This window comes from Ictidomys tridecemlineatus, chromosome 10, assembly GCF_052094955.1.
Source record: "Ictidomys tridecemlineatus isolate mIctTri1 chromosome 10, mIctTri1.hap1, whole genome shotgun sequence".
Classification (NCBI taxonomy): Eukaryota; Metazoa; Chordata; class Mammalia; order Rodentia; family Sciuridae; genus Ictidomys; species Ictidomys tridecemlineatus.
In genome coordinates, this window is record NC_135486.1 from 70,467,243 (window position 1) to 70,589,138 (window position 121,896).

At 37.9% G+C, this 121,896-nt stretch overlaps 2 protein-coding genes and 1 pseudogene across 4 annotated transcripts; 1 reads left to right on the forward strand and 2 right to left on the reverse strand.

The window, feature by feature from the left end:
• Positions 1 to 5,312: 5,312 nt before the first annotated feature.
• Positions 5,313 to 20,127, reverse strand: LOC101978646 (aldo-keto reductase family 1 member C23-like protein). The gene is made up of 9 exons (XM_005320320.4): positions 19,982 to 20,127; positions 15,162 to 15,329; positions 14,222 to 14,338; positions 13,285 to 13,362; positions 12,740 to 12,862; positions 9,599 to 9,708; positions 9,177 to 9,342; positions 6,754 to 6,836; positions 5,313 to 5,561 (listed from the first exon to the last, which is right to left on the reverse strand). The coding sequence occupies exons 1-9, from the start codon at positions 20,063 to 20,065 to the stop codon at positions 5,519 to 5,521; spliced, it is 972 nt and encodes a 323-aa protein (XP_005320377.1). The 5' UTR covers positions 20,066 to 20,127; the 3' UTR covers positions 5,313 to 5,518.
• A 41,314-nt stretch (positions 20,128 to 61,441) lies between these two features.
• On the reverse strand, positions 61,442 to 81,447 carry LOC101978171 (aldo-keto reductase family 1 member C1). Of its 3 annotated transcripts, XM_005320318.5 has the most exons (9): positions 81,286 to 81,447; positions 79,442 to 79,609; positions 78,400 to 78,516; positions 77,643 to 77,720; positions 77,085 to 77,207; positions 74,432 to 74,538; positions 73,751 to 73,916; positions 64,709 to 64,794; positions 61,442 to 62,956 (listed from the first exon to the last, which is right to left on the reverse strand). In XM_005320318.5, the coding sequence occupies exons 1-9, from the start codon at positions 81,367 to 81,369 to the stop codon at positions 62,914 to 62,916; spliced, it is 972 nt and encodes a 323-aa protein (XP_005320375.1). In that variant the 5' UTR covers positions 81,370 to 81,447; the 3' UTR covers positions 61,442 to 62,913. The 3 variants fall into 3 exon arrangements, with proteins under 3 accessions (XP_005320375.1, XP_077879278.1, XP_013211860.1); XM_078023152.1 differs by lacking the exon at positions 77,085 to 77,207 and having other exon boundaries at positions 81,286 to 81,446; XM_013356406.4 differs by lacking the exon at positions 64,709 to 64,794 and having other exon boundaries at positions 81,286 to 81,446.
• A 29,433-nt stretch (positions 81,448 to 110,880) lies between these two features.
• On the forward strand, positions 110,881 to 112,655 carry LOC101977892 (14-3-3 protein zeta/delta pseudogene; annotated as a pseudogene).
• The last annotated feature ends 9,241 nt before the right edge of the window (positions 112,656 to 121,896 follow it).

Below are 121,896 nucleotides of genomic sequence, written 5' to 3' on the forward strand. Positions count from 1 at the left end.
AATTCATTGCTTGGAGTTCACTCCTCAAAAAAAGAAAAAAACAACAAATAAATGATCTCATATTTCATCTCAAAGCCCTAGAAAAAGAAGAGCAAAACAACAGAAATGCAGTAGAAGGCAAGAAATAATTAAAATCAGAGCTGAAATCAATGAAATTGAAATAAAAGAAACAATTGAAAAAATTGACAAAACTAAAAGTTGGTTCTTTGATATAAATAAATAAGATTTACAGACCCTTAGCCATGCTAACAAAGAGAAGAAGAGAGAGAACTCAAATTACTAGCTTATAGGATGAAAAAGGCAATATCACAACAGACACTACAGAAATACAGAAGATAATTAGAAATTATTTTGAAAATTTATATTCCAATAAAATAGAAGATAGTGAAGGCATCAATAAATTTCTTAAGTCATATGATCTGCCCAGATTGAGCCAGGAGGATGTACACAACTTAAACAGACCAGTATCAATTGAGGAAATAGAAGAAGCCATCAAAAGACTACCAACTAAGAAAAGCCTAGGACAGGATGGGTATACAGTAGAGTTTTACAAAACCTTTAAGAAGAACTAATAGCAATACTTTTCAAGCTATTCCAGGAAATAGAAAAAGAGGGAGCACTTCCAAATTCATTCTACAAGGCCAACATCACTCTGATTCCTAAACCAGACAAAGACACTTCAAAGAAAGAAAACTACAGACTAATATCTCTAATGAACATAGATGCAAAAATCCTCAATAAAATTCTGGCAAATCAGATACAAAAACATATCAAAAAGATCGTACTCCATGATCAAGTGTGTTTCATCCCCAGGATGCAAGGCTGGTACAACATACAGAAATCAATAAATGTAATCCAACACATCAATAGACTTAAAGATAAGAACCATATGATCATCTCAATAGACGCAGAAAAAGCATCCGACAAAGTACAGCATCCCTTTATGTTCAAAACACTAGAAAAACTAGGGATAACAGGAACTTACCTCAACATTGTAAAAGCTATCTACGCTAAGCCTTAGGCCGGCATCATACTAAACAGAAAAAAATTGAAGGCATTCCCTCTAAAATCTGGAACAAGACAGAGATGCCCTCTCTCACCACTTCTATTCAACATAGTTCTTGAAACACTAGCCAGAGCCATTAGACAGACAAAAGTTTTTTCTCAGCAAGAGAAATAATAAGTGAGGTAAATAGGGAGCCTACATCCTGGAAACAAATTTTTACCCCTCACACTTCAGATAGAGCACTAATCTCTAGGATATACAAAGAACTCAAAAAGTTAAACAACAACAACAAAAAAAACTCAATTAACAAATGGGCCAAGGACCTGAACAGACACTTCTCAGAAGAGGACATACAATCAATTAACAAATACACGAAAAAATGCTCACCATTGCTAGCAATCAGAGAAATGCAAATTAAAACTACTCTAAAATACCATCTCACTCCAGTAAGAATGGCAGCAATTATGAAGTCAAACAACAACAAGTGCTAGAGAGGATGCGGAGGAAAAAGGTACACTCATACATTGCTGGTGGGGCTGCAAATTGGTGCAGCCAATTTGGAGGGCAGTATGGAGATTCTTTGGAAAACTGGGAATGGAACCACCATTTGACCCAGCTATTCCTCTTCTTGTACTATACCCAAAAGACCTAAAAAGAGCATACTACAGGGACACAGCTCCATCAATGTTCATAGCAGCACAATTCACAATAGCTAGACTGTGGAACCAACCTAGATGCCCTTCAATAGATGAATGGATAAAAAAAATGTGGCATTTATACACAATGAAATATTACTCAGCACTAAAAAATAACAAGATCATGGTATTTGCAGGGAAATGGATGGCATTAGAGCAGATTATGCTAAGTGAAGTTAGCCAATCCCTAAAAAAGAAATGCCGAATGTCTTCTCTGATATAAGGGAGGTGACTCAAAACAGAGTAGGGAGGAAGAGCATGAGAAGAAGATTACCACTAAACAGGGAAGAGACTGGGAGGGAATGGGAGGGAGAAGGGGAATTGCACGCAAGATGGAAGGAGACCCTCATCGTTATACAAAATACATATATGATGGTGTGAGGGGAAGGAAAAAAGAGAGAGAGAAAGAAATGTGTCACAGTAGATTGAGAGAGGTGTTGGGAGGGGAGAGGAAGGGAGGGGAGGGGGGATAGGAAGGGCAGCAGAATACAACAGACACTAGTATTGCTGTATGTATACACGTGGCTGTATAACAAATGTGATCCTGCAATCTGTACACGTGGAAAAATGAGAATTCATACCCCATTTGAATCAAATGTATGATATATCAAGATCATTGTAGTGTCTCAAGCAACTAATAAAAAATTAAAATTAAAAATAAATAAATAAAATAAATAGATAGATAAATAAATAAATAATAAATAAATAAATAAAAACTGTGGGCCTTTAAAGCAGCTATCACCTTGACTCTGCTACTTCACCCACTTCTTGGTACACTCTTCTCATTGTCTTAGTTTAAGTTTCTGCCCAAGATATGGTGACGTCACCTGTCATTCTTCATGCAGACAACCAAAGCTTTCCAGTTTTCTGGCATTTTCATCAACTAAGAATTTCTACATATACCTAGACTGAACTTGAGTTAACTCAGATGAAATCTTGACTTTAACCTTTGCATGCTAAGCAGGCCTCTTGCTCTGAGGCTTCTACCACATCTCCATGCATCCAATTCCTGATCCGCCAGAGCTGCAGTCATTGGGTCTCTCTTGTTTCCTCTGTGAAGTCCCCATACAAGCTGATGTATTCACATTGCATTGAATAACAGAGTAAGTGAAAGCTGGTCAGGCTCCTCTCACTCTGCATTTCTCCTGTAACTGACCTGCTGCTGAGTGAGGCCTGTCATTTCCCCCTATTGGTCTGTCCTTGTCCCAGCTACCTAGGAGAAATATGTCTATGACAAGAGGCAGTCAGCCATGGTGAAGAAGGAGGCCAACTGTTAGGACTTACTGTGCCCAGGCACTGCTGGGCGCTGTGGTGATAAGCTTCTACCCGCCTCGCAGCTGCATGAAACTCACCAATGCTGTGTGCTACCTACAGCCCTGCTGCCTGCTTCTGGACACCAATGTGGACAAAAGGCCACTTCATCGCGATTACAAGGCTGTCTGGTTCCAGCGGTGGAGATGATCACCCAATGTCTGGCTGTCATCATCTGGAAGCCCAGCCACTTAGACCACGGCTGCGTGTGGCAGGAGTACGGCATCAACACGAATGCCCACTGTCATGGTGGGGGACCATCTGGACACACACGTCTTCCTGGGTGTCACCTGTGCCTTGAAGACCATCCAGACCCTCACTGGAGTCTCCACGCTAGAGGATGTGAAGAATAATCAGGGAAGTGACTGCAAGTCTAAGAAGAATATGGTCCCTGACTTCTATTGTTGACAAATTATCTTTGGGTCAGGCATGTGAATTCCATTGGCGTTAGTGTGTGGTCACTGTGGGAAAAGGGCTGTGACCGAGTCCTAGTCAATGCCAGATGAAAAGGATCCTTCTGGGGGCTTCTGTGTAAGTAACCCTCTGTTCTGAGAAGGTTATTTTAGAAAGAGGTGCCTCCTCTTCCTAATCTGGATTTTGCTGTTGCTCAGGGGTGGAGGGTGGGGAGTCTGCTCCCAGCCTGAAAATGATGTCAATACACAGAATAAGGAAGAGCCAGGAGCAGATGGGAGAATATCTAGACTCATGTGGACAATATCCAGAGCTTGTTCTTTCTCTGTGTTTGTTGTTGTTGTTGTTGTTTGTTTGTTTTGTTTTGTTTTGTTTTTTGTTTTTTGTGATGGGAGTAAACATGTCAATGAGGGTTAAGCCAATGTTATTTTTTATTAGGTTTTATGCCTTGTTGTAACCAAATAAAAGCAACCACTGAAAATAACAAATTTCCCTGAAACCCCTTCTCCACCTACATTTGGCCTGCATCCAAGAGCATTCCAAATCTTTGAAAGCTGCTGAATCCCACTGGAGAGCGTAAGCCTCATTGGTTTCTAAGGGCTGACCACGGTGTGGTCAAGTTTATTTTGTTTTCAGAAATTGATAAAAATTTAATTACTGGACTAATGAACTTTGCTGTAGCAGAATGTGAGTTGCCACAACGTCGCAAAGGACCTCAATTTTCTCCTCCACTCTTGCACAGTAACAGTCTGTTTTTCATGCACTGGGAAAGGCTACTCGTGGTTATTTTGTTTATTTTCTTTAAAAAAAATTTTAAAAAATCAGATTTCATCTTTTTTCTATGGTACACAAAGACTTTGTGACAAACAATTTCTAAGGTACTTACAAATGCCTCCCCTTTTGTTAGGTGCTATTTATATGTACCCTAGAAGTTATTTTCTGTTTGTTTCATGTGCCATGAAATCTGGTGTTTGCTGGACTATAAGTAACAACCCACCTCTCTGATCTGCTGAGGGCTGTCATCTAATTTCAGCAATTATCTAGGAGGTTGTGCCGCTTGCCTGGCTGGGAGTAAGAAGCAAGTTGTTTTAGAGATGATAAGCACAGACTTGTTACTCTAATATCTTACAAAGTTTGTGACTAGATAAGATGTAGTGAATTTCAGTATAGTTCCTTCGCTTTGAGGAAAGAAATTAATAGGTGTGTTGACACCAACCACGGAACAAGACCACACCGTGCAAAGTAGGTTTTGGCAATGGCAGGCACCCACTCTAAAATTGTCTACCATTCTGAATTTCATTTTTCTTCATTGTGTGCTTTCTTTGTTGCTTTCAACAAGTGAGTGTTCATAGAACATGTACAGTATTAATTCACCAGAGTCTAATAGATTCCTGCTGTTTCCATGGGAGAAACTGGAGCTTTTCTAGTCCAACATTTTCTCACATGACTCTATATTCTAAATTTCCAAGTGATTTATGAAATTCCTTCCTATAAATGCATCCTAACAGACATGAATATTTCCAAACATATTCTAATTAAAATTGTTTCAGCTTTTCTTTTTAATGCTATTCATGACTCCGGGTTTGGTATTGGAAGGGAGCCTTGGCCTGCTGCTCCTCCTTGCCACGTCTGCTTCATCTTGAAGATTAAGAACCATGACCTAAATGCAGTGTGTTATCTTGTTACTCCATGAGCTAGAGAAACACTGAATACTAAATATCAATTACTACTTCCCTAGAGCCTGAGAACCCCCGATCTATTTCCACCCCAGAAATGTGTTAGCATCCCCAAACACCTGCTTACAGGCTGGTAGCGAAATTAGTTTTTGTTCATAATGAGTCAAAAAGAAACTAGTCATAAATGTAACAAAGAAAGTGAATGTAAGAATCTGAAGGAAAACAAGTTTATTTTGTTTTCAGAAATCGATAAAAATGTAATTACTGGACTGGTGAACTTTACTGTAGCAGAATGTGAGTTGCTAAGAAGCATGGATTAACAACAGAAGCGATGTGTCCAATCATCAGCATCTGAGCCATCTCTGGAATCACAATTGAAGTCAGGGATACCAGTAGAAGTCAGGACAAAGGTGTCCAGATTAATATTCATCAGCAAATGGAAAATTCGGGTGGTCAGACATACTAAAATGAAAAATAAAAATGTGTGACATAGATTCAGTGACTCCATTTCTACAAAGGAAAAGAAGTGACACTAAGGAGCTCCATTATATTTTTGGGTGGTTGTAGAATCTGCCATATCTATTATCATGAATATAGCTTTAGGAAATGGTTTTATAGTTATAACTAACTATTCAAATTCTATTTCCTTCCTGAGAACAGAACACAAAAAACTCACAAAGATAAGAATTCACTCATATTCATCTTCTTTAGCTCTATCAGTCAATCTACCAAAGTAATCCTTTCTTATTTCATATTCTCAGTGAAAGCAGAAACAGATTGTACCACCTTTATTTACTTACATTGTGAAGGATAACACATCCATTTATGCCATGTTTAGTATAAGGACAAGTTCAGATACTGATCAATATGAAAGCTATTTAAGGTGTACAGTATATTGCTAGCCTTCTCACTTCCATTTCACTAATTCATTAATTTTTTTGTTCACTGCCCATGACACATGACATGGTGCTAGATTCAGATATGGAAAGTATGTTGTTTGTAAGACAGACCTGCAAACCCCTAGAGGTCACCATATAATATTAACATCTCTATACATTAGTAACAATAGAACAGAAAATCATTACTTCTTGAAATACTTAATAGGTAACAAGAATTTCCAACTGCTTTTTACTGTCTCTTGATGTTATGTTCCTACTTCATCCTTCATTTATCTATATTGACAAAAAGATTAGTAATGATAACAATAAACCAGCCAATATTTAAGCACATGTAACCATGGATTATCTAATCCCCTTTCAAACACCACCACATTAATTTCTATTATGAATTAACATTCCCACAGGCAGAAGGAACATAATATATTCCTTGTTGACCATCACTTATAATGTATGTCCAATGCCAGATTCTAAAACCCTAATGCATCAAGAGGAATAAAGATTTTTTCATGACTATTAATCTCTTCAACAAGGGTGTTTTCTCTGCACATTCTTCCATTGTTGAATCTCTCTTCTCAAAACTACTTTATCCACTGAGTTGAGATGTCTACAATTTTAATTCACAGCCAAATATAATCCTCAATGGAAGCCTTTTGAAAGGCAAATACAGTGTCTGGTTTCTGATCAAAACTGTACTGAAAAGGAGGGAAAGACCTGAAATAACAACCAAAGGACACATGTCTACTAAAGTTACTTACAGCTTGAAAGGAAGATATCGAAAATTTCTGTTCAGGCCATCTAGGTCTTTCATGTCTTCTGCAGTCAACTCAAAATCAAAAACCTATCACACAGTAGAAAGTTTTTAGCCTATGTAGACTGCATATTGCAAATCTTGGAAATCCAATAAAATCATGTTGTTGCAGAAACATTTAAAATATCTAAGAAGTTTCCAAAAGTTACTAGACATCAAAAGAACACTCAAATGGTCTGTCAATATCAGGTGACAAATAGAGATCACTTTTGACATGTATGATATAGAAATGGTACAACTACAGACAAAAAGAAATTGCAAAAAGAAACTGAGCAAAATAAAGCTAATGTTATTCCAAGATTACAGTGTCATACATTTTTTAAAAACTCAGAAAACTCTAGAGGCCACTTTTTGAACTATGTAAGATAATTCAATGATTTTTCAAGGATACAGTTTATTTTCTATATTCCATCAATGGATGGATTAAAAACTTCAACAATGACTTTTGTTCAACATTTTTATGTCAATAACTGTTAAGGAACTAATAATACCCTGCTCAAAAAACAAAGGACCTAGCTCCAAGAATCACTTTGTCTAAATTTTAGGCATTTAAAACATGGAAATTTTCAAAAAGTGCTAACATACTGAAACAAAAGGATAATTAAATCTTTGGTAATTTCCTTAAAAATGACAAGAGAGTAAAATTTAACAATTGAGGAATTGGAGGAGTAGCATTCTCTGCATTCTTCTGTGAACTCTTCTGCACACTTGGAAATTCTTAAAATGAAAAGATACATTTTATTCAAATATTATCAAAATTATCACTCCTGTATGAATAAATGTAACAGAATTTACACAAATGCCTTCATGATAAGTTTGGTGCAATATGTTTAAAGACGAGCTAAATATTGGAAATTCATATCACAACCGTAGATTAGAATCTTTAAATTTCAAAACGTAGTTCCTTTCAAATTTATTAAGAGCTCCAATGAAATATAAAGCAAACAAAAACAATCTTCATCAACAATGATAAAGTGATTCTTTTCAATAGAAAAGTAGTCAGAAATGTAAATCCTCTTGTTGGGATATGTAGCTAGGCATTTAAAATTATGTGTGTATTTGAATTTTTATTTCATAATGTTAAAAAAACTGCAGTTGAATTAAATGTGGAATTTAAGAGTTGTAAAAGTTTTGTAAAGAAATATAATATAATACTGTTGAGTTCCCAATATAAGAAAAAACATGACATTCATCAACCACAAAATGAAGGCATAAAGACAAAAATAAGACAATGAATTCTCTTCATGAAAATATAGCAAAAGGAGCATGGAAGTCAAAGTGGAATTGGGGAGAACATATTTCAACAAATATATCAAAATCTGAAAAATATATCCAGAAAATATAAAAATGGTCAATTGTTTGCAAAAATGTTACCCCCAGTAATTCACATCTCCCAATATCCAAACTCTTTCTTAGGTGACATTGCAGCTTCTTTCACTAAGAGACCATGTATGTTTCCCTATCTCCAGAATATTGCCTGGTCTCTAACTAGGTGACCATTAGAACTTGGTGAAAGCAGCTATGTGCCCATTCTGAGGTGAGGCATGAGAAGGCTCTACAATGATCCATTCACTACCTGGGGACAGGGCTATGTGATGAGATGAAGCCTGAGTCATCAACTGGTGGATGTGAACTTCTATGGAGGGGAGCTCAGACACCCCAGAGAATAGAGCAAGCAGGACTGAAGCAGAATGAGCACACTGTCCTGGAAATGCATAGGAGAGTTCATTACAAAATCCAAGCAGCCAGGGTAGCTGAAAGACATTCACTGAGTTCAGGCTGAGCCAAGGCAAACAGGCAAATCATAGAATTATGAGGTAACAAAAGCTCTTTGTATTGACCTCAATATTGAGGGAGCTTTCTTTGCAACTACTCCAAGTAATGGTTTAATAAAATTCTCCTACTTGTAAATGAAAAGAAAAGCGAGCTATTCAATGAGCAACTCATAAACTGACAATCAACAGTGAAAAATTCAAATTTAATAAATATATGAATATTAAAATATATCAAGTATTTGGAGAAATGTAAGATAAAATTATAATTTATGGAATAAAAATCACCCATTCCAAATTCTCATTTCCGAATATTAAAAAAAAAAACAAAAAACAAAGATGTCACTTACACAGGTTTACATATGCATGGCTAGAAATACTGAAAACCTGTGCTTTATCCAATCCTAATTTATTTTGCTATACTTCCTGTTGCATTGTAGAGTAAGAAAACACACTTCTGAAAGCACCTGAAATCTTACATATGGAGGACATGCTGAGGATATTGACTTGGCACAAAAACATTCTTGGAGTATTCAAAGAAGCACACATGTAAAGGAGTCTGTGTAACAACCCCAGTGCCCACAGCCCTTCTCTATACCTGAATGTTCTCTTTGATTCTCTTCTCGTTGAGACTCTTGACCAGAACTACAACCCCACGCTGCAGCTGGTAGCGGAGGGCAATCAGGGCTGGGGATCGATTGTGTTTTTTTGCCAAGGCACCAAGAACTGGATCATCCAAGAGAACTGGAGAGCTCGGGTCAACCCTGGAAGGAAAGACAGGAGACTATGGCATCTTCCTCCCATACTCTCCTCAGATCTGTTGAGCCCACTCTAAACAGGGATCCTCAAATGCTGTCCCTGGACCAGCAGCATCAATGTCTTATGGGATCTTCCCAGAAATGTAAATGTTCTGCTCTTCCAGGGTCAGTTGAGAGTGACCTTTTGAACTCTGAGTCTTGTAGACTATAGATAGCTCATCATTAATGGTATTTGAGGTCAACTCCCTGAGGTTCTCATTACCAATCTTTGTATCGTTGAGTTCCAAGAGCACCATAGGCAACCAGAACAATGTCTTTGGATTTGCAGAAGTCCAGCAGTTTCCTCTGGTTGAGATAAACATGACATTCTACCTGCAGTGGACAAGATAGAAAGTATCTGATTCTAATAAACACTAATGTTAAGATGAATCCAAAATGTCAATGAAAAAGAAGCTGAATTTAAAAAATGGAAATTTGAGCCAAAATCAAGAGATATTCTCAAAGATTTATGAGGATAAGTTTGAAAGACCTTTGGTAGGCATTCTACAGGTGACATCTGGTTAAATTTGTTCATCAAAAAAATTGTGCTGTGAATGGATAATTATGAAGGTAATGCACTCCATTTATTATTATGTATATAAGAAATAAATAAATCAATAAGAACTAAAATAAAATAAAATAAAACAAAAAATACATTTAACAACAACAAAAACAAAAAACGCCAATAAAACCAGATTCCAGAATTTAGGAAGCTTAGAATTCCACCTAACCATAATCTGTAAGAACAAGTTCCAAATCGAACAAGTCAGTGTAGGAGAATGTTATAGTCTGAATTTAATCAATACAGGTTATAGGTTATAGGCTATAGATTAGAAATTACAGGTTAATAAAATATTAATTAGTAAAATAATAGGATTATAAGATAAGTGTTATAGAATTAGTAATGTTAAGTTACTCCAGTCTGCCATAGTTATAAGATTTTTAAAAAAGTAACAATACAACAATATAATCACCGTAAGACATAGGATTTAAGTTGCTAACAATAAGATATAGATAATGTAAGGTGATAAGTATAAGCTCAGAGGTCTAATATAGTTACAGATAGTTATAGATCAATATAGAGTTGGATATAGGTTACTAAAACAGTATTAAGTATAAGAAATAACTATAGACAAGTATAAGTAAGTAGGAACTCCATCTTCTTACTTCCCGTGAGGAACTTGTTACACAGGCCATTCTCAAGGTGTTTTGTTTTTTTTAATTATTTTGGGGTAGACCCATACACATGAGGATATAGACCCCCATAAAGGAGCATATGGTTTTCTGTTTTTGCTCTGCTAACTGCATTTACAGCCCCTTGTATTCTGCTTGCTTGCAATTTGCAAAATTCCATAGGAAAGTTCCTGGGGTATGATTTTCTTCTCTATTTTCTTCCTTAAATTCTTTGGTCACAAACAACTTGTGGCTGATGTTATTTCAGAGAGCTACTTGGTCTCTGACAAAAGCAGTCCTTGGTCAGGTAAAATTGGCAAAATAAAATTCTTTGATTTGTTTCAAATTTAGACTTTGTGTGTTTTCTGAGTTGTCTACCCATTAAAAGAAAATGACTCACAATTAAAAATCTCTCTCTGCAGAGCAAGAACATGCCCAATGGAGACTTGAAAATCTGAGGCAATGCTGTTGTCATCAAAAGCAAGAGGTGAACCTGAGCAAGATTCTGAAGTCTTCCATGTAACACCCGATAAAACTGGAAGGCAGGATGGGCATACCCTCCCTCTCTCCTCTCAGAGGATTCGCTCTGTCTCTTGAGAGTGTCCTCTTTTCCCCTTTCTTATACTTTCTAATAAACTCATGGCCTGCTACTCTGAGCGACATGTCTGAAATTGTACTAGCATGATGCAAAAAACAGTAACCAAGGACCACTCTGGCTGCCTTGGCTCCTCTGCAGGACCTTGAACTGTAAGAAGGCTAAATCCTAACTAATAGAAAATGGGAATGAATGTAAAAACATGTTACCGATATATATAATAAGACAGTTTGAAAAAGATCCTGGTTCAAAATGTCACATGGAAAAGCACTGGATGAACATTCTGTGTTAAAAGATCTTAAGAAACACGACAGAAAGCAACATGTGAACCACAGTTGTATCCAGAAAAACAGGAAGAACTATATACTATATTTCAGAAAAGCAATGGGAAATTTGAATACAGACTGGACATAGATGCTGTGAGAGACTTTGAATTCCTTTAGATAGAGTAATGGAATTGAGCTGATATGAGACAACATCTTCATTCCTAGGAGATGTTCTCTGAGGTCTCTAAAAGTGAATACGCTCTAGTCTACAACTTACTTTGAAGTGATGTAGAAACACATAAGTATGCAGATGTACCCACATAAATCAATATCTTGCAGTGAAACCAAAAGTCAACAATTTTAGATAAAGCATGGAAAATATGGATGCCCAGTATCATCCTCTAACTTTTTCTGTATATTTGAAAATATTCATGATAAAAAAAATATTGGGATAAAACTAATACTAGTTTTTTCTCAATTTTTTAACACATATTTGAAATTTATCATGCTCTATCAACATATATGAAATTCATGATTTTTATAAGCTCTGTTTTCCAATCAAAGGCAATTACTCCAACAGTGAATGTGGTCAAAAAGTAAGTTAGAGCACAGAACTATGCACAGAATAGATGTGATTGCACAGTTGATTTTATATCTGAAAGCATCAGCATCAAGAAAAGCAAGTAAAAGGGGCTCAAGCACAAGACCAACTGTACAATCAGCTAAAAGTTCCTGAATGTGGATCTCATTCATCATCAGTTATCACTATAAGCAACTAACTTCCTCGAATCCTTTAACTTTCACAAGCCCTACTTTACTCTTTCCTGTTAAATGTTCCTCTGAGTCCAGAAAGCTGAAGGAAGAGATAACAAGGATGAAAGACCCTCCACACCAACCTGACCAGTGATCTCCTATTTTCTGTCTTTTCTTGCTCACTGCCCATTCCTATGTACTGGCCTTCTTTCCTACAAAAGATTCCCTCCGCAGAACATTCACCCATCCGGTCTCAGTCATCCTTCATTGCTCAAGGACAAGCTCACCTTGCCCCTGAAGTCTGATGAACAACCACTCTCCTCTTGGTCACCTTTACATCACCTGATTTCCCCATAAACTGAGCACTAAGATCTTCCCCTCATTTTCACTAAGGAGGATTCACCCAGAAGAGACACCATTGAGACTTTTCCATACACTCCAGGACAGTGGCACTAGTCTTAGACTCTTCTGTTCCACAAAGGCAAATGAACTGGGGGACAGGACCAATGGACAGCTGGCAGTGATATAGAAAGAAAGAAGTGTTATAAGAGACAGCAGTGAGGCTCGGGGCTCTCACCTGGTTGCAGACAGGCTTATACTTGAGGCCTGGTTTATTCAGGATCATCTCCAGCTGCCTGCGGTTAAAGTTGGACACCCCGATGGACTTGGCCAATCCTGCGTCCTTGCACTTCTCCATGGCCTTGGGAGGAAGGGGTTGGGAAGAGGCATATGTACAGTCAACTATGTCACTATGAAGGCAAGACAGAACTGTTAAGAGGAGCACTGTCCAGGAATGACAACAAAGCTGATGAATTGATTGTGAAGAGGGGAAAATGGTAAAGATTATATGGGAAGGTGTTGAGAGCCAGTAAAAGAATTCCTGTGTCCTCTTTAATGCATCAGACATCACTGCATGTGGAGGCAGGAGCTGCACGTCCTCAGTGTCATTAGTTTCCCTCTGTCACATTCCAGTAATACGTTCCTTCCCACCATATAATAAACAAACAAACAAACAAAAAACTCTTTTAAACATAATGATTTCTAGACCCAAAATTTCAGGAGAAAGCATGACCTTAATGTCACCTGTGGGCTTCCTATGAGGCCAATCCTTCAGGAACTCACCTCCCATGTGGCACAGAGATCCACTGAGTCATATATTATTTTTCCATTTTCATCTTGTGGAAAAAGCTCTTCCCCTGGCTGCAATAGAAGTGATCACCACAGCAATCTTACTGAATTCCACACACAGCAAGGCTACTAGATATATCTAGGGGATGGGTCACTAAACCTTCCTGAAATACATGGAGCAGTACTCTATATTCATCTATTTAAAAGCTATTTAAATGTGGAGGTGTAAGGAATACCTTTATATGCTTAGCTTCCTGAATTATTTTACTTGAAATTTTCTGTATGTTCAATTATAAATATGTGTGTGTATATATAAATATATATGTGTAATTGTGTGTGTGTGTGTGTGTAATTTAATAAGATTTTTTTCAGTCATCTTAATGGGGTCTCCTAGTTGGATTATGTTACTTTTCTTTTCCCTACACATGGCCCTGGGGAAAGGCCTGTCTTTCACTGGGAAAGTCCATAGACACATGGGATTGATCTCCAGAAATAATGGATTTCAGAGATGACACAGGTTAAACAGTATTCCTCATCTACCTGGACACATGTGGGTCCAAGAATATGTAGAGGTACCTAAGATGGTTTCAAGTTTCTATTTAAGATTGGTTTGATGCTGGAAGAGGAAGAGACTCTATCAAATACTAATGACCATGAAATCTGAATTGCCCCAAAGTCCCATTGACAACCAGTGGAAAAGGCGAGGACAAAACCCAGGCAAACCTCTAGTAACACAGACATAATGGATGAATAAACACGGAGGTTTCTGCAGATCCCTTCTAACAATAAATCTAAATCTTTAGGACTTTCTATAATTCATATAAATTAAGTTTGAATAAATTTATAATAGAAGCTTCATTCAACCATCTATGGTAATAATGGTCATGCTGATGGCTCAAATTAAATAAGTTTGATGATGCAAGTTTCCTACCTTCAACTCCATTGGGGAATGAATAAGATAGAGGTCAACATAGTCAAAATTAAGTTTTTCCAGTGATTTTTCCAAACAAGATTGGACGAGCTCTGGTCGATGAAAAGTGAACCATAGCTGCAGAGGTTAATAAAAGGAAATTGGACTGGATTAACATGTTGCCCATACTTGGAAGATTGAAACATTGAAACATTTGAAACATTGAAACATTTCACATTGAAACTCATTTTTATTTTGCTTAGATACTGTGGATCACAGGGATGATGTTCTCTTCAGGACTTGGGTTTCCATTCATCTGACTTATTTATGTAAACTGGATTATATATTTTGTTTTTTATTAGCCGATCAATTGAACTATGGAAGGAATTGCTCAAGCAATATAATTCCATCACATAACAATAATGAATTTCTGAATTGTGTTTCATAGAATTTACAAACTAATTGTTACTCTATCTCATCTATCCACTTCAAAAGATAAGAATTAATATTTTTTCTATGTATAAAACTGAAAGAAAACACATTTTGACCATTTTAATATATGCAAGACATGAATCAACACATGTTAGCTACTCCTTGTTTACTACCCATAGACTGACTGACATTGTTCTCTAAAAAATCACAAATGTAAAATGTTGATATTTAGAATGATGAGAAGATTTAGCAAATTTCCCAGGATATAATGAAACTATAATTCTTTCTAATACCACAACCAATACAAAATCATAGTGCTGATTGGAGAATCAGGAAAGTAAAGGAACTTTAATATCATAAACTTAGAGACTATGAGTAGCAATTCATAATCTTTCTCTATTATGATACTGGGTATTATATGTGAACAAATATTGTATTAATGGTCACTTCCATCAAGAATTGATCACCTAACATAATTTTCAATTCTTCATATCACATTTCAGTAATTTTTACACTATATACACAATACCTTTGAAGTATAGAATATGTCTTCTCTCTTCACAGTGCCATCTGCAATCTTGCTTCTAACAGCCAATCCTACCTCCTCTTCTACTTCGTATGAATAAGCACAATCAATATGGCGGAACCCAGCTTCTATAGCTATTTTGGTGGCCTCTGTGGTCTTACTCTTAGGAACCTAGAGGAACAAACAACACCAGAAATGACTTTGAGAATCATATTGTGAGTAGTTACTCATAACAAATGGACAATTCACTAAACAAGAAGTGTTTATATTGCAATGTTTTCTTCGGACAACTCAATTGTGTCATAAGGGACTTTGAATACCCAATTTTCTCTTCTGTAAGGATGAAAGAAATTGACAAAAAGCAATATTGAATGTCATGGGCAGAAGCAGAAACTTCACAAAACTCAACTTTGCCCGTGTATTGTGTTAGGTCTGTATTTGGAATAATGACCCCCAAATCTACTTTGTCTGGGCATGTCCTAGAAGACAAGAATCTGGCATCCAGCAAGCCTTTTCAGACACAGAAATCTGAGTACACTGACAGCCAAGGACTCCAGGAGCAACTCAAGTTCAGTGATTTTCTACAAGAAATCATAGGACACAGCACACAGGTAGAGTCATGTTATCGTTTATGTGACAAAGTCACTAAGTAATATTAATAAAGGAAAAGAGGATATGGAATGAGTATAGAAGACATACTGTGCAAGGTACTTATAAAACATCTCCCAGTGAAGACACCAAAATATACTAAATTCCACCTACAGTGAATTTTAAAATCACATGGAAAATATTTTGTACAAGAAAAGCTGTTGAGATCATTTCCTAAGGTTTTCAGTGGGGCTGTTTAAATGGATATGCTCTGCTAAGACATCTCACAGTTCCAGTCTCCCAGAGAAACGTATATACATATATATCATTCTAAAGAAAAGAGGATAGTAAAACACCATGACCCTGCATGTCCCTTTTCAAAAAAATACAGTCTAACTATGGAATAATGAGATTAAGCTTGGTCCTGTACATTCATACACATATTATCTTGAAAGACTCTGACCTTCTCTCATACATGTGGAAATGAGGGCAAGCTAATATTACCTGTGAAATGATGCTTTTTGCATGTATGCCTGGACAGTGGCTCCATGGGATGTTGATCAGATAACCAAATTAAGCAAGTTAATGCTGATGATGTCACTGCTTCCTGCAGCCCAACATATAAAACCCCTCTCTTGAGCCTACAGAATGGGAGAAAATCTTCGCCACTTGCACTGCAGATAACACATTATTTTGCAGAATATACAATGAATTTGAATATCTTAACCCCCCCAAAATCAATAAAGAGATAAAGGAAGTGAACAGACACTTCCCAAAAGAAGAGATCAAACAGTCAAAAAATACAAGAAGAAATGCTCAAAATCTTTAGTAATTAGGGAAATGGAAACACAAACCACATTGAGATTTCACCTCACTAAAGTCAGAATGGCAGCTATCAAGAATACAGGAAAAAACAACTGTTGGTGAGACTGTAGGGGGAAAGATACACTCATTCGTTTCTGGTATAACTGCAAATTGGTATAACCACTCTGGAAAGCAGTATGGAAATTCCTCAAAAAACTAAGAATGGATCAACCATTTGACCCAGTTATACCACTACTCAATATACATATATCCAGAGGAGTTAAAATCAGCATACTACAGCAAAATCAGAATACAACTGCTAAACTATGAAACCAGGCTAGATGCACTTCAACAGATGAATGGATAAAGAAAATGTAGTTTCTATACACAGTGGAATATTACATATCCATAAAGAAGAATGACTTTATGATATTTGCCAGTAAATGGATGGATCTGGAAAGTATAATGCTAAATGAAATAAGCCCATCTCAAAAAAGCAAAGGTCAAATGTTCTCTGTGATATGTGGATGTTAATACACAATAAGGAGGAAAGGATAGGGAAGAATAAAAGTTCAGGGATTAGACAACAGGGAAAGAAGAGAAGGGAGGTAGGATAGGAACTCACAATAGCTAAGTTATTAAACCAGCCTAGGTCAACAGACTAGTGGCTAAGAAAATGTGGCATATATACACAATAGAGCTTTATTCAGCCATAAAGAATGAAATTATGTCATTTGAATGTAAATGGATGGAACTAGAGAAACTCATGCTAAATGAAATAAGTCAGAATGAGAAAGTCAAGGGTAAAGTGTTTTCTCTCATTTGCAGGAGCTAGGGAAAGGTGGGGGATGGCTGGGGTTGTGGCTCAGTGGCAAAGCGCTTGCCTAGCATGTGTGAGGCACTGGGTTCGATTCTCAGCACCACATAAAAATAAACAAAGGTCCATTGACAACTAAAAATATTTTAAAAAGAAAAAGGTGGAGGAAGAAATAATAAAAAAAGGGAATTTCACAAAAACAGAAGGAAAACCAATAGAGTAAAGGAAGGGGACTGAGAGGGCTGGAGGAAAGAAGGACATGGGGAAGTATGGGGAATGAAATCTAGCAAATTATGCCATGTCCATGTTCCACAGGGAATCATCATGTGTGTATACATATAGAATGCATTATATATATAATTATAATACACTAATTAAAATAATAATTATAATACTAGAAGAGAGATCAGTAGAGTAGAGCAAGTGGATCAGGAGAAAGGAAGTGGGAAGGGTAAGGGAAGTTACCAGGGAATTAAATTAATTAAATTATGTGCATGTAAGAATACGGCAGAATGAATCCCACTATTATGTATAATTGTAATGCACTAATAAAAATAAATAATGAAATAAAAGTAAGAATCCATGAGTTCATATAGATACAAAAAATAAATAAACATGATAAGAAAAAAAAGAAAATGGAATAAAACTGACATAATTTTCCTATGTTCACATATCAAGATACCGCAATGACTCTCCACATCATGTGCATCACAAGACTGGGATCCTAATTAGATTAATATATACTACATCTTTGTATAAATATGTTGAAATAGACTCTGCTGCATGTGTAACTAAAAGGAACAAATAAAACATTCAGGTTGAAACCCCTCTGTCTGTGGTGACTGGGATAGAACTGAAGGCACTATGGAAAGGATAAGTGTTGCTCATCCAGCAAATGAGCACAGGACAAAATGTCCTGAGGGGGAGGAAGCCCTGCTTGGCAAAGCAATGTGAGGGAGGCAGGTGCTGTGGTTCAGCCTGTCACTGCTGGACCCTCCCCATGGGCATTTTTCAATAAGGACTTCTGCCTTGAATGCAGTCTCCAGGTATTTTCTCTGGTCTTTTGGCAAACTATCCAATTGCCCTGAAAAACAGGACTATGAACATGACTGCAGAATACATAAATACACTCCACTGTTTGTACCCTTTGAAGAGAACCAGCATCCTTGTGTGTTGTGGGAAAAAATCCAAGTAACCAGATGATAATATGTTCTTGAACAAAGAGCAATGTGCTGTGTCACCTCTACCCTTTGAAGAGAACCAGCATCCTTGTGTGTTGTGGGAAAAAATCCAAGTAACCAGATTGATAATATGTTCTTGAACAAAGAGCAATGTGCTGTGTCACCTCTGGCCAACAACCATCTCTCTGTATGACAGGCAGAACTAAACACTGGCTGGGGGAAAAATGTATATTCTAAGGATGTAGACTTACAAATATGAAATAATACTCCTCCTGTAGGGGTTATTCACACAAGCATCAACCGTTAAAGCTAACTCTCTATCATTTCTAGAAGATATAATAAGAGTAAAGTTGACAATTATTGCATGGTCTGCAAAATTTGGACAGTGATTTGAAAGTTCATTTATTAGAGAATAGAAAGGTAGATCAAACACATTCTTTTCTGTTTTAAAAATTTCGAAAGTTTCTTTTTTCCATGCAATCAAAAAAAAAATGCCATACTGCATCCTACCACCACCCTCTGCTGATACTATCCCTGAATTTCTTATGTGTAAGGGCACTTGGAGCAGGGCTGAAGCCCTGGTGAAACCATTCATGCCCCTTTTCCCTACAATGTAACCAAGTCCTGCCACAGTCTTAAAATTGCTCTCTGGATGTTTCCTTAAGTCTTACAGAAGGAAAAAGTTTAAATTCAAACTTTAGGGAATTGATCTCTTGTCACACAATTAAGTGGTCAGAGAATGATATTGGGATACAAAACTGTTCCAGTCTAGTAAACTTAGCTTGATCTACTTCAGAGGGTCATCTATCAATACAAAACATGTGAACAATGACCAATAATTCACAAATACCCTTGTTAAGTCCCAGTTTGACTTATACAGGATGTTATACATTCAGGTAAATTTCCCACAGTTGAGAGCACATGAAAAATTCTACTAAGCCAAGATCCAACATTTTCTGTGAAATGCCAAAGGCTATCTCACAGTGGAAAGGAAGTATTCCCCATCAATGATTCTATGCTTCTCATCTCAAGTGCCTTTTGCTGCACAAATGTCTCTGGATCTTGTCTGTTTAGAAGACTGAAAAAAATCCCAAAGTATAGAAATAAACAGAAACCAGTACCTGTGAAAACCAAGTGCTGACATTCATGTTTCTACTAAATTGTTTCAATACACTGGCATTTGGTAGGTGGGAGGACATGAGTGCCTGGAATACTCAATGGGTGACCCTACCATCAGACAGTGAAGTAGAGCAATGTCTGAGCACTGTCTCTCCTGCACATGGAATACCTCTCGCCTGGAGAAATAGAGAACCACTTTAGCCCCCTCCCACTGAGTGTTATATACAAACCAAGTAACTTGACAACCCAGATTGGATTCCATTCATCCTGTGTCTACTTTCTTTTGAACCCTCAACCCAACCCCTTATTGTTACCTCTTCAGGTTTAACAGTGCCAAAGCCCAGCCTAGGAATGAAGTGACCATCATTGAGCTCCACATACTGATGTTTGGAATTCATTGCCTGTGACTCCTCAGACTGAGTAGGTTCTGCTGCTTTCTTCTACCTTCTAGTATACTAAATAATTGGATTTCACAACTCCATCTGCTTATCTAAAGGTTGACCAATTTACTTGCTGTCTAATGATTAGACAATATTTTACAGGAGGAGTGGAGTTAAAGCAATATTTCACATGTGAGAGGAGAATTAGAACCAGTTCACTAATTTAATATGGAAAATATCTTAAGCAATTTACTACACAATGATAAAAAAAAGTGTTTGTTCTTAGTAAGTTTTCTGATTACCAAATTTTTATGAATAATTTAAGAGATTGATAACTTATTGGCCAATTTTTAAGCTAAAAACCTCAGATCCGTCTTCTTTTGTTAGGTTTGGTATTGGAATTTGTTGTTGTTTTTCATGATGACACCACTTCTTGATCATACACTATTAGAAATGATGAACTACCATACACCATGCACACAAACACAAAGCATTTTCTAAAAAGGATTATTAGTATTTTGAGGGGGTATCAGAAAAACAATCAAATGTTAAAATGAACAAAAGTTACCCTTTTTAATTTTCTCAGAGTTAAAATATTTGCCATAATTAGACAACCATGTCCCAAGAGGATGCAGACCAGACAAATGTCCTCACTGTGACATTCTTCTCAGTGGAAGACAAATTATTACAGCCACAGAAAGTTATTTTGCAATAGGCAATCAGAGAGTAACATTTATTATAGCTTTTACCTTTAAGGTAACTTTGAGAAAACTATCAAGAAGTAAGATGCAAAATTAAGACATTTTATATTTTTATAGACTTGTTCAACATTATTGATAAAAGTAAAAAATGGATCTATATATGTGGTAAAAATGGGAGTTTATAACCCACTTGAATCAAATGTATGAAATATGATATGTCAAGAGCTTTGTAATGTTTTGAACAACCTATAAAAACAATTTTTTTAAAAAATGGAAAAATCTTAAATTATTGCAAATTTTGGAATAGTGTAGACATTGATGCACTGATGAAATGGAATATTTGAAGCAATTAAAAGTCAAACATGAATGTTTATTAATAAAAAATATTAAATAAAGGTATAAGGAAGGGTTTTTAATTAAGTTACAAGACAAGGGAATATATTATAATCAACAACATATTATGTTCCTAAAAGATTCATGATATAAAAGGAAAGACTATGAACTGTATTTATTCTTTTTGAATAATGAGACTAGGATTGAACTCTTACATAGTTTTTAATCACCTAGATGTTTTTATTCATTTTATAATTTGAAAAAAAGTGTTTATTATATAAATTGAAAATCTCTGCACACTACACAGATATTATTTTCTTGTGGTTTTGATTTTGTTAAGATGAAGCCCTCTCTCAATCACACAGTATTTGAAGCAATGAACTATCTTACCCAACACAAACACACACACACACACACACACACACACACACACACGGAATTTTAAAGGACTGCTGAGTTTAAATTTTGACACCCTCCCACAAAAAGAATCAAATTAAAATTGAAAAAAATAGACTTTTTATCTTTCTCATTGGCAAAATATTTTCTGAATCTTCTTATTTTTCTTTCAATGAAAATGTGCATTGCTGATAAATGTGCAATCATAAGAAGTGTGCACCAAAAGAGGTGGTAAGTCACACTGCTTAGTGAAGGAAAAATGAATGACAGCTCTAAAAAATTATTTCACAATATGCTACTGAACCCTTAGGGTGCTTCTGAAATGTGGGACTCTGAGTGATTGCTAAATCTTCTGTATGTATTTTAGTTCCCTACAATAAATATTTCATTTTTGTAGCCTAAGAAAAGTGTTTGCTTAGACAAGGTGACAAGTTCTGACTATGAAAATTAAACAGAAAGGAATTCCTGCCAGATATCCAGATCTGTAAACTCTCTCTCAGACTGCTTTTGCTCAGTGCCACAAACATCACTGAGAGCCCTAAGTCTTTTCTGCTGTTTCTCCATTTACTATTAAAATTCTGCCTACTCTTCCTGTGAATACAAACTTGGGTTATGGTGTCTCCTGACTTTATCTTGGTTGCATTTCCTGGACATTGTCTCCATCTCTTATCTCTCTGAGATAAGAATGTCTGCACTGATCCTGGCTCCAGATAGTCTACTTGCACATGGTACCATGATCTCTCCCTGCATGTCCTGGACACAGGGCCAGCACACCTTTGCTCCACAACCAGAAACCTCACTAGCCAACAACCTCACCAAAATTCCGTGCAGAACTCTGCTTCTTTATAGAGTCTTGGGGTTCATTGAAAAATCGAAGACTAATTTAAAACACAGAAAAAGTGAAATGATCAGATTACAACAGGAATAAAAATAGTATGGCCATATATAAACATTCATATCACATCCCACAGATTCTCAGATGATAAATTCTAATGAGAACTTCAGTGTCTAAAATATATGCAAACAATCATTGAGAGAAATTTTACCATATCCTGTAACAAATGATGGTGCTATTAAATCTGAGAGCTAACAGAGTTAGTTATTCCCACATTATATACAAAAATTTGCATCCATACATTCAGGTAAAATGTAAGCCCAGCTCTTTATTTTGTTATAAGCAATTATATTGAGACTATTGCAACTTTGATAACATTGGGCAAATATTAGGTGAAGAATCTACCATCTTAAAGATTAGAGCTAAGACCAGTCCCTGTTTGTTTCCACTGAGACACACTCTTCCCAAATTGTGTGATCCCTTGAGTTTGGCATGCTGTTTTCATTGATGATGATCAGCCCAGCTGTTTAACAAGGGCTCCAAGTGGAAAAGAAATGGCTCCTACCTTAGGATTTCAATATCTAATGGGGAATATAGAAAAGCAAAATATCAAAAGAGGCTTATCACAATTTGCCTGAAATGGTAAGGACTATTTCTTCTTCTCCAGATTATGGAAATTTTGTGTTAGAAATTTAAATATCCAGGCGAAGGAATCAACATGGCTGCGGACGGGCAGGCAGCGCTTCCATTACCTCCTCAGCCATGGGGACAGAGAGACACATCAGAACGTTTCAATTCTTCATGCTGAGAAACTCCCAGCAAAATTCCGCTGAAGTGAGACCTAGGCAGGGAGTTTGGGATTATTGGAGGTGACAGTTTGTCCTGGTACGGGTGAATCTCGGCCACCCTGCGCGTGGAGGTGCAGGTCACTGCTGTCTGGTGACCTGCCCCAGACGGAGGTGTTTCAGCATGGCCGGAGACCATAAGTGGCATAGAGAAATGAAGAGTTGGATCCCTTGAAGTGGTTGCTAACCAAGCCCCCATGAAACAGCAGACCGAGAACTGAAACCAAGACCAGGACAGACCAGAGACAGGCCAGACCCACCCCTGCCATCCAACAACCCGGCAAGGAGTTTGGATCCCACCATAGCAGAGAGCTGACGTCACCAGAGTTCGGCAGACAGGTTCCCTTCCCAGCAGAATTGGCTTTAGCAGGTGTGTGACTCCCATCCCCACCAGATGCATACAGCTGGGAAACCTCAAAAATCTCGCCCCAGAGCTCCGTGGGCGTGACTGTAGGGGCCAAGGGAAGCAGAGGGGACTCCTGACCTCCAACTCCCCCTACCACCAGTCAAGGCCCTCGCCGCCAGCTCCTAGGGGCGTGGCCACTGAAGGAGACCAGGTAAAATAAGCTGACGATTCCCAGATCACCGGCTCCACAACCTTGGGGGCTGGGTGAATGGCAAACAGAGAGAGTGCTCAGTCATCCAGGAGAACAGGGCATTCAGGGGGCTGCAAGTGTAACTAGATCTGAGGAGATCGCCTCCGGTGAGCAGGGCCTGGCTGGCCGGCAGGAGGAAGGGGGGGAGGGGCCTGAGAAGAGAAATGGCCCTGGGCTAACAGGATTGGAGAGCCACCCAGTAGGGGAAAAGGAGCCACCTTATAGAGATTGCTTCCGGCATATAGAGGGCAGAAGCTCGGCTCAGAGGGCATAGCTCCACCTACTGGAAGAGAAGAAAATACAACTCTAAGACTGCATTTATCATTTTTTTTCTTTTTTCCCTTTTCAATTTTTATTGATCTTTCCATTCTCCTGTATTCTACCTATTTCTCTCTCCCTCTGTCTCTTTAAGGACTTCTTCCTTTCTCTTACCCCTAAATTTCATCCCAAGCATTATGACTTTCATTACGTGTAATTTTCTGGTTTTTTTTTTAATATATATATATATATATATACATATATATATATATATATATTTTTATTGTTGGTCGTCCAAAACCTTACACAGTTCTTAATACATCATATTTCACAGTTTGATTCAAGTGGGTTATGAACTCCCAACTTTACCCCGTATACAGATTGCTGTATCACATCAGTTACCCTTCCATTGATTGACATATTGCCTTTCTAGTGTCTGATGTATTCTGCTGTCAGTCCTATTCTCTACTATCCCCCCTCCCCTCCCCTCCCCTCCCCTTTTCTCTCTCTACCCCTTCTACTGTAAATCATTTCTTCCATTTGTATTATCTTGTCTTAAACCCCTCCATTACATAGTTCTTGATATATCATATTTCACATTTTGATTCAAGTGGGTTATGAACTCCCATTTTACCCCGTATACAGCTTGCAGAATCACCTCAGTTACACTTCCATTGATTTACATATTGCCATCCTAGTGTCTGTTGTATTCTGCTGCCTTTCCTATCCTCTACTATCCCCCCTCCCCTCCCCTCTCCTCCCCTTTTCTCTCTGAAAACACAACGTGTAATTTTCTAAATGCAAATAGGTGAATGTTCCAAGGCTGTCTATAGTGCTTCTAAGTTCCTAGCTATTACCTAATACCCTAAACGATTCACCTGTTAATATTCCACATCAGTAGAGCAATCTTCCAAAGTAGCCAAGACATACTAACCTTTGTACCATCATAGCACCCCACCTAAATATGAAGTCCTAAGACCAAACAACAGATCCCTAAATGCCAACAGAATCCGTAAGCCCTTTAGAAAATGAATGAATATGCTTTAAAATTCAATAAAGCCCAACATAACTAGACATAGTCTCTCACCACAAAGGAGAGACCACAGAGATACACAAAACCAAAACAAATTTATAGGAGAAAACAGAAACATAGCAATCAAACAGAGTTGGAAAGTAACATGAACACCATGAAAAAAACAAGGGAAAAAGGATTAAAAACAATGCAGTACAACATAAATTTACAAGAGAACCTAGAGGCATCAGAAAAATGGACAGATAAAGAACTCAAGGCATACTTGACTCAGATGGAATGGAATCTTAAAGAAGTCATTAGAAAGCAAGTCCAAACAATGAAAGAATACTTTGAAAATGAATTACATAAACAGATTCAAGAAGCAAAAAATCAACTCTACCAGGAGATAGAGATTTTAAAAAAAATCAAACAGTAATCGTACAAGTGCAGGAAACCATAAACCAAATCAAAAACTCAAATGAGAATATTACAAATAGACTAGATCAAGTAGAAGTCAGAACATTGGATAATGAAGACAAAGTATATCAACTCAAAAAGAGCATAGTCAACGCAGAAAGGCTGGTAGGAAACCATGAGCAAAACATCCAAGAGATATAGGATGTCATAAAAAAACAAATGTACAAGTCATTGGGATAGAGGAAGATATAGAGGTCCAAACCAAAGGAATGAGCAATCTGTTCAATGAAATAATTTTAGAAAACTTTCCAGACATGAAAGATGAAATGGATTGCCAAATCCTGGAAGCCTACAGGACCCCAAACATACAAAACCATAATACACCAACACCAAGACACATTATTATGAAGATATCCAACATACAGAACAAGGAGAGAATATTAAAAGCTACAAGAGAAAGAAGGCAGATTACATTTAGGGGTAAACAAATTAGGTTAATGGCTGATTTTTCATCACAGACGTTGAAAGCAAGAAGATCCTGGAACAACGTATTTCAAACGCTGAAAAATAATGGATTACAACAAAGAATATTGTATCCAGAAAAATTAAGCTTCAGGTTTGACAAAGAACTTAAAATATTTCATGGTAAACAAAAGTTAAAAGAATTCGCAGCCAGAAAACCATCACTGCAAAGCATTTTGAGAAGAACACTACAAGAAGAGGAAATGAAAAACAGCACCCAAAACCAACAGTGGAAGGTAACTCAGTAAAGGGGGGGGGGATAATCAAAGAGATAAATGAGCCAAATTAAAATAAATAAATAAATAAACAAACAAACAAACATAACTGGAAGTACAAACCATATATCAATAGTACCCCTAAATGTTAATGGCTTAAACTCACCAACTAAGCGACATAAGCTAGTAACTTGGATTAAAAAAACAGATCCAACAATATGCTGCCTTCAGGAGACTCATATGATAGGAAAAGACATACACAGACTGAGGGTGAAAGGTTGGGAAAAAATCATACCACTCACATGGTCCTCAGAAGCAAGCAGGAGTGGCCATACTCATATCGAATAAAATCAACTTCAAACCTAAGTTAATCAAAAGGGATAAAGAAGGACACTATATACTGTTAAAAGGAACCATTCACCAACAAGACATAACAATTATCAATATGTATGCACCAAACAATGGTGCTGCAACATACATAAAACAAACTCTCCTCAAGTTCAAGAATCATAGACAACAACACAATAATTATGGGTGATTTCAACACACCTCTCTCAACGTTGGACAGATTCTCCAAACAAAAGTTGAATAAAGAAACTATAGAACTCAATAACACAATCAACAACCTAGACTTAACCAACATATACAGGATATATCAACCATAATCGAGTGGATATATGTTTTTCTCAGTAGTACATAGAGCCTTCTCAAAGATAGACCATATATTATGCCATAGGGCAACCCTTAGTAAATATAAAGGTGTGGAGATAATACCATGCATCTTATCTGATCATAATGGAATTAAACTGGAAATCAATGATAAAAGAAGGAAGGAAAAATCCTGCATCACCTGGCAAATGAACAATATGTTACTGAATGATCAATGGGTTACAGAAGACATCAAGGAGGAAATCAAAAAATTCTTAGAGATAAATAAGAATACAGACACAACATATGGGAATCTATATGGGACACAATGAAAGCAGTTTTAAGAGGGAAATGCATTGCCTCGAGTTAATTTCTCAAAAAAAAGAAAAAACCAACAAATAAATGAGCTTGCACTTCATCTTAAATCCTAGAAAAGGAAGAGCAAAACAACAGCAAATGTAGCAGAAGGCTAGAAATAATTAAAATCAGAATGGAAATCAATGAAATTGAAACAAAAGAAACTATTGAAAAAATTGACAAAACTAAAAGTTGGTTCTTCAAAAAAATAAACAAGATTGACAGACCTTTAGCCATGCTAACGAAGAAAAGAAGAGAGAGAACTCAAATTACTAACATACAGGATGAAAAAGGCAATGTCACAACAGACACTACAGAAATACAGAAGATAATTAGAAATTATTTTGAAACCCTATATTCCAATAAAATAGAAGATAGTGAAGACATCGATAAATTTCTTAAGTCATATTATTTGCCCAGATTGAGTCAAGAGGATACACATAATTTAAACAGACCAATAACAATGGAGGAAATAGAAGAAGCCATTAAAAGACTACCAACTAAGAAAAGCCCAGGACCAGATGGGTACACAGCGAAGTTTTACGAAACCTTTAAGGAATAATTAATACCAATACTTGAATCTAATGTATGAAATATGATATGTCAAGAGCTTTGTAATGTTTTGAACAACTAATAAAAAAACAAATTTAAATATCCAACAAAAAGAAAATATTAAATTTATGAAGGCTGATTACCATAATTGAGAGCCATGATGTGAAATTATGCAGATCAATATCAAATAAGGCAAAAGCTTCTTTTAATGTTGTATTAAATGCTGAAAATTGTAATATTGGAGAAAATGCTAGGTTAGGATGCTTTCAGTTTTAAGGAACAAAATTCAACTAAAGTAGGTTTAAAATTTGAGGTAATTGTTGTAGGCTGCTAATTTGTTGCAAGTTATACTTGGTTTCCTAATTATTATATTTGGAATATTGAAGTTTTATACATGTATTATAGGAAAATACAGCACTAGGTTATTTATTTCAGATCTTTCTACTTTTTGATACAGACCCTTAATATCTATATGATGAGGCCTAGAAACTCCAAACTTCCAATTCAGATAACAAGTGAAAAGCATGCCTCAAAAAATGTGGTCTTTTCAGACTGCTATATTATTGACACTGTTATGTTATCCACTTCTTGGTACACTCCTTTCTTTCTCTTAGTTTAAATTTCTACCCAACATATGTTGATTTTCCCAGTCATTTTTTTATTTGTTCTAATTAGTTATATGTGACAGTAGAATGTATTCTACACATCACACATACATGGAGTATTACTTCTCATTCTTCTGGTGGTACATGATGTAGAATCACACTGGTCGTGTAAACATATATGCACATAGGGTAATAATGTCCAATTCATTCTACTATCTTTCCTACTCCTATGCCCCCACCCTGACTTTACTCCTCCTTTCTGCCTAATCCACAGTACTTCTATTCTTCTCTAGCCACCCCCCCCTTACTATGAATTAGCTTCCCCATATCAGAGAAAACATTCATCCTTTGTCTTTGGGGGATTGGCTTATTTTGCTTTGCATGATATTCTCCAGCTCCAAAGGGGAATGAAGGGAAGGGAGAAGGGGTCAGAATAGGAAAGAGAGTGGAATAAATCTGACTTAACTTTCCTATGTTCATATATGGATACACCGCAGTGCATCTCCACATCATGAACAATCACAAGACTGGGCTCCTAATTAGAATAAGATATACTCCATGTTTTTATTAATGTGTCAAAATACACTCTACTGTTATGTACAACTAAAAAGAATAAATAAAAACAATGCAAGTTACAACCCCTCTCTCTGTGGTGAGGGCACTGTGGAAAAGATAAGTATCACTAATCCCACCAGCGATCACAGGACAAAACATCATAGAGAAGAAGAAGCTCTGCTTGGAAAAGCAATGTGAGGGAGGGAGGTGCTGTCTGTTCAGGTCTGTCACTGATGAACCCTCCCCGTAAGCATTTCTCAATAAAGACTTACACCTTGTGTGCATTCTCCAGGTATTTTCTCTGGTCTTTTGGCAACCTATCCCACTGCATTAGAACAACTGGACTATGAACACAGCTGCAGAATACATAAATGAACTCCACTGGTCATACCTTTTAGGGACATCAACCATCATTTTGTGTTATAGAAAAGTGAAAAATTAATGTTCCCAGATACCAACCAGGGACCATAATGATAATATGCTCTTGAACAAAAAAGCAATGTACTATGTCAACTCTGGCTCGCATCTGTATCTATATATGATAGAACTAAACACTGGCTGGGAAAAAAAGTGTATACTCAAAGGATATAGACTTACAAATAAGAAATTATGCTCATCATGTATTATTCACATAAACATCAGCCCTTAAAGTTAGATCTCTTTCTTTTGTGGAAGATATAAAAAGAGTGAAATTTATAAGTATTGTGAAAGCAGTCTTGAAAATCAGGATTGGTTCCCCATTCCAGTGGTGTTGAAGATTGAACACCCAAGAAACACTGAGGCAAGAGCAAAAAGTTTTATTTCAAGGATTGAACAGAAAGAGACAAGACTACTCTGAAGAGGAGGAGGTCCATTGCTTGTGCTCTGGGAGGGGGGTGCCTTGCCCCTTTCATAGATTTCAAGTTTCCTTTCTTCTCGTGCCATTCTCCCATCCTTCCCAAAACGTGCAATGGCCAAGGACAGGAAAGTAGCCACCCAGGGTGTACTCATTAACAACTCCTTGCTGGAAGGAACATTTCTCTGCAGGCAGATAATCTTGGCAACAGGTTGGAGGAGGGGGACGTGCTCTGCAAGTATTAGCATTTTCTTTGGGATCAGCCCCCATCTTCCTGACTCAATCATTCATTATCTACACTGATGGTCCTGCTGCCCCAGTCTCAATACTCTCTCTGATTTTGGGAACCCTTAATGCTATGGGGGGAAATGAACAATGACTGCTCTGGCTGCTTTGGGCTGAAAGGGTTTGATGTGAGGCAAGAAGTTTTGGTTTCCCTTTTAGGAATGTTTTGGTCCAGTTGAGGGGTCCCTTGTAAAAGTCTGGTTTGGAAAGAAAAGATTGTAAAGTTATCTGTGATATCAATGTTTCTATGAGATAAATAAGAAAACATGAGTACTGGAATGAGATAAATGTTGCAGCATCTGGAACATGTCCATGAACATCATAATGATAGAAACCAGTCATTTTCACTAGGAAGTACAAGAACTAAGAAGTTGTTTCCATGACAAGACCATGGAAATAGGCATCACTTATATTGGGGAATGTAAATCTTTAGGGATATTAGTAACATTGCCAGCGTCACCAGTAATGTAAACACAATACTTAGTTTTTACAAGTCACAGATGCCCCCACAAGATGAAGTTAAGATATCTAATGTCATCTGATTTTTGTAAAATACCTTTTTATTGGCATAATCTCCATATTTAGTAGAGATCCTTTTATTTCTATCACTTAGGGCTAGATAATAATACTAGCAATCTGGTCAAGATTGTCTACATAGGAGGCTAAGAAGATTTGTAAGCTTTAAATTGACTAAAAAAATTGCTTCTGACTCTGACAATCTCTTTTGATAGTTATCAAGCACTTCAGTCTAAGAATCCCTCTTTTATGCACTCTATTCTTACTTACTCTTGGTGAGGTTAGCACAAGTACATCGTGATGATAGAAACCAGTCATTTTCACCAGGAGGTATAAGCGCTAAGAAGTGATTTCCATGACACAACCATGGAAATAGGGCATGGCCTATATTAGGGAATGTAAATCTTTAAGTATATTAGTAACATGGCCAGAGTCACCAGTAATGTAAACACAACACTTAGTTGTACATCTTAAGTGTACATTGTAAGTTACATTAAAAGAACTATTGTCTTTTTTAAATGCCCAGGTATGGCTGTGCTTGTTTATAATTTGTTTTGCTAGGTATTTAAGAACAAGCTGGTCAAATTGACCTTGCTCCTATCTATTGTTAAGAATCAGCTGAATTCCCTCAGGGGTCACTCTTGGGAAATTGTGACCTCTTTGCTCCTCTAGTGCCAACTCCTAAGATAGGTCATGGTCTTCTTGACCACATGGCTTCCCTTGGAAGCATCAGGGACTCTTTTCTATGACCCTTCTTCTCTTGGAAGCATGTGCACTCATCAGTTTTCTGTTCTCCAGAGTCTCATTGATCCCCTTCATCAGGAGGTCATATGACCCAGAGTTGCAAAGCCCTTAAAGAAGTCCCATTGTTCCCTGGGTTCAAGCCAACTCGGGGGGTAAAAGCCAAATATTGGCTATTTTTTTCTTGAGCCTTTTACTTCTTAACTTTAATCACCAAGTTTTGGTCTCAAACATCCATCAATCCAGTTACATCAGCCTTAAAGTGTACTCAGTTTTACTTTTAATGTCTATAACTTTAGGTTATTTACCTCTTCCATTTAATTGGGGTCAGCATTAGTACCGGAAGTGAGCCATAAATTCTCTATATCCTATAGATTATGACCATTTTCTCAAATTAACTCAGGTTGTTATATTCAGAGTTGTAAGGCACCAACAGACAATAGTTATTAAGTTTACAAAAACAATATATAATTAGAGTAAAAACATACTGAGTTTGTATGATAGTTATGAACTAAAAAACATAATTTCTATAATTTCAAATCATTTCTTCAAGCTTTAATTTGAAGAACAGCAGCTTGGTAAAATGCTCTTCTAAATTGTATATATTGAAGTCTTGTATACTTGGAAGATGCAAATACATCTAGTATACAAAGAAGCCAGTAACAGCACCACAATTACATTGACATTATTATATTAACCAAGTTTAGCTTTTAAAGAGAAATTCATAATCTTAGTGTAATGTCATATTCTAAAATAACGGTTGTTGTTTAATCAACTTTTAAGCCAAAAGTTTAATTCTCCATGTGTTGAAGTAATAAGGATTTCTTAAAATATTAATTGCTCTTATCTATCAAGATAATTTCTTGGGTCTGTTAAATTTTATTATTTAGAGAAACTAGTCTTAAAGGTATCAGGGTTTGTACAACCCTGGTTAAACAATAACTATTACTTTAAAGTATTGTGTTACATTTCAGATTCCAAATATTTTTTTAAAACTAAACTTGGTCGATAGAAGAACATCAGTGTAATTGTGGTGCTGTTACTGACTTCTTTGTATACTAGATATATTCATATATTCCAAGTATACAAGTATACAAGTCTTTATTTTTTTTATTGTTGGTAGTTCAAAACATTACACAGTTCTTAATATATCATATTTCACAGTTTGATTCAAGTGGGTTATGAACTCCCATTTTTACCCCGTATACAGATTGCTGTATCACATCAGTTACACTTCCATTGATTTACATATTGCCATTCTAGTGTCTGATGTATTCTGCTGTCTATCCTATTCTCTACTATCCCCCCTCCCCTCCCCTCCCCTCCCCTCTTCTCTCTCTACCCCCTCTACTGTAAATCATTTCTTCCACTTGTATTATTCTTCTCTTACCCCTCCTTTCCTCTTATATGTAATTTTCTATAACCCTGAGGATCAACTTCCTTTTTCATGCAATTTCTCTTCTCTCTCCCTTTCCCTCCCACCTCTCATCCCTGTATAATGTTAATCTTCTCTAGCTCTTCGTCCCTACACTGTCCTTAGTTACTCCCCTTATATCAACGAAGTCATTTGGCATTTGTTTTTTAAGGATTGGCTAGCTTCACTTAGCATAATCTGCTCTAATGCCATCCATTTCCCTCCAAAATCTATGATTTTGTCGTTTCTTAATGCAGAGTAATACTCCATTATGTATAAATGCCACATTTTTTATCCATTCATCTATTGAAGGGCATATAGGTTGGTTCCACAATCTTGCTATCGTGAATTGTGCTGCTATGAACATCGATGTAGCAGTGTCCCTGTAACATGCTCTTATTAGGTCTTTAGGGAATAGACCGAGAAGGGGAATAGCTGGGTCAAATGGTGGTTCCATTCCCAACTTTCCAAGAAATCTCCATACTGCTTTCCAAATTGGCTGCACCAATTTGCAGTCCCACCAACAATGAACAAGTGTACCCTTTTCCCCACATCCTCGCCAGCACTTGTTGTTGTTGGACTTCCTAATGGCTGCCAATCTTACTGGAGTGAGATGGTATCTTAGGGTGGTTTTGATTTGCATTTCTCTGACTGCTAGCGATGGTGAGCATTTTTCATTGTACTAATTGATTGATTGTATGTCCTCCTCTGAGAAGTGTCTGTTCAGGTCCTTGGCCCATTTGTTGATTGGGTTATTTGTTATCTTATTGTCTAATTTTTGAGTTCTTTGTATACTCTGGATATTAGGGCTCTATCTGAAGTGTGAGGAGTAAAAATTTGTTCCCAGGATGTAGGCTCCCTGTTTACCTCTCTTATTGTTTCTTTTGCTGAGAAAAAACTTTTTAGTTTAAGTAAGTCCCATTTGTTGATTCTAGTTGTTAACTCTTGCGCTATGGGTGTCCTATTGAGGAATTTGGAGCCCGACCCCACAGTATGTAGATCATAGCCAACTTTTTCTTTTATCAGATGCCGCGTCTCTGATTTAATATCAAGCTCCTTGATCCATTTTGAGTTAACTTTTGTGCATGGTGAGAGAAAGGGATTCAATTTCATTTTGTTGCATATGGATTTCCAGTTTTCCCAGCACCATTTGTTGAAGATGCTATCCTTCCTCCAATGCATGCTTTTAGCCCCTTTATCAAATATAAGATAGTTGTAATTTTGTGGATTGGTTTCTGTGTCCTCTATTCTGTACCATTGGTCCACCCACCTGTTTGGTACCAGTACCGTGCTGTTTTTGTTACTATTGCTCTATACTATAGCTTGAAGTCTGGTATCGCTATACCGCCTGACTCACACTTCCTGCTTAACGTTGTTTTTGCTATTCTGGGTGTTTTATTTTTCCATATGAATTTCATGATTGTTTTATCTATTTCTAGAAGAAATGCTGTTGGGATTTTGATTGGCATTGCATTGAATTTATAGAAAACTTTTGGTAATATCACCATTTTGATGATGTTAGTTCTGCCTATCCATGAACAGGGTATATTTTTCCATCTTCTAAGGTCTTCTTCTATATATCTCTTTAGGGTTCTGTAGTTTTCATTGAATAAGTCTTTCACCTCTTTTGTTAGGTTGATTCCCAAGTATTTTATTATTTTTGAGGATATTGTGAATGAGGTGGTTGTCCTCGTTTCCATTTCAGAGGATTTGTCGCTGATATATAGGAATGCCTTTGATTTATGCGTGTTGATTTTATATCCTGCCACTTTGCTGAATTCATTTATTAGCTCTAATAGTTTCTTTGTAGACCCTTTTGGGTCTGCTAGGTATAGAATCATGTCATCTGCAAATAGTGATAATTTAAGTTCTTCTTTTCCTATTTTTATGCCTTTAATTTCTTTCGACTGTCTAATTGCTCTGGCCAGTGTTTTGAGAACTATGTTGAACAGAAGTGGTGAGAGAGGGCATCCCTGTCTTGTTCCAGATTTTAGAGGGAATGCCTTCAATTTTTCTCCATTCAGAATGATGCTAGCCTGAGGCTTAGCATAGATTGCTTTTACAATGTTGAGGTATGTTCCTGTTATCCCTAGTTTTTCGAGAGTTTTGAACATAAAGGGATGCTGTACTTTGTCGAATGCTTTTTCTGCATCTATCAAGATGATCATATGGTTCTTATTTTTAAGTCTATTGATGTGGTGAATAACATTTATTGATTTCTGTATATTGAACCAGCCTTGCATCCCAGGGATGAATCCTACTTGATCATGGTGCACAATTTTTTTGATATGTTTTTGTATCCGATTCACCAGAATTTTATTGAGGATTTTTGCATCTAGGTTCATTAGAGATATTTGTCTGTAGTTTTCTTTCTTTGAAGTGTCTTTGTCTGGTTTTGGAATCAGGGTGATGTTGGCCTCGTAGAATGAATTTGGAAGTGCTCCCTCTTTTTCTATTTCCTGGAATAGCTTGAAAAGTATTGGTATTAGTTCCTCTTTAAAGGTTTTGTAGAACTCTGCTGTATACCCATCCGGTCCTGGGCTTTTCTTAGATGGTAATCTTTTGATGGTTTCTTCTATTTCCTCAATTGATATTGGTCTGTTTAGGTTGTCTATATCTTCCTGACTCAATCTGGGCAGATTATATGACTTAAGAAATTTATCGATGCCTTCACTATCTTCTATTTTATTGGAGTATAAGGCTTCAAAATAATTTTTGATTATCTTCTGTATTTCTGAAGTGTCTGTTGTGATATTGCCTTTTTCACCCCGTATGTTAGTAATTTGAGTTCTCTCTCTTCTTCTCTTTGCTAGCATGGCTAAGGGTCTGTCGATTTTATTTATTTATTCAAAGAACCAACTTTTAGTTTTGTCAATTTTTTCAATTGTTTCTTTTGTTTCGATTTCATTAATTTCAGCTCTGATTTTAATTATTTCTTGCCTTCTACTTCTTTTGCTGTTGTTTTGCTCTTCTTTTTCTAGGATCTTGAGATGAAGCATGAGATCATTTATTTGTTGGTTTTTTCTTTTTTTAAGGAATGAACTCCAAGCAATGAATTTTCCTCTTAGAACTGCTTTCAATGTGTCCCATAGATTCCGATATGTTGTGTCTGTGATTTCATTTAACTCTAAGAATTTTTTAATTTCCTCCTTGATGTCTTCTAAAACCCATTGATCATTCAGTAACCTATTGTTCATTCTCCAAGTGATCCATGATTTTTCCTTCCTTCTTTTATCGTTGATTTTCAGTTTCATTCCATTATGATCAGATAAGATGCATGGTATTATCTCTATTCCTTTATATTGTGTAAGAGTTGCTCTGTGACATAATATATGATCTATTTTTGAGAAGGATCCATGTGCTGCTGAGAAAAAAGTGTAACTGCTTGATGTTGGGTGGTATATTCTATATATGTCAATTAAGTCTAGGTTGTTAATTGTGTTATTGAGTTCTATAGTTTCCTTATTCAACTTTTGTTTGGAAGATCTGTCCAGTGGTGAGAGAGGTGTGTTGAAGTCTCCCATGATTATTGTATGGTGGTCTATTAGACTTTTGAACTTGAGAAGAGTTTGCTTGATGAACATAGCAGCACCCTTGTTTGGGGCATATATATTTATGATTGTTATGTCTTGTTGGTGTATGATTTCCTTGAGCAGTATGTAGTGTCCCTCTTTATCCCTTTTGATTAACTTTGACTTAAAATCTATTTTATTTGATATGAGTATGGACACTCCTACTTGTTTCCGCAGTGCATATGAGTGATATAATTTTTCTCAACCTTTCACCTTCAGTCTATGTATATCTTTTCCTATCAAATGCGTCTCCTGTAGGCAGCATATTGTTGGGTCTTTTTTTGTGATCCATTCAACTAGCCTGTGTCTCTTAATTGGTGAGTTTAAGCCATTAGGGTTATTATTGAGATATGGTTTGTTCTTCCAGCCATATTTGTTTATTAATGCTACTAAACCTGATTTGTTTTCCTCTTTGATTATTTTCCCCCCTTTACTGTCCTACCTCCCACTGTTGGTTTTCATTGTTATTTTCCATTTCCTCTTCCTGTAGTGTTTTGACATGGATTTTTTGAAGAGATGGTTTTCTAGCTGCAAATTCTTTTAACTTTTGTTTATCATGGAATGTTTTAATTTCATCTTTCATCCTGAAGATTAATTTCGCCGAATACACGATTCTTGGTTGGAACCCATTTTCTTTTAGTGTTTGAAATATGTTATTCCAGGATCTTCTAGCTTTCAGAGTCTATGTTGAGAGATCAGCTGTTATCCTGATTGGTTTACCCCTAAATGTAATCTGCTTCCTTTCTCTTGTAGCTTTTAAAATTCTCTCCTTATTCTGTATGTTGGACATCTTCATTATAATGTGTCTAGGTGTGGATCTATTATGGTTTTGCACATTCGGCGTCCTGTAGGCTTCTAGGATTTGGGATTCTGTCTCATTCTTCAAGTCTGGGAAGGTTTCTCGTATTATTTCACTGAATGGATTGTTTATTCCTTTGGTTTGGAGTTCTGTGCCTTCCTGTATCCCAATGACTCTTAAGTTTGGTCTTTTAATATTATCCCATAATTCTTGGATGTTCTGCTCATGGTTTCTTGGCAGACTTGCTGAGCTGTCTATGTTCTTTTCAAGTTGAAAAACTTTGTCTTCATTGTCTGATGTTCTATCTTCTAAGTGATCTACTCTGCTGGTAGTATTCTCAATTGAGTTTTCAAGTTCGTTTATTGCTTCCTGCATTTCTAAGATTTCTATTTGTTTGTTTTTTATTACCTCTATCTCCCTTGGAAATTGATCTTTTACTTCATGGATTTGTTTATGTAGTTCCTTGTCAATGTGATCTTTCATTGTCTGATTTTGCTGTCTCATGTCTTCCTTGAGACTCCAGATCATCTGAAGCATGTATATCCTGAACTCTTTATCTGACATTCCATCTGTTGCAGCTATTACCTCTTCTAAAGTTGAGTTGACCTGCGTTGCTTGTGGTCCTTTCTTTCCTTGTCTTTTCATACTGCTGGAGTTTCTTTCTGCTTGGTGAAACTGTTGTGTTTTTGAAATTTTCCCTCTATTTATTTATATGGCTCTTGTATAGTTGAAAAATCTCCCTTGCAGGGCAGGTTGTGGCTGTGATCCTCCTCCAATTGGGGTGATCTGTCTACCATGCTGGTGGGCTGCTAGGTCTGCTCTGCCGGTCTGTCAATGGTCTACCTACCCAGCAGGCGTGTGGGGCACCTCTGTCACTCTGCAGGTTGCTGGGCCTGACCTGCCCGTGGGTCGCAGGTCCGCCTACTTTGCAAGTGCGAGGGTAGGGGGCGGCTCCGCCCCTCAGCAGGCCGCTGGGCCTGATCTGCCAGTGGTCACAGTCCCGCCTACCTTGCAGGCACTGGAGGAGGGGGCAGGCCTGCCCCTCAGCAGGCCGCTGGACCTGTCCTGCTGGTGTGTGGCAGGTGCGCCTACCCTGCAGGCACGTGGGGCAGCTCTGTCACTCCACAGATTGCTGGGCCTGACCTGCCTGTGGGTCGCAGGTCCGCTTACCTTGCAGGTGCGGGGGGAGGGGCAATTCCGCCCTTCAGCAGGCTGCTGGGCCTGATCTGCCAGTGGTCACAGTCCTGCCTACCTTGCAGGCACTGGGGGAGGGGGCGGGCCTACCCCTCAGCAGGGCGGTGGGCCTGATGTGCTGGTGGTCAGAGTTCAGCCTAACTACAGGCATGGAGGGACGGGTCGGCTCCACCCCTCAGCAGGCCGCTGGGCCTGATCTGCTGGTGGTCACAGTCCTGCCTACCTTGCAGGCACTGGGGGAGGGGGTGGGCCTGCCCCTCAGCAGGCCGCTGGACCTGTCCTGCTGGTGTGTTGCAGATGCGCCTACCCTGCAGGCGCGTGGGGCAACTCTGTCACTCCGCAGGTTGCTTGGCCTGACCTGCCTGTGGGTCGCAGGTCCGCCTACCTTGCAGGTGCAGAGGGAGGGGGCGGCTCCGCCCCTCAACAGGCTGCTAGGCCTGATCTGCCGGTGGTCACAGTCCTGCCTACCTTGCAGGCACTGGGGGAGGGGGCGGGCCTGCCCCTCAGCTGGCCGCTGGGCCTGATGTGCCAGTGGTCAGAGTTCCACCTAACTTGCAGGCACAGAGGGAGGGGGCTGCTCCGCCCCTCAGCAGGCGGCTAGGCCTGATGTGCCGGTGGTCAGATTTCAGCCTAACTTGCAGGCACGGAGGGAGGGGGCGGCTCCACCCCTCAGCAGGCCGCTGGGCCTGATGTGCTGGTGGTCAGAGTTCCGCCTACCTTGCAGGCACAGGGGAGGGGGCGGTTCCGCCCCTCAGCAGGCCGCTGGGCCTGATCTGCCAGTGGTCACAGTCCTGCCTACCTTGCAGTCACTGGGGGAGGGGGTGGGCCTGCCCCTCAGAGGGCCGCTGGACTTGTCCTGCTGGTGTGTAGCAGGTGCGCCTACCCTGCAGGCACGTGGGGCAGCTCTGTCACTCCGAAGGTTGCTGGGCCTGACCTGCCCGTGGGTTGCAGGTCCGCCTACCTTGCACGTGCCCAAGTCTCTAATATAAGATTTAAAAGAACATTTAATAAGCTGGTATTCCTCAAACTAAAGTTTGAAGTAAAGATTTAAACTTATAAAAATTATATTTCTTGGTTCATAGCTATCATATAAACTAAATATGTTTTTACTCTTTTTAATTTAATTTTGTATTTTCCTTATAAACTTTATAACTGTTATCTATTAATGCCTTACAAAAGTACAACTTTCAATATAACAACCTAATTTAATTTGAGATATTAGGGCATCACTTATAGGACATTTCATGATCTCATTGCTCAGTTTATTAATAATGACAAGAATTGAGTCATACAATTTGTGGGATCTGAGCCTTCTTTCACTGCTGTACCCTTTTCAGTTCAACAACAACATTGGCTTGACATTCCTCACATGCTTGGCAGGTGGCTTTTGCTAATTTTCCCGGCCAAATAGAAAAACATTATCCTTATAATAAGCTTATTCAGTTTGCTACTATAACCTCATTTATTTTCCTAAAAATCATATGTGCTCAGCTGATACATGAGTCAGTCACAGTAGTTACTGATGGCTCCAGTACAAATAAGGCTAGTCACTATAGTCTTGTTCATACTAAAGTGGTGAAGACTCCTTACACCTCTCCACAATGCGCAGAGCTTCAAGCTCTCATTTATGCCTTATTTCATCTTGCTAATGAGCCAGTTAATATCTACAGTAATTGTATCTATACAGTAGAAGTTGTGATGTACATTGAAATAGCCACCATTGAACATACACAGTCAGAAGAGTAATTTCATTTATTCCATAGACTACAAAAAAAACAATTCAAGTGTGTAAGTATCCCTGTTTTATTGGACACATCAGAGATTACTCATAACATCCAGGCACTTTAACAACAGGCAATGCTACAGCTGATCGCCTTGTTGCAGCCTGTCAACAGTTGTCTCCTTGTGACTGTGCTCAAGCCTCTCATACTTTACATCACCAGAATGCTCTCAACTTGTACCGCGGTCTGGCTGGGCACAAATCATGAGCCACTCAAGCAGGAACAAACTTTATTTCTGAACTCCACCAGCACACTCCACACACGCTCCCCGGGAATTCTCCCGAACACCACCCACGCGGCTCCTCCAGCAACCACCAACCTGAAATCCCTCGTCCGGCACTTCCCCAACTAATGGGAACTCTCCAGGAATCCCCAAGAGAACTCCAAAGTAGCAGGCTGAGGCGGACAGCAAGGGTCTATACACACAGCTTAACATAACCATTATCATCTCAATGGCTTGCTGGCATCACCTCTCAACCATTCCATTCTGGCAAAAATGCTATCTGTCATTCGGACTCAGCTATGGCTCTCAGCATCTCCCCCCTTCTGTATAATTAAACACCAAGCATGTGGCTTAGGGACGATGCCTGTTAGACTGTCCAATACTACATATGGCCCTTACCCGTCATGGGATGAGCTGACCTCAAGGCGTCAGCCTTCTGTCTTAGGTTGGTACCACTGCAATTAGATCTTACCCCTCACTGACGACTGGTCCAGCATACAGCCAAACTTGAGGATAGGCCTTTGCACCAGTGGGGAGGTGAGGTTCTTTGCCTCACAACTGTTGGCCCCCAAATTTTAGACCATCACTAGCAGAAGGGAGGAGGATAGAGAAATGCCACGACACCAAGCCAATTGATGGCTCCTTTGAAAAATTGTACCACCAGTGACACCATCAGCAAAGATACTCCAGCTCTACCACAATTTGCTGTACCAACAGATAGTTCACAATGTATACAAGTGATACATATTCCAGGTAAGTTCTGCAAGCAGTTCAAAGCAGAGGAATCTATCAATATGTCCATTTCCTCCCAAAGTAAATTGGGAGTTTATATTTGGGGGATATATACCCTTTCCAATTCTCTCTTTTTGCTTTAATAAGTACATTTTAAGAGTTTGATGAGCTCTTTCAACTATGCCTTGTCTCTGTGGATTGTATAAAATTCCTGTTATATGAGTAATGCCAAATGATGAGCAAAATTGTTTAAAAGAGGTAGAAGTATAACCAGGACCATTATTTGTTTTTAACTGTTTTGGAATGCCCACAGTGGCAAAATTTTGTAAGCAATGAGCTATAATATCTTTAGATTTGTCTCTGGCATGAAGGGAACCCATCAAAAATCCGGAAAAAGTATCAACTGTAACATGCAAATATTTCAATTTTCCAAATTCTGGCAAGTGTGTGACGTCCATCTGCCAAATATGGTTAGGGATCAGTCCTCTAGGATTGACTCCAAGATTAACTTGTTGTAAAAAGGTCACACAATTTTGACATTGTTTGATTATTTCTCAAGCATGTTCCTTAGTTATTTTAAAATGTTTTTGTAAAGTATTAGCATTGACATGGAACCTTTTATGAAAATTCGTAGCTTCTTCTAGTGTAGAGAAAATATGTATGTCATGTGTAGTTTTATCTGCTAAACCATTGCCCAAACTAAAGGCTCCAGGCAATCCTGTATGTGCTCTGATATGTCCTATAAAGAATGGATCTTTTCTGTCCCAGATTAGACTTTGTATAGTGAAAAACAAAGAGAAAACAGTAGAGGAAGGGAAAAACCTACCAGCATCTTCAACGGATACTATAGCATTAACTATATACTGACTATCGGAAAATAAATACAGAATCTTTAAACATCACAAAAGCTTGTAATACTGCATTAAGCTCTACATTTTGAGCTGATTGTTTGGGTATTAAAAATGTAAAAGTTTGATCAGGGGTAACTACTGCTGCTGTACCATTATTTGACCCATCAGTGAATATATTTGGAGCATTCATGATAGGTGTTTTTCTTGTCATTTTTGGAAAAACTACAGGATGCAAAGACAAAAAGACAATAAAGGATTAGATGGTAAGTGATTATCAAATGAAACATTAGATTTACAAATGATTATTGCCCAAGTATTTAACTCATTACCTAACTAATCAATTTGATCCATAGTATATGGAGTAATAATTTTATTGGGAGAAATTCCAAACACTCCCTTTGCTGCTTTTATTCCTTTGAGTATTAATTGTCCTACAGCCTCAGGATACCTAGTAAGAATAGTGTTAGGAGAATAAGATAAATGTATCCACAATAATGGACCTTCTTGCCAAAATACTCCTGTAGGAATATTTTTTCTTGGTAGTACAGTAAATAATAAAGGCAAACTTATATCAATTCTATCCAAATGCATATTTTCCATATGGTTCAATAATTATTAATGCCTTTCTTGCTTCCCGCATTAACATTCGGGGTGAATTTGGATCTGATGGACCTTTTAGGATATCAAATAAAGCTCTCAACTGTCCTGTTGGTATGCCTATATAATGCTTTATCCAATTTATGTCTCCTAGTAACTTTTGAAAGTTGTTAAGTGATTTGAGTTGATCTAATCGTATTTGAATTTTTGGTGGAAGGACCATGGCTGAGGATAATAGAACTCCTATATAATTAATTGGAAAATTTAATTGTACTTTATCTATTGGAATCTCTAGATTATAATTTTTTAATAAATTTGTAAGTGTGGCATAACATTCTAGCAATGTGTTTTTAGCTTTGTGTGCTAATAATACATCATCCATATAGTGAAATATTGGTAGTTCAGGATTTTGATTTCTCAGTGGCTGAATTGCTTTGTTAACATATATTTGACACATAGTTGGGCTGTTAGCCATCCCTTGAGGGAGTACTTTCCATTCACATTTCTGATCAGGACCTTCATGATTCAGTGCAGGGATAGTAAATGCAAAACGTGGACTATCCTCAGGATGAATTGGAATTGAAAAAAAAAACAGGTTTTTGGCAAAGCAGACAATTGAGGAATCCCTGATTGAGCAGGTCCCATAATAACCATCTCATTATTAATGGCTCTTAAATCTGGCAATAATCTCCATTTACCAGATTTCTTTTTAATGACAAAATGGGAGTATTATAGGGAGATACAGAAGGTTGTATATGTCCCTCTGCTAATTGTTGTTTGACCAGGTCATGGGCTGCTTGTATCTTTTCTTTAGTCAAGGGCCACTGAGGAACCTATACTGGTCTTTCTGATTTCCACGTAATTTTTATTGTTTCAGTGACCCCTTCTGAAAACCCAATCCATGTCTATCTATTCCTTGATCTATTTGAATTGGTACTGCTATAACTTGTTCTTGTTTTTCTAATCTTTTTTCTTTCCTAAAACCTTGTCTAGCCCTAATAATGGGTGCATTTGGATTGATGTTATTTGTTAATGTCAACCCTAATTGATCTAGGACATCTCATCCCCATAAATTTATAGGAAGATTATCCAATACATATGGCTCTATAGTTCCTTCACATCCTTCAGGATCCTTCCAATCTAATACCATTGCACTTCTATGGGGATTAGTTGCTACTCCAAGGCCTCGAAGCATTTGAGTGGCCTGTTGTAATGGTCAATGTTTCGACCATTCCTGACGAGATATGATGCTAAGATCTGCACCTGTGTCCAGTAGCCCATTAAATTCATATCCTTGAATATTTAGTTTTAGTGTTGGGCGAGAATCTAAATTTATAGACAGCATAGTCCAATCTACTCCCCTGGAACTTCTTTGTACAGTATGGCTGGAAAATTTATCATGCTGGCTGGGTATTATTAATAACTGTGCTATTCTATCTCCTGGTGAAATTACTGATATACCCTTTGGAGAACTAGCTATAATTTTTATTTCACCTTCATAAACGGGATCAATTACCCCAGGACTTATTATAAGTCCTTTTAGAATAGAAAAACTGCTTCCTAACAATAAGCCTACTGTTCCTTGGGGAAGAGGTCCTTTTACTCCTGTGGGAATGATTTGAACTCCCATCTCTGGAGTTAGTACTGCTCTAGCGGAGGCGCAGATGTCCAACCCTGCGCACTCTCTGGTACGTCTGATGAGAGATCTGATGGATAATGTGTCCTAGGCACTACCCTGATGGTGTTGCTGGATTCCTCCATGGTGTTTCTTGGTTCCTCCAGTGCCCCATGTGTTTGTGATCATAGGCCCAAGAGCATTGGGCCCTCCTGTCCATTTTTTGGCAATGGAGCCTGATGCCTTTCTCCATGATATCATGGGTAAACACCTGGTCCTTGTCCGTTTTTTGGTAATGGAGCACCCTCTATGGTGGTTTGAGAATGGCATTCATTAGCCCAATGTCTCCCTCTACAGCATTGTGGGCAAATACCCAGTATTCTACTGCTTTGATACTTACCTTTGTTAAACCCTCCTCCTATGGGGCAACTCCTTTTAAAATGTCCTGTTTGTTCACAATTGTAGCATGTTTTCGGCCTGGCATCTAAAACCTATTGTACTGCAATGCCAAAACTTGCCCTTGTTCATTAATGTCTCTACATAATTTAATATATGTGTTTAAATCCTCATGTTTCCATGGACTAATGGCCTCCTTACACCATCTGTTTGCTTGTTCAAAGGCTAGTTGTTTAATGGCATTGCTTGCTCTGTATCCCCAAAAACTCTGGTAGCTGTTTGAATAAGCCTATCTACAAAATCAGGGTAAGGTTCACTAGCTCTTTGTATTATCTTAGATAATTGACCTTGTAAATCTTTATATCCTTGTAAAGTCTTCCATGCCCTAACTGCATCTGCAGCAATTTGTGAATATATAGCAGGATCATATTCAATTTATTGCCATTGACCCTCATAATATCCTTTTCCTAACAACATATCTAGATTTCTTTGAGGGTAACCAGCTGCTGCATTTCACCTAGCCATCTCTGTGGAAAATTCCTCATTGGCAACCTTCCATAACAAATATTCTCCTCCATATAGCATAGATGTACACATGCTAACCCAGTCTGCTGGCGTCATGTCCAATTTGGTAATGAATTCGACCATGCTTACCATGAAAGGTGCTTGGGGACCATAGGTTGTTAAGCCTCCTTTAACTGCTTTACTGTTTTGAAATCTAGAGCACAGTGAATTTGCTGCCCTCCTACCTGCTCAAGTACAGGGCATGCTAATCTTTGAGGTCCTGTCTCAGGATCCCATCTATCAACTACGGCGTTTGGGAGCCACTCAGCTGTCTCCATAGGTGGAGCTGTTGATTGAATTATGCTTTCTGCTGATAGAACGGTGTTAGTAGCAACATCCTGTTGTAGCTTTTTCCCTAATAGCCCCTTTTCCTTTAAATTTTCTTCCTCTGTCTGACTAGATTGAGAGACCTTCTCTTTTGTTTGATCTAAAATGTCTTTCTCCATGGTCTGAACCTCTAACAATTTACTTAACACTCTTTCAGTTTGTTTTTTGCTAATTTCTGATCTACTATAACACAAACAAAAACGAAACAGAATGAAACAAAAACGGAACAAAAAATAGTTGTATCAATTTCCTATTTTCTTGACTGGTGCATTTGTGGTCTATTTCTATCTCTTCCTCAGGGGCGAACAACTTCAAACCTTGAGCCAACCATTTTTCCCAGTTTGCCTGAGAAAGTTCTAGGGATAAGCAGCTTGAAACAAAAATAAAACAAATCAAACCAAGAACACATTGTTTTTTGAAATGGTCACCCATTCTCCCGCCTTCCTTTAGGGGCGAACAATTTCACTTACCTCCGAGCTTCAGGCGTTCCCTGTATGGGCCACCAAATGCTGCAGTCTGGCTGGGCACAAATCAGGAGTCACTCAAGCAGCAAAAAATTTATTTCTGAACTCCACCAGCACACTCCACACACGATCCCCGGGAATTCTCCCGAACGCCACCCACGCGGCTCCTCTCTGGACACACCACACAACAACCGGAAATCCCTCCTCTGGCACTTCCCCAACCAATGGGAACTCTCCAGAAATCCCTGCGAGAACTCCAAAGTAGTAGGCCGAGGCGGACATCAGGGGTCTAATATACACAGCATAACATAACTATTATCATCTCAATGACTTGCTGGCGTCACCTCTCAACCATTCTGTTCTGGCAAAAATGCCATGTGTCATTCGAACTCAGCTATGGCTCTCAGCAAACTTGCACAAGGATTTTCACATTGCCTGAGAACAAGCTCAACAAACTGTTCATCAATATCCTCACTGTGTAGTCCACACCTCAGTTTTACCTACTGAGGCTAATCACCAAGTTTTTTGACCAAACCAATTGTGACAGATGGATGTAACTCACATGCCTAAATTTGGCAAACAGTGCTATGTCCATGTTAGTAATGACACTTGTTCTTGTTTCATTCTTGCCACTACTATAACAGGAGAAATACTCACCAAATAATTTCCACTATTTGGCCACCTTGGCAGTACTGGGCTCCCCTCTACAAATTAAAAAGCATAATGCCCCAGGTTTTATCAGTTCTTCTTTTTGACAGTTTTGTAATCAATATCATATTGATCACCAAACTAGTATTCCTTACAAACCCCAAGGTCAGGCTATTGTAGAGTGGGCTGATATTTCCCTTAAGTTACAATTACAAAAACAAAAAGGAGGTGATAGAACCCCACAAAATTGTTTGAGTCATGCTCTCTTTGTTTCAAATTTTTTGAATTGTGATGCTGAGCATCACACTGCTGCTGAATGACACATGGCTCTCACTGCAGTGGACCCATCAGGCCAAGTCTGGTGGAGAGACTTACCAACAGGATAAAGAAATGTACCAGATTTGGTGAAAATTTGGGGTAGAGACCATGCTGATGTCTTCCCAGAAGGTGCAGCTCACCATATCTGTATACCTGAGCATGCTGTTTACCATCATCATGGAGAATCTCAAGCTGAAGTTCAAACAACTAAAAAGCCTGACACATAAGGATGAGCAGATGAACCACCAGCAGAGAGGTACTAAATGTCCAGCCTCCATGTTTGTGGTTATGCTGGCTTTATTGAGCTATCAGATAAGTAGAGTTCATGGGGAAACTTATTGGACTTATTTCCCAGATCCACACTTGGTGCACCAGACTGTGTGGACTAGAGTATCCATTCCAGTATGTACACACACAATGGGAAGTTTTTCAGATAAACATGTTACCCCTGTTCATACAATTGGTTTTAATTATACTGGAGATAGTGGGAGTCTGCCTATATATTGATCCCACAATGAGAATACTGACTGTTGGAAAGTGATGCCAGAGAAAAAGACAGCATATGGGGAAGCCAGGGAGCAACATTAATGGCTAAAATTTAAAAATATATGTCAGTTACAAAAATTGACTTCCAATGACATAACAATGTTTCCCACAGAGGATCCACCAATACTTTACTGCTCTAATTATACTACAACAATATTGGGTGCCTTTTCTAAATGGGTGGACTGTGCCAATATTTTGCAAGTGTGACAAAATGTCTCTGGCAGTGGTGGATATATTCTGGACTGGTCCCGCAGAGTTGATAAGAGACATCCACATCAGAAATTTATGACCCTTTGGGGACTTGTTAGTAATATTTTGACCTTCAGCAGTGGTAGCATGCAAAGAAATCTGTAGAGTTTGATAGCTCCCTAGATTTCATCAATTATACCAGCAGCTCCCTAACTAATCTTGTAGACAAGAGCTATAAAGTGGCTCCCTTCTATGGCCTGGGGCCGGTGTACAGACTCCTTGTGTTTTAATTTCTAGGAATATAAAAATAAGCAGGACAGGAGAAGAGTACTTGTCAATAAAAGTACTTGTCAATAAGAAAATCGCCAAAGTGGCAATCTGACTAACTGCATTACTAGGTATAATAGAAGACAAGGAGTGTTTATGTTAGGCCAACCCTCATTTGTTTTAATCCAGATAACATTTCAGAGCCCTATTATTCTGATGCTGGGAGCTCAAGTCCTACAGCAAATTCACATCTAGTTGAATAGACGCCAGCGTTGTCTTCATCTCATCACATATGGAATAGTTAGTTTGGTATCTGTTAAGGTCTCTGCTGTGACATCACCATAGCCTTATCCAAAAAAAATCAAAATGCTAATTTTATTAAATAGTTGGCTTGAAATACTCCCAAAGCCTTACAAAATCAGGTAGGTATGAATAACAATATAGAAACTAAATTAAATGCCCTGGAAGCTATGGTAAATAAATATAGAAATTGAGCTTGCTGCTCTTAAATTCAGACAGTGGCTTCACTGCCATGCTAGCTATAAATTTGTTTATGTTACAACATCAAGATATAATGTTTCTCAATGGGATTGGGAGAAAGTTAAAAATCAATTAGTGGCATTTGGCAGAGAAATAATGACAGTCTAGACCTTATAGAGTTACATCATCACATCCACGATAGTCAGAAGAGCAGGAATGATCTTGTGGATCCTGCATGGCTTGCTAAACAAATGCTTGATGATTTAAATGGTCTAAATTCCTGAAATATGTTAAAACATACAATGCTGTACCATTTTGCTATATCTGATTCCAAAGCAAGGACCAATGTGGAATTATGTATTTGCTATTAATACTATTTTGTGTTATAACAATAGGATAAGATGCCACATCTTCCAAGAAGAAATCCAACAATTCCCGCAGACAAACAGCTGTGACTCAGCACTAATACATCCAGCTGAAACAACTGGTCAGCCCTTCTGATACTATGGAGGTAAATGCCTACCGAACCTTCATAAGTAGTGGCCACAGGTTTGAAACAGGGCTTGGGAAATACAGTAAGGACCCACCCGTTGCATTGGTCACCCGGCAAAGGGAAAGGAACTGTCGCCATTTGCAAGAGATACCACCATGGCAGAGAATTGACGTCACCAGACTGCAGCGGAGGAGATAATTTCATTGAATCCTGTGGCTACAGGTGTGTAATCCCCTAGCCTTCCCTCTCCACACATTGGGGAAACCTTAAGGGCCCCTCCTAGCTCTCCCTTCAATGCGAGAGGCAGACCGAGGAAATCAGATGTGGTGCCGGACCCACGGCGCGGAACTCCCAGCTACCACCCTCACAAGTGCTGACACCTGAGGTCTCTTGCACCAGCTACCGGGGGCGTGGCTACCAGAGGGCAATAAAATTCGCTGAGGATTCTCAGCCCCAAGCTCCACAAACTTAGGGTCTGAGGGAATGGCAGACAGGGAGAGTGTGCCCAGTGGTGCATGATAACAGTGCTCCCGGGAGCAGCAGACCTGGCGTGTAGCCAGTATTGTGGTGAGCAGCACTAGTGAGAGGGGCCTGGCTAGAGGAAAAGCGGGGAAGTGACTAGACACAAGAAGAGGCCCTAGGCACTCAGGATTGGAGACTCGCCCAGTCTGGGAGAAGGAGCTGCTGGAAAGTGATTGGTTCCCGCGTATTGACAGGAAAAACTTGGCCTGGAGGGCACAGCGCCACCTACTAAAAGAGAAGTTAATAAAATTCTAAGACTGCATTTATTAGTTTTTTGTTTTTTGTTTTTTGTTTTCCTCTTTTTTTTTTTGATTTGGGTTTTTTCTTTCATTTTCATTTTTCTTTCTTGTTGTCTTTTAAATTTTTTCAATTTTTTTTCTTCTAATTTCAATTTTAATTTTTTTATTATTATTTTTTTAAAAAATATTTTTTTCTTCTTTTGTTTTTTCATTTCTTTTCAATTTCCTTATTCGCCCTTCTTTGAATTCTACCTGCTTACTCTCATTGTCTTTAGTGACTTATTCCCTTCCCTTCTAATACCTTTCCTCGCAAGCATCAAATAAATTTATAGGAGTAAACAGTAACTCAGCAGTCAAACAGAACAAGAAGTAACATGAGCAGCTTGAAAAAGCAAGGAAGAAAAGGAGTACAAACAATGCAGGACAGCCTAAATATTCAGGAGGACCTAGAGTCATCAGAAAAATAGTCATATAAAGAACTCAAGGAACACCTTAGACAGATGGAACGGAACCTTAAAGAGGATACGAGACAGCAAATTCAAGCAGTGAAAGAACACATTGATCATGAATTACATAAACAGATAGAAGAAGAAGTTAAGCATCTTCATCAGGAGATAGAGATTATAAAAAATAATCAAACAATAATTCTAGAAATGAAGGAAACGATAAACCAAATTAAAAACTCAATTGAGAGTATCAATAACAGAGTGGAGCAAGTAGAAGCCAGAACGTCAGATAATGAAGACAAAATATATCATCTTGAAAAGAGTCTAGCCAACTCAGAAAGGCTGGTAAAAAAATCACGAGAAAAACATCCAAGAGATATGGGATGACATAAAAAAACAAACTTAAGAGTCATCGGGATAGAAGAAGGTACAGAGATTCAAACCAAGGGAATGAGTAACCTGCTGAATGAAATAGTTACAGAAAACTTTCCAGAAATAAAAAAGGAAACAGATATACAAATTGAAGATGCATACAGGACACCGAGCACACAAAATCACAGTAGACCAACGCCAAGACATATTGTTATGAAGATATCCAATATACAAAACAAAGAGAAAATATTAAAAGCTACAAGAGAAAAGAGGCAGATTACATTCAGGGGTAAACCAATAAGGTTAACAACGGATTTTTCATCACAGACGCTGAAAGCAAGAAGGTCATGGAACAATGTATTTCAAACACTGAAAGACAATGGGTGCCAACCAAGAATTCTGTATCCAGCAAAATTAAGCTTCAGGTATGACAACGAAATAAAAATCGTTCATGATAAACAAAAATTAAAAGAATTTGCAGCCAGAAAACCAGCATTGCAAAGCATTTTGAGCAAAACACTACACGAGAAAGAAATGAAAAACAATAACCAAAACCATCAGTGGGAAGTGCCTTGGTAAAGACAGAGAGTGAGGGGAAAAATAATCATGAAGAAACAAACTATATTTTCTAAAAAAAAGGATAAATAATCAAAAATGGATGGAAGTACAAACCATATATCAATAGTAACTCTAAATGTTAATGGCTTAAACTCTCCAATAAAGCAACATAGGCTGGTATCATGGATTAAAAAAACAAATCCAACAATATGCTGTCTTCAGGAGACACATCTGATTGGAAAATACATACACAGCCTGAAGGTGAAAGGATGGGAAAAAATATACCACACACACGGTCTTCGTAAGCAAGCAGGAGTGTCCATCCTCATATCGAATAAAACCGACTTCAAGACTAAGATAATCAAAGGGATAAAGAAGGACATTATATACTGTTAAAAGGAACCATTCACCAACAAGACATAACAATTATCAATATTTATGCACCAAATAATGGTGCTGTGACATTCATAAAACAAATTCTCCTCAAGTTCAAGAATCAAATAGACCACACACAATAATAATGGGTGACTTCAACACACCTCTCTCACCATTGGACCATCCTCCAAACAAAAGTTGAATAAAGAAACTATAGTACTCAATACCACAATCAATAACCTAGACTTAACTGACATATATAGAATATATCAACCATCATCAAATGAATATACCTTTATCTCAGCAGCACATGGATCCTTCTCAAAAATAGACCATATATTATGCCATAGGGCAACCCTCAGTAAATATAAAGGGGTGGAGATAATACCATGCATTTCATCTGATCATAATGGAATGAAACTGGAAATCAATGATAAAAGAAGGAAGGAAAAATCCTACATCACATGGAAAATGAACAATATGTTACTGAATGATCAATGGGTTACAGAAGACATAAAGGAGGAAATCAAAAAATTCTTAGAGATAAATGAAAATACAATCACAACATATCGGAATCTATGGGACACAATGAAAGCAGTTTTAAGAGGGAAATTCATCGCCTGGAGGTCATTCCTCAGAAAAAGAAAAAGCCAACAAATAAATGAGCTCACACTTCATCTCAAAGCCCTAGAAAAGGAAGAGCAAAACAACAGCAAATATAGCAGAAGGCAAGCAATAATTAAAATCAGAGCGGAAATCAATGAAATTGAAACAAAAGAAAATATTGAAAAAATTAACAAAACTAAAAGTTGGTTCTTTGAAAAAATAAATAAGATCGACAGACCTTTAGCCACGCTAACGAAGAGAAGAAGAGAGAGAACTCAAATTACTAACATATGGGATGAAAAAGGCAATATCAGAACAGATGCTACAGAAATACAGAAGACAATTAGAAATTATTTTGAAAACCTATATTCCAATAAAATAGAAGACAGTGAAGAATCGATAAACTTCTTAAGTCATATGATTTTCCCAGACTGAGTCAGGAGGATACACACAATTTGAACAGACCAATATCAATGGATGAAATTGAAGAAGGAATCAAAAGATTACCAACCAAGAAAAGCCCAGGACCAGATGGATATACAGTAGAGTTTTACAAAACCTTTAAAGAAGACTTAATACCAATACTTTTCAAGTTATTCCAGGAAATAGAAAAAGAGGGAGTCCTTCCAAATTCATTCTATGAGGCCAACATCACATTGATTCCGAAAACAGACAAAGATACCTCAAAGAAAGAAAACTACAGACCAATATCTCTAATGAACCTAGATGCAAAAATCCTCAAGAAAATTCTGGTGAATCGGATACAAAAACATATCAAAAAAATTGTGCACCATGATCAAGTAGGATTCATCCCTGGGATGCAAGGCTGGTTCAATATACGGAAATCAATAAATGTTATTCACCACATCAATAGACTTAAAAATAAGAACCATATGATCATCTCGATAGATGCGGAAAAAGCATTCAACAAAGTACAGCATCCATTTATGTTCAAAACTCTCGAAAAACTAGGGATAACAGGAACATACCTCAACATAGTAAAAGCAATCTATGCTAAGCCTCAGGCTAGCGTCCTTCTGAATGGAGAAAAATTGAAGGCATTCCCTCTAAAATCTGGAACAAGACAGGGATGCCCTCTCTCACCACTTCTGTTCAACATAGTTCTCAAAACACTGGCCAGAGCAATTAGACAGTCGAAAGAAATTAAAGGCATAAAAATAGGAAAAGAAGAACTTAAATTATCACTATTTGTGGAAAACATGATTCTATACCTAGAAGACCTAACAGGGCCTACAAAGAAACTACAAAACTAATAAATGAATTCAGCAAAGTGGCAGGATATAAAATCAACACGCATAAATCAAAGGCATTTCTGTATATTAGCGACAAAACTTCTGAAACGGAAATGAGGAAAAGCACTCCATTCACAATATCCTCAAAAAAAATAAAATACTTGGGAATCAACCTAACAAAAGAGGTGAAAGATTTATACAATGAAAACTACAGAACCCTAAAGAGAGAAGTAGAAGAAGATCTCAGGAGATGGAAAAATATACCATGTTCATGGATAGTCAGAACTAACATTATCAAAATGGCAATATTACCAAAAGTTCTCTATAGGTTTAATACAATGCCAATCAAAATCCCAACGGCATTTCTTGAAGAAATAGAGAAAGCAATCATGAAATTCATATGGAAAAATAAAAGACCCAGAATAGCAAAAGCAATTCTAAGCAGGAAGTGTGAATCAGGCAGTATAGTGATACCAGATTTCAAACTATATTACAGAGCAGTAGTGACAAAAACAGCATGGTACTGGTACCAAAACAAGCGGGTGGACCAATGGTATAGAAGAGAGAACACAGAGACTAATCCAAAAGTTACAACTATCTTATATCTGATAAAGGGGCTAAAAGCATGCAATGGAGGAAGGATAGCATCTTCAACAAATGGTGTTGGGAAAACTGGAAATCTATATGCAACAAAATAAAATTGAATCCCTCTCTCTCGTCATGCACAAAAGTTAATTCAAAATGGATCAAGGAGCTTGATATCAAATCAGAGACTCTGCATCTGATAGAAGAAAAAGTTGACTCCGATCTACATATTGTAAGGTTGGGCTCCAAATTCCTTAATAGGACACCCATAGCACAAGAGTTAATAACAAGAATCAACAAATGGGACTTACTTAAACTAAAAAGTTTTTTCTCAGCAAGAGAAACAATAAGAGAGGTAAATAGGGAGCCTACATCATGGGAACAAATTTTTACTCCTCACACTTCAGATAGAGCCCTAATATCCAGAGTATACAAAGAACTCAAAAAATTAGACAATAAGATAACAAATAACCCAATCAACAAATGGGCCAAGGACCTGAACAGACACTTCTCAGAGGAGAATATACAGTCAATCAACAAGTACATGAAAAAATGCTCACCATCTCTAGCAGTCAGAGAAATGCAAATCAAAACCACCCTAAGATACCATCTCACTCCAGTAAGATTGGCAGCCACTATGAAGTCAAACAACAACAAGTACTGGTGAGGATGTGGAGAAAAGGGTACACTTGTACATTGCTGGTGGGACTGCAAATTGGTGCGGTCAATTTGGAAAGCAGTATGGAGATTCCTGGGAAAGCTGAGAATGGAACCACCATTTGACCCTGCTATTGTTCTTCTCGGACTATTCCCTGAAGACCTTAAAAGCGGATGCTACAGGGATACTGCCAGATCGATGTTCATAGCAGCACAATTCACAATAGCTAGACTGTGGAACCAACCCAGATGCCCTTCAATAGATGAATGGATAAAAAAAAATGTGGCATTTATACACCATGGAATATTATGCAGCACTTAAAAACAACAAAATCATGGAATTTGCAGGGAAATGGATGGCACTAGAGCAGATTATGCTAGTGAAGCTAGCCAATCCCTAAAAAACAAACACCAAATGTCTTCCTTGATATAATGAGAACAACTATAAACAGAGCAGGGAGGAAGAGCAGGAAGAAAAGATTAACATTAAACAGAGACATGAGATGGGAGGGAAAGGGAGAGAAAAGGGAAATTTCATGGAAATGAAGGGAGACCCTCATTGCTATAAAAAAAATTAGATTTAAGAGGTTGTGAGGGGAATGGGGAAATAAACAAGGAGAGAAATGAATTACAGTAGATGGGGTAGAGAGAGAAGATGTGAGGGAAGGGGAGGGGGGATAGTAGGGGATAGGAAAGGTAGCAGAATACAACAATTACTAATAGGGCATTATGTAAAATTGTGGATGTGTAACCGGCGAGATTCTGCAATCTGCATTTGGGGTAAAATTGGGAGTTTATAACCCTCTTCAATCTATTGTATGAAATACGATATGTCAAGAGCTTTGTAATGTTGTGAACAACCAATAAAAAAACTAAAATTAAATAAAATTAAAAAATGAAATAAAATAAAATTCTGACACTATAAAAAAAAAAGAAATAGAAAAAGCAATCATGGAATTTCTTTGGAATTATTAGAGACCCAGAATATGAAAAGCAATCCTTAGCAAGAAAAGTGAAGCAGGAAGTGTCACAATACCAGACCTTAATCTATACTACAAAGCTATCTTAACAAAAACAGCATGGTATTTGCACCAAAACAATATGTAGACCAAAGGCACAGAATAGAAGACCCAGAGACAAACACACATAAATATAGTTATCTCTTATTAGACAAAGGAGCTAAAACCTACATTGAAGAAAATATAATCTCTTCAACAAATGATGCTGTGAGAACTGGCAATTTATATATACTAAAATGAAAATAAACCCTTATCTCTCACCATGCACAAAACTCACTCAAAGAGGATCAAGGACCTAGGAATTAGATCAGAGATCCTGCACCTAATATATGAAAAAATAGGCCCAAATCTTCATTACTTTGGATTAGGCCCTGATTTCATTAACAAGACTCCTAAAGCACAAGAAATAAAATCAAGAATCAATTAATGGGATGGATTTAAACTAAAAAGCTTCTTCTCAGCAAAAGAAACTATCAATGAGGTGCAAATAGAGCCTATATTTTGGAAGCAAATTTTTAGCACACACACATTGAATAGAGCACTGATCTCCAGGACATATAAAGAACTCAAAAAATTTAACACCAAAGAAAGAAACAACCCAACCAGTAAATGGACTGAGGATCTGAACAGACACTTCCTAGAAGATATACAATTGATCAACAAATATATGAAAAAATGTTCAACTTCTCCAGTAATTAGAGAAATGCAAATCAAAACTAAGAGTTCCTCTCATACCATTCAGAATGGCAGTTATCAAGAAGACAAAAAACTATAAAAATTTTTGAGCTATTTGTATATCCTGGAGAGTAATACTCTATTTGAGGAACAGGTGGTAAAGATTTTCTCACATTCTGTAGGATTTCTCTTCACATTTATGATTGTTTCTTTTGCTGTGAAGAAGTCTTTTGGTTGATACCATTGCATTTATTGATCTGTAATTTTACTTCCTGCGCTTTAGGAGTCTTGTTGAGGGCATCTGTTCTGAAGCCAACATGGTGCAGATTTGGATCTACTTTTTCTTCTAGTAGGTGCAAGGCCTCTGGTCTAATGCCTAGGTCCTTGATCCATGTTGACTTGAATTTTATGCAGGGTGAGAGATTGGGGTGCATTTTTATTCTACTACATATGGATTTCCAGTTTTTCTATCACCTTTCATTTAAAAAACTATCTTACTCCATTGTATGTTTATGGTGCCTTTGCTAGTATGAAATAACTGCATTCATGTGGGTATGTCTCTGAGTTTTCTGTTCTGTATGATTGGTCTTCATATCTGTTTTGGTGCTGATACCATGCCACTTTTGTTACTACAACTCTGTAGTAAAATTTAAAGTCTGATATTGTGATGCCTCCTGCTTCACTTTTCTTGATAAGAATTTTCTTTGGCTCTCCTGGACCTCTTATTTTCCCAAATGAATTTCATGACTGATTTTTCTACTTTGATGAAGAATACCACTGGAATTTTAATAGAAATTGCATTATATCTGTATGATGCTTTTGGTAATATGGCCATTTTGACAATATTAATTCTGCCTATCCAAGATCATGGGAGATCTTTCCACCTTCTAAAGTTTTCTTCGATTTCTTTATTTAGTGTTCTGTACTTTTTATTGTAGAGGTTTTTCACCCCATTTGTTAGATTAATTCCCAAATATTTTATTCTTTGATGTTAATGTGATTCAAAGAGTTTTCCTTATTTCTTTTGAGCTGGTTCATCATTGGTTTATAGGAACACAAATGATTATGGGTATTATATTATAATTTTATGACCTGCTACTTTGCTGAATTTTTTTGAATTTTATAGGCTTTCTAGTAGAGCTTTTTTTTTGGGGTCTCCTAAATATAAAACCATATCATTGTCAAATGGGATAGTTTGAGCTCTTGTTATTTGTATCCCTTTAATTTATTTCTTTTGTCTAATTCTTCTGTCTAGAATTTCAAGGACAATGTTGAATAGGAGTGGTGAAAGAGAGCATCCCTCTCTTGACCCAGTTTCTAGAGGGAAGACATTCAATTTTTCTCCATTTAGAATGATTTAGGCCTTGGGTTTAGCATCTGTAGATTTTACAATGTTGAGGTATGTTCCTGTTATCCTTAATTTTTCTAGTGTTTTAAGCATAAATAAATGCCATATTTCGCCAAGTGCTTTTTCTGCACTATTGAGACAATCATGTGATTCTTGTCTTTAATTCTATCAATGTGATGGATTAAATTTCTTGATTTCCTTATGTTGAACCATTCTTGTATCTGTGAAATGAACCCCACTTGATCATAGTATACTATCTTCTAAATATGCAATTTTTCCATTATTTTATTAAGAATTTTTGCATCTATGCTCATCAGGGATATTGGTCTAAAATTTTTGTTCTTTGATGTGTCTTCATCTGCTTTTCAATCAAATGATGCTATCTTCATACAATGAGTTTGGAAGGGTTCCCTCCTTGCCTGTGACATCTTTGTCTCACTTCTTAGAAGACTGTAATTACATTGGGTCTGCTCAAAGAATCCAGGAAAATATTTGCTGTCATAGTCCCTAAATTAATCCCCACTGAGAAGTTTCTTGTGCCATGTTATGTAACATAGTCTCAGGTCCCATCAATTTGCAAATGGAATAATTGGGGACAATGGTTTACCTGTTATATTGGCTATATGCCTAGTCTGGGCATCCACACCTTAGTTTCCCAATCTTTCTGATAGGAGTAATTGTATCAACATGATACATGAAACTCTGGACTTTCATCTCAGATATGAAGGAAACCACATCTCTATAAAAATATGTTTCCTCAAAATACATGTCACCTTGATCCTATTTTATTTTCCACTTCTTGTTATACATCCTTTCTTCTCTCAGTTTGAATTTCTACCTAGGCTACGTTGACATCACCTTTCTTTCTTCATGCAGATAGCTCACACTGTCCAGGCTACTGACACTCTCAACTCTCAAAGGGGTGTATTCATGCCTGGGACACACTCTGGTGACTTCTTCCATGTTTACTATTTGTACTGCTTCTTCTGAGAAATTGTGACTGTGACGTGTTGTATGTGAAGCAATCCTGTGACTCTGGTTTCTCCCAAACCAGCAATCATCAAGGTCCCAGTTCATCAAGCGTGGCCATCACAGGTGACTTGTGTTTCCTCCTCCCATTCTTTCATCCCACATAGAAGTTTCCATATTAAAATCAGGTTGAATCATCACTTACATGAACATTGATTACAGCCCACCCTCTCTCTCAACATCTCTTGTATGGATTTGCTACTGGGTGTGGCTTCCTGTCACTTTCTCCTCTTGGTCTGTCCTTTTACCAACCATATAGCACCAATATGTCTGCTCCAGGGCAAACTGTTCACTTTTATTTACATGTACCACTTCATCCAAAGGTGACATTCCAGGCATGGTGGCAAAGGCCTGGAATCCCAGTGACACTGGAAACTCGTGTGAAGAAAGTCATCACTTTCTCACTGCTATTTCAACACTTGAGAAGATTCTCCATCCCCACTCCCCCCCACTGTCTATAGTACTTCACCTGATTGGTTAGGTCACTCAGGTTAATTACATTGCTCTTGGGGGGTCATTGTGGGAGGACTTAGTTGTGACTTATTTCGGATCAATGCCATGTGAAATTATTTGTTCTGAGGGTCTAGGAAAGTTTCCTCTCATTCTAAGAAGAATAATTTTTTAAAAATTAGGCCCCTGTTCTTGGAGTTGATATATCGTGTTGTGCTATAGGGTAGGAAATTGCTGAGGTTGTCCTCACCCAGCCTGAGAGTAAGAGTAGTTTACAGAAGAAGAAGAAGAAAGACCCAGGAAAAGATGGGAGGACACCTGGACCCTCAGTGGATGAATCTAGAGCTTCCTCTTCTTTGGGGCTTCTTGTCTTGGTAGTGACACATTGCATTCAGGTTTAAACTCTTTGAGATAGTTTTTTTGTTTTTCAATTTAAAGTAGCTTTAATCTAATCAAACAATTTTCAAAGTTAATGATTTCCTTTTCACAATCTCCACCCTTGTATATTGACACAGTCCAGGAATTTGCACAGTCTGTTAAAACTGCTGAGTCACCCCCCCCTCGTCCCCGCCCAGAGCATGTGCTCAATGGATTCTAGGAGCTAATACAGTATCGACTAGCATTTAAAAAAAATAATAATGCAGAAAAAAAGTCATGTTAAAAATGGCCCCAGTTTTCACTTCACTCATGGAGAAGCCACATCAGGGCAGTTTCTTAGATATCACTCATTCCGTGAATCAAGAGTGTAGGAGTTGCATTTGACTTGAAATTCCATGGGTTATGAATTCCATCAAATATCATAATTAAAACTCCACCTGGATTCCCTTAAACACCTCTGGCTTTTTTTTTTTTTTTTTTTGCCCAATTTTACATCCAGGGTAAAGCAATGTTTCATCTCCCCTACAGAAAGGTATTAGTTGTTTCTCTGCTTCCCCCAACTCCCCTGTTTTCTAAAGCATTCCAGTTCTAATCCTTGACCCATGTCACCCCTCAGCCCCCCTATTCCTAACAGCCTTCTCAGTGAGGTCAAGTGTATGCTTTTTCTGGTATATGTGGTAAACTCACCCTAGAGAATTCAAAACAGTATATTCTCCTAGGGAAAATGTTGAAGCTAGCACACAATTTTATTTTCTTTCTTTTTAAATTTTTATTTCATTTCATTTTAATGAAGTATTGAGCATCAAACCCAGGAGCACTCTGCCATGTATTTGCATCCCCAGCACCCTCCCCACTTTTTAATGATTTTATTTTGAGACTGTCTCACTAAATTGCCCAGACTGGCCTTGAACTTGCCAATTCTCCTGCCCCAGCCTCCTGATTAGCTGCAATTCTAGGCATACACCATTACACATGGCTGACAGATCATTATCAAAAATTATATTGATAATTTTGCTGAGCTCATATTTTCAGTTCTCTGCAAATGGACAAGTCTCTTTTAGGACAAATGAGTGAAGTAAAAAAGAAGTAATTATTTTCTTAAGGCAGATGAATGGCTATTTCTTAGGACTAAAGGATGCACTCTTTTTTCCTCACCCTCTTCTCATTCCTGCTTTTCTATTTCCACCCTTCTTTCCTTCTCCATGCCCATCTTCTCCTCCCTCTCCTGTAGGTCTCAACATTCCTCAAGTCTCTGAGATCTGTTTGTTGTTCAACGCAGTGGGAAACACACTGGGGAAACTTTGAATCTTTGCCAACTGTAAGAGCCAATGCTGGTTGGGCCAAAGCCCCAAGTATGAGCCAGTGATATCCCTAGTAAACTCAGGAGGCTGGAGGTTTCACATCTGAACCTTGGAGAAAATATTGTGGACAGGGAGAGAAAAATAGGGTGCTCAGTATGTTGCTGAGTGAATTGTGGGAAAGAGCCACACCATCCTCATTGACACTAGGCATATGAACTAAGGATAAGAGCTGTGCCTAAGGCTCCACAGAATTTTGGTGACACTTCTCATTCCCCTTAGAACATTCAGTCTGCATCAAACTCTGCCTCACCTTGGAGTTTATATCCACATGATGTGGGAACTGGGCATTAAGGTGCAGTCTGTGCATAAAGAGGGAGCTTGGGTGTTATGTATGCTGGGCTAAGAGTAGGGACTTGGGTATAAATTCAGAGATCTTAATACATCCCAAGAGGATCATCCCATAAACCCTCTCTTTTATGGGTTCAGAGTATGATGTAATTAATACCCATTCTCCTCATTCAGTGCTATTTATCACCTATTTTTATTTTTCATATTCTGCAGAATATTGACCTTGAGATATTGACATTGCTACCAGAGTTTCCTCCTTCTAGGCAGGATGGCAAGGATTTCTGAATTTGGTAGAGGTGGTTTGGAAGCAGGGTCTATGATTTCTGGTTATTTTCCTTGCTTTTTCTCATATTAAAATAAAACAAATGTTTCACAATAAGGATGTTTGTTTTTTTGTTAAATGAAAATAATCCTCACAAATTCCAAAGTTTAGAAAATAAAAAACAGTTGTGCATTTTCTCTGATGACTTCTCTAAGCAAACCTATGGGTTGTTATGTATGTTTTATTTATTTATAAACATAAAGTCATCATCACCATATAGATTGTATGTCTTTCTTTTATTAATATAATTACTTATTCAATGATTCCAGTATACTTTGCTTGTTCTAAAAATATTCACCTTTTTAATTTGTTTAATTTCCTAATCATTAAAGCAAATTAGAGCATTTCTATTAGTTGATTGTGTCACTCATTCTTTCATTCTTCCTACAAAACTTTACCGTACATCTTTTGTATTTCAGATGTTTTTTATGGATAAATAATCCAGGGGTAATTGTGCAGTCACAGAAGAATAACATACTAAGAGGTAACATATCCTCAGGTTCCAGGTATTTGGGCATGGGATAATTAGGGACCGTGATTTAGTGTATCATACTAGCTATGTGATTATTCTGAGACAGCCAGGCCTGAGTTTCCTAATCATCCTGATAGAAATAATTATATCAATAGGCCCCAGATACTTGAATCTATAAACTTTCATCTCAGAAAGGAAGGAGAAAACTACATCTATAAAAATATGTTCTTTCAAGGCTGTTGTCCCTCTCAACCCCCATAGGATTGTACTCATGCCTAGGACACACTTCTGGTGACCACTCTCATTTTTACTACGATTATGGTTTAGATATGTGGTATCCCCCAAAAGCTGATGTGTGAACAATGCAAGAAAGCTTAGAGGTGAAATGATGGGATTGTGAGCACCTTAACCTAATCAGTGCATTAATCCCCTGATAGGTATTAACTGATGGTAACTGCAGGCAGGTGGGTGTGGCTGGATGAGTTGGGTCATTAGGTCATGCCTTTGGGGTATATATTTTCTCTGTCTCACTCCCTCTCTTTACTTCCTAGTATGATGATCTGAGCCACTTTCCTCTACTGCAGTTTTCCACCATGATGTTTTGCCTCACCTTTACTCCCAAGGAATAGAGCCAGCTGTCTGTGGATGCAGACCCCTGAAACCATGAACCCCCCAAATAAACTCTTCCTCCTTAAAATTATTCTTGTCTGGTCTTTTGGTTTGAACAGTGAAAATGCTGATTAAAACAACTACTTAAAACACATTGCACACTAAGTAATTCTGTGACTCTTTCCTTTCTTTCCCATGCCTCTATTCAGACTTTAGTTTCAAGAGTTCCATCATTGGTGTCTATTATTTCCTCTTCCCATTCTTTCACCCCCATATAAGTTTACATATTCAAATTATGCTAAGTCATTAATTAAATGTGCATTGCTCGGATTTCCTTCTCCCTCCCCCACCCCTTTCTCTCCACATTTCACCTAGGTTTGCTGCTGGGTGAGGTTTTAGTATTAAATAGGAAAATAACTTTACATTATTTTTTAAAGGCAACAAAAATTTAACCCCTTTTCTTCCTGATCTGTGAGCAGAGTTCCAGTGAACGTGAGTTTGACAAACAGCATAGATTAGAAACGATGTGTCCAATCCACCAGAGATGTCTCCCACATCACTATTGATTAGCAGGGGTTAAAGTCAAAGTGATGACAAAGGCCTCCATGTCAGCATTCATCAAAATGTGGATAATTGGGATGTCCATAAAATCTACAATGAGAAAAAAATGTGCATAATATCAGCTCAGTGACTCCATTTCTAGAATGGTAAAGAGATTTCCAAAAGCATCCATTAGGTCATGTTTGATAATTTTGTTTCCTTAGAGCAAGGTTGTAAGCTATGCCTTTCTTAATTTCATGAGCATGACATTATATTAATGATTTTCTGGAAATCATAATTAAATTATTCAAATTCTATTTTCTCACCTGGAATTTAATACAGACAATATACCAAGGCAAAAATCTGAACATATTTTTATCCCCATTCACATTTGTCAGAACAGGAATGTAGTTTCTCATCCCATCTTATTTCCAGTTCTAAATGAAACTTCCTGTTATCAATTTTCTCAAAGAAAAATGACTCTTTCTTGTTGAACAAGGTCAATTGCAGACATTGGTCAACATGAGAACATTATTTCAGGCTGTGTAAATTACTGCCAGCAACTTCACTTCCATTGTGCTAATTCATTAATTATTTACTTATTGCCCTTCACACTCAGCATGTTCTATTAAATTCAGAAATGGAAAGAATTTCATTTATAACATAGATGTCCAAATCCTAAGGGTTTACCATATAATTTGGAGATTTGTAGACTTTACAAATAAGGTAAAATATAAAAATCATTATTTATTATAATACTTAAGCAGCAATTATTATTCATTACTTGCCACTTCCTCAATCTCTGATCTCTACATAGGAAAATAACTTTATATTATAACTCATCATAACTCATAATTCATAACTCATAACTCATCATCTTTCTCTGTATTAATAAAAATATTAGTAATGACACATCTACCAATTTTGAAGTACATACAATTTTATATTATGCTAATCTCTTTCATACAGTATCATATCAATTTTATATTATGCTAATCTCTTTCATACAGTATCATATGTTTCTAATATGAATTAAATTCTCACAGGAAAGAGGAATCTATTCTCCTGCTCACCTTCATAATATATTTTCTTTATCAGATTTTGTAACCTCAGATCATGAAGGAAGGATAAAGATCATTTGTTAGCTAAATATTCCCTTTACTAAGGAGGTTTCACCCCATGCTGTCCTTCAGTTTCAGTCTCTATTCTGTTAACACTTCTTTATCCTCTGCATTGAGATTTCTGTATTTCAGAATATCAAAGTCCACTGTTTCTATTTATCCACTGGTGACAGCTATTCTGTAGACAAAAGCAGTTTCTGGGTTCTGAGCAAATATGCAATGGAGAGAAAGAGAAGTTCTTGAAACTATCAGTCATTAAATGAAAGATTGATGAACAATTTTATATGGAGGATATGAGACTTTCTAACTGGGAACACAGGGTTGATAGAGATGCTTTTAACCTGATAAGAAATTAAGAAATATGGGAGAAGATGATAGAAAACTGGTTTTAAAAATACTTAATAACACTATATTGGTGATAACCAAAGTGTATATCCACTACAAAGTCATAGGATAGAGAGACCTACTTACAGGTGTATATTCAGCAACAATATTGGTTTATCTGAATCATTCCATGTAATGAGAAGTGCCCAGGTGCATGTGTGGAAGTCCATGCTGACCCTGGTTCCACTCACAGAACAGAGCTCTGATAAGAATCTGAGACAAGAATTCATAAAAGCTCTTGTCTCATCCCTGACTCAAACTGGCCTCTATTCTCCATGTATTGAGGTAATTTTCAACAATGGTGTTTTATTCATCCCCAGAAATAAAATGAGGCACTACATTTATGAAAGTTACTTACACATCCACAACAGGGTAGTATCGAACATTCCTATTGAGGTTATCTAAGATTTTCATGTCTTCTGGAGTCAATTGAAATTCAAAAACCTATCACAGAAGTAGATTTTCATTATTGTTATATTGCATATTGTCAATCTGAGAAATAGAAATTAATCCAACTGAATGGTGCAGAGGCAATTTTTAGAACAGATGAGAAGGTCTGGTGAGGTTGTTTGCTAGGCAAGCACTTGCCTGTGATGCACAGTGTTCTGGGTCTGATCATGAACACAGCTAAATAAATAAATACAATTAATGAGAAGTTACAAAAAGCTATTAAAGATATCAATAAAAACACTTCAGCTGTTAAAGAACACCATGTGAAAAAGAGAAATCCAAGTCTTTATTTAATACATTGAAATCACTTTATAATACAGATGAAATATCTTAAAAGAAGATTAAATTAAGTTCTGAACAATATGATTTAGTAAGATTTGTGGATACAGCTGGATTTCTAAATCCTACTAATAATCAGAATAAAAAGATTTTTCCTATAATTGAACTCTTAAATTGTCCAAAACAAATGATGTTATCATCATCAAATAGTATCAAAGCTAGATTGAAAATTATCTCATTGTCTAAATTAGTGTTAGATTGAGACAAAATAGAAAAAAAAAGATGATCTCTGCCAGGCATAGTGGCAAACACCTGTAACCCCAGGGATTCAGGAGGATTGCAAGTTCAATGTCAGCCTCAGTAACTTAGCAAGGCTCTAAGCATCCTAGTCAGACCCTGTCACAAATTAAAATATAAGAAAAAAATGGAGATGTGGCTCAGTGGCTAAGTGACCCTGGGTTCAATCCTCATTAAGAAAGAAAGATAGAGAGAGACAAATAAATAAATAAATAAATAATTGCTAGTATGTTGAAACTAATGGCTCTGAAGATCTATAGGAAAAGGTTAAAATGGGATACACAGAAGGAGATGTCAAAAATATAGGTAAGAGATGTTCATTAGATTATTCTTTGAACTTTCCTGTACACTGGGAAAATTTTCAAAAGTAGAAGGAAAACTTATTAGAAAAAAATCAAAATCATTGGTTTTCTGTTATAAAGACATAGACTGGAAGATTGGATTAAAAAATAAAGACCCAACAATACACTGTCTGCAAGAGACTCACCTCCTAGGAAAAACATTCATAGACTGAAGGATGGGAAAAACCATATCACTCATGTGAATCACAAAAACAAAATGAGTTTCCATCCTCAAATCAGATAAGTGGACTTCAAGCCAAAATTCATCAGAAGTGACAAAGAAAGACATTTCATACTGCTGAAGGGAACTATACGTCAACAAGACATAATAACCGTAAATATCTATGGCCCAAACAATGGAACATCTACATACATCAAACAAACTCTTCACAATTTGAAGAATCAAATAGATCACAGCACAATAATATTGAGTGACTTTAACTTTCTTCTCTGACCACCTAATAGGTCTTCCAAACAAAAACTAAGTAAAAGATATAGAACTAAAAATTCAATCAATAATTTAGACTTAACAGACAATATTTCATCCATCAAAAGTGAGTACACTTTTTTCATCAGCACATGTATCCTTCTCTGCAGTAAACCATATATTATGCCACAAAGCAATTCTTAGCAAATACAAAACAATAGAGACACTACCCTGCATTTTATTAGATCATAATGGAATTAAATTACAATTCAATGATAAACTAAAAAACAAAAGCTACTTCAACACCAGGAGACTAAAAAAAATATGCTATTAAATGATGAATGGATAGCAGATGAAATAAAAAAAAAACTTAGAGGTAAATGAGAACACCATTACAACATATCAAAACCTCTGGGACACTACAAAGGTAGTGCTAAGAGTAAAGTTCATTGCATTGAACTCATTCATTAAAAGAACAGAAAATCAATTAATGAATGAGCTAATATTACATCTCAAAGCCCTATGAAAAAATAAGAACAAATCAACACCAAAAGCATCAGAATAGAGGCAATATTTAAAACCAGAACTGAAATTAAAACAAAATAAACAATTCAAAAAATTGGAAAAACAAAGTTGGTTCTTTGAAAAAATTAATAAAATTGATAAACCATTAGCCATGTTAATGAAAAGAAAGAAAAAACTCAAATTACTAAATTCATAATAAGAAAGGAAATATCACACTGACACTACTGGAATAAAGAAGATAATAAAAAATTATTTGGAAAACTTATACTCCAATAAAATAGAAAATCTTGAAGACATCAACAAATTTCTAGAGTCTTATGACCTACCCAAACTGAATCAGGATGATATACACAATTTAAAGAGATCAATTCAAGCAATGAAGTAGAGTATACAATCAAAAGCCTACCAACCAAGAAAAGCCCAGGAACAGACTGATTCACAACCACATTCTGCAAGATTTTCAAAGAACTAATACCAATACTCCTCAAATTATTCCATGAAATAGTAAAAGAGGGAAACCTTCCAAATTCATTCTATGAATCTACTATCACTGTGAAAGCAAAACTGGACAAAGTCACATAAAGGAAAGAAAACTTCAGACCAAAATCCCTGTTGAACTTAGATGCAAAACTTCTCAATAAAGTTCTGGCAAATCAAATACAAAAACATATTAAAAATATAGTGGACCACAAACAAGTGGGGTTCATCCCAAGGATGCAGGGCTGGTTCAATATACAGACATCAATAAATGTAATTCATCACATCAATAGACTGAAAGATAAGAATCACATGATCTCTCAATAGATGCATAAAGCATTTGACAAAATACAGCACACTTTTATGTTCAAAACACTAAAAAAACTAGAGATAATAGGAACATAGCTCAATATTGTAAAAGCTATCTATGCTAAGCCCAAAGCCAATATCATTCTAAATGGAGAGAAATTGAAAGCATTCCCTCTAAAAACTAGAACAAAACAGGGATGCTCTCTTTCACCACTTCTATTCAACATCCTTGAAACTCTAGCCAGAGCAATTACAGAGATTAAAGAAATTAAAGGGATATGAATAGGAAAGGAATAACTCAAATTATCACTATTTGCTTATGACATAATTCTATACTTAGAGAATCTAAAAAATCCACAGGTAAACTTCTAGAACTAGGGTTGGGGATGTGGCTCAAGCGGTAGCGCGCTCGCCTGGCATGCGTGCTGCCTGGGTTCGATCCTCAGCACCACATACAAAGATGTTGTGTCTGCTGAAAAAACTAAAAAATAAATATTAAAATTCTCTCTCTCTCTTAAAAAAAAGTATGAATCATAGCTCAAACTGTCTTTAAAAAAATAATAAATAAAAATAAATATTAAAAATCCTCTCTCTCCTCTCTCACTCTCTCTTTAAAAAAAAAAACTTCTAGAACTAACAAATGAATTCAGCAAAGTATCAGGATATAAAATCAACACTCATAAATCAAATGCATTTCTGTACATCAGTGATGAATCCTCTGAAAAGGAAATGAGGAAAGCTATCCCATTTACAATAGTATAAAAAAAATAATAAAATACTTGGGAGTCAATTTAATGAAAGACCTCTGCAATGAAAACTACAGAATATTAAGAAAGAAATTTTAAAAACTACAGAATATTAAGAAAGAAATTAAAGAAGACCTTAGAAGATTAAAAGAACTCCCTTGTTCTTGGATAGGCAGAATTAATATTGTCAAAATGACCATACTATCAAAAGTGTTACACAGATTTAATGCAATTCCAATCAAAATCCCAATGATATTCCTCATAGAAATAGAAAAAGCAATCATGAAATTCATTTGGGAAAATAAGAGACCCAGAATAGCCAAAGCAATCCTTACCAAGAAAAGTGAAGTAAGGAGGCATCACAATACCAGATCTTAAACTATACTTCAGAGCTGTAGAAACAAAATCAGCATGATATTGGCATCAAAACAGACATGTTGACCAATTTTACAGAATAGAGGACACAGAAACAAATCCACATAAATACAGTTATCTCATACAAGACAAAGATGCCAAAAACATACAATAGAGAAAAGGATACTCTTCAACAAATGGTGCTGGGAAAACTGGAATCCATATGTAGCAAAATGAAATTAAACCTCTATCTCTCACCATGCATGAAACTCAACTCAAAGTGGATCAAGGACTTAAGCACTAGAACAGAAATCCTATATCTAACAGAAGGAAAAGTAAGCCTAAATCTTTACCATGTCAGCTTAGGAACCAAATTCCTTAACTAGACTTCTGAAGCTCAAGAAGTCAAATCAAGAATCTATAAATGAGATGGACTCAGACTAAAAAGCTTCTTCCCAGCAATAGAAACATTCAATAATTGTGAAGAGAGAACCTACAGAATTGGAGAAAAATGTTTACCACATGCACCTCAGACAGAGCATTAAACTCCAGGATATATACAGAACTCAAAAAACTAACAATAAAATTTAAAACAAATAACCCAATCAATAAATGGGCTAAGGAGTTGACCAGACACTTCACAGAAGAAATACAATTGACCAACAATCTAAGAAAAAATGTTCAATATCTCTGCAAATTAGAACTACTCTAAAATTTCATATCACTCCAGTCAGAATGGCAATCATTAAGAATACAACTACCGATAATCATTGGTGAAGATTTGGGGGGAAAGGTACACTCATACATTGCTGGTGTGACTGGAAATTAGTGTAACCATTATGCAAAGCAGCATGGAGATTCCTCAGAAAACTTGGAAGCATTTAACATTTTACAAAACAAAACATGTAACCCACTTATCCCACTCCTCAATTTATACCCAAAGGACTTAAAATCTGCTTACTACAGTGACAAATCCACATCAATTTTTATAGCAGCTCAACTCACAATAGCCTACCTATGGAACCAACCTAGATGCCCTTCAACAGATGAATGGATAAAGAAAATGTGGTACATATGCACAATAAAATATTATTTGCCAATAAAGAAGATGAAATTATGACATTATCCAGGAAATGAATGGAGCTGAAGAATATCATGCTAAGCAAAATAAGCCAATCACAAAGAACCAAAAACCAAATGTTTTCTTTGGTATACAGATGCTTATTCACAGTAAGCAGGACAGGGTGGCTAGGGAAGAATACACATACTTTGGATTAGACAGAGGAGAGTGAAGAGAGGGGAGGGGCATGGGGTAAGAAAGGACAGTAAAATGAAATCAGACATTATTACCCTATGTGCATATATAATTACATGACCACTGTAAACTGTACATCATGTACCATCAGAAGAATGAGAAGGTATACTCCATTTACATATGATGTGTCAAAGTGCATTCTACCATCCTGTATAACTAATTAGAGCAAATTTTTAAGAATTGTGTTTGCTGGTAATTGAATGGAAATGGAGGATATCATGCTAAGTGAAATTAGCCAAACTCAGAAACTCAAAGGTTGAATGCTTTCTCTTATGTGCAGAAGCTAGAGTAAAATAAAGAAAAGGGGTAGGGAATAATAAGATTCCATAAAGAACCAACAAAAACAAATTAATAGATAGGGGAAAGGAAATCTATTAGAGTATAGGAAATGGGAGATGGGAGGGAAAAGGGGGAGATCATGAACTGAAATCCATTTCTATGCATGTATGCATATGTGAGGATGAACCCAACTACTATTTATCACCATGAAGCTATAATAAAAAAATTCCTGGGTAAAAAAGAAAACGAGGATATTTAGTAATCTTGATTTATGATAAATTCATAGCCTTTCAGAGATTAACTTTCTGCATTATACTATAATATTTCTACCATATCAGCTGATGATGTTGAATAAATTTTAAGCAAAAGTTAAAGGTAATTCCCTATTATCTATATTATATGCTTTATCTACTTCTATCATTCTCATGAAAGAAAACACTGAACCCCTGAGTCAAACTTATTTAATTTAGTATAAAGTTCTCCAGCTCCAGTCATTTACATGAAAATGACATAATTCCAAGCTTAAAAAAAATCATCCTGAGAAAAAACTTTTTAGTTTAAGTAAGTCCCATTTGTTTATTCTTGTTGTTAACTCTTGGGCTATGGACGTCCTATTAAGGAATTTGGAGCCTGACCCCACAATATATAGATCGTAGCCAACTTTTTCTTCTATCAGACGCAGTGTCTCTGATTTGATATCTAGCTCCTTGATCCATTTTGAGTTAACTTTTGTGGCTGGTGAGAGAAAGGGATTCAATTTCATTTTGTTGCATATGGATTTCCAATTTTCCCAGCACCATTTGTTGAAGATGCTATCCTTCCTCCATTGCATGTTTTTAGTCCCTTTATCAAATATAAGATAGTTGTAATTTTGTGGATTAGTCTCTTGTGTCCTCTATTCTGTACCATTGGTCCACCCGCCTGTTTTGGTACCAGTGCCATGCTGTTTTTGTTACTATTGCTTTGTAGTACAGTTTGAACTCTGGTATCCCTATACCTCCAGATTCACACTTCCTGCTAAAATTGCTTTTGCTATTCTGGGTCTTTTGTTTTTCCATATGAATTTCATGATTGCTTTATCTATTTCTACAAGAAATGCCATTGGGATTTTGATTGGCATTGCATTAAACCTGTAGAGAACTTTGGGTAATATCGCCATTTTGATGATGTTAGTTCTGCCTATCCATGAACAGGGGACATTTTTCCATCTTCTGAGATCTTCTTCTATCTCTTTCTTTAGAGTTCTGTAGTTTTCATTGTATAAATCTTTCACCTCTTTTGTTAGGTTGATTCCCAAGTATCTTATTTTCTTTGAGGATATTGTGAATGGAGTGGTTTTCCTTATTTCCATTTCAGAGGTTTTGTTGCTGACATAGTTTTTTCTCAGCAAGAGAAACAATAAAAGAGGTAAATAGAGAGCCTACATCCTGGGAACAAATTTTTACCCCTCACACCTCAGATAGAGCCCTAATATCCAGAATGTACAAAGAACTCAAAAAATTAAACAATAAGATAACAAATAATCCAATCAACAAATGGGCCAAGGACCTGAACAGACATTTCTCAGAGGAGGACATACAATCAATCAACAAGTACATGAAAAAATGCTCACCACCTCTAGCAATCAGAGAAATGCAAATCAAAACTACCCTAAGATACCATTTCACTCCAGTAAGATTGGCAGCCATTATGAAGTCAAACAACAATAAGTGTTGGCGAGAATGTGGGGAAAAGGGTACACTTGTACACTGCTGGTGGGACTGCAAAATGGTGAGGCCAATTTGTAAAGCAGTATGGAGATTCCTGGGAAAGCTGGGAATGGATCCACCATTTGACCCAGCTATCGCCCTTCTCAGACCTGAGGACCTTAAAAGAGCACACTATAGGGATACGGCCACATCAATGATTATAGCGGCACAATTTACAATAGCTAGACTGTGGAACCAACCTAGATGCCCTTCAATAGATGAATGGATAAAAAAAATGTGGCATCTATATACAATGGAGTATTATGCAGCACTAAGAAATGACAAAATCATAGAATTTGCAGGGAAATGGATGGCATTAGAGCAGATTATGCTAAGTGAAGCTAGCCAAGCCCTAAAAAACAAATGTCAAATGTCTTCTTTGATATAAAGAGAGCAACCAAGAACAGAACAGGAAGGAAGAGCATGAGGAAAAGACTAACAGTAAACAAAGACGAATCAGGGGAGAGAAAGGGAGAGAGAAGGGAAAGCATATGGAAATGGTAGGAGACCTTCGATGATACACAAAATTATAAGAGGTTATGAGGGGCAAGGGGGAGGGGGAAAAAGGGAGAGAATTGAACAACAGCAGAGGAGGTAGAGAGGGAAGATGGGAGGGGAGGAAAGGGGGGATAGTAAGGGATAGGAAAGGTAGCAAAATACAATAGTCACTAATATGCCCTTATGTAAAAATGGGAGTATGTAACAGATGTGATTCTGCAATCTGTATTTGGGGTAGAAATGGGAGTTCAAAACCCAATTGAGTCAAATGTATGAAAGATTATATATCATGAGCTCTGTAATGTTTTGAACAATCAATAAAAAAAAAGAAAAGAAACAGGGCCAGGGATGTAGCTCAGTAGTAAAGCACCCCTGGAATCAACCTCCAGTGCCACCAAAAATAAAAATGAAAGCTGCTATGGACTGTTTGTATATCCTATTCTAAATTCATACACTGAAGTATACTAAAAAGAAATTTTATATAAGCAGAGAATCTTCATCAATGATGAAGTTCAAAAGTCAAAATTAAGATTCACCCCAGAAAATATACCTTTTTATTATCCCAGAGTGCCTTTCTCTCACTGATCTGAGATTAAATTGGTGAAATTTAATTGATGTGAAATTAAATTGGTCAAAAATTAGTGACAACCCTAAAACTGTACTTTCAAATACAAATATTTGGTTAAAGTTATTTGGCCTATTTAAAAAAATCATCCTGAACTAGAGGAACTTCCCTGTCCTGCACATGCATCAGAGAATATATATTGAGACTGCGAATATATGAGAGAGCCCAGTCCAAAGCAGAAGAAATATTCAGGGGAGCCAAGTGTAATTGTTTCCCATGAGCAAAATGAATATTTTTAACTTCCATGTTGCAGAAGGTTGCTATGCAGGTATAGTTAATAGTATAATAGTGATCTCTTGAAAATAAAAAGATAACATATTTCAGTGGATAAAGACCAATGAGCACTTGATTAAAGAGAAAATTAAAAGTGAATAAATTTATGAATATTAAACTATGACTAATCAAGGAAATATAAATAAAATCATAAAAATTAGATTTAAAATCACCCAATTCAGCAAATTCATTTAAAAAAATGTAATTTGCACAGGATTGCACAGAACACTGCCGACTTAATATTAAAACCCGAGCCTCCATATTCTGTCCAATCCTAATAATCTCCAGTCATGTTGTCTTCCTGTTGCCATGGCAGGATGAAGAAAATGGTGGAAATATATCACACATGCATCAACAAAAACAGAGAAGCTAGCTCATCATAAATATGTTGAGAGTTTAAAAGCACACATGCAAAGGATACTGCATAGGAACCCTGAACCCCAGAGCCCCTCAACACCTGCATGTTCTCTTTGATCCTCTTCTCATTGAAACTCTTGACCAGGACCACAACCCCACGCTGCAGCTGATAGCGGAGGGCAATCAAGGCTGGAGTTCGGTTGTGCTTTTTTGCCAAGGCACCAAGAACTGGATCATCCAAAAGAACAGGGGTGTTCTGGTCAGTCCTGGAAGAAAAGGCAGAGATACCGGAGTCCTGAGTCTGAGTATTTACTTTGTTAGGAGGCTCCAAAATAGACCAAGCTCTGTTTAGACTACTCTAGACCAGGGATCCTCAAATATAATCCCTGGACTGGCAGCATCAGTGTCATAGGGGATCAACTCACAAACGCAAGTTCTCCCCTCTCCTTGAGCCCTTCCATGGGTAACCCTACAAAACAAACTGAACATGGCAGCATGCACATGTGATCCCAGCAACTTGGAAGACTGAAGAAGGAGCGCTGCAAGATTTAAGGTCAGCCTCAGCAATTTAACAAGACCCCATCTCAATAACATTTTATAAAAGGGCATGGGATGTAGCTCAGAGGTAGAGAGTCCTTGAGTTCAATCCTCAGTACAGAAAGAAAGGGAGAGAGGTAGAAAGAAAAAGAGAAAAGAAGGAAGAAAACATTATAATAGAAATATAATAATAGAAATATTTCATCACTGATGATGTTTTAAGTGAGCTTCTTGTCCTTATTACCATCTGTCTCGGGGACTTCCCAAAGCACCATAAGCAACCAAAACAATGTCATTTGATTTGCAGAAGTCCAGCAGTTTTCTCTGGTTGAGAAAAGGATGACATTCTACCTGTGGTGGACAAAACAGAAAGTATAAGATTCTATTAAATGCTAATGTAAATATGAAAACAAAATGTCAAAGTAACAGAAACTGATTTTTTAAAAAAACTATAATATAAAATTTGAGGTGAAAAAATTAACATCAAGTAACAATGTGCTTTTAAAATATTAATTCAGTACTTCTATACCCTGATTTTTTTTTTCTTTTTGAGGCATTCCTAAGAAGAAACAACTTTGTGCACCAGATCTTGGATGCTTAATACCCTTTTCAACTACAAGGAGACATGCATAATTCCAGATCTGGATTGGGGAAAGAATTCTTCCAACCTTGAACACCAAATCATGCCAAAAACAAAAATTTTGTCAAAGATTCATGAGGGCAAGTCTGAAAGACAAAGTACCATGGGTAGGGATCTCTCTAGTGATAGCTGAATAGATTTCTGCTCCAAAGCAATAATGAACAAAAAAGGATCATTTCTAACACATATTGTAAATAAAGGTGTTAATGCCCATAGTAATAGAGAGTGAGAGAACAAAAATACTTGCCCCTACTGATGCTTATTGTTACAGTAACTCTACACAATGTAAATAATTAAAGGCAAGCTATTAAGGATTCCACTATTTTAAAGGAAAAAGTTGCAGCTTATCTTTAAAAAAACATTTTTAAAAAATTCTAATTTTTTTATTTTTTCACATGTTTATGGACCTTTATTTTATTCATGTATTTATATGTGATGCTGGGAATCAAACCCAGTGCCTCACACATGCTAGGCAAGCGCTCTACCATTGAGCCACAACCCCAGCCCTGCAGTTTATCCTGATTTGATATGTTGAAATTTTGCATAAAAAGTGTCAAGTACAAAGAATAGTTAAAAATGAAAATAATTGTTCACAAACCCCTATATAACAAATGAATTTAGACAGAAATTATCAATAGATATTCAATTAGTGTGTCATATCTGTCATGGAACACGATTTCCTCTGTTGACAATTTTCATTCAACAGGTCTTTACTAATTCAAGGGGGAAAACACACATTTATCAAAAAGGAAATCTGGCTACCACTAATTGAGCCAAGAAATCACAATTAGCATCACCCACAGTGGGGCGATCTGTCATTACATGCTTCCTCCTGGGCTGAACATGATGGTGACATTTTCTTGCCGGAAATGGTTAACACCAGTGTAATAAAGCATTTGGACCTAACTTCTAATTTATAAAACTTGGAATAGAGAAACAAACTATCATTATGAGAATATAATCTAACAAATCTGAAATATTTGTCCAATCCTGTCCAGATATCCTGGGGAAAAAGAATTGGTGGTAATTCTAGGTTAAAAAGAGCTTGAACAACAGAAAAGAGCTTGACAAACATTACGTGTGAACCACAATGGTATCCTGGTTTAAAAAGTATAAAAGAAATTTTGGGGAAGCCATGGGAAATGTGAAGGTGGTCCAGATATTATATGGTATCAGGGAATAATTGATAATTTCCATAGATCTAATAATGCAACAGTGACTATGGCAGAGAGGATCTTTATTCCTAGCAGATGTCTTTTGAGGTCTGTAGGAGTGAACACTTGTGCATAGGACGTATTATCAAGACATTCAGCGAAATATTCCATGCGTGTGTACAGCTGTAACCTCATCAGCTACCTACACGTGACAATGTGGCAAACCTCAACAACTTGGGATATAGTTGAATACAGATGTTCTGTGTCATCCTTTCAAATGTTCTAAAGGCTTGAGAGTGGGCATTGTCAAAAATGAGGGTGAGGTTAGTATTAAAATCACATTAGCTTTTAGCATTTACATCTGGAGATCACAAGGTTCATATCATTATATACCAAATTCATGAATTTTTTAAGCTATATTTTTCAATCAAAGACCCATACTCCATGGCTGGAATTTGTTAAAAACAATAACTTAGAGCACAGAACCAGGAACAGAATAGATGTGCTTAAATAGCTGATTTGATGTCAGAAAGAAAGAAGGAGAAACTAAATGTGGTCAGGCACAGGGTCAGGTCTATGTTCTGCTCAAAATCCCTCAGGGTTGATTTCATCCACTATTAGTATCCCCACAACCGCTCCTTCTAAGCCAAATGATGTAAATTACACATCTGAACCCCCTAGGAAAGAACCTTTTTCATTGCTCTGCCTTTATTTCCGGTGTCCTTGGTACTGCCCCACTCCATGTTTTCATGCCATTTCTTTCTATACGTGGTGCTCTCCACAGCCCTTCTGTCTACACTGTTGTTGATCATCCTTCATAGCTCAGGCTAAGACCACCACTCCAAGTCTGAATAACTTCTACCTCCCTTCACCTTTACCTCTCTTGACTTCATAAACACAACTTCTTCCAAGATGTTCCCAGCGTTTCTCTAAGGTATTGTCAAGGAGAGTCATAACTAAGTATTCTGTAAGCCCATACAGACAGAGGCTCTGTCTGCAGTATCTTCTAGTCCACAAAGGTACCACACACAGGACAGGTTTGCCAGTGGAAGCCCGGCAGTAGCACAGGAAGAACAGAAGGAGAGAAGCCAGAGGGTGCTCACCTGGTTGCAGACAGGCTTGTATTTGAGCCCTGGTTTGTTCAGGATCATCTCCAGATGCTGGCAGTTAAAATTAGACACCCCAATGGACTTTGTCAACCCTGCATCCTTACACTTCTCCATGGCCTGGGGAGGAAGGTGTCATGAAGAATAGCTCTTGAAGGTGTCAACAAATATGCCAGAAAGAATTGCTAAGAGGAAAACTGTGAAGAAATACCAACAAAGCCACTGGTATTGATGTCTAGATGAGGAAACTTTGCCAAGAAAATGGGAGAAAAACATAATGACACAAGAGAGAATCCCTGTGTCCTCCTTAGAAAATGGAGAGATTACTGACTATGGACAGAAAGAGATGCCTATCCCCACTCTCTCACTCCTTCCCCATTTCTCCCTATTACTCTCCAGTAATGCTTTCCTCCCAACCACTGCATCAGAACAGCCCTCATGAAGGCCGTGGATGTGGAAGTCCAGCGGTGTAGATCCCATTGTCAGAGGTGCAGGTCAGACCTGACTCTTCCTCTACCAATTTGCTCCTCCGCACTCTCTCCTCCAAGTACTCACCTCCCATGTGTCACAGAGATTCACTGCTTCAGATATTGCTTTTCCTTGTTCATCTTTGGGTAATAATGACATCCCAGACTGGAATAGAAGCCATCATTTTAGAGATTTCACCAAATTGTGTTGCAACAATTAACTACGCTGCCAGGTACTTTTGGTGGGGGTGTGTGCATGGGACATTAAGTTTTCATAAAGTAGGTGGAGCTATATTCTAGATCCTTGTATTTGTAAAATATTTTGCATTTGAAGTGGTAAGGAATGTCCTTTGGAGACAGGTTTTCCCTTAATCCTTTAGATCTTTCATGTGTATAATAAGTACTATTTTCCCAGGTCCTGGTGGGGGTTTCATAGAACTTCTGTTAATTTTTTTCACCCCCTATACTTTCCTCTGGAAAACACTTCTCCCTCATTGGGAAAGGCCATAAATAATTACATAGCCTCGATATCCAGTGATAAATGGCTTGTGTTCATGACCCAGGTGGAAGGATCAGAAATCCTTATGCCCCTGGACATATGATGGTCCAGAAGCATGCATATGAACCAAGCAGGGTCAGTATCTTGATGGGGTTTTTTTTTTGAGATTAATATGGGTTTCAGAAAGCCAAAGTAACTCTCAAATGTTACCGTCAATGAGTCTTAAACTGCCCCAAGGCATTATTTTTTACCAATAAAAAATGATGAGATGAAAATGAAGCCAATGTGTTGGAATGCAGGGATAAGGGAAGGTGGAAAGGAAACAAGTTACACCCAAACCCCTTACCTGCAAAGGTAGAGGGAAATGGATGAGAAAGAGGTCAACATAGTCCAGCTGAAGTTTTTTCAGTGACTGTTCCAAGGATGGTCGGACTAAATCTGGCTTATGAAAAGTGGACCAAAGCTGCAGAGGTTAAAGAATGAAATTTGGAATTAATACTCTAGCCAGTTTTGTTGACAAAGTTTTCTCATCTAGACATCAATACCAGCGGGTTTACAGTTTTCCTTTTAGCAATTCTTTATGGCATATTTGTTGACAAATGCATGAGTTTTGTTTTACCTAATGCAGAGACATTTTTCTGCTGGTTGGAAACTGATGACCATCAGGGAAATATAACTGTCTTCTTTCCTTTGTTTCTTTTCATCTGTCTTGAACATATAAACCTTACTATTTGGCTATTGTCCATATACCTACTGATAGTGGAATGAAGTGATCCAAGAGATAAAGTTCTTTCTCAAATAACAATGCCCATTATCTAAATTATGTTTGATTGAGTTACAAAATAGTAAACAAACATTCTAAATATCTTAGCTATTCTACAAGATGGGGAAGAATTTGTATCCTTTTTATTTATAGAGTTGAGGAAACTGTTTAGAACAGGTTAACATGTGCAGAACACAGTAGAATACAATATAGATATGTCTTTTGATAACTAAAAATCTCTCTTATATTGCTATCTCTGATTAACAAAGTAAAAGTTGAGATTCAGAATAACAGATTTTAGAAAGTCACCCAGAAGATAAGAAAAGCCATTATCTGGTCATAATTCTATCTGATTATGTAGTCCATGATGAATCACACTGCTTTGATCTGATATTCATAAAAGTAAAACAACTTTACATTATAGTCATAAATTTGGGCCCTCTAATGATGTGAAAGACACCATCTTTATCTGTTTTCTTTCCTAGTTTTAATACAAGAACATGTAAATAAAAGTTGTACTAATAAGCAATAACTTACCAAAAAGCTCCTGATCCAATCATATATTGTTATCTTCACACAATGGCATTAAATAAGTATGCCCATATATACAGAACATACAGAATACCTTTGAAGTGTAGAATATGTCTTCTCTCTTCACAGTGCCATCTTCAATCTTGCTTCTAATGGCCAGTCCAACCTCCTCTTCTACTTGGTATACATAAGCAGAATCAATATGGCGGAACCCAGCTTCTATTGCTAATTTGGTGGCCTTTATTACCTCACTCTTAGGAACCTGGAAGAACAATCCAAAGAAGTATTTGAAGACCCATGCAATGAGAAGAATTTCAAATAGAAACAGTGGACTTCATGTGAATCAATTTCTCCTTATGTTATGGGATAATTATGTATATGTGGTTAAAAAAAATCTCAATTTACCTGGATCTTTCCCAGTAGAAAGAAAGTTTGGGCATCCCAAGAACACTTTCAGTCCTGAGCAATCATTAGTTGATATTCTTTGGCATTTGAGCTTCCAAAGAATATGTCCAGGCTCAGTGATTTGTTAAAAGGATTCACATTCAGCATATAGTTAATGCTACTATTTTAGTTAATGCTACTATTTATATAGTTAAGTTACAAAATAAAATAATTTCAAAAACAAAGTCATGGGATAAAATATAGAAGAAATTTGGTACAAAATTCAATGACTTCTCCCCCAGTAAATTGGCACCCAACACAATAAGTTCCTGTAGCATTCACTTTTGAGAAAGAATGGGAAATCATCTTCAAGAAAAACTGTTCAGAGACTAAATTCCTCATTTTTCTATAATAGCTGGTTTCACAGACACTTTCTATTAGCACAGACAAAGCTTCCAGTTTCCCAAGAAAAACAGAGACATAAACCCTAATACTTGTATAAGTAGTTAAGATAGAATCATCTTCATCATCAGTTAGAAAATGGTAAGAAACCCAAGTTACCAGTTGCTAGACTAGTACCAATTTTAAAGTAAACACTTCTATTTATAACAGTCTCTTGTGTTATCTTTTTTCTAAAGAGCCATTCTCACTAAAGAACAGGTCTACATACTAGGAATAAAGATTTGTACAATATGGATACTGACATACCTCATTTTATTGTGTCCCACTTAAGTGTCATATCCCAAACATTGCTTTTTTTTTTTTTGATAAAATGAAGGTTGTGGCAACCTTGGGTGGAGCAAGTCTATTGGCACCATTTTAAAATGTTGCATTGTTACAAATCTCACAATATTTCAAACTCTATTCTGCGTCTTGAAAATTCTCACAAATATCTCAAACTTTTCATGCTAATTATGTGTATAATAGTAATCTTTGGTCAGTGATATTTAATATTGCTATTATAATTGTTTTGGGTGCCATGAACAAAATCCACATAAGACAATAAACTTATTTGGAAAATACCACATGGGTTCCAACTGTTCTACCAACTGTATCTTTCCCCCGCCCCTTCCCTCTCTCCCTGTCTCTCTACAATGCCCCTTAAATGTTCAACTGAAAGGAAGAGTTGCATGACTCTCATATAAAATCAAAAGCTAGAAATGTTGAAGCATAGTGAGGAAGATATGTGGAAAGCCAAGATCAGTCATAAATTAGGGTTTTTGTTCCAGTTAGCCAAGTTGTTATGCAATGGAAAAATTTTTGAAAGTCCTGCTCCAATAAACAGAGATGATAAGAAAGCAAAACAGCTTTATTACTGATATGAAAAGCCTAGAATAATCAGTAGGTGTTCACAGGATCATACCACAATGAAGAGTAAAGTATGATATCCTCCTCTCTGGAATGTGGATTAGCTCTAGCCTGGAGAACTGATGACCAGGTAATTTCCCCCTAAATCACACAGGAATACAAACTTGAAAATTCAAGCCAACATTCACTCATCTTAAAACTTTTCTTTTTTTTCACAAACCCTGCAGCCCAAGACACTACTGTTACCTTATCAGGTACAGTGGTACCAAATCCTAGTACAGGAATGAAATGTCCATCATTTAGTGCCACACACTGATGTTTGTGATCCATAGCTGTCACTCCGCTGGCTAAGCACACACTGTTCTGTCTTCTGCCTTCACAGGTTATATGAACCACAAACAGGATATGTTGCATCTTCCTGTTCAAAGTTTATGGGTGAAGTGACATGGAGGAGGAGCAAGTTTAAAGCAGTATTCCACAGAAATAAAACAGCATTAGAGACAGTTTACTTTTTATAAAAGTGGGTTCTTATTAAATTATCAAATAGTGATAATAAAATCATTAATTTCTTGAAAAAGAAATTTTTGTAATCAGAGTTCCCACGTTATTGCAAATTATTATAAGACATTTGGTGATGATTATTAGCCATGCATTAAATAAGCAAAAATTACAAGCTACCAATTTCTTTGTCTTTGATATGATGAAGTCACCTTTATATTATGTATCATTTCAAACAATTAACTATCTGTTATGGTTTGGATATGAGGTGTCCCCCTAAAAAGCTCATGTGTTAATGAATGTAGAAATGTTCAGAGGTGAAATTTTTAGATTATAAGAACTGTAACGTAAGCAATGGGTTAATCAATTTGATGTAGTAATAATTTGAATGAATTACTGGGTGGTAACTGTAGGCAGGTGGGGTGTGTTTAGAGGAAGATGGTTACTAGGGGCATGCACTTGGGGATTATATCTTGTCTCTGGCTTTTTTCTCTCCCCCTTCATCCCTTCCCTCCCTGTATGTCTCTTTCCTTTCTGGCTACCATACTTTCCTCCACTACATCATTCCACCATGAAGTTGTGCTTTACCTCAGGCCCAAAACAGTAGAATCAGTTGACCATAAAATGAACCTTTGAAACTGTGAGCAAAAATAAACTTTTCCTACTCTAAATGGTTCTTGTCAGGTATTTTTGTCACAGCAACAAAAAGTTGATTAGATATTAACTTTTTGTTAGCCCTTTTATTGTATGCACACAGAGACACGCAAATATGTACACAACTTAGATAAAAGATAAATGAGCATATTTCAAAAAAGTGACCTTTGATTAAAAAAAATTGAAAGTTGATATTGAAAGAAAATGTGTCTTTTGCATTTTTCATCAGCAAATTTCTTTTGTTTCTTTATTCTTTATAATATGAATATCCAGTGCTGACACTGGTGCTATCCTTACAATGTTGCAAAAAAATTACTTTGTAACAGTTATTATAGTACTAGTTATTCAGTATTTAGATATAATTTACAATTTTCTGAGTGTTTTATCTGTCATCCAGTTTCAAAACACTTTTTGTAAAATATGGTTTATGAAAAAGTACACAAAATCCTATAATTACACTATTTAAAGACTTAGGCAAAAGGATCACAAAATTCAAAAGTGGTGACTTCATTAGACCCTGTCGAAAACTGCAAAAGAGTGGTGGGGACAGAGGTTGGAAGTGTAGCTTGGTGGTAGAGGGTCCCTGGATTCAATCCCCAATACCAAAAAAGAAAATACACAAAAAAAATTGTAAAGATATTTTATATAATTCATGATGTTTCTCAACAATATTCACTCAGAAAACTAGAAATGCTCTTAATTACAATGTTTGAAAATAGTTATTTCAACTATAATGCATTAATACAAGAAAATCTCATGGTACAATTGAAAATTTACCATATAAAGTGGTATCAGCAAAATGTTGAACTAAGTAGTTCCAAATTCTCTCAAAGAAAAATGAAAACACAAGGTGACATGGGTCAAATGACCTTATAGGAGATCGGGTAAATATCCAGAGGTCTATACTAAACAAAGTGAATACCGAAGCAAGAAAAATCAGATTTAATATGGCAGGAAATTTCACTGTGTTTTCACCCCTGCCTTGCCTAGCATGGTGCAATTTTGGTCTGTAGGTGACTTCAACCCTATTACCAACTTCTTATCTAAAACCAGAGTGAAGAAAGAACTCATTTGCAACATTCCAACCTTCTGGGACTCTTGAAAGACTGTGTTATGTTCAAATTTGGGACCCCCAAAAGACCACCAGAGACCCAGATCGATGTAAGCAGCAAAGAGGTGTTTATTTCGAGCTAGCTCGGTCCTCCACGTGCACACAGCAACTGGTGATGGTGATGCTGAGAGGCCCCCGGAGCCCAGGGTTTGCAGCAGTTTTATACATTCTTTGGAGAAGGCAGGGACTCCACATACATCATAGCATCTCTTAGCAAATCATCACACACTGCAGCAAAATCAAACAACTACTCTAAAACATGATTAGCACATTCACTGGCAGGAAACATTTGGGTAGGGGTGATTAGTTAGTACAAGAGGGGGATTCGTTTGAACTGATGGGTTTAAGCCAAGAGGAGTGTAAGTGATGAACTACATAGTTTCCCTGACACATTATCAACCACCATAAATTACTGGGAGGGTCATCTGGCATCCCAGGTATTTTTCCTATCTTATGCTGATTGGTGGCTGGTAGAGGGTTGCTATGGGTCCCCACCTAGCCTAACTGAGTCAGGGACACCTGGCACAGCAGATCTCTCCTGTTATCTGTAGATAAACAACTCAGCAGGGTGGGTATATGCCTAGGAGTGTTCTGTGGGTCTCTCCAAGGATAAGGGTCATGCCCCCTTCCTTGGACAGGCTTTGCTCTGAGGTAGGGGCTGATTTTTCATTCCCCCCTTTGTCTGGATACTTGGGAACCATTCATGGTTCCCTCAGTTGGAGGTCTATTTGGGAAGGCTCTACATCTTGGTAAACAGTAACCCTCAAGGGACAGTATTCAACTTCCCAGACTCACTCAAAATTGGCCTCCTAGATCCAACCTGACTCTATTTACCTATGTAATTTCAGGAACTCCTATTTCTGTAAGGAGAATGGGTGACGGCTCGTTCTGGCTGCTTCAGAGCTGAAAGGGGGTGTCGAACGTGAGGGGGCTCGACAACAAGGAGGACGATGTGCCCCTCAACTGAGGGAACCATGATTGGTTCCCAAGTTTCCAGGGAACGTGAGTTCCCTTTTAGAAGTCAGTTCCGTTTGAAGTCTGGTTGGGGAAAAACAGGTTGCAAAGTCATCTGGGGATGGATGCTTCTATGAGAGAAACAAAAACCATGAGTATTGAATAAATGTTGCAGCAGCTGGAACATGTTGCTGTATAATAGAAGTTTCCTCACCAGGTTTTAACATCCCCAGTTATCAGGAATGTAAACATAACATTTAACTTTTAGAGTTACAGATGTCCTTCCCCCATAAGATACAGTTTAATAATTTAATGTCATATGATCTTGCAAAATCCTTTTACTAGTATGACCTCTGTGTTTAATAGAGAAACCTTTAATTCTGTTACTTAGGGCTGCATAATCATACTAGCAAACACCAAGCCTACCTGTGTAGGTTAGAAATAGCTGTAGGCCTGAAGCTAAAAACTACTTTGGAAGTTCCTCTTGATAGTTTCTTTTGATAGTTATCAGGAATTCCTGCCTAAGAATCTCTTCTGTAACTTCCACTCTTACTTATTTTGGGGGCCTAACACAAGGTGTATACCTTAAGTGACATTCAACTATTATTATTATTTAAAATGCCCAGGAATAACTGTGTTTTGGCTTTAGCTGACTTTGCTAAGTGTTTAAGATGAAGCAGTCAAACTGACTTTTGTTTCTATCTATTGTTAACAGTCATCTGAGTTTCCATGGAAATCCTGGGGGAACTTTACAGCAGCTTCTCAGTTCTGCTAGTGTCATTTGTGCTAGGATAGGTCCAGGTCTTGCTTGACCTTGTGGTTTCCCTTGGAAGCATCAGGGATGTCTCCCTTCTCTGATGACCCTCCTCTTCATAGTAAATGCACTGATTGGCTTTCTGTTCTCCAGTGGTCTCATTAATCTCCCTGATCAGGAGATTATGTGGTCCAGAGTTGCAAAGCTCTTTAGAAAAGTCCCCTGATCCCTAGATTCAGACTGACTCAGAGGATAAGAGCCAAACATTGGTTTTCTTGGCCCTTTTAATTTAACTTTAATTTTAAAACTTAATCTTAAACATCCAGAAAATAAATTTCAATAATAAAATTCTTATATTAAGAGTACCGGGCTTTAATGTCTATCTCTCTATCCTGTAGGTGATAACACATTATCTTAAATCAACCCAGGTTGTGAGTTCTTAAAGCACTACCTATGCAAAACATTAACAGGCAATCTTTAGACCATTTATAAGAAAACTACAAAACAAAATTAACAAGAGTAAAAACATATTTAGTTTGTGTAATAGCTACCTTGAACTTTGGAAGAGTTATATATTATAATCTCCTGTTTGAGATCCTAGTAATCTTGAAAAAAAAAACAACTTTTGGACACAACTTTAAATGTACTGAAATCTAGCCTACTTCTTTTGTAATCATTCTCACATGTAGTAACAGAGCCTTATCTCAGAAAAGGTGGGGCTCTTCATAAATCTTAAGTAAAGTGCTCTAGTTCTGAAGCTGATCTTTGTTTTTCAAACATCATTTTATAAACCTTACATAAATTGTTGCTCAAGTTCACATGAATATTAGCTAACACAATATATTACATCTAAAACATGAATTAAATAAAGGCTGAAAGCTTTTAACCTTTTGTAGAAAAGTAGCAAAGTACTTTTGTGTTTTACAATATTACCTTTCACACAGATTAGGCTCTCATTAACTTAAAAATACATTTAAATTGTACCCCAGTGTAAAAGGTGACATAAAGCTTTACATATTTTATTGATAATGTTACTGCTGTTGACCGGTGATGAGTCCTTGCTTCCCCAATGTTGAAGAATAACACCAGAGAAGCACGCCGAGGCAAGATCGGAGTAGAAATTAGAAATTTATTAAAGGACAGCAGAAAAGACTTCTCCCGGAGGAAGAAGGGGACCCAAGAGGTGGAATCTGTGGAAGTGTGGTTGTTTCCCCTTTTTATAGTCTTTTCAGTGATGGACCCTAGGTTGGAAGGCCCGAGGGGTGGGACACAGGTGGGCCAAAGAAGTAATCTGGGCAGGAAGGACTTCATTAACACTTCTTTGGGATGGGCTATCTTCAAATCTGCTGGGGCTGTTCACTAACATTTCTTTGGGATGGACTTTGGGCCTACCGCTTTTCTTGGAACTTCATTGACATTTTCAAGAGTTGCTCAACTTTTCCAGGAATTTATTTTCATGGCCTCCATTTTAGATTTCACTTGATATTAGACCTGATTTACCTAACTACACTGACTACCTAATTTTAAATCTGGCTTCAATAACAAGTCCAGTTATAGAACATCAAATGATATAAATAAACCTCCAACATGTTTTTCTTTTAAGCCTAAAATTACCATACAACGTTAGAACACCAGCTTGATATAATGCTCTTTTAAAGCTTCTATCTTACGGTCTTGTATACCTGGAAGATATGAACACCTTAATAGCACCACAATTACATTGATGTTTTTATATTAATCAAGTTTCGTTCTTTAAGAAATAACATAGCACAATTCTCTAAAACAACAGTTCTTGTTTAACCAGCTGTTTAATTTCTTTAAGATTACTTGCTCAAAAAACTTACACATATAACCAACTTACAGAGACCTTCTTTATCACTTAACTCTCTTATTTACCTAATCACATAGATTCTCTTATCCAGAAACACATTTTCCTGCTATTAAATCCATACCTAGAACCTTCTAATTTCTATTTTCCATCTGTTAACCTTTTCTGTTCACATTTTGAAACAATCCTTGTAAATTTCTGAATTTAGGCAGATTATTTCATAGACATCAACATTTTATTAGTTTTTTTGATCACTTAGGAAAAACTTATAAGCTTAATTTTAAAAGACATCTTTACTTTCATCTCTTTACCCAATTTAAATTGAACCGTTTAAATCACGTGAATCAAAGATATTTGGATTCATTTTTTTTTAATTTTTCATGAGCACTCTATATATCTGCCAATGGTGGTAAAGACATCATTATTTTCATCTGATGGAAACACATAACACAAGTGTGCACACAAAACTCCATAGTAAAGGCCTTGTAGCTTTTCATAGGTGAAATCTCCATTGCAATGTTTAAAAACTCCACAGTTGATATCAACACATTATTGCCAGAAACAGATACCATTAAAAAAAAAAACAGGACAGATTGACTGAAGGGAGCTCCAGACTATGACTGATAGACAGGGGGATCCTGGATGAGCCCCCATCTGTTATGCTCAAATTCGGGACCCCTAAAAGATCACCAGAGACACAGATAGGAGTAAGCAGCAAAGAGGTGTGTACTGCGAGCTAGCTCAGTCCTCCGCGTGCACACAGCAACTGTTGATGCTGAGAGGCCCCGAGCCCAGGGTTTTCGACAGTTTTGTACATTTTGGGGGGAAGGCAAGGACCCTACATACATCATAGCATCTCTTAACAAATCATCACACACCATGGGAAAATCAAACAACAACTGTAAAACATGATTAGCACATTCACTGGTGGGAACAATTTGGGTAGGGATGATTGATTAGTACAAGGGGCAATTTGTTTGAACTGATTGGTTTAAGCCAAGAGGGGTGTAAGTGCTGAACTACATGGTTTCTCAACATGTTATCAACCACCATAAACTACTGGGAGGGTCATCTGGCATCCCAGGTATTTTTCCTGTCTCATGCTAATTGGTGGCTGCTAGGAGGTTGCTATGGGTCCCCACCTAGCCTGACTGAGTCAGGGACACCTGGCACAGCAAATCTCTCCTGTTATCTGTAGATAAACAACTCAGTAGAGTGGGTATATGCCTAGGAGTGCTCTGTGAGTCTCTCCAAAGACAAGGGTCATGCCCCCTTCCTTGGACAGGCTTTGCTCTGAGGTAGGGGCTGGTTTTTCAACTGCTGTCTGTTTGGTCTAAATTGGAGAAAAGCAATTAGAATGTTTTCTTAGGGATATAGGGGAATTATAGAACCACAGATGCCATGGTCAAGAGATTAGGGGTAAAGACAAACAATAGACCATCAAAGGAGAAACTGAGGTGTAAACTTTAGGAATGTTTGCACATTCAAAAATCATTTTGATTCAGGGAAAACCTCAAATAGTTCAGGCAAGAATCATGCTCATAAAGGACTGAGTAGACCTAAAGTTTTCATGTTAGGCTGATCCTAAGACCAAAATCATGAGAAGCATATTAGTTAAGAATTTTCATAATGTGAAACAAATCTGTAGATACTGAGATCAGTGGGTTTTTAAATGCTTAATTTTTTTAAATGCATACAAAGAAACAAAAAATATGGCTCATTCACTATGAGGAAGAAAATAGACTGATCTCCTAAAGAAGTAGAGTCATCAGACTTCATGCAAAGAAAAAAAGTAAAACAACTGTCTTAAACATGCTAAAATTACTAAAGCAAATGTGCACACAGGAATACTAAAGGAAATCAGGAAAATTATATATGCACAAAATATTCTAATTACACATAATAGTGGGAATCATTAGGCCATATTTATAATGAGTTAGCTGGAAAAATACTACATTTATTTCTTACTCCTTCACTAATTTGAGTAATGGTTAGTTTTCCATGTTATGGGAAGGGACAGTTGTTGAATATTCTAATTATTCATTGAGGGAGATTTCTGCTATTATTTTGGTTTCTAGTATTTCTTTCTTTCTTTTACTTATTTCTTTTGGAGAATCTATGTAGCAATAGCAATAAAAAATATTTGTTTATAGTTTTCTTTCTTGTCATGTCTTTAACTGGCTTCATACAAATGGCTACTGACATTATAGATCTTCCCCCTCTTGTACTATTGTAGCATGGAGCATGGGGTTTGGTTCTTTGTCTCATGAATTTGAACAATAAAATGCATGGACACGAGGATCAGGGCCAAATAACAGGGTTTATTATAGTAAAAAAAAAACCACGTTGTCAGCAGAGATAGTTTGAGCTCATCTTTTCCTATTTGTATCCTTTTTAATTTCTTTCTTTTCCCTAATTGCTTTGGCTAAAGTTTCAAGGACTATGTTGAAGTGAAGTGGTGAAAGAGAGCATCCCTGTCTTGTTCCAGTTTTTAGAGGGAATGCTTTCAATTTTTTTCCATTTAGAATGATATAGGCTTTGGGTTTAACATTATATACCTTTTACAATGTTGAGGCATGTCTTACTATCCCTAGGTTTTCTAGTGGTTTGAGCATAAAGAGGTGCTGTATTTTGTCACATGCTTTTTCTGCATCCATTGAGATAATCATGTGATTCTTGTCTTTAAGTCTATTGATGTGATGAATTACATTTATTGATTTCCACATGTTGAACCAACCTTGCATCCCTAGGATGAAACCCACTTGGTCATGGTGCACTATGTTTCTAATGTATTTTTATATGCAATTTCCTGTATTTTATTAAGAATTTTTACATCTATATTCATCAAGGATATTGGTCAGAAGTTTTCTTTCCTTGATGTCTTTGTCTTGGTTTGGAATGTGTTTGGAAGCATTTCCTCCTTTTATATTTCATTAAATAATTTGAGGAGAATTGGTATTAGTTGTTCTTTAAAGGTCTGGTAGAACTCAGCTGAAAATCCATCTGGTCCTGGGATTTTCTTTGTTTATAGGTTTCTGATGTCTTCTCCGATTTCACTACTTGAAGTTGATCTTATTTCCTACATCCTCCTGGCTCAATTTGGGTAAATCATATGTCTCTAGGAACTTGGCAATGTCTTCAATATTTTCTAGCTTTTGGAGTAGAAATATTCAAAGTAGCCTTTTATTGCCCTCTGTATTTGCATGGTGTCTGTGGTGATATTTTCTTTTTCATCAAGTATTTAAATAATTTGTTTATTTTCTCTCTTTCTTTTGGTTATCTTGGCTAAAGGTTTATCAATTTTGTTTATCCTTGCAAAGAACCAATTTTTATTTTATTGATTTTTAAATTATTTTTTAAATCTCAATTTCATTTATTTTGTCTGTGATTTTAATTATATCCTGTCTTCTATTGATTTTAGATGTTGATTTGTTCCTTTTGCTAGATCCTTGAGATGTAATGTTAGATTATTCATTTGTTGTCTTTCTATTCTTTTAATGTATGATTTCAATGCTATGAGTTTTCATCTTAGAACCACCTTCATATTGTCCCAAAGATTTTTGATATATTGTATCACTATTCTCATTTACTTCTTAATATCTTTTTGTTTCATTCTGATTTCTTTTGCTATCCATTCATCATTCAATAATTAATTATTTAGTGTCCAGGTGTTATTTTCTATTTTTTATTTTATTGTTGATTTCTAATTTCATTCCATTTTGATCTAATAGAATACAGGGAATTGTCTCATTTATTTATAATTGCTAAGAGTTTCTTTGTGGCCTAATATTATTTTTAATAATATTCAGGTTTTATTATTTTTCATGTGTGTTATTAAGTCATATTATTAGAAATTCTCTTAGTTCCAAATTTTTAACATTATTTGACAAAATTATTCATAATATACTCTTTTAATCCTTTCAGTGTTCACATGATTTGTAGTGATGTCCCCTTTTTATTGCAAATATAGACTTTTTACATCTCTTTTTTTCTTCATTAATGTCAAGATGGGATGTTTTTGTTGTTGTTGTTCTAATTAGTTATATATAATAGCTGAATGCATTTTGATTCATTGTACACAAATAGAGCACAACTTTTCATTTCTCTAGTTGTACACAATGTAGAGTCACACTGTCATACATGTACCTAGGGTAATGATGTTCATCTCATTCCACAATCTTTCCTGCCCCCATACTCTTTGCCCAGTCAAAATTCCTCCATTCTCCCCACACCTCTCCCCATTTTGAATTAGAATCCACTTATCTGAGACAACATTTGGCCTTTGGTTTGGGGGATTGGCTTACTTCATTTAGCATGATATTCTCCAACTCCATCCATTTACCTACAAATGCCATAATTTTATTCTCTTTTAATGCTAAGTAATATTTCATTTTGTATATGAACCACTTTTTTAATCCATTCATCTACTCAAGGGCATCTAGGTTGGTTCCACAGTTTAGCAATTGTGAATTGAGCTGCTATAAACATTGATGTAGCTGTGTCACTATAGTGTGCTGATTTTAAGTCTTTTGGGTATAGACCCAGGAGTGGTATAGCTGAGTCAAATGGTGGTTCCATTCCAAGTTTCCTAAGGAATCTCCATACTGCTTTCCAGATTGGTTGCGCCAATTTGCAGTCCCACCAGCCATGTATGAGTGTACCTTTTTCTCCACATCTTTGCCAACACTTATTATTGCTTGTATTCTCAATAATTGCTATTCTGACAGGAGTGAGATAAAATGTTAGAGTAGTTTTGATTTGCATTTCTATAATTACTAGAGAAGTTGAACATTTTTTCATATATTTGTTGATTGATTGTATCTCTTCTTCTGAGAAGTGTCTGTTCAGTTCCTTAGCCAATTTAATGATTGGGTTATTTTTTAATATTTATTATTTTTTAATGTAGTTGGACAAAATACCTTTATTTTATTTATTTATTTTTATGTGGTGCTGAGGGAAAAACCCAGGGCCTTGCACATGCTAGGTGAGTGCTCCACTTCTGAGCCACAACTACAGCTCCAGGTTATTCATTTTTTTATGTGAAGTTTTTTGAGTTCTCTATATATCCTGAAGATTAGTGCTGTATCTGATATTCATATAGAAAAGATATTCTCCCACTTTGTGGGCACTCTTTACATTATTGATGGTTTCCTTTGCTGAGAAGAAGCTTTTTAGTTTGGATCCATCCCATTTATTTATCCTTGATTTTATTTCTTGCACTTTAGGAGTCTGGTTAACGAAATCAGGACCTAATCTGACATAATAAATAAAGATTTGGGCCTACTTTTTCTTCTAATAGGTGCAGGATCTCTGGTCTAATTCTGAGGTCCTTGATCCACTTTAACTTGAGCTTTGTGCATAGTAAGAGATAGTGGTTTAATTTCATTTGGCTGCATATAGATTTCCAGTTTTCCCAGCACCATTTGTTGACAAGGCTACAATGTATGTTTTTGGCACCTTTGCCTAGTATGAGATAACTGTATTTATGTGACTTTGTCTCTGTGTCTTCTATTCTATACCATTGGTCTACATGTCTATTTTGGTGCCAATACCAGGCCATTTTTGTTACTATAGCTCTGAAGTATAGTTTAAGGTCTGGTATTGTGATGCTTTCTGCTTCACTTTTCTTGCTAAGAATTTTTTTGGCTATTCTGAGTCTCTGATTTTGCCAAATAAATTTTATGATCACTTTTTCTATTTCAATGAGGTTTGTTGTTGGCATTTTCATTGGAATTGCATTAAATCTGTACAACAGTTTTGGTAGTGTGGCCATTTTGACAATATTAATTCTGCCTATCCAAGAACATGGGAGATCTTTTCATCTTTTGAGGTCTTCTTCAATTTCTTCTTTAGTGTTCTGTAGTTTTCATTGTAGAGGTATTTCAGCTCTTTTTTTAAGTTGATTCCCAAATATTTTATTTATGTATTTTTGAGGCTATTGTGAATGGGATAATTTACTTAATTTCTCATTCTGAGGGTTCATTACTGATATATAGAAATGCATTTGATTTATGGTTGTTGATTTTATATCCTGCTACTTCACTGAATTCATTTATTAATTCTAGAAGTTTTCTGGTGGAGTTTTTTGGATCCTCTAAATAAAGGATCATGTCATCAGCAAATAGTGACAGTTTGAGTTCACCTTTTCCTATTCATATTCCTTTAATTTCCTCCATCTAACTTCTCTGGCTAGAGTTACAAGGACTATGTTGAATAGGAGTGGTGAGAGAGGGCATCCCTGTCTTGTTCCAGCCTAAAATGTATTCTGTTTTAGAAAATGTTCCGTGTGCTGAGTCATTGATAGATGAAATATTCTACATATGTCTGTTAAGTCTAAATTATTAATTGTATTTTTAGTTCTGTAGCTTCATTATTTAGTTTTTGTTTGTAAGATAAATCTAGAAGAGCCATGTTACAATACCCAGCATTATTGTGTTGTGATCTATTTAAATCTTGATTTTGAGAAAGGCTGGTTTGATATATGTAAGTGCTCCATTGTATGGGGCATAAATATTTATGACTGTTATTCCTTCTTGTTATGTGATTCCCTTACGCAGTATAAAATGATCTTCTCTATCTCTTCTGATTAACTTTGGCTTAAAATCCACTTTATCTGAGAATAGAAGCCCCTGCTTGTTTACAAAATCTACATAAATTTTTTTCCATCCTTTCACCCTCAGTATATGAATTTCTTTGCCTATGTGGTGAGTCTCTTGTTAAGTCTTATTTTTTAATCCAATCTACCAGCCTATGTCTTTTTATTGATGAGTTTAGACTATTTACATTCAATGTTATTATTGAGAGATAATTTTTTGCTGTCATTTTGATTTATTTCTAGTTTATAAGTTTAATTAGATTCTCCTTTGATAGAGTAATAAACGAAAGCAGAGCTCCCAAAGAGGGAGGGAATCTCAAGAGCAGGATACCAAAGAATGGCTGTTGTCTAAGTGTCTATAGGTTTAAGTCAGCCCCCTGCTCAACCCCAGTAAGGCATTCAGTGCCCATGAGGTATTCAGCCTTTAGTCCAATCAATATATTGAATCATGCATTTTTCCTTCTTTGGAGAGGCACGGACCCTAGTCCCATAGGTCCTGATTTTAAACTAGTTTTTTTTTTTAATAAGTTTCTTAGCATACATCAGCAGGTGCTGTTTGTGCACTACTGCCCAGGAAGTTACTCCAGGGCCCACCTTCCTATCCATTCAGCTTTATCTCTTCTTTGTGATTTCACTACTTTTTTCTTCTCTTCATCTGAAAATAAGATGGAGTAAGGTAAAGGAGTTGGGCAGGTGGGAGGTGACATTGGGAAAAATCTCCATGTGTTACATTTGCTCTACATACAAACTCTAATTTTCTGTCTTTTTCCAAACCATCTCATCTCAGTTTTCCCACCTCATCCAGGATTGTGCTTGGATTTCAACAAACTACAAGCAAGTTAAGATATGCTTGGTGGGGCTGGGGATGTGGCTCAAGCGGTAATGCGCTCGCCTGGCATGCGTGGGGCACTGGGTTCGATCCTCAGCACCACATAAAATAAAATAAAGATGTTGTGTCCACCGAAAACTGAAAAATAAATATTAAAAAATTCTCTCTCTCTCTCTTCTCTCTCTCTCTTTCTCTCTCTCTCTCTCTCTCTCTCTCAAAAAAAAAAAAAAAGATATGCTTAATGTTTACACAATCTCCTCTAGCTCCTCCCAACTCCCAATGGACTACTTAGAGGAAACATGAAGACCTTGATGAGAAGTCAGGTTACAGGTTCCAAGAATCAATCATTTCTCCATTAGGGTGACATAGTTCAGAATTAGGTGGCCCTCAGGAGTACCTGAAATTGGGGATGTTCACAATATGCTACATGACGTCAATGTAAAGACCAAAGCTTGATGGGACTGATTTCAGGGTTATATTTCTGGATTCCAATGCTGACTTACTTGTGTACTCTCTGCTTGGGGATATATTTGTATTTCACCTGCTGACTTCAATTCACTGCTCAGCCATCTAATTATTTCTCTCCCTTACCCTCTGTGCCACTGAAAGCACCTCTATTATAAATGGCTGTTGTGCTGTGGTGATACAGATGAATGGATTTTCAACAGTACAGTACAGACAGGGTGTTTTGTATTTGCTTTATTATAATTAATAGTGCCCACTATTTATCATTCTTACATAAAATTTCTGAGTTTAGTTATAATGAAGCTAAAGAAATAATTATAGTTTTCTAAATTACAACTATTAAAAATAAGCAATGTGAATTCAGAAAATCAAGTAATAATCTGTTTTGAGATTCTTATTGTCAGTCCTGAGACCAGAGACACAAATCTTGCACCAACTCAGCAATGCGTGTATCACACTCTGCACAGTGCCAGGGTAATGATTCCTAGTTGGAGAGATTTGGGTCTATACTAACCAATGTGTTCAGACCTTAATACTAAGAAATCAATGTGACCAGGACAAAATTTAGGACAGGAAATTTTTAGTTTGCATTGGGAGATGCTAAATGTCTTCTAAAGAGATACAATGTAATGCTTTATAAATAGTGCCTATTAATTATCATTTGATATTTTCAAAGAAACATAGACACTTCTCAGAGTTTTAAAAAGCCACTTCCCAAGATCAGTCTTCAAAATTGACACACTCATATCACCTCTTGAGCATTTTAAAATTCCATGTAAGATGCACACCTGTAATCCCAACAGCCTAGGAGGTCGAGGCCAACCTCAGCAAAAGCAAGGCACTAAGCAACTCAGTGGAAACCTGTCTCTAAATAAAATATAAAATAAGGCTGGGTATGGCTCAGTGGTGGAGTGCACCTGAGTTCAATCCCTGCTACCACCCCCCCCAAAAAAAAGGGAGAGAGAGAAAAGAAAATATTTGTGGTCCTACTTGGAGATTCAGAGGAAAATTAAAGAATAGACCTTGGTTACTCATCGATAAAAAGACCTGCTCATGATTTATCTTCAGTGTGGCCTTCAGCTGGGAAACTAAGTGTTCATGGAGCTGAGGGTCATAGAGACAAGGAGAGAGGTGTGGCCACCACCAATCAGTGGACTTCTCCCAGGCCAGGGTCAGAGACTACAGCCTCTATCTTGACTCAAGTTGGGAAAATTTCATAATAAAGTTTATGACTATGATTATCAGGCAGTGATATGAACCCCTCATAACCCTCATTCCCACTGTGTACCAGATTTAAGAGCAAGCATAATGGTTGGAGCTTGGTAAGGTCAGGTGGGTTGTAGTAAGGAAAGAGAACTTGGACAGATTGGAAATGTGAAGGAAAGAACATGAGGAACTTGACAACTCTGCCTTCATGGGACCCCAAAGCTTGGAGGAAGTGCTGAAGGGGGCTGCTCACAGAAGGACTTGTGCAAATCCCAACTTATAGGACTTCTAGGATAAAGGAAGTGTTAACCAGGATTCAGGCCCAAAACTCCCCTTCTCACTCTTTCTCTCTGGCCACAGTATTTTCTCCAAGGTCCAGATGTGAAAGCTCCATCCTCCTGAGTTTACTGGGAAAATCATTAGCTCATACACAGGAGCTTCTGCACAATCAGTGTGGGCTCTTACGGTTGGCAAGGATTCAAAGTTTCCCTGGCATGTTTACCATCAGGTTTAACAACAAACAGATCTCAAGAGACTTGCAGAATGTTGAGTCTACATGAGAGGGAGAAGAGGGGCATGGGGAAGGAAAGATGGGTGGAAATAGGAAAGCAGGAATGAGAAGAGGGAGAGGAAAGAAGAGAGTGCATCCTTTAGTCCTAAGAAATAGCCATTCATCTGCTTTAAGAAAATAATTACTTCTATTTTTACTTCACTCATTTGCCCTAAAAGAGATTTGTCTATTTACAGAGAAGTGCAAATATGAGCTCAACAAAACTAGATCAATATAGTTTTTTTTAAAATGAAGTGTTAGATATAATGGTGCATGCCAATAATCCCAGTTACTCAGGAGGCTGGGGTAGGAGGATCAGCAAATTCAAGGCCAGTCTGGGCAACTTAGTGAGACTCAGTCTCAAAATAAAATCCTTAACAAGAGAGGGGGATGCTGGGGTTTCAACTCCATAGTAGAGTGCTCCTGGGTTTGATCCCCAGTACTACAAAGAAATAAATTGTCTGTTGGCCTCAACGTTTTTCCCTAGGAGATAGATATACTGTTTTGATTAAGGAAACCTCTAGGATGAGTGTACCACATGAACAAGAAAAAGCACACACCTGAACCTAACTGAGAAAGCTGTCAGGAAGAGAGGGTCTTAGGGGTGACATGGGTCAAGGATAAGAACTGGAATGCTTTAGAAAACAGGGGAGTTGGAGGAGGCGGAGAAAGGGCCAATACATTATGTAGGGGAGATAAAACATTGTTTTATCCTGGAAGAAAATTGGGGCAGAAAACAAAACCAGAGGTGTTTAAGGGAATCCATGTGGAGTTTTAATTATGATGTTTGATGGAATTCGTAACCCATGGAATTTTAAGTCAAACCCAAGTCCCACACTCTTGATTCATGGAATGAGTGATATCTAAAAAAAAAAAAAACTGCCCTGATGTGGCTTCTCCAAGAAAGAAAGTAAAAATTGGGGCCATTTTTAACATTACTGATTTTTTTTTTGCATTCTTCTTTATCTTAATATTACCCAATATTGGATTTAACCCTAGAATCCACTGGAGCACATGCTGGGACAGGGCATGGTGACTGAATGTTCCTGGACTGTGTCAATACACAAGGGTAGAGGTTGTAAAAAGGAAATCATTAATTTTGAAAATTGTTTGATTAGATTAAAGCTAGTTTAAATTGAAACAAAAAAAACTATGTCAATTAGTTTGAACTTAAAAGAAATGTGTCACTGACAAGATAAGAAGCCGACAAAAAGGAGAAGCTCTGGATGTATCCACTGAGGGTCCAGATGCAGATGTCCTCCCATCTTTTCTTGGGTCTTTCTTCTTCTTTTTCTGTAAACTGCTGTCACTCTCAGGCTGGGTGAGGACAACTTCAGCAATTTCCGACCCTACAGCACAACATGATACATCAACTCCAAGAACAGGGGGCTATTGTTTTTTAAATTATTCTTCTTAGAATGAGAGAAAACTTCCCTAGACCCTCAGAGCAAATAATCTCACATGGCATTGATTAGGAATAAGTCACAACTAAGTCCTCCCACAAGGGCAATGGAATTAACCCGAGTAACCTAACCAATCAAGTGGAGTACAACGGACCGGGGTGGGGGGTTGGGGGGGGACTCTGAAGTGTTGAAATGTTGAAATAGCAGTGAGAAAGTGATGACTTTCTTCACACGAGTTTCCAGAGTCACTGGGATTCCAGGCCTGAGCCACCATGCCTGGAATGCCACCTTTGGATGAAGTGGTACATGTAAATAAAAGTGAACAGTTTGCCCTGGAGCAGACATATTGGTGCTATATGGTTGGTAAAAGGACAGACCAAGAGGAGAAAGTGACAGGAAGCCACACCCAGTAGCAAATCCCATACAAGAGATGTTGAGAGAGAGGGTGGGCTGTAATCAATGTTCATGTAACTGATGATTCAACCTGATTTTAATTTGGAAACTTCTATGTGGGATGAAAGAATGGGAAGAGGAAACACAAGTCACCTGTGATGGCCACGCTTGATGAACAGGGACCTTGATGAGTGCTGGTTTGGGAGAAACCAGAGTCACAGGATTGCTTCACATACAACACGTTACAGTCACAATTTCCCAGAAGAAGCAGTACAAATAGTAAACATGGAAGAAGTCACCAGAGTGTGTCCCAGGCATGAATACACCCCTTTGAGAGTTGAGAGTGTCAGTATGATTGTCTATTACCTCAGACTAGCTTTTGTCTAAAGGTCATGCCTGTGATTCTGGGCTATTCAGAAAAGGAAATGCTAGCTCCTCTCCCTCCTTCCATCACTCCTGGGTCTTTCCAGTGATAGGTACACCCAGAGACAGCTCCCCCCTGACGGAATAGTGAGGAGCTCACTTTTTAAACATATCACGTAAAATTATACAAGAAATGTCCAGTGTTAAAGACATCTGGCTTACTGAATCAGCATCTCTAGGGTCATAGACATATCTCCCAGCCATAGACATTACATTTCTTAAAAGCTCCCCAAGGGATTTTGATGAGTCAGGAACCCTTAAGATGCCCTCTTCTGGCCACAAGGATATTCATTCCTTCTATTCAGACCTTCCTGCAACATCTTCCTGAACCAGCTACTGTTATGCATTCATGATGTTATTCATTACCCAGGCTACATCCAAGAGCACAAGGGGCAGCTCCCTATAGAACCTGCACCCTCCTCTCCTGCCCTGGATGGAATCAGGCACCTTCCCCACTACTCACATCACCTCTTTATTGCTCCTCATTGCACTGGCTCTTATACTAAAGCTACAATTAATTTCAATTTGTATGGTCCTCCATAGTCCTCTCACCTACTTGGTTTAAATTCCTTTCAAATCCCACTTAAAACTCTGTTCTGAATCTGAGTTTCTGTTTCAGGGGCCAATTGTCCACCCTCTTTACTACCCCCACACCCAGTCACATGTTTCACAGTACTAGAGTGAGCGGCCTGGCTCAGAGGAACATTTATGAAGCAGAAGAATCCAAAGGCTCTGATCTGAATCGTGGAAGCAGCTCAGACTTGAGCATCCTCTCCCTTCTCCTCAATGTGTCACCAAAGCTGCTTCCTCAGCACTTGCTCTTTGTATGACTGGAAGCTTGCTCCATTTCTTTCCCTGTGTCGGGCTCACTATCTCTGGTACCAGGCTTGTAACTTGGTATGTCTTTCTATCTTTAAGAGAGAGAGAGAGACTGCCTTTGGGGTTAACACTTATTTTGGTCTACCTTGTTCCACCTGAGGATTCTCTAGAGAACAAAGCTCATTTGCAGAGGTTGCTGCTGCTTTGCAGCGCTGGGAATTGAGCTCAGGACCTGTGCATACTAGGTAAGTGCTCTGCACTGACTATATTCCTCTAATCCCCGTTTTTTGTTTTTTGGTTTTTTTTTTTTTTTTGGTCTTAGTACTGGGGATTGAACCCAGGAGTGCTTCATCACTTACATACTTCCCCAGCCCTTTTTTTTTCACTTGAAAACAGGATCTCAGTAAGTTGCTTAAGGCCCAAGGGTCCAAGGCTGGCCTTGAAATTATGATTCTCCTGCCTCAGTCTCCCAAGCCACTGAGATTACAAGTGTGTGCCACTGTGTCCAGAGCGCACAGTTTACTTTGTAATCCCACTCTGTTGCTAAATAAGTGTGACATTGGGATGTCTTATTTGTGCATGAGTTTGTCATTTTGTTGATGGCAACCAGTTAGCTCAAGCCATTCTCATGGGTCTAAAGAAGGTGACCTTCCAGATCTTCACTAGAGTATGAGGGTTTGATGGGACAGCTCTTACCTGCTGATCTGGGTGGATATAGTTTGTCCCCTAAGGGTCCATTTGTTAGGAGCTTGGTCTTCAATATGGAGGAGTTGGGAAGTGGCAACTAAAAGTGGAAAATTTGGTGGCCTGTGTGCCCCAGACATCCAGGAGAGATCAGCACCTGGCCAGCAAGATGGGGATGTGGACCAATTCTCAAATACTCACCGACAGAGCTCCCAGGGTCAGTCAAGACCAAACTCCAGCTTCTGCAGCTTCTAATTATAACTGTGCCAGCCCCACTATGGGCGAATACCAGTGGTCAACGCTCCCCAGGCTGTCCCATCCTATACTGGGGCACAGGAAGCTGAGGCTACTCCAACCAGCTGGCAGCTTGCAGAGAAGCACAAAGAGTAGGACTTGAAAACTCCGAGTTCTTGACCCAAGTGTTACAGGGCTACCAAAAATAAATACAGAGAACGGCACAACAGCATCGGCAATGACCATCCATCTTCACCAACAGCCTTGCACCTCAGTGAAAATAAGACCCACCCCCTGTTTTTTCATTAAGAATTTTTTCCTCTCCCCCAACTTTTTTTCACCTTTTTTAGTTTTCATTTTACTTTTTATTATTTTTCTCTATTTTTAATTTTTTAATTTATTTTAATATTTTTAATAACTTTTTCCATTTGGCATGATGTCATGTGTATGCATGGATATGTCTATGTGTGTGAATTCTCACTGCATGGATAGGTTTGAATATATATATATATGCAAATAATTTTTCTTTCATTTTAATTGCTCTCTTCTTCACCCATTTATTATTTAGCCCTGGCTTGATTTGGGTGGCATAAAATTTTATGTTGGTTTGTTTTGATCTTTTATTTGTTTATTATTCATACCTTGGGTTTTGTTCCTTGTTACCCTTTCTTTACTCTTTCCCCCCACCAAAATTAATTTTTCTGTTCCTTCTTCCTCTCTTTATTTTATTACTCCTGGTTATTTTGTACTCCTCCATCTTTATAGCCATAATCTGCTATCTATATCCTGCTTCTGTTCACTTTTTTCTATGAATTTAATATTTTATTATTTTTTGCATTTTTATTTGTTCTTTTTAGATATACATGACAGTAGAGTATATTTTGACATATTATACATACATGGAATAAAAGTTATTCTAATTAGGATTCTATGCTTGTGGTTGTACATGATGCAGAGTTACACTGGTCATGTGTTCGTATATAAGAATAGGAAAGTTATGTCAAATTTATTCTATTGTCTTTCCTATTCCCATTCCCTCTCCCTTTCTCTGTTCACTTTTTAAGTATTTCAATGTTTCTCTTTCCTTTCTACCATATTTTCTTTTCATTTAAGGAATGTAATTCCACTGTCTTACAGAATGATATAGTTTATGGAATTCTTATCCAATACATTGTTGTTGTGATTTTTAACATAGTATACAACATTGTAGACACCTGATGGTTAATGGCTGATCTAGACATTGGTTTACGGTCGATGACAATGTTAAATGCTGATCCCATTATTCCTCTACAAGTGGTAATTAGTGTTATAGGTGTCAAAGTAGACACCAAACATTTATTTTAAGACTGTACATTAGTTGTTAACATTATAGCTAGTCCTTACTCCCTCTTTATCTAAGAAAAGCTGGGAAGTGATTGGGATACTTCAAGCTCACACAGTAGAAATCCTGCTGATGAGCAACACTCACAGCTCAGCCAAAACAGTGAACTCTACTCCACACACAATCTAGCCTCACTGGAGCCTTATCAATATTTCAACACATAGAATAAAGGAGAGAAAAAGCTAATACCAACTACCAGGCCCCAAGGAGGAACAACTACAGGAGGACCTCAGGTCCCACTCCTGGATATCTACTCATACAACAAAAACAGAGAAGTCTACAGAACTAACACGATAACAAGACACAAAAGCACATGTATATAAAAGAAGAAGAGTAATCTAGTGTAACTCATCAGAATAGCTACTAGCAAGTCATAGTTCTACAGCCAAAGGATGTGGGCAGAACTCAGAATTCCATGAAGATAAAGGAATTTGAGTGAGCTGAAATTTTTCAGGCTAATGTAAACAAATATTAAATAATGAAAATGTTTTAAATATTTGAAGTTTTCTTTTATGGTCCTCAGTCAACTACTGTTCTTTACTCTGAAGGAGCTTTAAAAAAAAATAAAATAAAGGCTGTTGTAGCAGGTAAGATTTCTGCTGGCCAAAGATTGTGAAAAAACCTTCAGTGCCCTCCCCTGAAGGGTTAGTGGACTGGCTGAATACTGAGGGATCTTTCTCACCCAAGGGCATAATGACAGTGAGCAACTCTAAATCCGGAAAAAGTATTCCATTGAGAGAATAATCTGCACTCACTCTGCCACGATTATCATCATCCAAAGAAAAACCAGCTTCCAATACATGGTCCAGTGTTCCTGGGCTTCTAAGCGAATTTTAGTCGATTCTGCCCTCTAGTGTGTGCATTTGATATTACATCAGTTCAGGATTTTGATCCTTAAAGGGACAAGAGTTTGAGGAGCCTTTTCTCACAGAAAACGTCTTTTCTCACAGACGTTTTCCAGATTCCCTTTGACCAACTTACTTCACCCATGAGGAAACCAAAAGTCCCAAAGCCATGTGTTTCCCTCAAGGTCACACAGCCAGTGATTGATGGAGATAATCAGAATACAGTGAGCCTGTCTTCCACTTTTGACTGCTTCCCTGTGGGACAGATGGCTTCATGGAGGGTGTATCCCCTGTCCCTCTTTGTGAAATTCATCGAACTGTAAAGCACGGTACTTACCCATTACCTAACAAGCCAAACTCACATAGGCCTTATAAATCATAGAATTAAATCCCAGTCCCTGCAACTCAACAACAGAATGAGCAGATATTTTCCCACCACGTGAGAGTTGTTACATGACTGCTGAATGCTATCACCATTGTAGCTCTTCTAAATGCTCATCAGACCTGCACCAGATTCTGTTGTTCCATTCATTAATAAAGCAGCTCAGGTATTACTATATCATATTGTGACAGGCAGTGCACTCCTCACCCTAGATGTCTACATCAGAACCCCCAGAAACCTGTGAATATGTTTCTTTACATGGAAAATAAAGGATTTTTGAAGATGTAAATTAAAGATCTTGAGATGGGAGATTCTGGCAGAGTGCTGTGGCACACGCCTGGAATTCCAGCGACTCGGAAGGCAGAGGCAGGAAGATCACAAGTTTGATGCCAGCCTCTTCAACTTAGTGAGGCCCCAAGCAACTTAGAAAGACCCTGTCTCAAATTTTAAAAATAAAAAGAGTTGGGGGTGTGGCTGGAGACGTGCTTCAGTTGTTAAGTGCCCCTGGGTTCAATCACCAGTACCAGAGACAGAGAGGGAAATAGGAGATTCTCCTGGATTACCTAGGAAGGTCTGATGTAATCACAAGAGTCCCTGTAAGAGGGAAGCAGGAAGCCAGAGCCAAACAGAAGGAGTTGGAGTGATGCAACTCTGACTTTGACAACAGAAGGAGAGGCTGTGAGTAAGGAACTCAAGTGGCCTAATAGATGCTAAAACAACGAGAAGACAGATTCTCCCAAGAAGCTACAGAAATAGTGCACCCCTGCCAACCATTCTGACCTCCACTACTATAGATCATGAATTTTTGTTATTTTAAACCACCAGGTTTGGTGATAATTTGTTATAGCGCAATGAGAGACTAACGCAACTGCTCTTCAAAGCAATACGTCTCTTTTGCCATTGGATGCATTTTATATTCTGAATTTTAAAACATCAATATGAGAAGCATTCATAGACTTCATCAAACTACCAGAGGGACCCATGACACACGGAGAAATTATTAACTCTTACCCTAGAAGGTGGTGAACAGGATGGAATTCAGGATAGGTTGGAAATCCAGGAAGGCGTGGGCATATCAAATGCAGCAAGGATTTATTGTGTCAACTAAATTAACAACAGAGAACACGACCAGTGAAACTCCACATCATGTACGACCACAAGAATGGGAAGTCATATTCCATGTATGTATGATATGTCAAGATATATACTACTGTCATGTATATCTAAAAAGAACCAAAAATAAAAAAGAAAAAGAAAAGGCTTCTCCCCCCCCAAAAAAAAATAATAATAATACATAACAACAAGAGAGTAGTTCTCCAAAGAAGTAAAGTTCAAAATAAACAGAACTGTCACCCAGAGTACAAATTCTGAGACAAGTCACAGGCACATTCAGGGAGGTACAGGAAAACAAAGGTAAAATGAGGACGGTGATGAAGCTGATTTGAAACAATGACCCTTGGTGACCGGATCCATGGCAAGGTGGCATCAGTCCAAGGCAGGACAGGAGTCGCTAGATGAAAGTCCTTGCTGAAAGATTATCTGTGCACCGTTATAGCAGCTTTTCTGGGACAATTTTTATCATGTATAGGCACAAGAAATCCTTCTCTAGGACTCCCTGACTCTATTTTTGCTAGGGTTTGGCCTAGCTCCTCCATTTTGATTCTGACACCTGCGTATACTCTGTGTGAGTTTTTTTTTCCCAGTTGGAAGTGTACCAATTTCTTTTTAGACCACAATAAGGCCTATTTATCTGTGTTACTACTTTACTGCATTCAATGCTGGCAAAACCTAGGATGTAGACATTTCAGGCCTCTGGAATAAATGATAAAAATGGAGAGTCTGGGATCTGAAAGGATTTTCCTGAGACCTAATTTTCCAAAGAGCTGCTCTAGAGATGTGAACCCATGTCTCCCTGGCTCCAAAGCCCCTGGGCTTCACCACAACCACACACAACTTCCTTTCCCTGTCATCTCCAATGCCAGCTGCCTATGCTGGTGGCTGCTTCCCGTTCCCTGCCCTCCCTCACACTTGGCAAGACAGTATTCCAAGTTTCTCATGTCTTATAAAACATACAAGATGTCAGTCAGCAAATCTGAAACCCTGACTCAGGATGGACAGACAGAAGAGGATAAAGAGGCTCCCGCCACAGAGTCCCTTTCCACATGAGTAGCCAAGCACCATTCTGCTCTCCTACCTCACCTGCCTGAGCCTCCACCTCCTCTCCTAAACACTCACCTCCTGGCTTCTTCGAGTGTTTCTTGAAATGTGACCCTTGGTCCCCTTCCCGCCCCCCTGTACTTTCTTGTGTTCTTCACACAACATTGTAGCTTTGATCCTAGTGGGATAGGCAATGAGGCATAAGAAAGATGGACTTTGGGACCAAACAGGTTTAAATGTCGTAGGAGTGACTATCAGTGTCACCTGTTTATTACTTGGATTGCTTAATCCATAGGAGCCACAAATATGTTTTCCTTAATGCGAGTCTGTGGACATTACAAGAGGCCATAGTCAGGCTGACCCCATGGTCAATGATCAATAAATGTGAGCCATCATTTTAACCATGAAAATGTGCATGATAACGTTGGGGTATTTGTTGATAATTAATAGTCAAGGCTAACCTGGACTGGTCACTCTGAGGTTTAAGAATTGAGAATGATCACCTTTGGGGCATACACTATTGGGAGAGGCCATCTGCCCTGGCCTTGAGTGTCCCTGTAGATATAGCAACCCTTGGTACTGTACTGCCTGATCTTTTCTGAGCCTCTTTCTCAGAATTGTACTTACAGGAAGCAGCAAGTTGAAATAATGTCCCTCCCAAGCAAAAGGTCAAGCTTGTTCCCATTTGCTCTAAAAGTGGCACCTCCTCCAAACACAGTGATCTCTCACACACCATCCACTGTGTGGGGGACTTAGTAGATGCCCTAGTGTGTCGCTGGTGCTGACTGGTCAAGTAAAACAAGAAGAGAGAATGGGTCACTGGATTTGACAATGCAGGTATCGCTGGTGTCATTGAGAAAAACAAATCCATGGCGGGGGTGGGTGGAGAGAGAGAGAGAGAGAGAGAAGAGAAGAGAAGAGAAGAGAAGAGAAGAGAAGAGAAGAGAAGAGAAGAGAAGAGAAGAGAAGAGAAGACAGAGAGAGCACCCCATGGGAGTGAATTCAAAAGCAGGTGAAAGGAAAAAGGAGCAAAGATAATGGACACAGAGCTTCGCAACCACTTTTACCAAAAAGAGAACTGAGAAATTCTCTGGTTTCTGCTAAGAAAACCCATCTGACTGCCTACAAAGGATGGTGTAACTCTATCCTCTAAGGGTTAAGGAGCAAATGACTGGTACCATCTAAGTATTTATGGTTTAAAAGAGAGAGCAACATCTTTGGCCAAAGCTGTCACCACTCCCTGGGTGACAGCCCAGCTGAGACAGAGGCTGGAAGCCGGAGGACGCTGCCTGTTCCCCCGTAACACCACAGTCCTCTGGCCATCCCAGTGTCCAGGCCTCATTCCACAGGCAACAAGCTGCAGCTGCAGCCCTCTTGATTGTATTGCCCTTTAAAGGAAATTTTTAGGACAGTCACAGACTTAGGATGGACATTCTAGTTAATGTCACCTGACATCAGGCAGAGTCATTAAAAGAGCAACAGCTGTCTTGGCCTTAGAGGGTCTGGTGGACGATGTCCACGCCTTACTTCCTTGCAGTATGGCAGGAGAGGATGGTATGTAAGAACCCACCTTAAATACAAACCAGGACTAGAGATCTGGTCAGTGGTTGAGTGACCCTGAGTTTAATCCCTGGTACCAAATTTTTGTTTTGTTTTGTTTTCGCTTGCTGGAAATTTTAGAGCAATGTGCTGACTTGAACAATCCTACCTGAAATAAATGTATTTCACAAGCTAGCACCAACCACAGCCATCTTCCTTCCTTTCTCTAAACTAGAGGAGTTCTTAACGTTTTTCTTATAACAAGAAACATTACCTCTTGGTGCTCAAACACCACCAGTGTCGTCAAGAGTGGGAAGATAGGGAAAGAGAGGCAGGTGGACTTGTAGAGAAGACAACCAAGAGGGCCTCTAGAATCCTCCAGCTGGAAGGAATCCCAGAGGCCATCTGGACAAATGCCCTTCTTTTCATGCAGGCCAAGAGGAGTTGGGCAACTCTCCTGAGCATGCCCAGAACTGGGTGGCAGAGTTGAGGTTATAGCCAGATGGCCCAGTGCCTTTTGCAGCATGTCACAACTACTCTCCGGGGGGCGATATCATTTAGTCACCAGAGGGTGGACTCCAGCCAGGTGGTTCACACACCACCCCTGCCACTTGCTGTATTATCTTGGGCCACTTCCTCAACCTTGCTGGGCCTTCCACTTCTTTATTCTCAATAAGTACTTGAGCTTCCTCGACGTCAGTATCCTCCACTGCAGAATGGGCCTTGGTAATGCCTCCTGGGAGTGCTGGCATGATTAAATAACTAAAGACCAAAAAGCACTTCATTCACTATATAAACAACACTCAACAAATGTTTTCACTTTATTGTCATTTCCTCTGGGAGATGCTAGAGCTCAGGAATCAGACAGATATTCCACCTGAAAAGAGTCTGGAGTTGTTTAAGAAAAAATAAAAGACTTAATGAGACATTTTGTGGCTGTGGAAACTAAAGGTTTGTAAAAAGGTGTGGGGGAAAAAGATAAACAAAAGGTGTGAAAGGTCAGAAATCATTCTTCTCCCCTGCAGGACAGTGGCAGCCCTGATAGGACCCTCCTAGGATCCCTATTTTCTCTCCCAGGGACGGCCCTGAGCCTGCCACACTCTGGATTCTTGGAAGATGTGAATGGGCCACCTCTTTACTGTTGATTTATGTTGAAGGAAGAAGGGCCAAGCTCAAAGCCCCCAGGAGCTTTGGCCAGTACCTGGCAGGGCAGCAGCCTACCATGAGGAAGTCATCAAGGTAGTGGTATTAGCAGACCTCAGGGCTTTGCAGGAAGGAGGAGGAAGATCCAGAGGAATGTAAATCTGTCCAAGAACAATCCTGAACAACCCTGCAGTCCAGCTCATGAAATTGGAATGAGTTCCTGGGCGAGAAACCAGCAAAAGCTAAGGGAACATCCGTACCCTGTGGGTCAGAGGTCACCTCCCAAGACTGACCCAACAAATCACAAGCATTCCAGGCAACATCATAAGAAGCGTCTGTATCATCCTAACCTTACAGTCCCCAAAGTCATTTTCTACACTGGCCCAGTAATTGCCTTAACATTGAGTTTATGGGGCCTTCCACTCCACTTTGAGATGACTGAGAAGTGCTGGAACAAAACACATTTCTGAACTTCTCCCTTATCATTACCCAATTTTTGTCTTCATTCACTTATTCACTCCATATATGGTTAAGTGTGTGCTCTGTATCCGACACTGCCTCAAGGTCCAGAGATGGGAGCTGCTGTTAGTGATAATGCAGTGTGCGATTCTCAAATTAGGGTCCCTAGAATAATTCTGAGACAGTCACATGCAGAAGGTCTTGGGGGGCTGTTCCTTGGATGAGTGAGTACCTGTAAGGAAATGAGAAGACAAGATTGGGCTGAGGGAGAAGCTGACCTAAAACAGCTGCAAATAGGCCTCTGCTCACCCTACAGAGAGCTCTACATTATGGACATTTCTCCTGAGTTGCCCCAGATTGAGGCAAAGCGCTACACTTTCAGATACCCATATTAGCAATCATTGGCTATGAGCCACACGGATAGTTTGTGCAGTGACCTTGGCTGTTTCCTGCTCTCAGGAGCAATGCCCAGTAAGGCCTAGTTGTGAACCATCCTGCCATCCTGGAAATTTCTAGAACCTGAACAAAACCTATGAAGCCACACAGGCCACATCAAGTATAGCACAAACCTCCCCGGAGCCAAATCCTTTCTCGCAGGGCCTTGGTAAATTCAAATGAGGGAGGGAAAGGGACTTCCTATTAGCATATCCCTCTAGACAAATGAGCACTCAGAGACCATCTGATCCAACACTTCCACTGAGTTTAATTGCCTGGAAGAGTATCTATTGCCTCATTAGCCCTCTAACTGTACCCATTAGCAGTTAAGAAAGCAAGCACAGCAGCTGGACAAGGCAAATACACCCTCGCCATTTGCTTCGGTTTCACATGGAGGCCTCGTGCTGACAGGTGGTAGTTACCTGGGCAGTAAGTTGTCAGCTAATCCCACTGGAGAGCAGAGCAGATAGGTCCTCTGTGCCTGCAGCAGGACTCTGCCAAGGGCAGCGGCAGATCCACCTGTTGGAACAATTAACTCTCACCACTGCAGCCGCCAGAGGCTCCCTGGGCCTGTTCGGTTGAGCAGCCTGGAAACGTGGAGTCCAGGTGTCTTCTGCCAGCCATGTAGCTGCAACCCCTGGTCAGCATGGTTGAGAGGGGGAAGGGGTGGGCAGGGATGGAGAGGTTTTTTTTTTTATGACTTGTGAATGGATGAGTTTAAGGAGGTGGAAGAAGAGGAGGATGAAGACTGAAAGAAGAGGGAAAGGTAGAAGGGATGTCGAAGTGTGTCTGTCCCATCCTTTCATTTCAGAGAAAAAGAAACTAAAACCCACAGAGGAGAGAGCACCACCAGCTTCACACAGCTAGATGGTGACACAGCTCGGACTGAAACTTCAATTTTCTGATTTCCAATCTAGGCCTCTGCCCACTTCCCCCAAGAAAACTAATGAAAACGAAAACAAGATGGCAATGTCCATAAGGAGATAAACTTAAAAAGGGAAGAGAAAGGAAAATAAAGATTAAACTGGGAAGAGGATGGAGGCAAGGAAACAGCATCGGGCACAGTGGCCCTCTCCTGGGCAGCAAGTCACCAGCCAATCCCACTGGTGAGTCTCTTTAAAAGAGTAGCACTGGAGGCTGAGGCAGGAGAATCATAGTTCGAGGCCAGCCTTAGCAACTTAACATAACTCGTCTCAAAATAAAAAATAAAAAGGGCTGGGGATGGGGCTCAGTGGTAGAGCTCCCTGGGTTTAATCCCCAGAACCACAAAAATTTTAAAAAAGAAAATGTAAAAAAAAAAAAAAAAAAAACCAACAATCATCAAAACTGATGCTCATTCTAAAATTTATAGACACAAGAAGAGCTAAGAAAAGTCTGAAAAAGAATAAGACATGTGGAACTGGCCCTACAGATCTCAAATATTCTAGAGCTTTTGCGATCAAAAGAGCACTTCCTAGAAAATCAATCACAAATATATAAATGAAAGCGAACACAAAGTCCAGAAACAGGACAAGGTTTCCATGGCATTTAGTATATGGTAGACATTTCAGTCAATGCAATGGTAGGACGGGGTGGGAGGGAACTAGTCTTAACTGGTCCGGGCAAGTGTTGCCTGGGCATCTCAGGGGAGATTAATTTAAATTCCTACTTCACACCACTTCAGGAAAAAAAAATAACCTGAGAGATGGATAACATCAATAAAATGGTGATATCAGGCAATATTTTTAAAGTATTGCAAGAAAATATAAAAGAATGTCTCTAGGAATCTGAGAGGCCTTCAAATCCAAGCCACAAAAAGCCAAAGCCAAAAGGGAAAGACTGATAAATATGTACATATTTGTTGTTGTTGTTGTTATAGGTGGACACAATACCTTTATTTTATTTTTATGTGGTGCTGAGGATTAAACCCAGGGCCTGATGGAAGCTAAGTGAGTGCTCTACCACTGATCCACAACCCCAGCCCAAACTGATAAATTTGACTTGATTAGAATTTAAAACTGTTTTAGAATAGAGACCACAGACAGAGTCTCAGCTTCTGCCACCGCCCAGAGACTACTGAGCCCCTGTCCTTCCGCCAGCACCCACTCCAGGCACAGAACATCCAGTCATGGATAAAAATGAGCTGGTGCAGAAGGCCAAACTGGCCTAACAGGCTGAGCGATATGATGACATGGCAGCCTGCATGAAGTCTGTAACTGAGCAAGGAGCTGAATTGTCTAATGAGGAGACCAATCTTCTTTCAGTTGCTTATTAAAATGTTGTAGGAGCCCATAGGTCATCTTGGAGGGTCGTCTCAAGTACTGAGCAAAAGACGGAAGGTGCTGAGAAAAAGCAGCAGATGGCTTGAGAATACAGAGAGAAAATGGAGACTGAGCTAAGAGATAACTGCAATGATGTACTTTCTCTTTTGGACAAATTCTTGATTCCCCAATGCTTCACAAGCAGAGACCAAAGTCTTCTATTTGAAAATGAAAACAGACTATTACCATTACATGGCTGAGGTTTCTGCTGGTCATAATAAGAAAGGGATTGCGGATCAGTCACAACAAACATACCAAGAAGTTTTTGAAATCAGCAAAAAGGAAATGCAGCCAATACATCCTATCAGATTAGGTCTGGCCCTTAACTTCTCTGTGTTCTACTATGAGATTCTGAACTCCCCAGAGAAAGCTTGCTCTCTTGCAAAGACAGCTTTTGATGAAGCCATTGCTGAACTTGATACATTAAGTGAAGAATTATACAAAGACAGCACGCTAATAATGCAATTACTGAGACAACTTGACATTGTGGACATCAGATACCCAAGGAGATAAAGCTGAAGCAGGAGAAGGAGGGGAAAATTAACGCCCTTCCAACTTTTGTCTGCCTCTATTCTAAAATTTACACGGTAGACCATTTGTCATCCATGCTGTCCCACAAATAGTTTTTTGTTTACGATTTATGACAGGTTTATGTTACTTCTATTTGAATTTCTATATTTCCCATGCGGTTTTTATGTTTAATATTAGGGGAGTAGAGCCAGTTAACATTTAGGGAGTTATCTGTTTTCATCTTGAGATGACCAATATGGAGATGTGGAATTTTTATACGAGTTATAAATGTTTGTCATAGTACTTTAGGTACATTGTGGCTTCACAAGGGCCAGTGTTAAAACTGCTTCTATGTCTAAGCAAAGAAAACTGCCTACATATTGGTTTGTCCTGGTGGGGAATAAAAGGATCATTGGTTCCAGTCACAGATGTAGTTATTGTGGGTACTTTAAGGCTTGGAGCACTTACAAGGCTGTAGTAGAAACAGATATCCCATGGATCCTACATGTATGAATCATGTGTTTCCTATAGTCAATCTCAGTGTGCACAACTTTGACTACAGCTGCAGAAGTACTCCTTTAGATAAAGTTTTGACCCAATTTACTCTGGATAAGGACAGAAATGGTTCACATTCCATTATTTATAAAGTTACCTGCTGTTTGCTTTCATTATTTTTGCTACACATTTTATTTGTATTTAAATGTTTTAGGCAACCTGAGAACAAATATAAAAGTAAAGATGCAGTAAAAATGAATTGCTTGATACCCATTACTTCATGTATATCAAGCACAGCAGTAAACAAAACAAACCCCTTGTATTTATACTTTCTTTTAATTTGTTTTTTGCTTTTGTGATTTTTTTTATATTTGCCTAATATGCATGTGCTGTAAAAATAGTTAATAGGGAAGTAACTTGAGATGATGGTTAGCTTTGTTTAATGTCTTATGGAATTTTCATGAACAATCCAAGCATAATTGTTAAAAACCCGTGTATTAAGTTCATGTAAGTGGAATAAAAGTTTTATGAATGGACGTTTCAACTACTTTCTCTACAGCTTTTCATGTAAATCATAGTCTTTTGGTTTTGAAACTTCTCTAAAGTAAATTGTAATTCTTGGAAATGTATTCCTTATTCCCTCTTGGCAGCTAAGGGGCTTTTACCAAGTTTAAATGCAAAATTTATAACAAGAATACTACTAATATAATTACCATTCTCAACCATGTCCCATGTTCCCTTTCCTCCCCCCCAAAAAAAAAATGGGAAAAAATTTGTTTTCTGGGGGAGGGTGAGATTGATTGGAAAAAAGTATTGTGTTCCATTCAAAATTTTGGTATATGGCATTTTCTAACTTAGGAAGCCACAATGTTCTTGACCCATCATGACATTGGGTAGCATTAACTGAAAGTTTTGTGCTTCCAAATCATTTTGGTTTTTAAGAATTTCTTGATATTCTATGGCTTGCCTTCAATTTTGATCCTCTGTCAGGTGCACAAGATTATCTTTCTTTTTTAGCCTTCTGTCTTGTCACCAACCATTCCTATTTGGTGGCTGTGTACTTGGGAAAAGGCTGCATGATCTTTCTGGCTCCACTCAATCTCTAAGATACCCACTCTGCTTCCTGAGCTTGTATCCCACCAACTATTTCCCACATCCTTTTTACTGCAGCACATTTCTCTTTAGTTGATGAGATTCTGTTTATCTCCCTGTAAACCCTACCAATCCTGAATGGTTTGTCATTGTCTGCCTTTAAAATCTTTCCTCGGGGCTGGGGATGTGGCTCAAGCGGCATGCGTGCGTCCCGGGTTCGATCCTCAGCACCACATACAAACAAAGATGTTGTGTCCGCCAAAAACTAAAAAATAAATATTGAAAAATTCTCTCTCTCTCTCTCTCTCTCTCTCTCTCTCTCTCTCTCTCTCTCTCTCTCTCTCCTCTCACTCTATCTTAAAAAAAAATAAAATAAAATAAAGTCTTTCCTCTTCCTCTCTTTAAATAATGATGGGGCTAACTTATACCCAAAGATCACCCTGCAGAATATTTCCTCAGTACTTTACAGAAAACACCAAACAAAAATTCCATTTTAAAAGAGTTGTATTTTTCCCCCCTTTTAGAATGTAAGCTCCTCAAGGGACAATGTTTTCTGTATGTTCTTTTGTGCCTAGTACACTGTAAATGCTCGATAAATATTGATGATGGAGAAAAAAAAAGAATAGAGACCACATATAAAGTTAAAAGTCAAAGGCTGGACGGGAAGAAATATTCAATGGTTAGCTACAGAATTTCTAAAAGGAATTCAAAAAGAGTACAAGTAGAAAAACAGGCCAAAGACATAAGCAAGCCATTCAAAGAGGAAATGACAGTTGTCCATTTAGCATATAAAAGAAGATCAACCTCACTGCCATCAGGAAAGCACCAATGAAAGTGAAATAAAATACTTCTTCACGAGTATCAGCTCAGCAGAACTGCGTGTGTGGTGAAACTGTGTTTCCCAGCAGGCAAAAGGGAAATTGGATTCAGTCCCACTTGGGGGCAAGCCAGTAAATATCTGCTACAGAAAAATTCTTAAATTTTCATTTTCCCGTGTAAGCAAATGAACATAGTTGTCATTCTTAAAGATGATCACTTTGACCAAAAAAATTGCAGACTCAATGTGCGCCTAGAGCCAGGCAGGATGTTTAAATGTATTTATAGCTCAGCCCACAGCTGGGGCCTGGTGAGGACACTGTCAGCCAGCGCCAGCCCAGGCGTCCACCCCAGCCCTCCGCTACCATGTTTAATGCCACTGGCTGGCTCCCCGACAGGGAAGACAGCTTCCTTGTCAAGTTATCTCATTTTCCAAACTTCAGTGATGAATCTATTTCAGCTTGGCAAGTGAAGCAATTAAATAACTTAGTGATGGGGTCACTCAGAGCTAAATGAAAGATGTGACTCTGTCGGGCAAGAGAGACACATGTCATTAATCATGGAGGGTCCCCACCCGCCTACTGCAGAGTTCTTCCTTGACCTCCCTCCCTCATCTGACTCAATCTTCATCTCATTTCTCTGTGCAGAGTTGCCAGAAAGGGTCCACTAGGGGCCCAGGCAGGAAGGAAAGTCATGCACATGTTAGTTACCCTGGAAATAGAAAATCTGCCTTAGTACAAAACGAGGGAGTGGATTTCCTGTAATGCCTGGATCTTGAAGGTACTGGTGAAATAAGGAAAGAAACTAGTAAGACTGAACTCATAGGAACACAGAGGAAAAGCTGGGCCTGCAGCAGAGTCAGGCACAGAGGATCTTGATCACTCTTGGGGAGCCGTTTCTCTCTCTCTCTGTTGTTCCAACTTGGACATCTGACACCCCAGCTTTCTCCATCATGCCTGACTCTGACTAGCTTCATAACCTGACTCTGACCCTCTGTGCACCTGACCCCACTTCCTGTTTGTGTTCTGGGATTACCCTCCACTCCTGATCTGGTGACAGTCATCATTGTCGTTCACTGAGCACTAGCCCAATGCTAATCACTTTACATGGATCATCTCATTTAATCAATTCTGCATCTCTGACTTCAGACATCAATGACCATAAATCCCAGGCCTTTTCTCCTCTTGATGGTGTGGCTGCTACCCCAGCTCACCTACAAATGTGCTTCAGCATCTCCAGACCTCACATACTAGGAACCATCCCAACCCTCTGAAATAGAATCTGAAGAGGTGAAGCCTACAAGCTCCCCAGATGATTGGAGGAATGACTCTTTATTAAGAGCAGCTGAGCTGGATCCTGAAGGGCATCCTGGCCTTGACTGGTCCCACACATATGAATAAACTGACCTTTTCCTTCCATCCAGCCTCTGCTGGGGCCCCCATCCGGATACCTGGTGTACCTAGCTGCTTCTCCACCCTCCTCCCACAGAGAGACATAATTCTGGCTACAAACCAACGTTAAAAAAAATGAGATGACTTGGAATGTACTCATTGGTTCAGCCAACCCACACCTCTTCTCTCTTTATTAGACCACGCTCTGAAACTCCTTTGGCAGAGACCACCTGAATCCCAAAGAGATGCTTTCAGGATACCACACCCATCACACAATGGTCTTCAAAATAAAAATGCTAATGGCAGCCAGAAATAGGGTTGCTCTGCCCCCAGATTTCATGGTAATAAGGAAACAGCAGCGTGTGAATCAGCTATGAGAAGGGCAAGGGGCGGTGAAGGTCAAAGCAAAAGCAAGTGTAAAATCTATCACCTGGTAACACCATCCATCCCACCAGTCTCTTTGATTAAGCATTAAATATGAAAGTAATTAAAAATAACAATAATAGCTGGGCTATTGTGCTGGGAAGAATGCACAGGAGATGAGGAGGAGTGGCCTTGACCTCATGTGCTAAGGAAATACAAAGAATTTTTCTAAATGTGGAAGCCATCCACTGAACACGGTGCTAAGGGGCAGCAGAGAAATAGAGCAATTTCCATTCTGTCCAGAGAGGAACAAATGCCAGGACACTGGAGTTTAGTAGTTACGTACAATCAGGGGTTTTGAAGACAGAGGCCTGAATTAAAATTTCAGTTCCTCCCCTTCTTACCTCCATGAGTTCACCCACTTCATTTACCAGTGGGAATAATAATTGTACCCACATCACAGGGCCAGTACTGTGTGATAGTCACCTGACTGCTTAGTTTTGTAAGAAACTTTAATTAAAGTCATGTGAGTGGAATGTTTATCTCAATGCCTAGCTCTGGGTAAGAGTTTGACAGATGGCTGATAATGCTACCACAACATTGATGGCCTGTCTTCATTTCCGCCTCCAATCCCTTGATGGATGCTAGGCAGGGGCTTCATTACTCAGAGTCTCGTTTTCTCTGCAAACAAAGCCTCTGACTCCAAACCTGCTTAAGTCTCTTTTTTCCCAAAGGGTTAAGATAAGCAAGGAAATATCCAAGGGGAAGGAGATCATTGATCTAGCGTGACATAGCATTTTCAGGGCCCTATTCATATCACCCCATCTGCCTTGATGTTCCTTCTAATAAGGAGACATTAATCCAGCGTGCCAACAGGAAAACAGTAAGAGCACATCAAAAAGGGCCCAGCAACCAGAGATAAGGAACTGAAGAAGCATCCAGAACATATCTCAATGAAATAGAACTTCTGGAAGAAAGATGAGCATCCGGAATAGAAGAGAATAACAAGGAGACCAAAGAAAAGTACAAAATACAACAGAAAGAGACTTCCAGGGGCTCATCAAAACATGCTTTTTGTTTTTTGCAGTCTTGCCCTCTGTAACTTTTTCTTTTTGATTGACACATAATCATCGTGTGCGTTAATGGGGTGGTGTGACAACTCACCCTTGTATATAATGTTCGGCCATGATCAAATTAGCATGTTCATCTCATCCTTGTTTTGTGCTCCAAGGCTTCAAACTCCTCTCCTCTAAAATATATAATAGTTTGTTGTAAACTATAGTCACCTTACTATCCTATAAAACACTAGAACTTACTCCTACTGTCTAACTGTATTTTAGTAACCCCTCCAGAAAAATGCTATGAATTTTTAAATTTAGTATATGAATTAAAGAAGAGAATGGGCAGCTCCACTGAGACCTAATTTAATAGCCTAGTAGACCAAGTATAAGAATCGAGTCAAAGTGCAGAGGGAAAAAAATGAGAGCTAGAAATCAGAGGAAGAAAGGGAGGCACTTTAAAACATATCTGAAGTTTGATGAATAGGATTTCCTCAGAGACAAAGAAGCCGATTGCAATGCAGTATCAGGGGCCACATTTACCTCTTGCCTTCAGAATGGACACTGGATGGACTACATGAGACACAGTTCAAACTCTGGACAAAATCACAGGATTGCTGGTTCCATGAGAACTTCCTTGCTAAGATCCTAGGTTATTATCAAGTCTCGACCTTTCTGACCTTGAGCACACATTTTTTTGTTGTTGTTGTTTTTAGATATACATGACAGTAGAGTGCATTTTGACATATATATGCATGGAATAGAACTTACTCTAAATAGGATCCCATTCTTGTGGTTGTACGTGATGTGGGATTTCATTGCTGGTATATTTGTATATGAACATAGGAAAGTTATGTCTAATTCATTCCTATCCTGCTCCCTTCCCTTCATTCCCCTACTCTGTGTGATTACATGAGAAGCATGTACCAATATGCAATAGTTTTTTCAAGGAAAAGTATTTGAGGCAATTGTTTGAATTTCAAGCTGAACAAATCACTCTTTCAACAGAGCATTATTTTTACAGTAAATAATGACAACAGACAAAGCAGTTGGTTATTTAAACTTGGGAGAATAGTAGCTATTTCCTCATTTCAAGGAAAACAACTGACAATATTGGATACAAATTTTTGAATTATACTTTGCAAAAAAACAACATCAAGAGAATGAAAAGACAAGCCATGAACTGAGAAAAAAATACTCTCAAAAGACATCTAATAAGTAACAGTTACTCAAAATACATACAGAATTCTTACAACTCAACAATAAGAAAAAGCACGAACCAATTTAAAAACGGGCAAAAGATCTGAACAGACACCTTACCAAAGAAAATACACAGATGACAATAAGCATCTGAGAAGATTCTCAATATCACATTACTAGGAAATTTCAAAATAAAATAAAAATGAGATACCACTACACACCTATTAGTATGGTAGAAATCTAATACCTGACACCACCAAATACTCACAAGGATGTGGGGCATAGACTCTCATTCACTGTCGGTGGGAACTCAAAATGGCACAGCCACTGTAGGCAGCAGTAGGTACCTTCTTAGACACTGAACATTCTCATGAAAATCTCAGGGAGATAAGTAGAGTAGGAGAAAGGGACTAGGGTAGGGGGGGAAATACTGGGGAATGATATTGACCAAATTCCATTTTTATATTGTGGGCATGTATTAATATATAAAAACAAAAGCCACCATTATGTACAACCATAGTGCACCAATAAGAAGTATGGGGAAAATGCTAAAACTTTTGAAGAAAATATTGGTGCAACTTTGTGAAGAGAAATGGAAAACAAAAAAAATACAAAAGAAACAAAAACTTGAAAAATTAGATGATATTGTAGTTAAAATTCTTATGTGTAAAAATTTACCAAAAAGGGTTGAAAGACATATGAATTGTATTACCATTCATTTTTGCTTATTTTGGGTATTTAGCTTGACTTAGTTTCTCCTTTGGTTGACTTTTCCTTTATTGTAGTTCTTCCCTTTGCAGTTTTTCATTGTTGTTTTTCATTTCCTCCTGGTGGAATATTTTGCCAAAAATGTGCTGTAGTGCAGGCTTTCTTGCTGTAAATTCTTTTAGTTTTTGTTTATCATGGAAGATTTTTATTTCATCATCAAATTTGAAGCTTAATTTTCTGGATATAAGGTTCTTAGTTGGCATTAATTATCTTTTAAAGCTTGGTTTGTTTCAGGATCTCCTGAGAATTTGGGTTGAAAAATCTGAGATCCAAATTGGTCTTCTCTTATAGGTAATCTTATTTTTCTCTCTTGCAGCCTTTAAAATTCAGATGGAGAATGCAGCCAATATGGCAGCCATTGGTTACATGAAGCTACTGAGTATTTGAAATGTGTCTAGTCTGAATTCAGGTTTGCTATGTGTTAAATAAACATTAGATTCCAAAGAATTACTTGGATAAACAAAATTAACATGAAATATATTATTACCAATTATTTTCTTTGCAAATTATGATGGTAATCCACTGTGTTAAATGAAAATATATTAAAATTAATTTCTCTATTTAAAAAAAAGAAGTAAAGGAGAACAAGGTAACATATTCTATATCTTGACTGTAATACTATATATCCATATATATGTTGTTATTTTTTATATTTGTGTTGTCAAAATTCATATAACTATAAAACTAAATAAGGCAAATTGTACCATATATAAATTATATCTCAACAAACATGGCCTTAAAAATAAATCTAGTTCATGAAGTGATTTAAGAGTATTGGGTACATACTAACCACTTGATAAATGATGGCTATTATTAAGATTCATTAAAACAACCAGCTTCAGGCTGTTTCATAGTGGGGTAGTGAGGGAGAACATGAGAGAAATAGGTGAACTCTATATTGGGCAAAGGGGTGGTAGGGGAAGGAAAGAGGAATGGGGTTAGAAATGATGGTGGAATGAGATGGACATCATTACCCTAAGTACATGTATGAAGACACAAGTGGTGTGAATATATTTTGTGTACGAAAATTGTGCTCTATATGTATAATATGAATTGTAATGCATTCTACTCTCATATATAACAAATGAGAATAAAAAATAAAAAATAAATTTTTAAGTATGTAAAAAACTGAGCATACTCCTATACAATCCATCAATCACACACCTTGGTAGTCACACAAATGAATTGAAAACGTATGTCTACACAATCTACACAAAAACCTGCACGTGGATGTTTACTAATAATTGTCAAAACTGGGAAGCAACCAAGATGTCCTTCAGTAGATGAATGGATGGTACATCTCACAATCGAATGTTATTCAGAGCTAAAAGATATTAGCTATCCAGTCATAAAAAGACTTGGGGGAAATGTAAATGCATTTTACAAAGTGAAAGAAATCAATCTGAAAATTCCACATACTGTGTGAATCCAGCCTATGACATTTTAAAAGGACAAAACTGCGGACATTATAAAACAATCAGTGGTTGCCTGAGATTAAAGGGAGGGAAAGAAGAATAGGAGCACCGAGGATTTTTAAGGCAGTGAAACTACCCTGCATAATATTGTACCAGTGGAAGCATTTCATTCTACAATTGTCCAAAAGGTGCGATGCCAAGCTTGAACCTTAAAGTCATCTACGGACTTTGGAGTGACAAGAACCTAAACGTTGGTGTAGGTTCTGCAACCATAAGGGAAGCACCTGTCTGGCAGGGATCTTGACATCGGGGCAGGCTATGCAAGTGGAGCAGAAAGCATGTGGGAAATCTCTGTACAATTTTCTTATGAACTTAAAACTATTCTAAAAAGAAATTAGGTCTATCCAATTTCTACCTATCCAGAAAAAAAAACAACAATAACAAAAAAAATATGGCCATATTTTAAGAATAGGTTAACTGACTAAAATTTCCTTTCTACATCGAGATGAAGCATTTTAAAGAATAGGGTTAGATTAATAAGAAGCATTTTGAGGAGTGCAAAAACTCTACCATGAGGGAGAAGGTGAATGCATCTCTCTAGACACCTGTGGGTATTCTGTAAAAGGAAATAGCAGAGAGCACTGGGACTGGAAGGACCAGGGGGGCTCCTGTTCCCAGGGGTACTGGGATTCCGACACTTCCAAGCCTCCTTATCAAGGAAGTGACAGGGAGCCCACCCCACTGTGGACTAAGCAGCCTGGCTTATGATGTTTTAAACATTAATGTTCCAAGTAAAACTTCCTTTGATAAAATAATTTCACTACTTTAAAAATAAAAATGAGGAAGAAAAATATTGAAAACCACTTAGAATCCAATCAACTATTCTTTGAATCTTGCAATACCAATTTCTTTTTTAAGAACAAAACAAAGGAAGTGTTACTTGTCACAATGGGTGGTCAAGCTTCAGAACTGGTTTTCCTCCTGAGTGTTAGAGATGGAAAAATACAGCAGTTCATGTATATTGCTTACATATTTATTGAATGTTCACTCTGTGCCCAGGGATGCTATGTGAATAAGAAATGTGCAATTCCCTCTTGCATAAAGCATTTTTTATATATAGTTGAAAAGAAATCAAGATTAAAAAAATCACAATTAGCAAAAAAAAAAAAAGAGAGAGAGAGGATTGTCTTCACACAGAACTTGTAAATCTTAGAGGGTGAACTTCATAAACCAGACGGTAACAGACTAGCTTTCTCTTCTCGTAGGCCAAACACCACTTTAGAAAGTCAAAGTTCCAGCAGTGTCGGGACTGGGAGCCATCTCTGGCCAAGATTGTGGACAAGACCAAGTTGGTCTTTGGATGACTCAGCTCCTTTTTTCTCCTCCTTTTTCCTCCCCACAAACATGCTTTAATCCCATTACCTCCTGCCCAGAATTCCTGCTGAAGGAATTCCTCTCTCCCTTGCATGTGGATCTAAGCCTGGGTTCTCCAAAGGCTGACAAGCTTCCAGCATAAGGCAGGAAACCTCTGACACTAGGATTGCAGATCATCCAGCAGGAGGGACCATTTTGAGTTTCATTCCTAACATTATCCAAAAATATGCCCCACCTTCTTTCTCAAGTCTTGTATTCTGGAGACACAAAACAGAGGAACAGGTATTTCTGGGGACTGGATGGATGCTCAAGTGTTCTTTATGAGCCTGCACGT

Coding starts and splice junctions, on each gene's coding strand:
- LOC101978646 (XM_005320320.4), bottom strand. CDS start 20,065: ATGAATTCCAAACATCAGTATGTGGAGCTCAATGATGGTCACTTCATT. Junction 14,339..15,161: donor ACATATTCTATACTTCAAAG/GTATTGTGTATA, acceptor TAACCTCTGCAG/CTATGGTTCACTTTTCATCG. Junction 13,363..14,221: donor ATTCCCCAATGGAGTTGAAG/GTAGGAAACTTG, acceptor CTTCTATTGCAG/CCAGGGGAAGAGCTTTTTCC.
- LOC101978171 (XM_005320318.5), bottom strand. CDS start 81,369: ATGGATCACAAACATCAGTGTGTGGCACTAAATGATGGACATTTCATT. Junction 77,208..77,642: donor ATCTCTGTGACACATGGGAG/GTGAGTACTTGG, acceptor CTTCCTCCCCAG/GCCATGGAGAAGTGTAAGGA. Junction 74,539..77,084: donor ACAAGCCTGTCTGCAACCAG/GTGAGCACCCTC, acceptor TGTCCACCACAG/GTAGAATGTCATCCTTTTCT.